We start from the raw sequence: 144,179 nt of genomic DNA, 5'->3' as shown, positions 1-144,179 counted from the left end.
GCTTTATATCAAGACCTGAACACTGGGAGAGGGGCTTCATGTTTCTGTGTTGTACATTTCAAAGTTTTTGGATCTTCCAAAGGAATGCCACTTAAAATATATTGTGTGGTACAGAAACATGATCCAACAAACTGCAAACAAAATGACCGCATTTATTCCCTTACCTTAGCCAACTTCTCTTTTGAAGCAGCAATAGATACCTGACCTTAACTAAGTCGTCTGCCTAACCCTGACCATGAAGAGTGTCACGTCCATTCAACATTTTAGGATCTCATGGCTTTTGAGAAGACTTTTATTGCCGGCTTTGAGTGAAAAGAGATGCTACCAGTTGATGGACAACTGTAAAATATCAAAACAACCTACTAAAATAAATGGAATAGTTTTAAGTTATTCATAAGACCCCTAAAGGCCCTGAAAACCTATTTCCTCACTTAGCTTTTTACTATGAGTCATGACTTTGTACAAAATATTCTAACAGATTTGGATTTTTCACTGGAGATATTTCTGTCTTTGTGTTTTTGTCCTTGCTCTTCTCACTCTTTGTAGGTGGGTGAAACTCACTTGAATTAAGATGACGTAACTGATGTTGTTGTTTAGCAACATTTGAATCAAAAAGCGATCACCTGAGGGGCTGTTTGCTTATGCTGCCAGCAGTGTCAATCAAATTGAACCAAACTACACCCACACAGTCCTGATGAAGAACATGAACTAAGTTATGGAGCATTAAACTCTTAATAAAAAATAATTAAGGATGTTTTTAACTGCAATATTAATTGTCGCTTATTTAGTCATGACTAGTAAAACATGTCTCACCACCGATTTTCTTTCTTTTCTTTTTTTTTGGCTATTCAAGGAAAATGTATTCCTACTTCCAACATCAACGTGGGAATTATGCACTTCTGTGCGAGCGACAGTGACTCTCTGCTGCATATGATGACAACAAAACTAAATATTCCCATCCCCCTGTAAACAGTTTGGAAAACAATCCTCCTTTGCCTCAGCTGTAGTAGGTTACTGAGAAAGGAATGATATTCCCAAAAGTACTCATCTGTATTGTTTACTGTCTCGTTAATAAAATCACGATGCTATGCAAATCAGTTTGTAGACGTATTGAAAGCAGTAAGATACTTCCAAGCCTCAATAATGTGTTATATTGGAATGAGAAAAACATCTTAAAGCAGCTCATTATCAAGTACATTTATCCAAGTTATCATAAAACAGGTATTAAGCAAGTGCATTGCAGTCTTAATCAACCATGCACTAAGTTTACCTGCAGCATAATTTACATGACTTACATAAAGCAGGTCTGGTCCCACAAATTTGATCATTGAGGGGTTTCACCCTGTGCTTATTTGCCACCAACAGCAAATGTATTGACTGTACAGACATTAGCTGTAGCTAGCAGCATACAGTATGCAGAGCAGTCTTGTCCCAATCAAGGACAGTGACGCAGAGCTGCCTTGTGCTGGTGACAATGGGTGGTGCTGCCGCAGCGAACGTGCGCCAATGGAAAGAGAATTGGAGTCGCTGTATTGCTCTGTACTGGAGACATATTACAAGATACTGAAAATAAACTGAAAAAACAACGAAGGCCAGCAAAGCGAAACAGACGACTGAGCAATAGATTAAAACAGTGAAACAGCAACAGTGTTTTTTTTCTAACATGGCAACGTTACAGTGTCATGCAATAAAATGTTTATTCACAAGGCCTTTTCAAGACTAGATGAGGACATACCCCCCAGTTTGTTACCATGTGGTGCTGTCAGAGTTTAGTCTAAAGGTTAGCAGCTCTGACCTGCTGTTGGTAGGAGTTGGGGAAGTTTACACTTCAGCAACCTCGGCCTAACTCGCTAGTCCTCATCCTAAAAAACATGGAGAAAACACATTTCATTTATGAAAAGTGGGCGTTATGATGCTCTAAGAAAAGCGACATGAAATTCCTAATTATTTTAATTTTTCTAATTTATCAGAGAATTTTAACATTCTCCTCTAATTGCATGTCTCTTCAGCAGGGACATCGGTTATTCCCTCACAAACAGTCTTTGGCTGAGTACAGACGCTGGCTCACAGAGAGCATTTAAACCTGAAAACAGACAAGTTTAATTGTCTGACTAATCTCAGAACTCACCAGGGACTCCACTTCTTCTTATTGTTACCCGCTGGTCTCTTTCCTTTTTCTACTTCTCCCTATGCTTACGAAGGGGAGCCATAAAGCTTGGGGATAAGCTGAAAGCTCGCATGGACTTATTGCCTTAATTCATGTCACATCATTTAAAAAAGGCAAAACATAATAAGTAAGTCCTAGTCAGGGTTGGTCAGATGTACTCTTAAAGTCTGTGGAGGAAGATGGGCAGTGACTGTGCTCATTCAACCATTGTGGAGCCAAACGCCTGGACCGAGATGAGCAACCACACGATCCTCTGAATGATGGGACAGCTAAACATCCAGAGGCAAAGAAGGGCAATGGTTGGGTGAAGAGTGAGGGTTTTGGCCATGGTTTGGAGGTAGGAAGGAAACTGAACCAAAGGGAAAGTTTACCAACTCATCTACTGATTCAGACCAGAGCAAACAAAATGTAGGTTTGAAAATGCCCAACAAAAACCAGTGCATGCTAAATGGAAAAGAATGCTTTTTCAGATTTTTGTCAATTGCTCTGTGACTTTTTGTCACTGTAGGGAAATGTGACTGATGTGACCTGAGCCACCTCCGTTAGCTGATGAAAACTTTCATGAGCTAGGACTCAAAAGGATGCACACAGACACAGAAGCAGGGAGGTTAACAATGAACGATGTCTTTAATTCAATAACGAATGACACTGAAATGTGAAACAATCAATAGTAATATATGTCCATGGAGCTAGGAATTTGTGGAGAGGAGGCCTACATGAGCAGCATTTTAAAGACACAACCTGAGATCCAAACGTTAACAAAAAGGTAAGTTAACTCAGGCTGTTATTATTGTGCTTTGTCCTTGAAATTGCTTTATCATTTGTCATTTATTTTCTACAATTGCATTGTTTTCTATAATTGTTTTTTGAATTCTCCTCACAAATAAAACAGTTTTTGTCATTTTTAAAGCACATTGTTCATTACAGTTATTGCGACTGCTGACATAAACAGGTCGTTATGTGCAGTGGCCTTTAGGCTAAGGACATTAAACGTTTGTCTTCCTGCTCATCAGGCATTAATAATTCACACTAAACTAAATCCTGTTAACAGTCAAATGTCTTCCCTCACAGACAGCCTGCTTCCACAAACACTCTTTCTCTGAGTTGGAATAAATGAGATAAACAGAGATGAAAATAAGGTGGCAGAGGAAAATGAGGGGGGAGCAAGATAAACCAGAGACCAAGACCAGAGTCTTATGACGAAGGTCTGCTGGTCGACTGAGTATCCCTTTTGGACAGTGTTGCCCTGGTTTCTCAAAGAGTGTCCGGTGGTGCTTGCAGCGTACCTCATTACTGGCCGTTGTTTCCAGTTTCCCAGGTGTCTTCAGGCGGTCAGGAGGGCCCCACAGGCAACGTGGGAGAACAACAACCTGGAACGAATGTGGCAGCAGGCGTGGAATGGATAACGTGAATGTCAGAGGTACATATTATTTACATGCAGAGCATTACACAAACTATCAGCGTGGGGTTTAGAGCAAAGTTGCAATTTGCTGAGTTTTGTAACATTCTTTTGTGAAAAGAATGAATGCACTTAGAACATGGGTGGGGAACCTTTTTCCTGTCAAGGGCCATTTCAATTTTTATAGAATCCATCAAGGGCCTTACTAAATTGCTCCATACATCACCCTAACTTCTAATGAGATGGCTGGAACTGCTTCTCTTTGGTGAGCCATCCGATGTTTGAGATGCTAAATGGGACCTTAGAGATTGAGGTTCAGCTCTGAGAGGTACGTGCTGAGATCCACAACAGGTTTTCACTTCATCTCCACGTTTCTCAAAGTTTTCATCATAAAAAAGCTTTTCAACTTCCTGTACTCCATCACAGCAATGGAAAGCACCACATATGACAACTGTGTCAGCCCACGTTAACTTCAGACTGCTGAAGTCTCAGTGCAATGTTGTACCTCATAAATAAGTCTGTTACAACATGCACAGTAACATACAGGCTACAGGCCTACTGTATGTTCCTGGCAATACTCTTTCCTTGGACTTCTGTTTGTTCCAATGTAAAAGCACAGATGAATAATTATTAAGGAACTATGTCACTTACCCTCATTTTCTTTACATTTTGTTGGTAAGTTATACATCTTAAGCTTGAAATAAATCACAGCAGATTCATATAATGTAGAACTCATTATACCATCTTGCCCAAAATTGGTTGCACAGTGATGTGCAATGATGCAACAATGGAATTAGTACCCAGTAAAACAACAACCTACAGTATGTTTTTTTTCTTCGTTCCTGGATTGTTACCCCCTTATTCTGTAACATCACATTTTCTTTCCTAGTACCTACATGTACATGTCAGTATCTACTATACAGCCACATAGTTAGCACAAATAATGGCATGGTAAACTCAGTAAAATTATGATAGCAGGTATAAATAACCATAGCTTTCATCTTCACTGTCACTATGTCAACACCTTTTCACACAGGTCACACTCTCTGATAAATACTGCAATTGCATGGAACTCAGAGCAAATGTGTAACTAAGCAGACCAAGAGACCAAATGGAAAAACAGGATACTCTAATGAAGCCAACACCTCGCTGTCATAGTGTGACAGTGAATGGAGTGGTATCACCCCCTCCCAGGCTTTGAGTAGATAGCGTAGCTTAGTGTTGCATGTAACTGCCATTATGCACCCTCCCTCCATAAATAATACATGGGTGTCATTGTATCTGCAGAAAGGTAGCCTCGCTTGCACCCCGCTGAGGTTGGATACCTGCTGCCAGAGGAAAGCAGAGGTGGAGGTGGATGGAAAGATGGATGATGCACCAAGTGGAGAGACCACAAAGGGGAGAGAAGCTATCTATCATTCTGCCTGCATATATGACACCCAAGGTGGGCAGCTGTGGAAACTGCAGGAGAAGAGGGAAGGATGCATGCTGAGCTAAAAAATCTCTGCAAATTAAAGCATGACAGGGGAATAGATGACCATAGTGACAGTATTCAGAGACTCAGTCAAGGGAATGTAAATAAAGCAAATACAGCTGGCTAGTCTGAGGGCAAATACAATTCTTTCCCTCTTTTTCTATTCTTCATTTGACTTAAGTTTTGGTGTGTTTGTAAATTTCGTGGGGTTTTTTGTGACGCACAAGGGTTGTCTGTTCATGGTCGCATACACATAGTATGTTGACATTCCTTAAAGGGGTAATGCAGTTAGTATTTAATATCGTACTTCAATAGAGTTAATTACTCGTGAGAGTGTGGCCTTGAAAGTGACATCACGTCAAGCACCCAGACACCAAGTCAGAGAGTCAGAGGAGGCAGCGACTTACCGGAGAAAAGGTAGACTTATCAGCTTGAGATAACTCATAATAGATTTTACAAGTTAAATAGACATTCGCAAAATATTGATGGCCAGCTAACGTTACATAACATATCAGTAACTTAACTTAATTGGGCCCGGTGCCAACTCAGTGTCGCTAACGTGAGTAAACTAATTAATAGCATTAAGCTAATATCTGCTCGCCATGATGTAACTGCTGACTGCATTTTCAGATGAGCTTGTTCAAATATTTCTCTAAGAAGAGAAAGACAGCTGATGAAGATGACGCTAGTCAGGTATCATTAGCCTTTTACTGACTCATAAATGATGATAGTTAGGTAAAAAATTGTATCCACACTTGTAATCAGATATGATGTGAGTGTAAATTATCTAACGTTAATGTTTTATGTAATCAGATAAGACAAGTAACATTAAATAGGGAGGAGCAGTGGAACAAAGTGAAGGAGAGCAGAGTACAGCAGGGGGAGAGCCGAGGAGGAGGAGCAGGAAGGAAGGAGCAGGAGAGCAAAGTGATGGTGCAGCCTCTGAGCCTGAGAGCTCTTCTATAAAAAACCCAGAAAAATGAATTGTTCTGAGCCTTGGTGCAAACTTTGCCACTGATTCTACAGCCCCATCAAGAAATTATTATTTGTTGTTTCTATTTTTATTTATTTCATCTTATTGTTTTATTTGTATTTATTTATTTATTTTTTTACATTCAGTCTTTTAAAAGCAATTTTCAACTGGCCAATCAATAAATCGGTTGTAAAAGTAAAATCTGCAGTCAAGTGTCATTTGTTTACGCCGCCATGGCTCCCCGGAGAAACTGCCCTCGCTGCTGAAAAAAATCCTAGAGGAAACGCTGATGTCTCATAATTCATGGTCCCAGTTTGTAATTTTTTCACAGAGAGAATAGTACTCCTTGTATACTTAGCACTGGAATTGTGTTTTTCTTGGTACGACTCAGCAGACACGGTTATAGATACGTTTGTTGTTGTTATCTGGATGATAGATGGATGGATGGATAGATAGAAATTGCACCTAATATATCAGAAAACACACAATACTTACACTAAACTGACCTGAGGGAGATAAGAAAACACTGCTTTAAAAATTTATACACATAAAACTATTGCACTAGATTAAAAAACTAAAGTAGAATGAAAAAAACGATTTGGGATTAGGATAAAACAGAGCTTGCACAGTGCAAATTAAAGCTGGATGTTCAGAGTCCCTCAGAGTCTCCTCTCCCTGCACAGAGGGGAGTCATTGTACAGCGTTATTGCAGTGGGCAGGAATGACTTTCTGTGGCGGTCCTTACTACAATGGAGTTGAAGAAGCCTCCAACTGAAAACACCCTGCTGCACAGAGTGGCTCGAGTGGCTCCAGAGCACTCCCCAGCACAGAGTCAGCCATCTTTATCAGTCCATTCAGCTTTTTAGTGTCACAGGCTGTGATGCTGCTGCCCCAATAGATGGCTGCAAAGAAAATTGCACTTGCAACTCCTCAATCATCTCAACAACCATAAGACTGATTGCCATGAAATTTGGAACATATATTTATGTTTCCCTCAGGATGTATTGTAATAACTTGAGTAAACCTTAACTTAACCTTTCATCTTTCTCCTTTAAACCTTAACCTTTCATCTAGCACCTTCATTAGGTTAATATTTAAATTTTTCCAATACTTAAGTTTATAACCAAATACCTGCAAAGCTAATCATATTCCCATCAGCCCCAACTGTACATTTTGCCAACTGGCAAAAGGCAGCATACTGACATGCTTAACTAAGATGGTGAATGTGATGAACATTACTAAACCTGCACTTAAGTGCAGCCTCACAGAGGCGCTAGCATGGCTGTGGATGCTTGTTTTCACACCTTTACCTTTTAAATTGTTATAGCATTATAATTCTTCAAACAAATCAACTAGTCAAACAAATGCTTTCCTTTTGTGGAGCTGAAGATAATCATTCAAATTATGAAACAATTGGTGAAAGTGACAAGTCAAGTCTTCAGTCATAGAAATGAAGAACAGTTCTGTTCGTATGAGTGACTGGTTGCATGAGGCCAGGACTGAGCACAAAGCACATGCTGCTCAGAGGATGAACCCTTTAATGCGTCATTTCATGCACCACCCTTCCTTCAAACTGTTAATATTCATGTACCCAAGAGGCTGAACCCCATTGAATTGAGTGATCCTACAGTCTCTTACTAATGCTGTAGTCACATTTATGCTCCCCACAGGAAGAGTCAGGTTATGTATTGTTATTCTATACCCTGCTCTTTGGTGCATCCGAGGGGCAAACAGTATATTTTTAGCTTCACTGAACAGCAAACTAATCAGCATGCTCTTGTTCCATCTGGCACTTTTGTATTGTAGGCTATAACGCCATGGTTAGGTGTCATAATCGCTACCTTAAGGGGATCGAGAGGAGAGCTTTAGTATTGCTTATTTTACCCAATCACTAAGTTGTTTGAGTCTTTATATAACCACTACACCACCCCCTCTTGCTCTGGGTGTAGGCTCAAACATTCTCTTGCTGGGTTCAGAAGTTCAACAAATTAGCCCTCAGTGCAAGAGTGTACCAGGATTCTTCCTTGTGTGTGTGTGTGTGTGTGTGTGTGTGTGTGTGTGTGTGTGTGTGTGTGTGCGTGTGTGTGTGTGTGTGTGTGTGTCAGGGGCTACAGGCTCAGAGAGCCAATAGGAGGCTCACAGACTGCCAGGTGGGCAGCAGCCAAATAACACACCCACTCGGCATGTGCAAATGAGCATACACAGGGGCACACACATGAACTGCCACTCTAGGCGAGTGCTGCCTCTCCAGCTCACAGATTGGTCTCTAATTGCCTTGTAATCACATTACTTATTTCCTTGCACATTTTTGAGTTGGTTATCTGGGTTGTGCATAATACTCTTCCTTTAAGCTCTTCACATCATGTCATTTAATGCTAAATCATCCCAAGTACGTCAAAAGTGGATGAGGGTGATGGCTGCTGCCTTCACAGCTCCAAAGGGTAAAATACGAAGGTTGTCATGATCATCCTGATGGGAAATGATGCATGAAAGTGATACAGTGAATGCCACCAGCTTAGCAGAATGAGTGTGTGTGAGTGGCAAATGACATATTCAGGATGTGGAAAAAAATGCTAAATATCCGATGTAATAATTGACATCTATTCAGTGGAGGTCAATACCTCAGTTCATACATACTCATGACTGTGTGTGTGTGTGTGTGTGTGTGTGTGTGTGTGTTTGTGTGTGTGTGTGTGTAGGGTACAGCAGAGAAAAAATGTGGAGTTGTGAAGGACAGTGTACAAGACTTTGAAACATGGATTCTGTGCAAAATGGAGGGATAAGTGTGTTTTTGTGATTTCAGGTTGTTGTGTCCTTGGGCTCCGTCAGTTGCTAATGATGAGAGAGAGAGAAGAGAAAGTGAGAGAGATGCTTTTGTTATCAAAGCTTGGCACTGATATATGCTGGTCTTCAGATAATCAATATATGTGATTGCGGTGCTCTTTGGCAAATTAGCTGTACAACTCCTCCCGAGGGCTGTTACTGTGCAGCTGTTAATTCACTTCCTGCCTGATTTACCTGTAGGACAAAAGGGGGCCTTCAAACAAAATACAATGGCTGATGATGCAGAAAGCCACCCACTGGGGCGTCCTAGTGGTTCAAATAGTGACGGCATATAAACTGTCAATGCAACATTCTGGGCTAAATCTGGCAGAGGACCTTTTCTGAAATGAGGCAGCCATCACCACAACCACAACAAGCCATGTTAAGAGAAACGGAGTGTGATGAACATGTTTCAAAACACTGGAAGCCCATATTTAATTGAAAATTGCACAGAGACAACAGATCAAATGTTGAAACTGAGTAATTGGTTTGTTTTTTGAAAACAATATCCTCATTTAGAATTTGATGGCAGCAACACGTTTCAAAAAAGTTGGGACAGGCTCATGTTTATCACTCTGTTGCATCATCAGAAACTGGAAACCTGTTTTCTTTGGTGTACAATTTGAGCTGCTCAACAGTTTGGGGTCTCCTTTCTTTTATTTTACTTTTTATGATGTACCAAACATTTTCAATGGGTGACATGTTGGCACTGCAGGCAGGTCAGTTTAGCACCTGGACTCTTTTACGATGGGGCCATGCTGTTGTCATACATGCAGAGTGTGGTTCAGCATTGTCTAGCTGAAAAAAAGCAAGGCCTTCCCTGAAAAAGACGTTGTCTGCTTAGCAGCTCCAAAAACTGTATATATCATTCAGCATTAATGGGGCCTTCACAAATGTGCAGGTTAGCCATGCCATGTGCACTCATGCACCCCCGTACCATCACAGATGCTGGCTTTTGAACTGTGTGCTGATAACAAGCTGTCCCTCTCCTCTTCATCCCGGAGGACATGGTGTCCATGATCTCCTGTGTTCACAGACAGTGGTTTCTGGAAGTGTTCCTGAGCCCATGCAGTGTTGGAAATCATCAGAATCGTGTCTGTTTCCAGTGTAGTGCTGTGTGAGGTGAAGATCTTGTCTTGATCCCTTTCCGTTTCACACTTTATTCGCTCGTTTCATGGCATCACGCTGAACAAGTAGCAATAGCAGGTCAGATCGCAAGGCAAGTTTTAAACTCCATGTACAATCATAGTTAGCAAACACTATGGAGCAATATTCTGGTGCACTTTAAAACACTTGTATCCATACTTTGGCCATGATAAAATTCTTGCCCCTGAATTCCAGACACAAATATCAACCATGTTTAAAAGATAAAATGAACGGTTGAACTCTGTCACTTTGACCAACATTATTGGTAACCAATTGGACACGAGGGTGTAGCTTCAAGGACAAATGGTGTGTCTGAGGGGAGGAAGTACATTCCCATGACATGGAAGCAAGGATGGAGGCAAGCGACAGGGTGTACTGAGTAGATGGCAGTAAGTGGGAGCAGGCTGGAGGAGAGCAGGAGCAAGAGGTGAATGAAGTCACAGACACGGCTGCGCCAGTCACACTGATTAGCATTTAACAGACTAAAATAAAGAGGGTAACGGTCAAAACTTAACCCTGTCCTGTGGTTGGGTGTGAACTCGATGTTTGTTGGTCTCAGTATTGAATTGACATTCACATGGCCTCTTTTAGACTCAATCTTGACATCAAATTTCTGGTCTTAACTTGAACTTGACTGACTTTGGTCTTGGACTGGAATTTAACTGGACATGTCTGCAATTCTGCGTCAGATATCTTGAAACTTTAAGGTCCGGTTCACTGCTGTTTCTGCCAAGTTTGCTCTGCAGGCGCAGCAGGCAGCACTTTAAAATCAAGTTATTATTCTTCTACTGAAAGCAAAAATGTCTGTCCTACGCAGTTCAGAGCTGCACTAAACAGCGTTCCAGTGACGCTCAACGAGGATTCAATAAGCAATAAGACAAGCACTGACGTTCTTTGAACTCAGACTGACCTTGATTGTTGTTGCTCTCCACTTTATTTGAAGTTACAAACACTTTAGACATAAGTGGCCATCTTTATTAGAATCTTTATTCAAGGTTCTGTTCCTCCACTAACTCATTTCACCTCCCTCCAACCTCTTTCTTTTCTCCATCATTGGCTCTGCTTTTAAAAAATGAAAACAACATGATGCAGTATCTCATTGGAGACAAAAAAGGCGATTGATTTCAAGAGCTGAACTACAAAGGGGGACAGCAGGGACAGAAAGAGTCCATAAAAAACACCCTCAAAAAGCTTTGTCTGCAGCCCAACAAACTGGAAAGCCCCAGGGTCTGATGGGAAGTAATTGTCAGTCTTTCAGTTCATGCCTGTCGGTCTCACTGCACTCGAGTCTGTCCTGCTCTCCTACACATCATCATGGTTTATCAGCCTCTTTTTCATCCTCTTTGCTCTGGCTCACCTCCATTTTCAGTCCTCTTTTCCCTTCATCCTCCATCAGGACTGATGAGGGAGTTGATAAAGATGGGGTCAGAACAACCTATTTCTCACATGAACAAGTAATGGGCAGACCTAACAGCTCAAGGACTGTGCTCATCTGGATCATTTGATTGATTGGAGTGTGAAAACCTCTCATCTTCCTCTAAAGATTTGAACCCCTTATATGCTATTTCACATTAATATAAAGTCCAGCCTGTTTTTCAGATGAACAGGAGAGAGACAGCACTGATGATGTCAAGTACAAATCCAAAAACGGCTCCCTAAACACTGAACAATCCAACAACAAGACACTGTGGCAGCAGCCATGGTGAGTTTACTGAGTGATTAGGGACAATTTCTGAGTAAGAGCTGGAAGCCTTGAATCCGAACTCATCAAAAACAAAAACTCTGCAAGCCCACAAAGTCAATCACAATTTCAGTTGAGCAATTGTTCAAATTCATTGGACTGGAACAAAACTGCAACACAAACCTTGTTTTGAAGGCTGGTTGAACTTCGACCCTAAACCCTAAAATCCCTAAAGGCAGGAGCACAAAACTCCACACAGATTGCCTGTGTTTGCCAACACAGCTGGTCTGTGATGGTTTTTTATAGCAAAGGACACCAAAGGGACGAGATCTTTGAAAAGATCAAACGTTGTGAGTGCAGCTTTTTCTGGATGGCGTGGCACTGTGTACTGCTTAGGTAATGTCTGGATTTCACTTTTTAACCAGCAGGGGTGCTGTTCACATGATCAACAGGTCAGTATGTTGGTCCAACATTTTAGTTGATAGTTAAAGCAGCACTAATTTGGTTTTTGACCATTCAGGGGCAGCACAACCAACTTTAAACACACACAGCAGTGATATACTATCCCCTCATTACATTTAAATTCCATATTTCCACATCCAGCTGGTATGGAACAATCTTAAAATTAATTTGGACTCATGTTTCTTCCAAATGCAAGTCCAATAGTATAATAGGAGTCACTCTCCTTTTCTGTTTTGAAAATCCTGGAAAAAATATAAATACTCAAACAAAATATGAGTACAGCACTTGAACGAAAGTATTTAATTACATTCCACCTTTGGTTAAAAGACAGCGATCATGAAAAGTTGAGTTTTATTTTCCACATTAATGAAATTATTGCAGCCTGCTCACACTTTAGAATTCTTATTGATATTTGGTATTTTGTAGTAATAAATAACGAGCCGAGCTGAGACAAATAGATCCATTCAGAAGGGTTTTAATACTGTAATGCTGTGATGTTTCAAACAGAAGGCGCTTCCTCAGATAAAAGTCTGTTCTGTTTGTTTTATATCCACTCGATATTTCTTTGATCCATCATATTAAGCACTGGGATGTGGGTTTCTTTTTTATCTTTTCTCAATAACAAGCCTCCAAAATGAACAACAATAGAGATGAAATTCTGCTTCTATTTACCCTTTACAGCATCCCAACTTTTCTAGAATATGGTTAGTAAAAAAATATTTGTGGTATTCAATTTAAATGAACTCAAAATATGTTATAAAATAAACATTGTTCTGTAAATCTATCTATTGTCCAATGGAACAGTTATTTCTTTGTGCCAGAGTATCTCTGCTTGTCTTCCAATGACTGAATCATTTGTTCGAATGAGATCTGAGAGTTCTTCATTCATTGATTCGTTGTGATGTAGCAGTTCTCCCTCTCACCGCTTCCTCGTTCTCATAGAGGTGGCAGTGGTGGCAGATGTGATGGCATCAGTACTCTGCATAGACTGCTCTGACCATGTCTTCGAATCACAACACCTTTAACAGTTGCTACTACAGGGAAATCTGTATCATGATGCCCTCCAAGTACAGTAGCTCACTAATTTCACAATGAAACTGTTGAATGATTGTTATCTTTTGCTTTTTTTAAAGCCATATAATTGGGTAACCCATTTCTGGATAACTTTTCTTGGTCAAATCTTTCATGGAACTGGTCAGTCATCACTGCAAAACCAATATCAAAGCTATGTAGAGCGAGATTAGTTGGACTCATTAATGATGCCATTCCATTGTATTTAACATACCTTATTAGACAGAGGCAGTCCGAACAGGGGCACTGGCTCTGTCAGATGCTGTGGTAGCAGACACTGTGATTGCATGCCGGGCAGAGGAGTGCTCCACAAGGGCGCACCCAATCTACATTCAATGTTGACATGGAGGTTGTTGTCCTCGCACAAAGATGTCAGAGCTCTGACCTCCTGTCTGTAGGTCGTCTCATCGTTGCCGGTGATCAGGCCAATGGCAGTCGTGTCGTCAGCAAACTTGAAGACGGTGATGGAGTCGTGCAGTAGTGCATGAACAGGGAGCACAGGAGAGGGCTGAGCACTCAGGAGAATGAGGTGGTTCCTATCTGCACAGCCTGGGGTCTGCCCGTCAGAAGTTCAGTGTTGAGTCCCAGGTCTTGATGAGTTTGGAGGGTATCAGTGGTATTGAATGCTGGACTATAGTCAATGAAAAGCATTCTCACATACTGTATGTGTTTCTCTGGTCCAGGTAGGAGGGCAGTGTGGAGAGCAAGGGCAATGGTGTCGTCCAGTGATCTATTTGGTCTGATAGCAGGAACATCCATATAGTAGTAGTTCACATTTGTCAGTTAACTAATATGACTGATTCTTACCATATCTGTTGTCCACAGCTGCAAAATCTCTCCTGATAACGATTACCATCTTCATGATTAGTGCCATTTGTTGAGCTGTTGTTGTCATGATTTACTGTGGTTGGTGCAAGTGTTTGACAGCTATGAGACCAGTCATTGCACTAGTTGAGAATGTATTTTTTAATCACCACACCCTCCAATTGATATTCCACTCCAACCGGCCGCTTTGCACTATGTGCTGCTGCACACATATAAACCAAGATAGGAGGTGCACATGGAGATGCCCACACAGCCTGTACGCCCAGGACCTACCCCTTTGCAATTTTCGTTGCATTTGCACAATTAAAAAAAGGTTCCTTAGTCTTGTTAATTTAAAAAATGTCTTTTTTTAAAAAAAAATATTAATGTCAAAGTGTTTTCCACCAGTGATAACAATCAACGATAATTTTAAAGCACCGTAGTCAGCAGTCAGCAGGAGACTCTGCCATTAACGTTTTCTAGTGCAGACTTGAAATGAGTGCGCTGATCACTCGCCATTTAGTAACAGTAATCATTACAGAGCACCAATGACTCGTTGACCTCTGGGTCCTGGAGTCAATTCATGGTTGCGTGAAATAGAGGGCTGTGTGATTAAAGTACTTGACAGAAACAGAATAGCACTCTAAGTGATGAGTGAGGAGGGAGCTCTGTAGGCAGGTAATACACATGTCTAGATTTCTGGCTCATTTACCTTTATTTTTGAAATAGGACACAATAGAGTGCATTAGGTAAGGCTCAGGTCTCAATAGATTAAAAAATTCCTACACAAATATGCATTTATACCTTGATATTGATGAGGCCTAACCTGCCTTTCAAGCCAAACACTAAATGCATTTAGTTTGCTGTAGTATAGACTGTGATCGCTATTAAATAGACATTGATCTGTAACTAACATTACTGAGTCAGTTCACTAACTTTATAACTTCTGCTACTATTACATATTTTTAAGCATTAATAATTGTTCTTGAACTGTCATTTGGTGGCACAGGAGCTGCTGTTTAGCAAACCTTGTTTATTATCGAGGAGCAATACAATTTGCTTACTGACTGAGCATGTTTCATGGACGAGATGTTCTAAATGTATTTGTATTTGTCCACCGTCTTAATATTTGTTGAGACTGTAATCTAGACAGATGTTTGTACCACTCAGCAGGGAGGCATATGAATTTTATCAAAAACCTTTTCCCTCTTTGATCGTTCAAGCTGTAGTACTTCTTCTTTTTGGCCTCTTTTAACAGTAATTAATTGAATCTCTTTTGAAGGGCAAACAAACAAAAACAAACCATGTGCAAGACGTTTTTCAAAAAAAAAAAAAAAAAAAAAAATCAAATATGTTGCTCTTATCTTTTCAGTCATTGAAAGTTCAGGAGGTTTGTGTTAAAGTGCATATATTCAGCTCTCTCAGTACTGACAAGACAGCAAAAAGGCAGCAAAAATGATGGCAGATGATAAAGGAGAACATGATAGATTCATGGTGGGATTCTGCTCTGAAGGCTGTACATTGTTCAGACTGAAACTTGGTGGTTGCAGTTGACACTGTTACATGTTTTTTTGTAGGAACAGATGAGAGCTGTCATGGGACTGAGATCTGCCTCTCTACAGACTTCATTCCACCAGAGTGAACATAACACACACTCAAACTGGAGCTCAGTCCCAATCTTCCTCTTACATTTCCCCTCCTCCTACCCTTCAGTCCTCTTGCTCTCTCTCTCTCTCACACACACACATACACACACTACACTCAAAAAGCCAGACAGGAGTGCCAGACAGCAGAGCTTTTGCCAAAATGGCACTGATGAGTGTTGCATAAAAAACCCTTTGCCTTTGACTGGCATGCAACAAGCATGTGAGTGCAAAAGAGAGCAGGAGCGCACTCATGTGCAAAACATAGCTGTATGTCATCATTATTAGTCATTTGAATTAAAGTTAATGCTTTAAATCAAAACAAAATGTGTATGAATTCAGAAGCAGTCAAGTAAAAGCGTGTTTACATAATGTGTTTTCAGATTTTCTGTATATAGACATACATTTTTGGACACGGCTGAGGCATTTTAATGTGCTAGGCTGCCTGGGGGGAGTAGGAGACAAACCTGTGAGGAAGTGCAACGGGGTGAGATGGAGGGCAAGATTTTGATACTGACCATTATGTCTGGTAAGGCTTCACTGTTATTTTTAATGACAGAGCCAGAGGCAGGGATTGCTGCCCTGGACTCTAGTACCTCCAAATTTGTGACGACTGTGTGGCGTAAACCTAAAAACTGTCTCTGAGTGGCGACAGGTCCAGTGGTTGTTATCCTCAACATCCAATCAGATACTCTCATTGTTGATTTGTGTCTTTGTTCATTTGTTTGAAACACACGATATCTCATGTGTAATCATGATGCTGTTCGGGTCCAGCAGGATTCCTCACTCATCCCTTGTGGTTCTGTTGATCTTCCCTCTTTTGTCTCTCTCTTTGTACACATGCCACCAGTCCACGAGTCAACTACAGCTGAAGCCTGCTGTATATAAAGCTCAGTCTTTCACTCACTCACAGTCATAGTGGATCTACTTTAAGCTGATCATCCATGGAAATCATCCATGGAAATTGTTACCTCACATTTCTCCCAATTACTTTGCTGATATGCTCATTCTAAGTCCATTTGCTGTTTCTGCTCTCTCCACCACCCCAACCCTCTCCTTTTGTGCTATGTTTTAGGCACTGCTGATTTAACTAAGTATCAGTATGAATGTGTATTATTATGAATGTTTTGATGATTGGTTATCACAGCAGAATCCCTGCTGCTGCTCAGATATTTTGAGAGCTTCCTCAAACAGCAGAGCTTTTTCTGCTAAATCTAACTGTACAACAATTTATAGTTAATTCCTTGACATGTCTGGCTTGACTCAGTGTTAAAAAAGAGAAAAGAGTTTTGAGAACTTTGTCATCTAGGAAGTTATTCTGGTAACATTTTAACAAGCAGACAGAGAAGCGGGCAACAGTGGGATAGTAAGGTGTTAAGACAACAAATGTGGTGCTGCAGTTGACAAAAAAATAGATCAGATAGATCAGATTCAGCTTTACTATCATTGCACAGAGCACAAGTACTGAGACAACGAAATGCAGTTCAGCATCTAAACAGAAGTGCAAAAAGCAGTAAAGTGCAGTATATGTGTATACATATAGGGGTATATATAAACAAACAGTTAGGGGTAGATGTGAATACACTGAAATATATAAACAGTGTGATGTTCAGATATTCACAGTACAAACAGTATGAACATGTGCAGCAGTTACAGTAGGCAGTGCAGGTATAAGTGTAAAACAGTGGCGGCTGCTGACTCCAAAAATTGGGGAAGACAAGAGGAAAATAATGAAAAATGAAACAAAAATTAATCTGTATTTCTCAAGAGAGTACAGTAGATATACAGGCCCATCATGTAGATTGCAACAAACAAGAGCACAAATTACAACAAACACATACATTTAGTCAGCCAATTTATGAGCTAATACAGTCTAACACAATTTGAGGAAACATTTGGCACAACCTTAATGTTTGCATTGATTCACAACATGTACGTCATGTTTATATGATGCCTATTTTCTAGATACTGTGCCTTAATAAAATAAACCCTCTCAGTCTGCAAGAACTGCAGTTTCCTGTTTTCCTTTCATCAACTTGTACCGGTGTTAAAGTCAATCAGGAGTGCAACACATCCTGAGGCTCACTGAACATTGCTTTTTTCGTTCAGCTTCTTGACTGTCTGTCTCGGTTGCTGTGTCAGTTTTGGCCTCTGCTTCTTAGGCTTCAAACTTGTTTGTGGCCTTGCCTATTCATTGTAGAAGAGCTGCTTAAATTAGTTCATTTGAGAGGGTCATCCCACGCTATGCTCTTAACTGAAGTTTCAAGGATGCCCATTACTGTGCACATATTGTGCAGCTTTGGAGGTTCAAAAATCAACGTTGATTTCTTTCAATGCTTTTTGAAATGTCAGTCTTTGTTGCATTAGTTCACAGACCACCAGAAAGGTTCTTTATCATCAGACCTCGACCATACTTTGTAAGGTTTGTTAAAATCTCCCACTGTCGTGTGGAAGCTCAGAAAATTCTGCTGCACATGCACCAATAAATTGTGAGCGTGCACAATGCGGCACAGTATGGTCAGCATGAGAGTTTTCATTTCGTATTCTTGCCTGAAATCCAGAATATTTACCTGTCATATTACTGTCATTATCATAGCTAACAGTCCATCAAATCAATGTCCAGTTTATTTAGCGCAGAGTTGAAAATTGCCTCCATGTGTTCTGTGCTATGACCATGTAGTAGTATGGATTCTAAAAACCTCTTGACAGGCTCTCCACTCTTCTTCTTCTTCTGGACAGAGTGAATTACCAGAACAAGCTGATCAAAATCTGTGACATCAAGTGTTGAGACCACAAAGTTGGAGCAATTGTTGCCATTTTTACCTTTAAGGATTTTGTGGTCCGTGGTCACGCAACATCCTTAAAGGGACAAAACATGTTAAAGGTCAAAGTTTAGTGTCAGGCAAGTAGTGGTTATGGCTCTGGGAAGTCCCCAAGAAGAGAATGTAATATTATGCAATGTCCCCAAAAAGTGATGAAAAGAGACACGGCTGTGTGCGTGTGTGTGTGTGTGTGTGTGTGTGTGTGTGTGTGTGAGTGTGTGTGCGAGAGTGTGTGTGTGCGCGTGCGACCGACTCATGCTATAGCTGCTGACTAACTCAGTGTGAGTTCTTGTTAGTCCTGATTGGCAGGCTAACATTTGACCCACACCCTTAAATCTGACAACATGCTGCACTCAAAATCAGACAGCTGCATTGTCAGACTTTGATGTGGAGAGCTGAGAATGGTCCCGGGAGCACGGTCAGGTTGGGCTGATTTTCTTCCATGGTTGTTAGAGAAGACAGATGTGCTCTTACGGCTGCCACTGTAGTCTCAAAGAGAGACGGAGACTGAAATCTCTCCAGACACACAAAGCATTAGCTAATCCCAACCGTTCTGATTGTAAAGAATAAGAATTCCAATTGATTACAATTTGAGTTTATTTTCATAGTTTTGCTCATTAACATCAGTGGTAGTAACACTGTACTCACCAAGGCAAATGATGAGAACGAGGAACGCAGCAACATCATTAAAAGTCCGATGGGGCAAGTAGTTAGAGGATCAGTCAGGTCTCACACACTCACAGGTGTTTTCCCTTTTCTGGCTGATTGGACCTCTGCATGGCTGAAGATGCAAAGCCTACGTGGAATTACGTGAGACCAATGGACTCCATCACTGCTAAGGATAACAAAGGTGTCACTTCTCCTGCCCTATCAGGCGCACCAGATGGGCAAAGCTCTGAGCTGATCAAAATTAAAAAACGCTTTTCTGGGTTGCCTTCAGTATCACTGTGCGCTTACAGTAGTTAATCTATAGGAGCTGCAGGTAATGATTTGCATAATTTTGTTCAACTTGGGTTTTGCTTCTAAGGCAACATGCTGGAATATCTTCTCAGAGGAAGGTTTTTGGGCTTCTATGTACATTGAGAGAAATACTCCAGACAGTATTTGGGCTGAAAGAACATCCACTGCATTTTCGGTTAAAAAAATTATTCTAATCTGTTATTATTAACAGATAATTCTCCCCCCAAAAAAGATGCTGCAGTTGAACACCAGTCCAAGATAGCAAAGCAGTAAAGGATGTCGTTCTTTGTAGAAAAGTTGGAAATCCTTTTTTTTTTCATTTAAATATCCACTCTCTTTAAGTTTTTATGTGTGCAAATTAGAAATCTTTGATTTCCGTCCAATTAAGTTTGATTTAAAACCTGTCTGCTCATCCAACCACTTGTGCATAAATTGTGTCTGCAGTTTTTCTAGCATATATGAGCACAGTGTGTGTGTCACTATAAAATATTCAGACAGGGCCAGTATTTGTGCTTTTTGGAAGATCAGCTCATCATATGTCAGTAAACAGTGATGCATTTAGGTCTTTATTCATGCACTCATTTGTGTTTCCCTCTATTTATCTCTTGTTCTCCTTCCCGATGGTTTCTGACATCTTGATTAGGCTTTAGTGGATCGGAAGACTTGGCTTGTCATTCTGTATAAAATAATTACTGAATCATTTTGCTGCCTCGCTGAGACTTTGTTAGAGCAGAACATCGAGCAGCTGAACTTTTCAGTGAGCATCCAGGGTGAATTTTAATGTTGATAAGATGCAATTTTGTGAAATCGGGAACTTAATGTCTGGTTCTCAAAGGCTTTTTGCAGGAAATAGATTTCAACAGCAGCTAAATATAGTCTTATGCCTGTTAGATTTAACAGTGCATTCAGCCTTGACAGACAGGGATCCAGACACACACACACACACCTTCATTAAATGTCTTCTTAATGAGAGATTACATGCCATTGGACCGGTGTCTTTCACACTTAATGGGCAGGAGGATGCTGCTGGAATTCTGAAAGAACACGTAACCCTAATGACCCCCCCCCCCCCCAACCACAAAAAAATAGAAAAGAAAAGAAACCAAAAATAGCTCAGAGGACTGAGATGGACATGTGTGGGCATTTGTGTGTGACGCAGATAAAGAGACACAGAGGAGTGTGAGAGACAGACAGAGCAGACTTGGAGATGATAGAAGCTGCTGTCTGAACCTCACAGCTCCCTTTATAAGAACAAGAACTTGAATCCTGGTACATTTTTCTCTGTGACAGCTCAGTTTAATGAACCACAGCCAGGCAGAAACACTGATCACTGAATTATTGAGTCTCATAATAATGCTGCTGCAGAATCTCCCATGACAATGTGCATATTGTCTTGGTGGCAGTAATAATGTGTTGTGTCCTCCATAGAGAAAGTGACGTGATTCATCCAAAGTGTTGGAAGGGACAAGTCAATTTTATTGTGTTAATATAGTTTGACGTAACGATGGAAACATCCAGCGTACCAACACATTACGCACTAACCACAGGCAACCCTGTGCCTTTAGAGCACAGTCACTGTGAGTCTATTATGGATCTTGGGGCTTTCGTCATGGAGGAAAGTCTTATGGGTCTAGAAAAGTCTCCTCCTTCTTAATCAAAATACACTTAAAAAACTCTCTTGGATTAACTGCAAACTGTGTTGTCACAAAGTTGAAAACTTGGAAATTTTTCTCAGCTCATGGAAAGTCGACTTTTTAGAGATAAGTGGTTCTCACAGGACAGCGATGCTACAATCCTATGATGATCTTACAGAATTTGGTGTGTGGCTGTAGATTAAACTGCCAAACAGTACATAAAGTAGTTCAAATCAGCTCACTGTTAAACATCTACAGATGTTAAATGTAACACACACGACTGCAGCAGAAATTAATCCAAAAACATCAGATATGATAGTAAAACACTGACAGGAGGCCTTTCACTGCACAATGCGTACTTTTACTTTTCATACATGTGGTAAATTTTACTTTTACTGAAGTAAAGTCAGGACTTCATACTTCAGTAAAGGATCTGAGCTCTTCCTCCACCACTGCTGCTTGTACCGTTACAAAATGCTGCGAGTTTGACTTTGGGTGGAGGGACTTTACAGCTGTTAGCTTGTGGTCCTTTGTTAATGATTTGCTGTCATCATCATTCACTCACAGATATTTCCCAAGACTGTTTGGATGCTTCAACTCGATGTGTTGTTTCAAATTCATTACAGCTGTGGCTGACGTATGGGCATGTTTTCACTACCGGCGGGAACAATTTACATACAATTTTTTTGTTTTGTTTTGTTTTTGTTGATGGAATCTGTATTGATTTGTCCATAAGACTCCTTCAGATATTCATTGCTGCATCTCAATTGGCAGTCGCTGCAGGCATCATTAACTCAAGCAGGAGGAGCCAGCAAACAAGAGTTCATGTTAAGGTGCTAAGGTTCGTGTTTATTAGTTGCAAACTGGTGCGTTCAGTTCACCATTCACCAAAACACATGAGCAGGTTCAGTGAAGGTGTCCTTTTAGCGCCTTCATTCACAGCACTGTACATCAGTATACAATTTGGAGACAATGAAGCAACCGTAGTACATGATATTCATTTAAATGTAGAGTACAATATGATTATGACTCTATTACCTCTCACTCAGTATCCTAGTGGAAATCACGTGAAGTCAAAGTTTGTTCTTGTTTTTTGCACAGCCTCCCCAGAGACAAAGACATGTTAAACACTTCACATCACAGAGGAATAGAATGATTTTCTTCACTGTCGGTGGCCGACATACAAAGTTACTTATTGATTTACCTGCCAAAGACAATTGCTACCTGCATTTGAACATAGCTGGGTGGTATTTTCAGTGTGCAGCCATATGCTGCTGTAGAACCACATCGAATCACAAACCATATTTCCAACACACATTCAGTCTTGTGCCAATATGATCTAATCATTACAGTGGTTCATTATTCCATCATCATGACAGTAACTACAGCACCAGTTATCACAATGAAGTTTTTAAGTGACGTAGGGGGCACGTTCTGTTACAGAGGAAACTATGGGCTTAAGAATGGAGTAAAAAAAAAACCACTGTGGCTCATATCCTTCTGGGGTTTGCATGAGATAAAAATCTTTATTTGCACACGTACAGAGTGATGCATTTGGATGGAGCAGAATAGGAGGCAGCTGCTCAATAAAGTTTAAGCCACAATTATTACCTTTGAGATTTTGTTTCATTGTCTGTTCTCTGCCTTTAATCTGTTGCCCTTTCTCGAGCAGAAAAATTAACAGTGTGGAAACTTGTGTTTGATACTGTTACAGCAGCCTCTGGTGTACAGTACATACGCCACATGCCTTCACCTCGTACACATATGAGACATGCAGTGTGGGCGTTGATGAGTTTGACATTTGGAAGCATCAGTGAGCTTCTGTCGGTATGGCCGCGGTGACACTGAGGAACACGTCTCTCTGGCCCTGCGGGGGGTGAAAGCCCCGTTGAGCTGCAACGCTGTTGATTATACATAATGTTGCCTCAAAGAGGGTGAAAAAAGACATCAGAAGACACAGCAGGGAAATCAGTGTCTCAGGCTTTAACTGTAACTTGTTAATGTTCTCCATGGGAACCGTATGATGTGTGGGCTTGAGAGGGAGGGTAGAGTGGTTGATGATTTCTCTACAACGGACTAAAAAGAAGTTAGTGGCTTAGTGTGAACTCAGTTATTGGAACATTAAATCTGTGAACTGTACATGTTTCACATATAGCTACACAACTGGACATGCTTACACTGAAGCTTCAGCAGCAAGTCCTTTCATTTCACGTTCCCATGAAACATTTGAAACGTAAATAAAACAGAATGTGTTGTGATCCGGTAATTTAAAGGACCCATAATGCCCCACTCGGACAGGGAGAACAGGAGAGGAAGTTAATAGTGTTAGTGAATCTTCCAAGAATGTGCAAACAAACGAATCTACCCACAGTATTCCCCTTAGAAAGGCTGTCTGCAGTTCTATGTGGCAATGAAAGGAAATTTAGCAAATGTGGAATCTTTTCTTAAAACACGTCCCTTTCCCACAGGTGACTAAAAAGGCCGAGCTTGTAGGACTGACTGACTGTCTATCAAATTTTACTTTACATTTCAGACTCTTCTTTCAGAGGAAACTGGCTTTTCTTTTGTTGACCTTTCCCTTTTTGTTGTGTTGCATTCTTTAAAAGCTACTATCTAGAAACTTTAGTTTTTATGATCTGTTTTTTAGCTATGAATTGCATAAGGGTGATTTTTGTCTTACACAGGACTTTCATTTGTTTGTCCCAGAGCATTGACTGAAAATGTTATTTGTATTTGTTTTTAAATGTTGTTTCTGAACTGGCAGAAAGAGTAAAAGTCCATGTTAATGGTATAAAAAGCCAGAGAACTTGTATACTTAACACTTACTTATCATAATTTTTTAACAAAAAATGACACATTTCAGAAGGTAATTATTTATGGTTAAAGGATCATGACTATTCAGAGCATTGGATATTATCACATTGAATTTTATCACTTTATTTTCAGGAAGTAACTTCCTGGAGTGGGATAATTGCTGTCACGAACATCTTAAAAACATATTGGAGGCTAATATGCAGCAGGATTCTTATTCCTTAAATCAGTACTTCAGTGTCAGTATCACTGCAGAGGAAGTTCAAAGGGCCACTGGTGGGCTGAAACTGAGAAAAACAACTGGTATTGATAACTTTCACAGTGACCTGTTGAAACAAGCCTGTTTGGTAGTGTAAGTAGTGATGGTGTTGTTCCTTAATGATGATGATGATGATGATGATGATGATGGTGTTGACCTCGGCTAACTGTGTCTAGATTTTGCTCATCTAGAATTGTACTTAGATATTGATGCTGTATTTATATCAGTGATTTATTTCTTATAGACTATATACATGTAATTTCCCTGCAACAAATCTCCATGTGATCAGCAGGATGTCTCCATTCACCACAGTACAGGGAAAAGAAACACTGTTAAAACGAGGGGATTTGCTACTAAGCGTGTGTAACTTTGAAAGACACCACATGTCTTTGTCAGACTGTCGAGGCTTCGTATTCTCTTGATCTGGACTCTGGAACGAGGCCTGTGGATTTTATCCTCCATGTCTTCCAGCGTAGTCTTGTTATGAAGGAATCACTTCATAGGCAGTGTAGACAGAAGGAATGATCACACACACCAGCAGCTCTTTCAGCCTGTGAGTGTGTTTCATGTCATGTTATGAGAGTGTCTCCCTTCAGACGCTGTCCCCAAGTGCACATTCCTGACTTCATCATTGTTGAGTGCATTTCAATGTATGTGATGCATAATGTGGATTCTCTTTGATCTCATCCTGTTTTATTCTGTGAATGTGCATCCTACAGCTTGCCAATCATCACTGTGGTGTCACGCTGAGGACACCACGGTGGGAGGACATGTTACCAAAGACCAGGATGTCAGAGACATCAGTACTGTTCTTGACGGCAAGGTGGTGATGCAAGATTTGGATAACTGCATTTGCAGCTGCCATTTTGTTTGAAGCTAAACTAGCCTTCTGAGCTGAAGTCCACCTTTAAAGCACCCCACAAGGTTTTCATGGAGCTGAAAATGTGCTGCTACCGATGTGTGATGGTAAGGCAGACAGGATGCAGGTTTATGTGTTTGTCATCTTGGATTATGGACATGATTGCTCCCTCCATTGCACTGATGGACTGCTGTGCACTCTAAAGGCTTTGGACCTGCACTTATTATCATATTTATACTATTTACAGTAAATTGCAACAAAGAATGTGAGAATTAAGAGTGTCAATATGACAACATTTGTTTTCATTGGCTCTCTTGCATGACATACACTTGGTAATGATTGGATCTTCAAGTACTTAAAAAATATTTGTGAATTTCAACCAGAATATGCAAAATGCAAATATTCTATTTCCTCATTTCGAGAGAAAAAGAGTGGTGGCAAATCTTTCCAGGCAGAGGAAGACATGAGAAAGTTAAATGAGCAGATCATCTCTCTTGATCAGAGCCTCCTCGCTCAGAGACAGGAAGCTGTGAGGGTGAGAGCCTCTTTTGATCAGCTCAGCACCTCCAGTGAATAACTGAATGGCATGGAAAGGAGGTGGCAGGCAGAAGTCAGCCAGCTTAAAGAGCTCCTCAAAAACAAAGAAAAACAGATCAGCGAGGACTATAAAAACGAGTTTGTATGGTTCTCACATTGAAACCTTGGCCCTGCTGAATGAGAAGAGAGAAAGGCGACCTGTGAAGCTCTTGAGGTGAAACTCAGAGAGCAGCTGGCTGAAAGGGAAGAAGCCCACCAGAAAGAGCTCTCAGAGAGAGGAGAGAGTTTCCTGAAGAGCTCTCTGAGAGAGAGGAGAGAGCTTCCAGAAGGAGCTCACAGACAGAAGGATCACATCCATGAAAGATCTGCCTGACCTCTCTGAGAGCTGGGAGAGACGAGAACAGCAGTGGGATCATGAAAAGAGAGAGCTGGAGGAGATGCTGCTGGACGAACAAAAGATATGGGACCATGAAGAAGACATCCAGCCTCAGGTGTGCTGCCTCAGCTCATCTTTTCAGAAGACTTCAGACCTTTCAAAGTGAAATGAAAACATGCCGTCTTTCACTTTCAGGATGAACTTGCAGGGCTTGTGTCACAGCAGCAAAAGTACAAGAGCAGAAACATGTTCATGCTGTTATTCTGTGTCCATGTTGGTTTGTATCTGGACATGCTGTTTATCATTTTATTTCAAGGGAATCTACTCTGAGTTATTTCTAAAATATTTCTCATGTCGTGTAGTATATAAACAATATGATCATGTGTTTCGTATGCTCACATAGATGAAGTTCTTGTGATGATGGTCATATCTGTCTTGATACTAAAAAATTAAGTCATTTAAAATGTACTCTGTACTGTGAACCACCGAGGCAGTATACTGTTAGTATACTTACAGTATATGCAAGACTCACCTACTCCCATACTCTATACGCACCGGTGCCTCACCCAGTATTCACTCAGTCATCACTTCATCCATGTGGTGACGACTGAGTCTCCTGAGGAAAACACTGAAGTATTCTGATATCTTTTTTTTTTGTCTGTCTGCCTCCCTGACTCATGTTTTTTTTTTTTTTTTTTGCTATCTCCGTCCATGCCCTGTCTGTCTGCAGTGACTGAAAGGATTGGATTCAACGCTCACCCGGCCTATTCCTCCTCAGTCATGTCCGAGCTCTGCGACTCCTCTGGATTCATCTGTTTGCACATTCTCCAAATCTTCATTAAAACTATAACTTTTACTGCTCTCCTGCCTTTTCTGTCTGATTGTGGCATTTTGGGTCCTTTAAATACTAAAACTTAACAACATCCTCTATATAGCTTCACTTGAATTAACCAGAAAACAGGATGAAACTCGGACAATTAAACACAAATGATCAGCAATAAATAAAAAGAGTTAATGGGTTAAACCAGTCATATGAAGCCAAGGACATGAAATCACTGCCACTTTAACAGCAGAGTAAAATATCACCACAGCCGACAGCACAGAGGTGTGTAAACACCATGAACTCCACAGCGGCTGCAGCCACAAACACACATATTAAAGCACACAGACCAAAGAGAGCTGCACAGTTTTTACACAAGCACGCACACACGCTGTGTTGCTAAGCAACACAGCGGTTGTTGACGTCTCTGTAGTCGCATCCTCACCTGTCTGAACCTATCTGAACGTCATTCTCTGAGCCTTGTGCACTGCAAAGTCAAACCAATAAGAGGCGACTTGGTCAAAATCCATTTTCTTTTTTGTTTGAAAAGTCACTTTATTTCCCAGAAAACATGGCTTGCTTGCAGACTTTTGAGAATATCAAAGAAATGAGTGACAGATCTCACACTGGTGATTCTGAAAGGATGATCAGAATGTATTTGAACACTGACACAGTTTGTTTTGTTTGTTTTTGGCTTTGTCCTTCAGCACATTGGATTTGAAATGAAACAATGATTCGGACTTTAAAGTGCAGACTTTCATTAATCTCAAAGAAGTTCCAGCCATGAATCGTTTTGTTGTGTATTCTTTTATAGTGAAAGCTTTACTGAGGTTTTTCAGGAACTTGTCCAATGATCTATGATCCTCTGTATCCTCTATAATTCCTACATGAGTTACTTGATGCATCTGAAAAAAAACATACAAATTTAAGATGAGAGTTTGCACTTGAAGTCCATCATTATCTAATTTCAGATTATGTAATCGAGGCAGAGCCAAAATAACAAAATCACACCGGGGTTCAAATACGTATGGACCAACCTGTAGGTGTGTACTCTCACTTCTGTAATCTGTGTTTCCCACTGCCAGCTCTCTCCACAGGCTCGACTCCACCCAGGACCCCGTCTCCTCTGGACAGGGTCTGCTTCTGCCAGTGGAATGCTCTCACCAAAGAGTAACTGTAGCATTACTTGTGGCGTGGAGTTTGAATGTTTTTGCCATCATTGTGAGGACAAGCATGTGATTCTTGTGTGTGTGTGTGTGTGTGTGTGTGTGTGTGTGGAGCTGTTTTGAGCAGTGATCAACCAGTCATGTTTAGTGAGCGCTCACAGCAAGCGTCCACATCTCCTACTCTTCCTCCTGTTGTAGCAGAAGAATGAAATGACTGTTTTGAACGCCGCCATCTTTCTCTCCCAGTAGGGGGTGGGAAATGTTTCTCCCATCAAGGGCCATTTCAATTTTTTTAATATCCTTCGAGGACCATACTAAATTAGTGAACACATGCATCACACTAACGTCTGCGTTGGCTTGAACTACTTTTCGGTGAGGCGTCCGATGACGAGATGATGAGATCCAGGTTTGGGTCAATCAGTCAGACTTGAGCAGAACTGAGTCTTTGGAGTCAGTTTTGAAAAGGGCTGCTCATCGGTCATTGCTTTGCAGCTCAATGATGTCATGTTGTAGGCTGTCAGACACACCAGCTGGTTCCACATTAAACAGCAGCAAATACGTTCAGTTCCTTTTGTTTACTGTCCTGAAACCTCTCACCAAACGTCAGATGTCACAGCAGGCTTTTGTTCTTGCAGAGCTGTCAGATGCACAGTGTTTCCTCTTGATGCTCGAGGTTAGCCTTTTTCATCACTGCGACACAAACTAACTTAGACACACTGGTTCACCTTTTACTTTGAAAGAAATAATCATTTCTCTTGGAAAACGTGCCGTTCTGCATCTAATTTTATTTTTTTGACAGTCGGCTTGATGCAGTAACATGATATGAGCTGCTATTGTGCGTGTTGCATTCAGGGACCACTTGAAAGAATGTGTGAGTCTGCTATTTATTATTTAGTTATTTTCCTCTTCACTGGAAAAAGTAATTGCTTTTTTGTATTTATGAATTGCCTCATGGGCCACATCAAACGGAGCCCGGAGGTTCACCACCCCTGCTGTAGGAGGTTGAATGGATTTACTGGAAGGCTGCTCATTCAAGGAAAAACCCGGCTATCGTCTCTGGATTTATTACATATTAAATATTTTGTTGAATGCAGTTGGTTGCCTTTTTCATGTTGCACTATTGATGAAACTTCTTTCTCGTCTTAAACTGAGCAGTTGCAGGCTTTCATTGCACTTGTTTGCATGTTCATGTGAATATTAGGCTGTGAGTAATTATGTCCACAGAAGCATGAAAAAATAATGCACACACACTGTTAATCAGTGGTGGGAGATGTACTCAGATCTTTTACTTAAGCAAAATTAGTAATACCACAGTGCAGAAATAGTCAGTTACAAGTGCTGCATTCATAACTTTACATAAGTACAAAGTGTTAGAATCAAGATATTAAAAATACTACTACTACTAGGTAGCTTGTAAATTTTATCCTGTGGATCATCTTAACCATCACATTACAGCATCATTTTATTCATATATACATCATATTTTCTTATATAGTAAAACAAATATCAGGAAGTCAGATGCAGCTTTTAGCTCAATTTCGGTCAAATATGTAGCTACTAGTGTGTAAAACCCCATTAGTTAGTTCAAGGGAACCAACTGCCTTAAAGCGTTTGTTAATTAAACCTGAAAACATAAAGTTAATAGTGCCAATTCCATTCAGTTAATTGAGCTTAAAACTAGTATGTACTTTGCACTCCAATGAGACATTTCTCCAAACTTTTTTAAAATGTGTTATCAGAATTTGTCTGAATAAGGTCAGACTAAGGTAAATGCATCTTCTTTATACAAATGTTATCACTTAAGCTTAATTTAGTTTTCTCAGTTTTCTTACACTGGAGCAAATTATTACTTTGTTGTTGTGACAGCATCAAACTTTTTTGTGGCTACTCAGTTCATTTGAGGAATCTGCATCCTTTTAAGTTGCGTTAACACAGTATAAAAACACATGTCTGACTCAGTGTCAGAACCACACAGGTCTTCAGTTCAGTTTTATTCAAAAAGCCAAATCAATGGAAAAGTTGTCTCATGACACTTTGGATATAGAGTCAGAGTTTAGAGTTTGTTAACTTGCATGTCTGAATTAATAGCAAAAGTTATACTGAAGTGAAATAAATAATATTGGTGAGTGTTTAAATTTGTCTTACCACATTAAAACTACAGGGCAAGTAGTTCTGATTCTTCCCACATGAATTCAATTAGTTAATAATGTACAATGCTTTATAAAAGGATTACACACATTTTAATTAATCCTTTTTCTGCCCAAACATGTCTGGAGTCAAACGTGCTGCTGAGCTTCTGTCTGAGATGCAGCTGGAGAGAAGCTGAGCCCTTTGTTCTCACCTCCAGATCCCTGACCGCAGTATGAAGGTGGTGACTGAGGATAAATAATGTGTAATGATGGAGTTCTGTGTACTGTGCAAGCAGTCTGGCTCTCATTAAAACAAGGGCACCGTGCAGTGAGAAAATAATCTGAACTCACACATCAGCTTCTTCTTCATGACAAATGTCTGGTTAGCTGAGATTTCACTCAGCACAACTTGACTTGTTGTTTTAATTTGAGTTCATTTCATGTTTCAACCACGATATCAACCTACTGTCACTGGTAATACATGATTATATGATAATGAGGGGTTGAATACTCTAAGTACTATCTGGCAAACTCAAAATGAAATCAATGAATGACTGACCATTATCCTAATGGGCTGTGAGTTTTCACCGGAAGGTGTATGACCACACACACACACACACACACACACACACACACACACACACACAATGGTTGCAACTAAGTGAAGAACTGAAGAACTAAGTTTATATTGAGGAAACGTATGATTTCCTTAAGAAATTGAAAATAAATAGGAAATAAGAGACAGATCCTTTGACAGGGTTCATAAAAGGAGGACAAATTTAACATGTTTTCAACTGTATATTGGAGGTGGGGTCACAATCCTTCCCTGAATATGGAAGGGAAAGGGTTGATGAACTATATTACAACCAGCCAACAGGGGACAATCGAGATGTGTACACTTTTCTGAGCGGGGGCTGGGGCTCCATGCACATTTTTAAGCATATACTGGGCTGGGTTGAGTAACAGTATGCATGATGATGACACTTTAGAGTTGGCTCCATAGTAACACTTGCTGAGATCACACCTGGTCAGTATCACTGTTGGTCACAGTCACTGTGTCAGATTATCATCTTTCACTTCACCATGTTCACAGTCGTGGGCGGAAGAGTGCTCTGTGCTCCTATTGGTCAACATCTCAGGACACAGCATAGGAATTTCGGAAACGAAAAGAAAGAAATGAACTTGCTAGTGTTATTGTCTAGGTGTCATCGGGCTGCTCTGGCTGTGGTCCACAATGACAAACTATCCTGGATAAAGCTCTGATTGTTACCCTCAGAGCTCGTTTTCATTCCAACAGCCATATTAGGCATGAAACCATATCATCCACCGAGGACTCGACTGCAATAGTTCTGGCGTTCAGCACCTTCCCCTTGAACCTCCTCTAACATGTAGACGACAGTCATCCCCCCAAACATGAGCAATCCAAAACCATCTGAATGACAGGCTGGTCTGACGGTATTCTGGTTTCAGCTGCCAGTTTGGTGCAAGGATTTAATGAGAGAAGCTGAGATGTCTCTATTAGTCAGACAAGGTGGGTGGCAGTGACTAACTCACAGAGTGTGTGGGTGTTGGTGAACAGTTGTTCAGACCATTTGATTGGCTCTGGTTTCGTCTGGTTTACAGCTGTCACAGGCGTTGCTACGATGCCTGGTCTGATCAAACAGTGTGTGGTTGATGAGTTTATGCTGGAGAAAAATGAGAAAAGAAACCATATGTGCCGCAATTAAAAAAGATGCACTTAATCAAAAAGAGTTTCATGGTCCGCTTTTCCGAGCAAGTGTGAAGACAGAATTAATAAAAAGGGAGAAGATCAGCTCAGACTAGGTTTGGGATTTAAGCAGGGGTTTTATTTATATGTAAGGTTGAAAGAATGACGGGCAGCAGGGACCAAAGAGCACACTGGGAGTAAAGAAGAAGAAATCCCCCGGGTCTTTCAACTGCAGCGCTGCAATATTATTTCTCTCCAATGACATTTCTTGTCATTTCCACTGAGAATACCAGCAATTTCTTCATGTTTTTCTTTCATTCACTTTTAAAACTTTTTTGACTGGGAGACATTTACTGCCATGCTTGCCTTTGTTCATCAAGCATGATGGACACTGACATCCATTTGTTTAGTTTGGAAAGTAAAAAGCACTCTCACTAAAGAGGGGACTCTTAGATAGAAAAATAAGCCCAGTGGAAAGGAGAAGTCAAAGCCAGCCTTCAGAGTGAGAATAAAAAGCCTTCACCAAAGCTGACTGGGTATAAAACATGAAAGTGTCAGTATGTTTCAGCAGGCCAGTTTAGTCTCTGTGCGCAATTAGTCTTTTGTTCTTCAGTACTTGAAGTGCATAAAGTCAGAGCTTAAAAAAAGTTTTGTTTGAATGAAACTCAATTTTTACTGTGAATTTGATTTCGACACTGAAGTGTTTCAGCCTGTAGACTGGTGCAGGCAGGGTGTGCAGAAGTTTTAAAGCATTGAGCCGCAGCTGCAAGACATCTGTGCATGTCTCTGAGTTTGCATATTTGATTATGCCACCTGAAGGCCCAATTGTTGATATTAGTTTTGAATAATTGAATGATACTCTAACACATGGCATATTGAAAATGTAAATACAGGCTTAGTGATTCCCCATTTCTAGGGGACATTATTAAATATGATAGGTATTAACAGTCCTGCTGCAGGGGGCTGTGGCAGCAGATGGGAACCATACAGCAGTGTAGCAGGAGATAACTTAGGATTTTATTTGATGGTTCTGCTCCTTTTGTTCCCATTTGTGGCCATAAATGACTGAGTGGACCCAGCTGATGTATTGGACTGGAGGGGAAAGTGTGTGGGTGAGCACTTTCAGTGCTGAGCATCAGCAGCTGTGTGGTGAGAGAGTCTGGGGTCTGCTCCACTCTCCTTCATAATGATTTATCTCCTTTCAGCTGCACACTCTCATTTCATTATTTCAAATTTGTGTTGAACACCTTGTGGTCAATCGCAGTGAATCAGACACTTTCTCACCGACGGCTACCGTGCACTCAGAACATAAGGCAAACGTTCACAGCCACTACTGACTGGTCTTGGTCTTTCTTTGTTGGTTTATTTTATTTTTTATTTTTTGGCCTAAAAAGGGAAACTCAGTCGACCTATGCAAAACTTTACACTAGAGCGTTACAATCTCAATAACTACTGGCCAGAATCCCAGGAAATTGACTTTGAATATTGATGATCCCCAAAGGATAAACTATAATGATTTTGGTGATCTATTGATACTCCTCCTGTGATACCATCATGATACTAATTTTAAGACTCTGGATAGGAAATATCTAAATTGAATGGGCTAAGAGGAGGATGAATCCTTTGATTTAATAAGGATCTTTTCTAAGCACTGCTGTCTATCTAAAATCTAAAATAGTACTGCATAAAATATGAAAAGTTAAAGTTTCAACTATAGTTTTTCTTATGTTTTTGAGCCCTAAAATTTCGGACCTTTACTATACTGACTTGTATGTATGAAGTTTGTCACTGGAGAGGTGTCATGTCTCTGCACTTCCATAAAACCTTCATTTCAAACGTGCACGAGGCAAACTACATTTGGTACGTCACAAATTTGAAAGCCAATCGCTGTCTCATATCCAAATGCTACCACGGCCAATGAGCCAGTTCCCAGGGCGAATGGGATGGCTGTCAAGATAAACAGATATTACACAAAATAGAAACATTTCAGCCAGAGGTGTAAAGTTAGATTCTGACCTCTAGCATATAATTACATAATAACACTGTGACAGTGTGAACCCAACGTAACATCGTGGCAGATATTGCCGGTTTCACCCTGGAACAAGCAGTCTGTGACTCATACATCCAGAATTTCTTAAAACGAAAAAGTAGATGTAACTCCAGCCCCTTTTTTCAGAGCTTTTTGTTTTTGATTTTGGTTTTTTTAACTTTGTATATGGAAAAACCATGTTAAAAAATATACATATGCATAGCAGATCTGGAGGGGAGCTCTAAGGGCTGCAGAGGAGACTGTTTTACGCAGATGCATGCAGATTTATTGTAATACATACATTTGGTCCTGGTTTTTGTTTTCAAAGGTCACTTTTAATTTAATTTATGTCATGAAAAAAAAGATTTTCAGTGTATTTTTTTTCTGGCTTACTAGTCTGACAAGTAGCTGCTGAAGGAAAGTTTTCTTCTTTGCTTTTCCCAACAGATAAGAGGACATAAGCCCCAAGTAAGAAACTTGCATGTCAGAGTACAGTATATGTCACAGTATAACCCCTTCAGGTTATACTGTCTGTGATGCATGTACATTTTCAGGATTTTCCTTTATTTGAAGCAAAACTTTTATCTCAGCCCTGAGGCGTAAAGAAAAAGGATGCCTTCTCGATGAATGTGAATCAGCTATGAATCCAGCTCTCTAATCAAGTGTGGAAGTGTCTCTGTCTGCACTGCATTTGTCTGATAGAAACTTATTAAAACGTACCGTATTTCTCATTCACAGGCCATATCCGACAATGATAGAGGTCCTCCATTCTGCACACTTCCACTGAGGATGAATTAATCAGGAAACAATCAACTATCTACTATGTGCCGTTTTCTTCAAGAGCAGTAGGCAGGGCATATCCTAAACCTGTCTACACACTGCAACCCTAACCAGCCCTGTAAAGAGTACTGCAGGGGAGCAGGGAAAAGAGCAGAGAAAGGCACATACTAAGATAAAAAAAAAAAAAAAAAAAGCCTTTTCATTATGCTCCTATGCTATAAGAGTAGGGAGGCATTCAGGCATTTCCATTTGGAGTCATCAGGGCTTTCTGATAGCTTCAGACCAAGAGGGATTATTACTGTGTGCTGCCTTAATTCTGTGACTACCAGCCACTTCAGGCTCATTTTACAGGTCTCACTGTGTGTGCGCCATGTTCAGGCAGTGAACCTCTTGTTTTAGAACAGTGCATCTATTTCTTATTCTCTATATGTTTGAGGTTTGGTTTGTCATATCATTTAATCAGACATAGCAAAGACTTTTGTAACCCTGCTTAACTCGACTTAATATTCGTGAACAAAATGAAGGGATAACTAATGACCTTTATGTGTCAACTAGGCTTCATTTCATCACAAAACTATCATCTAGGGGGACTATCACTGCTAAATGGTGCAACAGTCAATTAATTTTGGATACAGTAGGTTTTTGCCAGACATACTGTTTGTTAGAATTACAGTATGAATTGTTTCAGCTTCACAGGTAGGTAGCAGAGGTAGCAGATTCAGCACACAAGGAGATGATCCTCAGACACAAGGACAATAGATTAGTCACAGAAAAGACAAACTCTAAAGCTGTAGTAAAGCACAAGGGCGAGCAAAGTGGCCTAGACATGTTATCAGGCTGGTGAGTGCAACAGTCAGGTGAAGGCTGGTGAGGAGATCCAGGTTTTTGTCCTGTGGTTGATGAGTGTGGATTGGTTGCAGCTGTGGTGGCTGATTGGCACGGGGAGCAGGTGTAGGTGAGCCGAGATCCCTGATCCCATGTATTAATATCCTTTATCCAATCATGCGTTCATAAAGTGGTGAACCTCTCTCCATCCTTGCTTGTGAACAACTGAGCCTTTCCAGGATGCCCCTTTCATACCCAATCATGACACTATCACCTGTTGCCAATGCACCTGTTTACCTGTGAAATGTTCCAAACAGGTGTTTTTGGAGCATTCCACATCTTTCCCAGTTTTTAGTTGCTCCTGAACCAACTTGTCTGAAACGTGTTGCTGCATCAAATTCAGAATAAGCAGATATTTACAAAAATCAGAATCACTTTAATTGACAAGTACAGATGTACAATGACTTTTTGCAGGAGTTAAAACCAAAGAACAACACACAAAAGTTTAACACAAAATATCCAGACTCTAAATACAGGTAATACTCAAAAGTAATCCTCAGAGCAACGTGTGAGCAGCTAAAAAACAAGTGGAATAAATGGAATCTGCTGGACTGTGCACATTTACATGATGTTTCATGACTGTTTTACGCAGTGTTTAAATATTGAGGAGTGGAGAGATGGAGGAATGAAGGTGACGAGTGGTCCTTGTTTCTCTGAGCTCGGAGTCTCTGATGCCTCGAGGAAGGGAGACTTTGGAAGTAGCTTGAGTGGGAGGGGTCAGCCAAGGTTTTCCTCACCCTCTTTGTCATCCTGGAAAAGCACCTATCTGTTAAATAGGAGAGCAGGCAGTAAATGATCCACTCTGCACATTGCATAATTCACTGGACCCTCCACTTAGGGAGGCATGTTGCAGAGCCAAAGCAGACAGTGAAAGAGGATGTGATGATGGAGTCAGTAATGGCAGTGTGAACATGATCAGTGCAGTCTGTGTACATGTGCTGCTCGGCTTTCTAGGAGACGAATGAAATGTTACTGTCTCATTTCAGGTTCTGCTGGATGACAGGTCCCAGCGGTCTGAAGCATTCAACTGTGTTTACTGTGGTTCCATGAATTGTCAGGGGGAAGAGTGGGGTAGGCTCTCCCTCTGAAGTTGATGATCAATTGGTTGGTTGTTTAGCTCCAGATTTGAGTTGGCGTTGTATGAGCCTCTCAGAGCATTTCTGAACTACAGAAGCAAGAGCAGCCAGTCTGTAATTCAAGCCGAAGATTGTCTGGTTGGGGTTGGGGGTTAAAAGTCATATTTTAAGAAGTTGCAAAATTATGAATGAAGTCATAACATTTTGAGAAAGAAAAATCATACTTTTACATCAAGATTTTGACACAATCATAGTTAACATATGTGAGCAGTCAGTCTTTTCTGTATCAAATGAGTGATGTTACAATTACACCTGAACGATAAACTGGACTGACAGTACAAAGGGACTATATAAGAACGGTCACAGCAGACTGTAACCACTGAGGAGACTCAGGTCTTTTGGAGTGCAGGTGGCACCCCGGAGGACCTTTGTGGACTCTGTGGGTGCACCAGCCTTCTTCTTTGGAGTGGTCTGCTGTTCTGGACTGCTGACAGAAGGAGACTTAACAGACTGGCAAGGAAGGCCAGCTGTGTCCTGGGCTGCCCCCTCAACCCGCTGGAGGTGGTGAGAGAAAGGATGACAATAACTTAGCTATAAAGATCCCTTATGTTATCTTTTCTTCCAGACCTAAGGAGTCTTGGGTCATCTGGGTGAACATGCCTCTTCCTCTTGCCTGCAATGCCCCAAGGTGAACTCCAACAACAGTTCACAACGCTCATGCACTGTGTTTTACAGCACCTGGCATGCTGGCATGGCTAGAGCAACTGGAAATTCAGATGCTATGAATATCTGAAGAAGTTTTATGAATAAATCAGACAGATTTCAGCGCAAATCTCAGATTCTTGTGCAAATTATGCTCACTGGGTCTGAAAAAACAAGTCAGAACATCAGCAACAAAATTGAAGCATTCGACCTGTCTAGAGAAATACCAGCAAGTGAATGATGATCACGAAATCAGACCCCTTAAATCCTACACACTGGACCTTTGAAAGTTATATTACATCTATTTTTGCGATTGAATTCTCAGAACATGATGGCATTTTTCTGATATTACCAATGTATTACTGAAATCAATCATGTTTTTGTGGTCCTATCACTATCAGACTATCATACCTGTGCTAAAGAAGTTTGTGATTACGTTGCTTATTGTTTCTTTGGATTGCCATTGGTTGTTGCCTTAGCAAGGTTGTGTCAAGTGTGTATGTGTGTGTGCGGATGGATGAGTGAGTTCTCCCTCATTTTCCTTTTCAAGTGTAGGTTAAGTAGTAATCTATGAATGTGGCGTCTTCTGACCTCATGTTCCTTCCCTTATAATGCCTTTTTATTCCTCCACATGAGAGACATGCCTTCATGAAGACGACACTGTGTTCAGTGACTTGGAGCAATAAACTGCTTGCTGGTGGGAGAGATGAAATAGAGATTGAAAAGGCCACAGTGTGCATGAAAACACTGCAAACGCCCTTGAAGACCATCTCTTTGAAGACCAATGGCCTGCTGTCGTGCAGATTTAAAGACAGACATATACACACACATATTGCCTGTTCTCATTACAGCTGCAGGCACATAAAAAACAAATCATCATGTAATAAGAATAGACTGATGTGGGGTTTTTGACGCTGGCGTTGTTACCAGAGCTGTCCAGATGCATATGCAAACGAAGTGCCTGCTTAGGGCCCCTGTAGCCACCAGAGGGCCCACAAGAGATGTCCCAAAAGAGAGCTTTTCTTCTTTCTGTGATAAATGATGTCAGTGCTAATCATACAAAGATGCAGCATTATGTTTACAGGCTGGCTAGCTAGCTAACTGCATTTTGATGAAAGAACCGTGTGTCAGACCAATTTTAGCTTAGAATACTCTGCATAGATTATGCCAATCAATCGATCAATCAATCAATATCTCTCTGACCCCCACATCAGTGGATAAATCATGTCAGGGGATGGATTTGATTGGTTCAGGTGCTGTACCATCTGTCCAATCAATCATTATGCCAGTAGAGTACGATATGATGGTTAAGAATAATACAGCACGATGACACTTTCAATAAACTTCTGTTGAATGAAGGCACATTTACTACAAATGTGTGTGTTTGTGTATCAGTGTCATAGTTTTTTTTTCCACAGTTTTTGGCTCCAAGCAAAATAAAGAGCGCCCCCTGTTGTTTTGGCCTGGCTGGTATTTTGAGATCAAATCTGTAGACCTGTGACATTTTGTGCCAGATTTTACAGTTTTTGAATCTGACCACTTGAACAGTATTTCCAAAAAATGACATAATATGTCATGTTCGGCTTCTTGCTGGGACTTTGATTCTCTCAGGGTGGACTCGTGCCTCTGAGCTGTTACAGGACTCCAGCTGCAAGCAGGTAGATGGGAAACACGTGCCTCAAGTGCACTTTGATCCAGGTTCAGATTAGTATGTGGCTGATATTGGCCACAAGAGTGAAATTAACACTTTAATGGTACATTTGCCGAAGGTAATCTTTTTTCTTTTTTGTTGCTCCGCTTGAAACAAATAGCACGGGCTCCTCATACAGAGACTCACTGATTTGGTGATGGGCACACTGACAGCTACTTTTTCCCTGGCCCCAAAGAAAACAGACAAGAAAATGATGGTAATATAAGAAAGGAAAACTGCATTCAAAGAAGAGGCTGCGAGTTGCCTGCAAGAAAAAGAAGCTGGAGAGATACAAAAGAAAATGTGCAGCAACATGATGGCCCCCGTGCCAAGAGGAGTCTATTCAGATCCTTCAATTAGCAATACTGCAAAGTAAAACACATTATTTAGAGCTGAAGCCCTTCAATCAAAGTTTAACTTCTGTTGTCAGAGAGATGCATTAAAGTCCTCTCTGGCATTGATTAAACTCCTAAAAACTCATCCATCCTCCTACATATGTACAAGTTCTTTCCAAGAAAGAAAATCCTTCACGCCTTAAAATGGCTTAGATGTAACTCCACAGCTTGTGGATCTGCAAATACTCCCCACCTCTATCTCCACCAACCCCTCCACCATTCGCCTGCAGCTCAGACATACCTGCTCAGCCTCTGGTGTCTCTTTCTGGCAGAAAGCCCTCACCTTACCCATACTAGCAGCTAATGAGGACGACCTTTATCATGACATGTTTTCTTCATGAACAACCCCAAAGTCATAAGAGGTTTTCTGTCAGAATGATCATAATGAATGCAGCCATCCTCTAATTAAGCTACTCCGCTACTTGAACTATTTTGAGTCATGTCTGTCGTAATCTCTTTGTCAACATCCTCAAGTCATATAAAGAAACCCCAGTGTGTCATATGAAGCTGTGGCTGTCTGAGTCCAATGCTTGTGAGACTGTCGTTGGTACACTGCAGTTCAAAGGTGGAAATGATCAGCTGTGCCACTGACTGCTTATTTCACTCATGATTTGTCTTGGAGCGAATAAAAAACACCATACATACAGGAGTTTTAGGGACACTGTTAGAAGAAAAAAAATGGAGTTTTTGAGAATCAAGTTATATTATTACGAGAAAAAAGCTGTAACTTTTCGAGAAAGTATAGGTTGCTTCCAGTGTAAAATGTCATATGTTATGCTTATAGGTTAATTGGATTACATGTGCATGTTGTAGCATTTCTTGAGTCCATCATCTTATTTCGATTTATAAGAGGCTTGTAAAAACTGTGCTGCTTCCCTCTCACTTGAACGCACCCTTTGCCCTGTTTGGGACTGTCTCCCTCCTCCAGTCTGCTTCCCAATCAAAACCTCAGCAAAGCAGCTGTGAGCTGCACTTCATGGGAGGTGGCAAAGTCAACATTTGTGCAGACAATAAGTCACTGGAGTGTGAGATTTATCTTTGCAATCTTTGCGATGTTTCATTAGTGGGAGCACATAGTCTTTGTTATACTGCTGATATGTTCTTCAAAGGAGAGATTAGGATCAAATAGAACACTGACATTACTAATACAAAAGCTTTGCGGCATTGTGGAACCAGCTCTGTTCAGAGTGAGATCACAGAATTTATTTCTAACCTGTTTTGGACCATGAATTAGCATTTCAGTTCTGTCAACCACCTCAGGGCTAAAAGCCAGACAATGGTTAAACTTTGCTCCACTCTAGAGACTGTAGTCTTTAATGTAGGAGCTTGGATCGTTCACTTCACTGAAACACTCAATTAAATCAATAATTCAACAGTTTACAAAGCAATTATCCAGACAGCTGAGGACAAGGATAAGTACTCTCTTTGTGACACCTCACTTCAGCATGAATTTGATGTGATGTTAAAACAGGTTCATCAAAATGAACTCTTTAATATCCCATTTGACTAATGAGTTGGGGATAATAAGTGTGGATACAAACAGCAGTAGTCTGGGATTTAAGAGCTGATTCTACCTGAACATAAATCATCTATTCTCTGCATTTAGAGTGACTGAAATTTGATCAGTGTCTTTATTGACAAAGAGAGTTGTTAACTGCTAATGATGATTGATGATTGATGATTGCATGCAGGTGTGTTCAGGAGGCTGGTCCCAACCTGCCGGCCACACCATGCAGGAACACAGACACTGACTAGACAGACAGAGGAGAGACAAACAGGAGACACCAGGAAGGGGAAACACTGCAGCACAGAGGGGAGAAAGGAGGGTGACCGCAGATCTCCACAGTGAAAGCAGCTGTACAGCTCATGGCATGACTAGCCCCTTCAAATATGACTTCACGTTGGCATCTGATAACACTCACTTCACTCTTTTCAACCTTCCTATTGTGCATGTCAATAAATTAATTTTATCATTCTTGAATTCTTTGCACTTAATTCCTGATTGAAATACATTCAGGCTCTTCAGAGGATGATCCCACTTTGGACACACTGTCAACTTTCCTCAAGTGACACCCTCAGGACAATATGTCCACTTTACTGACAACACATCTCACGATCTCACACCCTTACTTGTTACTTACTTGTTACTTCTTTTACTTGTTTTTAGAGATTGTGTAATCATATCTCTCTCGCTGTTGTGTTCATTGTTCTTTCACATCTGACACCAGAGGCCATCTTTGAACTGCTACAGGGGCTACCATCCAGCTCATACACAAATATCTGTTATCATGTGGCCCAACTTCCCTACTCAGGTCACATGACGACACGAGAGCCATCACAACTGAGCAAACTTCATTTCTGTACTTCGACAGTTTTCAGGTTCAATACTTGCTCAAGTTTTCTGAAACTTAAGTCATTAAGCAGCATCCTGGTTTGTTTATGGTTATTATGGCATCTTGTGTACCAAAATGAATACTTTAAAATTTAAGCGTTTTGTTGATGCTAGCATGACACACATGTTGAATGTGGGCTGAAACTGCCTCCAGAATACACACACAGTGACTGAACACAACTAGGAGATGTTAGTTCGCATCCCATTATAAGTTTAAACACCGGGTGAGAAATCAGTTGGAAATATGCATCAATTAATTTTGCCTGCATCAAAGCTAAATGCAGCAGCGTTACTGTCGGAGCACTTTGCCCTTTGGAGCAGCCTTGGAGCTCTGACTGGGGACGGAAAGCTTTTCTTCTTTCAGGTACGATTGATTACTCACGCACAACGTTTTAAAAGGAAAGCTGATGATTCATTCAGCTTTTCTTAACGAGCCAGCATCAAACAAAAATACTGCACTTGAAACTTTCTAATGAAAGGAAGTGATTTAGGAGCGACTACGCACAACAGTCAAGGACTCCCACTCATATATGCGACGAGAGTTGTGCACAGGCGTTAACACGAAAAAGACTGCAAGCACTAGAAAGAAATGCAGCCACACTCTTCATCAGTGTCTCTCAGAACTTTTTTTTATTTCCCATGCATAGTTTGGACAAGAGTGTAGTGGAACTGAAATGAAAAATATGGAAATAAAAATTTTGACATTCATTGTGATTTTCTCCTTTATGGACTGGACATCAGAAGAATCATTAACAAAACATGGTTGCAACTAAGACAAAAAAAAAAAAAAAAAGTTTTCTGCGCGGGTTAAAATCTTTCAGAAAGTCCTTCAAAGCACAACAATGATGCATTTTGGATGGGGAAAAGTTCTGTATAACATAAATACATTACAAAAAAGTCCCTAAAACTAAAACATTCAGCACATTTTTATACAACACAGTGCAATTAAAAGGGGGTAAGTTTAAAGGATGATTTCCAGAACTCAATTCCTCAATTTGTGACTCTGTGACTTTCTTCTGCTTCTTCTCTCTCCTTTTAAGAACTAAGAGAGACAGACCAGCACAATTGTAAACACTTTTAGTAAGTAGTAAGATGTGTCCGGTACAATGCTGCACCAAACCACAGCAGAGCAGAAAATCAACCAGTAATTTTAAATTATGATTAAAAAAAAAAAAAATCCTTCACTTTTACACTTGGTTTCCAGTTTTGGGTACAGACAGATGGGGTGAACATTGACAGGGGTATCAGTGGGTCTTTTAATGCTTCTACTGAATAAACAGAGGTCCAGATCTGTCCTGTGTGGGCTGTTTTACAGTTAGACTGATATAAGCATTTTATTAAAACTGTCTGCTAGTAGCAGGTCCATGTGCTCCCCTGCTGAGCAGAATAGCCCCTTCAGTATGGGAGGATTGCACACTGATAGGAGTAAAATGAGGAAAATGTTTATCGTTTAGAATGTCGAGGAGAAAAATTACCAAATTTGTAACAAATTCAGCATCTGGCTGCAATATTGGCAGCTTCAATTCAACGAGTCTGGGCCATCTTAAAATGAGGCCAGCATCGGTAAGTTTGCATCAATATTGGAAAACAAAAGTATTTCACAGTTCTAACGAACACTGTATTGCAACTGCAAGAGCAGCAAGGGAACTTCTGGTGTAAACTGTGTCTGTGAGTATGTGTGCATGCGTGATGGAGCAATAAAGTGAGAGAAGAAGAGCACAGCCTCACACGCACCATGATCCACAATACTGCTTACTCTACTGTGTGAGGTGGTATACCAAGATGTGACTATTTTCTGCTATGCCTTCAATGCCGGACAGAAACACAGTAATTAAAAAGAAAAAAAAACATCTTACAGGATGTGTGTTAGACACCAAAGCATTGATGTGTTTTGTGTATCTGTCTGAAATGGCAGTTTGAACCAAAGAATGTAAAGCTGTGTCTCCTTAAAGGTTGAAATTTGCATGGTATGGAGGCCAGTGACTAAAGATAAAATTTAGTATTGTATACCTTAAAATCTGGGAGACTACATCATTCTCACCAAAGTGTAAGCACAACCATATCAGAAGTGACTCTTCACCTTTCTTTTTTGTAAGTGAGGAAGCTGTTCTGATCTAATCGTGTTGCTGATCAGCAAGGTACAAGAGGGGACAAAAATAAACACAGCCCTGGTTTTCAGACCTCACCATCAATTAAAGACTACATAAACAGAACATCAAATGCTAACGTGATAATAAAGTTCAGTGTGATCCCAGTGATTACTGTGAGAAGATATTACATATGTACACTTAGAAAATACACTTCAACACACCCACATCCAAATAGTTCCTTCCAACAGTATGAAAAATATACAAATAAAAAATACAAATACTCTCAGACACCAGGTAGGTAGTTTTCTGTTGACATGAAATCAGTGAGGACTAAAAGATAGAAGATAAATATTTCACATTTTTTTCTCCCTTGCATTTTAAAGAGAAAATAAAAAATTGTGTGTATGAAAGAAAAGAACTGTCCATTTTGAAATATTATCCTTCAGTAATTGGTAACATTGTGATACCGCATATGTCTTTTTCAGCTAAAAACGCTTTCGCTTCTCTAGTAAGCAAAAGAGAGCCAGTGTTCAAACCAAAAGCATTATAGAATTCTTTTTTTCAGACATCATACACTATGCACAGATAATAAAAACATTAACAATGATCAAGTCCTTTCTACACAACATAAATGATTCTTCCGTTTAGGTCTGGAACATTAAGAGCTCAGGAAAAGACTGGAGATTCATCATAATCAGCATCATCATTACTGAATCATCATCAGTCAGAAATGCCTCCAACAGTCAGAATCTAATTACTGCCATTATGAACTCAGTTCAACAGAGAGACAGAAAAGAGGTTGTTGACATCGATCTTTTTAACGTCCCCTAATGCAACATACTGTGAGGCCTGGAAGTGGTAGATGTTTAATTAGGGACTAGGGTACTAAGACAGAGAGTGATCTAGGGGACGTGGGCACACCAGTATGTGCAGGTAGCATCCGTCTCAGCTCTTAGTGTACTACAAACTTTGACCCATAGGAGGAGGAACATCAGTTCATACATTAGTAACACCACCTGCAAATTCTGCTCTGGAGCAGCTGGACATCAGGCCCCGCCAGGTGAGTAACAGTCATTCATTGTCATTCATGGTCATGCCAGCTGAGTGCCATTTGGCACCGATGTGGGAGGACTGGCAGAGGAGGAGGGACATCTGAGCTTCTTGGAACTTAGGGAAGGAAAGCCTTCACTCAGAAAGATAAAGGAAGGGGAAGAGGAAGAGGAAAAAAAGAATTACTTGGCTCACTTGACATGTTCGGCACTGTGGGAAGAGCAGTAGTATTTCTTATGAGCTATGAATGTGGAGAGGCTGCTGAACTTGATGTTGCACAGCCGACAGAAGCGGGAGTTACCGTTCTGGACAGGGGAGATCACTGTGGTTTTAGGGCCAGGCATGGGGGTGGGCTGGGGTGTTGGAACAGGATGGGAGGCCACGGTTGGGGCAGCCTTGTTTGGAAGGTGGGATGACCCCACCGTCTCCCTTGGGATCTCAGGCACAGGTGACAAAGTCAGAGAGGGAGCCCTTGGGGGAGACACAGGCAGAGGTGAGCCGGCCGACGGTGATCCATCTCCAGCCGAAGGGCTGCCATTTACCAGTGGGGAGGCAGGAGAAGCTGTACCGCTCCTTGCCTGTCCATTGATGCTGTCTCGGTGCAGTCGGGAGACCAGTCTGGGCTGGCTGGTTGGGGTGATGGAGGTGGTTGCAGTAGCTCCGTCCCTGGGACTAAGGCTGGGGCTGCGGCTCACAGCACTGCCTGGCTGGGGCAGGGCCTCCTGGGGTGGCTGAATGGTTACAACCAGGCCGTGGGTAGTCTTGAAGTGCTCCATCAGGTCACAGGTGATGAGCCTATTAGGGCAGTATGGGCAGATCACCTGTGGGGAACCGACACTTACACCTTTGGCTCCAGCTCCTGGGGTGGCTGCAAGTGTGGTGGTTGTATGGGGTGGAGATGTGGTATTGGAGGCAGGTAAGGCAGAGGGGTGAGGACTGGGTGACGTGCCTTGAGCCTGGGCAACCCACTCTGCAGGGAGAGCTTTAGCCTCCATAGGGTGCTGAAGATCTGGGCGCTCTTGCTGAGGCCTGCTTTTGGGAGAGGTAGAAGCTGATCTCTTGAGCCTGTGAAGCTGCTCCAAGGTGTGGGGCTGTAGGGTGGTGGCAGGACAATAATATGTTTTATGAGCCAGATAGTTCTCAATACTATTGAAGCTGATACTGCAGGCGGTGCACTTGTGGTAGTCACTAAGAGGCAGCGCAGGGAGAATACTGCTACTGCTGTGCCGTGGAACCTCTCTCAGACGGGGCCTCTTGCTCAGGTCAATTGGGCCATCTCCTTCAGGGCTGGAGCTGCCTGCTCCACTGGGAGAAACTTCTTGCTTCACGGCCAAACCCAGAATGGAGGGAGATGGGGCGGAGGCAGCAGCACTGGCAGCAGCAGCGGCAGCTGCAGCATTAGCCAAGGCTTCAGTTCTGGCCATGTGAATCTCATACATCTTCTTCCTCTTGCGTGTACGGATGGGCTGGGGATGGAAGGCTGCTGTGGTGGTTGCCTTGGTCATATGTACAGATCGTTGGTTGGATGGGTCATGGCGGGATGCACAGTAGAAGCGTTTGTGAACAGTATAGTTATCATGACGGCTGAAACGGATGTTGCAGGCCTCACAGAAGGTTCTATTAGGATCGTCCTCTAGGTCCTCTGCAGAACCACTAGCAGGACTCTGGCTGCCTTCGCTTGCTCTTCCTCCTCCACCTCCTCCTCCAACACCTCCACCTACGCCTTCCCCTTCAGAAGAAGATGATATTCCCTCTCTCCCAACAGGAGTTTCAGTCTTCACTTCCACAACCCTCCTAGGTTCTGTGGCTCCACTTCCTGCAGGAGGGTCAGAGTCAGTGGGAGAGGCAGAGGCTGCTCTACTTACTGCTCCACCCTGAGGAGATGCGGTCGAGCCATGTGCACCACTGGAAGGCACCGTGACTGGGGCTGCATCCCTTGTTGATCCAGGGCCTGAAGCTGAGGTTGCACCTTCTCCATGGTGCCTACTGGAGCAGTACAGCCTCTTATGTGCATAGAAGTTGTTAATGTTGTTGAAGGTGATATCACACTCAAAGCAGGTGGCTCCTTTGTGAGGCGGAGTGGCTGTGGCTGTAGGTGCAGTCGGTCCAGAGGGGAAAAAGGCCGCTGGGTTGTTCTGAGGAACTGTCTGGCCCTGTTTCAGACGGCTGTGGACCATTTCTGACATTTTAGCCAATATCTCTGACGCCTGAGGCAAAATGGCTGCCTCAGGGTTAAACATGTACTGAGGCAGGAAAATTGCTCCTCCTGGAAGAACTGACCCTGTACCTCCCACATGGGCAGGGCTAGAACCAGGGGTGGGACTAGTTGGTTCTGCCTTCACAGTTGTGGTGGCTGGACTCTTTGGAGAATTGGATGACTGACAGGAGGAGGTGGCAGTTTCCCCCTCCTTTATCTTCCTTCTTGTTTCTTGATTCTCCTCCTCTCCACCAACATCCTCCTCTTCTCCATCCTCCTTGATATCCATTTGCTGCTCTTCTGTCTCGGTATCTGAATGAGGCTCCTCTTTGATCTTTAGGTCAGTGGTTGTGGTATCTGTTGGACTGTAGTCTCGAGGCGTGGCTGAGCTGCCGTTCGCCCCCGGGCTGGATGAGTCCGGCTTAGGGATACAAGCTAGGGGCTCCCTCTCCTGGGGAGACAGCTGGAGCTGGGGGTGGTCAACTGACGATGGAGTACTTTGGCGAGGAGTAGGACTCCTTTCGGCTGGGACCCTGACCTCTAGGTGGGTTCGTACATGCTGCTGAAGTTGGGCAGGGGAGTCAGAGTTGTGGCCACACACTTGACACTTCAGTACCACACCAGAGTCTCCTGGACTGAGACCTGATGAAGAGAGCCAAGATTAGAGAACTATAACAGCAGCTCACATCTGAATGGATTTCAAAAATTCTGAACCATGATAAGTTATAAAAATGGGAATCTTGACATCTTGACAGTCTTGAACACCAACACATTACAACATTGTCTGTACAGTCACATGTAACACCAAGTAATAACAACTCACTCTGATGTTGAAAATCACTTGTCACTTGTAGGACTGTATGACCTACCAGTAGAAAGGGGCAGCTTGGGAAGGCCTGGACCTGGGGAGTAGACCTCACTACGTGATCCAGGCTGGCAAACCATGTGGCTGGTGACCAGATGACTGTAGAGGATGTCCCTCGTGGTGGAGACAAAGCCACAGCCATGACACACCCCGTTCAGTGTGTCTGTGTGGACTTTCAGGTGGCGCTCACAGTTTGCTTTCGTGGTGAAGGCTGACAGACAGATGAGACAGACAAATGGACGTTCACCTGTGGAAGGACAGACAGAGAGACAATAAGTCCAAAGGACAAACAATGAGCTCATCTATCAGACAACCTAATGAAATGGTCAATGAAGGCACACTGCTTAAGTATAAACAATTTAAGGCTCAACGTTGGCCCTTAGTCTGCTTGGCATAAATATAAACCTTGTTCTCACCACTGTGTGTACGCATGTGGATCTCCAGTGAGCTGGCACTGGGGCAGCTCTTGTTGCACTGTGGGAAGGGGCAGATGCGTTCATTGGGGTAGGACTCCTTGGGTTTGTCTTCTGGCGGGGATGAGGCTGCGGCCGGCTGCTTCTGGCGGCTTGCGCAGTAGTACATAAGGTGTGCCTGCAGGTTCCTTTCACTGCGATACCAGATCCCACAGTCCTTGCATGGAAAAATGTCCTCTGATAGCCAGAACATAAATTTACAATTAGGTGATTATACAAAAACACAACAAATCAGTATGCGTTGTACAACATAGTGAAAAGGACTAGGACTCAAATACCTCAAGTGCTAATCCAAAAGCCTTTATCTGTATCCTTATCCACAGCATGCAGATATATCTAAAATATCTGCGTATATCACAGAAACCATTTTACACAAGTCAATCTATAGCTCTAATAGACTGAGCAAGCACTCATGGTCGCCACACATACACACACCCTCACACACATTCCATTCCTCTGCGTATCCAAGGGAACAGCACAGAAGTAATGATCCTGAATAACTATCATACATCTTATTGTTTGGGTTATTTTTGACAACATCCAATTATTTGCTGCAGCTTTACCAGATCTAGGAATATGTGATCATCTAGGATGATTATCAGTGGTCACAGCAAATGTGTTTGTGTGTGTGTGTGTGTGTGTTTGGGCATCAGCCCCAGACATGAGCACAGCACATGGCCAACAGGAAACTTTAAGCTGTACAAGTGACAGGAGACAAAACACTCTGCAGTTGGTGCTGGCTGTTAAAGAGCTGCAGTGTCATCTTGTGGCCATTGAGAACATTACAACTTTAAGACGACTGATAAATTACAGCACATAACGGCCTGCAGGCACCAGCTTGCGGTATATTGCTGTAATCAGAATAACAATGCCTGGATGAAAGCTGTAAAAGCTGACAAGACAAAAAGCTTACAGTATAAATGATTAGAGGGAGAATCTGTTTTGACCTTTTAACATATTCAGTGTATATTCTTAAGGAATTGTAGTATCTTTGATACAGATTATTTAGATTTCGATCCATTCTAATCAATAACTTGCTCAAGCAGATTAGAACCTTCCTAAATACAACAAATAATATATACTCTAAAAAGTGGCTATACTGCTAACAAATTCAAAAAAAAAAAAAAAAAAAAAAAAATTTCATGCCTGAAATACAACACTCACTGTTGACAACGGCAGTGGCCAAGATGGCGGCCATGCCAGCTTGCTGTGGGAGGAGCTGGATGTCTGAATGCAGCGCTGCTGGGTACAGCGGCTCCTCCTGCACAACAGGTTGTTTCTGGGTGACGAGGCTGAGTGGAGGAGAGAGCTGGGCCAATGGGGAGGAAGAGGAGTCCGAAGGAGGTGACAGAGAGGCCAAGAGCTTTTCACCAGCTGCAAGCTCTCTGGTCACTTTACAGAACAACTCCTCACCTGAAAACACACAGGCTCACGTCACGATTGGAAACTGATAAGGGACACAGAACTTTTTAATTTGTCTAGGAACAATAAAACGGTCATTCCTAGTTTGGTAAGATGTGGTGACAACCAGCTTCTCTTATTCATACCAGTTACTGAATAGCATCTATTTTGGAGTGCTGGCTGCTGAGAGACTTGTCATAGCAGGAATCACAAAGGTGGAACTAATATCACTGATGATGGCTTCAATGCATTCAAGTGTCCCAGTAAGTCCACAATAAAAGGCCTGAAACTGACACACCTGAATGGAATGAAGCTATCATTAGTGATTAATTACACCTGTGCTTTTCTTGCTATGACTGTCAGAATGGCATTTTACTTTAAACCCCTTAGTTTAGCATTTCTAAATAGATTAAAACACAATATAATACAGTTGTAAGCAGAACATTTTATGTGCTCTTTTATGTGCTCACTAATGTGCAGTACTTGTTGACAATTCTAGTTTACTTAAGACATACTTCATGTTATTATAACTGTGTTTTAACATATTGTCAGTCATGACCTATTGATATACTAGCCTCTACCTCTAGGCATTGAAGGCAGTCAGCACACACTGTGACTGCGTCACAAGAACATACTGTGCATCATAAAGAGCCACATTCATGGACATGATGCCAGAGGTGTTCTCTGTGGTCAGACAGAAAAACCCACCTTGGCTGTAGATGGTACAGTTGGCGGCTGAGGCGTCAGAGGCCAGAGGGAGCAGGCCAATCCAACAGTCTGGATCTTCACACACTACAGTGTGTAGTGTCGAGTTCTGCAAACAAACACACAAAGAAAGACAAAAATGAGGAATGAACAAGCAAGCAAGAATTTTTCAAACAAAAATATCAAAAATGTAAATTGTAAAATGTCTTTGGGTTCTGTTTGAAGAGCAGCTCTGACAAACTGAGGGCATTTTCACTGTTTGTTGATTTTAAATAGACCAACCCTTCACATATGGAGTCAATATTAATGAACACTCACACAAGCACTAGAAAAGGTATTTCAGGATTTCTATATTTCTGACTCTCTCCACATGAATATGTTTCAATGCACACAAAACATGTAGTCTGGTAGCTGCTAGGTGATGCCTCTCCTGTTATGCATGAGTAAACCTTCACAACTCAATCATGCACAGCAGGAGAGTGATCACTCACCTGTGGAGAGCAGCTACCAGACACCAGGCAGCTGTTTGACATTCATTCACTGTTTGTGTTCTAATTGATAATTGCAGACTAATGATACGTGATTACAGCAAATCATACCAGGTGGCATCTGATTGGCTACAGATAATCCCCTGTTGAAAAAAAAAAAAGCATTTGTGAATCAAGCCTCGTCAGGGGAGTCTCAAGAAAACAAGACACAAATGAAGTGAAGTTCACACACGACAAGCAGTTTGTAAATTGTTTGTATATAAATCCAGATATGTTTTTGATGAAAAATGCAATTACTTTTACGTTTTTCTTTATTTATTTGAAACAAGTAAAATTTGTGTTTTTGTGTGCACTGAAAAATAGTTGCCCATGCCTAATTTTGAACAAATAAGCTATGAACTAATGACAATATGCATTGCATCATATGGGGCATTCTCTTGAAAATGACCACAGTGGCCAAAAAGACAAAAGTCTAACCTGATGATTCATATTCATAACTTTTCATAGTGCTGGCAGGTTGTCAAAGCTCTGCATACAGTAGTAGTGACAATCAGCTGGAACATTAAACACTTCCATAAAAACTTTTATTCACTGTCTCCTTAAGTGTCATCCAAAAGGTTCACGTGTTTGTTTCATGCCTCCCTTTATCCCCAACATACGGAAACAAATCAAATAAGGGAGATGCTCTTAAAATAATGCCATTGTCACTTTCAAGTGTTCAATCTCTTCTTTAACTGGGCTGCTTTATAGTATGCAGACCATGAGATAATCACAGAAAAAAAACAAGCACTAATTGCTGTCAATTGGGAATACACAGTCACACGGTACTGTCCAGTGTGTGGCCAGTGGTAAACAGCCATTTATAAAAAGAGCGCCAGCGAGCAGAGGATGATTACAACCCAAGAAGGAAATGAGGAAATGAGCGGAGCACGGGCTGAACAAAGCTGCATGGAAAATAAAGGAGGAGAGAGAAGAAAAGAGGAGAAGAAGAATAAAAGAAGAGGAGAAGAGGCCCCAGGAGAGAGTGAGAGAAGGAAAGGAAGAGAAAGAAGATCTGATGAGGTCGACAGGCTGCTATTCAGTCGCCTGCCATAATAAGATCCACAGTGGATACACTGGACAAAGAGTGGAGATTCAACATCCAGTGTCTGTATGTGTGGAGGTATGAGAGAGACAGGACACACACACACACACACACACACACACACACACACACACAGACAGACACACAGACACACAGACACAGACACGCAGACACACACACACACACACACACACACACACACACACACACAGACACGCAGACACACACACACACACACACACACACACACACACACACAGACACACAGACACACAGACACACACACACACACACACACACACACCTGTGCATCCTTAGTACAATCTTCTCTTTGTTCATGTGAGGCACCAGGCGCATTCCCTCTGACAATCACTCCCAGGACACATGCATGCACACACACGCACACACACGCACACACACACACACACACACACACATTTTTTTTCTATTTTTTTTAGCAGTTACTCAGTAAACTGGTGTGATGTCTGGGCTGCAGGGAAACAGTGTACTGTATGTAAGCTCATGCTGAATTCTCATTCTGTCAGCACACAGGAGACAGTTCATTATTTTAAACAGACAGCACTATAAAGGCCAGCCCCACCGGAGCAGAGGCTCCACCTGCCTGCAGATTACCAACTTTTAACAGCAATGGCTGTGAAGAGGACGTCTGTTTAAGTGGTACATGGACAGGTACTATACTGTATGTTTGCGCTTCTGTTGTTCTAACTTCTAAACGGCCAAAACAATTTTGTTTTTCCTTTTCATAACAAATACATTCAACTCATTCAACTGACTGAATCTCTTCTCGATCAAACTCACTGTGTGACGGCAGCACAGCATTGCTCAGTTAGTCTTTAATGTAGTTTTGTTAATTGTCCACCAGGAGGCAGCATTCCCTCAGCACTGGACCTGAGAGACCTCACGATTGACTGACGGAGCAGTTACTGTCAATAAAGGTCAAAGTCGACACGATGGTTTATTCTGCTTGTTTTGTGTTTTTTTCCATCGCTCTCAAAAGTAACTTTAATACCAAGAACCCTGCTGTGACCCTGCTGTTACAGTCTATCACTTCTGCACGTTTAAATTTTGTTTTAAATATTCTAGAAATGACATCACCAATGGGAGCCTAGTAAAAATCTTTAAAAGCTAATACGCATTTTGTCTTCAAAACCTAATTTCCAGTGATTCCCAGTAACAATGATTATTGTTCTGTTGTGTCATCGACAGTTCTGCATTTAAAGACAGCTGAACAGTTTGAAAATGAACCTCCATGTGAGTGATGAAGGAATCTATCAGTATGGTGTTAAACCAGTGAGAACTCAGAGCAGGAAGCTTCTTTCATACAAACTGGCACATTTCATGCATTTGGCCAAAAAAATGATTAACCAGACTGATGAGTATTCTCATTGCACATGTATCTGACCTCCATTCTTTCCATCTGTGATAAAAGGCCAAAAACCTGGTTCCCCTCCCAGTCAATTCTTCCCTAAATGTCCTTCATTAGAGAACTACAATACACACAGAGAACACATACAACCTCCTACATTCATTTTACAAAGAAAATGTTTTGAAATTGAGCATCGGCACAAGCAGTGTAGTACTGTTTTAGATTTTTGGATGAATATGTTTCTATGAATATTTCCAGGCAGCTGTTGGTTTCTCATTCACTTCTGTAAAAGCTTTATTAAAATCACTGGACTATTAAAAAGAAAGAAGTACCTCTGGCAAGAAATACACACAAAGAAGTCACATGATCAGCACATGACCTGAGATGCAAAAGTCACAAACGTCACTGAAGCGTGCTTGCTGGAGATGGCGTTCTCAGCAGGTTATAGATGAACCCCTCCTCCCCCTTTTCAGGTGGAGCGAGCTGCTTCATCCATAAAGCACAGAGGTACAGTGTCTATCACAGCACTGTAAGGTGGGGACAGGTGGTGTCTCAGACCCCCTCCTGTGTTTAGAGAGGGCTGCTCCACTTTGACAGAGATGGCCTCCTTGACACCTCTTTCAAACCAGCTGTCTTCTCTTGTCTTGGATACACACCTGATGATCACACTGACATTCAGTGACATTTCAGCAGTCATGTGACTTTCACATCTCATGTCATGTGCTGATCATGTGACTCCATTGTGCATATTTCTTGCCAGAGTTACTTCCTGTCACTTTTTATAAATGATGCTGGTGTTTGGATGAATGCTGAAACGTCTTGTTGATTGTTTGTTGTTGTTCGATGATCCAGTGATTGTAAGAAACCTTTTAGACGATTTACAACCTGGATGTCTTTACTACTACTGCATTACTGATTTTTTTTTTTTTTTTTTCAAATGATTTGAATGGAAATCAATGACAGTGTTTTACCTCTTTAGGACTCCAGAAACAAATAAATTAAAATGAAACAATTTAAAAAAGGGGACATCACTTTAACTGCTCACAGCTCATAGAAAAGGAGAGACGAGGTGTTGCGAGTCCATGCAAAATCATTTGTCTGGTCCTCAATTGGCCCAGTAAATTTCATTAAAATCAGTATAGACTTTGAGATATTTTGCTAAATAACAAATTTTAAAAAATCCCACACACAAATAGGGCCAAAAACCATAAGACCACTGGTGTATATCCAAGAAAAAAAGGCTGCATTGATCTACATGTTACAGTATATCACTAATCTACATCATGCCACTCCACAAAGTGCGTGTTTACCTGCGGTGACAACCTTTACTTCAACAGCGTGCAGTATGATCAGGCAGACAGCCCGGGCCTTAAATCTAAAAGTACCTGAAGATGAACGTTGTTTGCGGTGCGGCCTGGGAAGACAGTGAGAAGAGAGACGCGAAGGACAGAAGGAAGGAAGCCTCTCAGTCTGTTGTACGTTGAAGATTGAGGCAGAGCGTATTGGATTTCATGGGGAACTAGCGCTGATGTGGAGATACGGCTGCTTTTGTTTTAATTTGTAACCCAATGCTGGAGCCGTCTGAGCTGTAAGTACTGCTAATTTGTTTCAGACTAATTCATCACGGCCACAGCTTTGGAATTCACCATGATAGGGCAATGGGGAGAGCTCAGTAGCGCGCAAGTGGAAAACACACACAGACACACACACAGACACACACACAGTACAAAGCAAGAGAAAATGAGAAACACTCACACACAGGCTCCTTCAAAGATCTAAAATATTAAGTAATTACTTATGACTCATTGTGAGTGCGATACTCTCCCATCTTTTTTAATTTGAGAATAAATAACACTTTTATTAAAAGTCACCACTTCTCCCTGATGGAGTTTCCTCTCTGGCCACAGCTACGTCAACACGTTTTTATTAATGGTCTGACTTTTACTGTCCTCTAGGACAAAAGAAACAAAATACACAGTTTATCTGGGCTAATCTGGGGGAGTTATTGATCCATAGTTATGTAACGTCATAGATGTTGTAAAGCGTCACATGTCATTTCCCTTCATTTCCATATCTGATGTCTGACCGGAGAAATCCTTCCAGTGAAACGTGGCAGCTGTTTTCATCCAGAAAATAACAACTTTCTAGGGGAAATGCTCAGACTGTAACCTTCTAAACTGTTTCTAACATCGAATTTCACTACGGAAACCGTTCTGATCCCATATCGCCTGCCCACTCACGGCAAGTATAAAGAGAGCCTCCAGCCAAATGTAGCTCAGGGTAGGATGTGAAAGACAGGAAGCCTGAAGGAAAAGGCTTTTATTTAGGGGGCCCTCCTGTTGATGCATTGAGATTCAGGAAACACTGCAGGAGCAACAGTAACATGCATATACATGCATCTACATATACAGGCTGTGTGAAAACTGTGAGATCACTGGGAAGTCTTGTCATTCAATCAGCACGTCCTCACTATGACGATGGCTGGACTTAAAGGAGACAATGATCAGTTCGTCCTGCTGCGTATGCTGCTGGTTTCACTCCGACAAAGCAAAAGTTGAGGATTTAACTCAGAACTAAATCGCCAGATAATCAAACATCAATTACAATAATAGATTATCTAGTATTAACGTCAACCTGCAACAAGGAAAACATGCTACTTTGCACACTTTACAGCCACAAATACACACACAACACAGCTTCATGAGATAATGAGAATCAGAGAGGCACAGGGCCAGATCGCACTTTGTGTGTGTGTGTGTGTGTGTGTGTGTGTGTGTGTGTAATTAACCAGGCCAGTAGAGAATGCAGATGCCAGAGATGTGGGGGTGAGTTAAGGAGAATGGAGAGGCCACCGGATGGTATCAAAACCCTTTTCACTTCTCTTGGTCTGACGCCGATCTCACTGACTCAAATGGCCAACAGTCACCTGAGGAACGTGTCTGGACCCACAAAGTGTTGACGTACACTGCAGTGAATTCTCTCAAATGTAAGCAATGGAAACACCACAAACACGAGAATGAACTCCAGACATTACAATAACCAAAACAAAGGCACATTGTTTCATGCATTAATCATGTCGACTGCTGGGACTGTCTGGCCACACCCCCCTCAGCGATGACAAAACCGATCATTTTACCTTCGACAGCAGCTAGAAAACGCCTGCTGTGGCCTCACTGACTGGTTTGTGAGCAAAGAGTTTCATACTACAGACAGCAGTGCAACAAAATTGGAGCCTCTATCTAACAGTAAGGCATTGAACCGTGATACTTGTTTGGTACTATGGAAAAGTGTCCATTGCTCAGAGGATGACAAGCTGAGAGTTGCATTACAACCCTGATTCCAAAAGACACCGTACAACATAAAAAAGCAGAATGTGACAATATGCTTATCTTTTTGACATGTAGTCAGCTAAAGTACAGTACAAAGACAGTATGTTTTAATGCTTGACCTCATCAACTATATAGATTTTTGGAAATTTATGTTTATTATGTGATGCTGCAACATGTTTCAAACAAGTTGGGACAGGAGCAACTAAAGACTGGGAAAGATGTGGAATGATCCAAAAACACCTGTTTGGAACATTCCGCAGGTAAACAGGTTGATTGGTAACAGGTGATAGTATCATGTTTGGGTATGAAAGGGGCATCCTGGAAAGACTCAGTCGATCACGAGCAAGGATGGAGAGAGGTTCACCACTTTGTGAACACATGATTTTATAAAGGATGTTGCTACATGTGCTCAGGAGCACTTCATGTAGCCATTGTCTGGGAGAGTTGGGGGATGGTATGATTGGATGGTAATTTTCTGACTTCACAATTCAGGTCAGGTCTCCAGCATTTCATAAAAACAAGATCAAATAAAGATCTACAGATCCACACAGATGCAGGTGCATCAAACATCAGCACACCTTGACGCACCTCATCAGCTTCTCTTCTTCTCGTCTCGTAACTATTACTACTACAACTATCTGCCCAGCCCTCCATCTATCAGTGGGATGTCAGGCCTCCCCAGCAGAGCTCCATCTTGGTTGAGAGCACTGCCTTAAGCCCCATCAGCCGGAGGAGAGTCTTTGAGCTGCAGTCTAAGCCCCTTGCCCGGACCCCGGTCCCCTCATGAATATTAACCAGCCCCGAGCCCGGCTTTAATCTGCCTGATCCCCGCACTGCTGCCGCCGAGACGATAGCGAATCTAATTATTTGGTCTGATATTAACCCCCCGCTCCCACACCCCCACCACACACACACTATTCACACCCCCAATGCCTTGTCCTCACTGTAGCTGCTGTAACATTCACATATGTGTGTGTTACTGCAAACACACACCAACAACTCCAGGGCCACCTTCTTTTGCCAAAGTCAGTTCACATAACACATTCATATACTACACAGACACACAGAGACACACACACACACACACACACCTCACTCCACCCCCCACCCCCACCTCCAGCGCAGCCTGCGACGCCCTCTCCTTATCAGGCCCAAAAACGCCCTCCTCCTACGCTGATAAAACTTGAATGCAAATGATGCCAGGCTGATTTCATTTCTTCATTTTCTTCCTCCATTCCCTCGTTCAGTATCAGAATGGCTCCTCGCTCACTCGCCCTCTCTCTCTCTCTGGGGAGTCAAACATGGGTGAGGATGATGATGATGATGATGATGGCAATGGGAAGAAGAGAACTTTCCCTGAACTAACCCCAATCTCTAACCCCCCTCTCATGTCGCATTGTGCTATATACACTTCAATTATAGAGGAGGAAATAGACAAAAAAAAAAAAATGCAGAGCCCCCCTCTCAGCACCACCGCCACCGCCGCCACCACCCTATCCTGCAGATCAACAGATTAAGACTTCTCTGTACAGCTGTCAACTGCCACAGTTTTACTGCCACCACTGGGGAATAAGTATGTTTGTATATGCAAATCACTACTGGTACATCTAGCACATCTATGTCTCAATGGTGTATACTGTTTCACATTGTCTAATATGGTTTACACTGCTCTGTGAAGGTCTGAACAGGCCCGGCTCATGGTCATTACATGTAAAACAAGTCATTCATTCACATTGCATGCCTACATACATGGTGTCAGGCAGACAGTCAGACTGATGCATCTGTTTGTTCAATCAGAAAACAGGTCCAGTCTTTAGAATCTAACAAACTATACTGGGAAGCTTGTAAACTGAAAGGGAAGAATTCTGTACAAAATATGGTTTAAATGCTTTAATATCGCTGCTATCAGGCCATTTATTACAACACTGAGTGCCTTATGGCTTAAAAGCATTTTAACAGGCTTTTCTATGTTCTGGCAACAATTTCTTCGAATTGCAACTTTTTTTTAAACAACATTTTTTTTTTTTCGGAACAATTTTTTTGAATTGAAACTTGAATGCAAATGATGCCAGGCTGATTTCATTTCTTCATTTTGGCTTAAAAGCATTTTAACAGGCTTTTCAACAATTTCTTTTTCTTTGGTGGCAAGACACACTGTCGAGTACGAGCTCGACATGACCGATCCGCAGTATATACAGCTTCTGTGTAAATGTCATTCTGTGCTCATCTACATTCATTCAGTCAAGGTGGGCTGCCGTTTTAAAAATGCTGTTTTTTAATCATCACAGTAATCACTGACCTCATGTTAGCTTACAGTACATAAACATGATTTCAACGAGTTCCACACAGTGAGGGATACAGATTTTAATTTTGGGAAAAGAGAGCACTGGTAGTAGATCAGTACTCTGTACCGGCAGATACCCGAAGTTGAGGCATTGGAATCAGTGTCAGGAGAGAAAATGTTTGATTATTGGATCCCTCATTGTGCAAATACAATACCTGAAATCAAACCGATACCTTTCTCACGTTTAAAAAGACAAACAAACAAAAGGCTGAATAAAAAAATCTGACTGGACCTTTCAGTACTTTGTAATTTCCAGTACGATATGACACTTTGTATATCTACAGATAAAGTAGAGAAAGAGTAGATACAGTATATTCAATTGGTGTCAAAAACGAATCAAGACATACACCCAGTCCTATTAGTCCATTATGGTTTGCCCAACTGTCCGTGGGCGTCCATGTGTTCTGTACTTCTGCACAACCATGGGGACAAAAGAGGAGCAGGGTATGGGTTTTGACCATGGCTTACAGGTATAATACATACATAAATAGATAACTAAATTGGCCTGTATTAGTGACCAATACGTCAGACTCTAATCAACCTGACCTTGAATTCACTGGCAGTAAGTGAAGCACCTTTATCTTTGAGAAATTGCGGTGGGCATAATTAAGGATAAATAAATGATGAATCCTAAAAAACATTAAGATTATTGATACATAGCTCCAGCTGTCCATATGGGAATACACGTAGCAGCCCACAGAGTGTGATGTGTCCATGCTACGCTCCTGTCAAACCCTTTCAGCCTGGACATTTTGCAGCACACATTCCAAAAAGGTGGATTTTTTTCCTCTAAAAATCCTCTCCCGCATTAAGTGTTTCAAACGTTTTGAACTCCTCTAGCTGGGAATTTAATAAGCCACCCTGCTCCTCTCCTGACCTTTTCAACCATCATCCATTCATTCACTCCTCTCACAAAATCATTCATTCAATCACCCAAGCCACCGTCTTCCTCCTTTCTCCTCTTTCACTGCCTCTCCTGCACCGCCTCCTTCCTTTTATACACCTCTTTCTTTCTTTCTTAATCTCCAATTCTCTTCCTCTCCCCAACTCTCATTCCTGCCCCTCTGTCTGCCTGCCCCTCCTTCCCCATCCTATCTCTCCCTGTTTCTCTCTCTGTCTCTTGTTCTATCTCTCGGCTACAGGAAATGGTTTCTTTCCCGATCCAGGGGGTTGGAGGGGTGTACTCACTGTCCCAAACAAAGAGGTCACTGTGTGAATCCTCCAAAAATACAAAGAAGAAAAGGAAGGCAGATAAAAATCTGAAACCTACTCTCATCCGCCTCTCTCTTACAAACACACACACACACACACACACACACACACACACTTTACCTCCGTTGCACTCACACAAGGCATTTCTCTAACATTCGAGAGACACAAGATACTTTTTTACACTGTACATTCCACTCACGAGGCACAAATATCATCAATACAGTGCATGACTAAGGCTCGGCAATGGAGCTAAAGCTTATTCCGTTGTGCAGGCACGCTCATATCGGCGCACACCTCCGAGAAGCAGAAAAAAAATGAGAAAAAAATAGAGGGAGCCAGGTTTGATGAGCTGCATGCAAATGACATGTAAAAATATAAAACTGCGATACTTAAAACGGGGGCCGAGATAAGAGATTTGAAAATGAGGCACTCTTGGAAAGCAGGCTCCTGAACTGCCGGAGATGAGGCTCAGAGATAGAGAGGATAGAGGTTTTCCCTCTCCTCTTCTCCTCTCTTACACCTCCTCCTCCTCTTTCCTTCCTCCTCCACCCTGCAGAAGCCGGTGCAGATGACAGGGAAATGCAGATACCAGCCAGTCATTGCCACTGAGTGATGAACACCTCCTCCCTCGGTCTCATTTAACCCTCCTCTTCCACATTTGCCTCACCTCTCCTCCAGTTTTCCTTCGCTCTCATATTTCTTTTTGTCTCTCATGTTTTGTTTCAGTTGATGGACCTTTCCCTCGTTTCTCTTTGGCCAGCATTTTATCTTATTTGGCGGTTTTCTCTTCCCTCCCTCTAATCATTCCTCCTCTCTCCTCTTCTCAGGCTGATAGCTTCTTCTGTCAGGGTCAGGCTGACAGACTGACAGACATCTACTGTCAGGATGTGCCCAAGTCATATGACAACAGCTTGGCCATGATGCACAGGGTCAACATTTTGAGGCACGTCCATCACTGAGGGATGACCAAAAATGCTGCTAGAAGAGATTTTGAGTTGATGATTGAAGTCCCACTGAGATGACACTTAATGCATCTTTAGCATCTGTACTGTGATGTATTTTCAAGTGACACAGAATATGTGAGGGAGATCATTCAGAGTGGGATTGAATCAAATCTTCCAAGCATCGGATTGAATCAATATGAGAAGCTCTGGACAACCACACTGATTTGAAAGCAGAGTAAGATGTAGTATTCATTTTGTGGTGACAGAAGTTGGTGTCTTGCAATAGGCCTTTCTCACAGCAGACAGATTAACTTGCCAATACACACAAAAATGTTAATGACATTGTGACAGTGAGCCAGTGTCCCAAAAGGCAGTGCTGTGAGTGGCAGTCAACGGGGTATGGCCATGGCACCCACTTGCGACCCTTTTGGTCTGCCATTGCTGCCTCAACCCATATCTCTGCATTGTTAAAACAGAAGGTCGAGGACAAGGAAGAAGTTCACTAAATTGCTTTTAGCAATTTAACAAGGTTTTGCGCAGTGATATTGAAACACCTCCAACCCAAGATATTGCTCTGCTAGCTACAACAACCCATGAGCTAACAAAGTTAAGTGTGGTCTGATATGACGGGAGAGGTTAGGTCACCCCAAATCACATTTGCCTTAATTCATGTACTGTACATGCCTCAGGGTGCGGGATAAGTTATAAAAAAATTCATTTTTAAGGAAAACAGATGAAGGACTTTGATATACTAACACTCAAAAAATGCAGGAACAATGTTTGTTTTTCCATTTTACTGTCTCTGTAGGTCGAAACTCTTCTTCTTGTTTTCAAGTTCTCTTCTAAGAACGTTCCTTATGTATCGCGTTCTTCTGGGGGGCATCGCAGAAGGTGTCTCAACACTCACCGTAATCATCGCTTTGTCATCTTCTGAAGGAGCACCATTTTAATTAACATTCTAATTTGATGGGTGGAGGAGAGAGAGAAACAGAGAGGCAGAGAAACACTATTGATGAGTCCAGATAAAATATTAAGATCAGAATCAGGATGTAAACAACCCAACTCAGAGTCAACGCAAAAAAAAAAAAAAAAGAGAGAGAAAACAGCTCGACAGAGAGCAAGGAGGAGACGGTGATCACCTTCACTTGTCCTTCCAGGGGAGTGAGGGAAGGAGGAAGTGGAGAGGAGAGTAGAGGATGTAGAGGGGAGGAGAGATAGAGGGTGAGAGGAGACTACCCAAAAAGTGTTTGAAAAGCCGTGGGTGGCGCGCCTTATCGCCCCAGTTCTCCTGGAGAGATTATTGGGGGATTAGTGCGAACGCTTGTTTCTAAAACATGATGAAAAGACGTTCGGCGCGTGATAACGCTTTGAACTCCCCTACTCTGCTCCTTCTAGGATCGTGCCTTCAGGCTGCCTTTCCACGAAAGACAGGATTGGGGTGGGGTGAGCTGCTGGGTGCTGCTGAAGGAGGGAAAACAATGGGGACGATGTTGTAAGTGGAGTTCCTCCTGTGGTACAGTGAGGAGACTTCACTGTGGATATTTGTTCTTTGGGAAGACGCAACAAAGTGGAGGTTTGCGTACACCTTAGTGTCGCCACTCTTTCACTTTCACTTCAGCCGAAATTTCACAACAATCCTGCAACTTCGCTCCTATCACACGCACTTGCACTATCAGTTAATTAAAGCGGGATCCAATCAGAAGGAGAAGAGATATAATATCAGATTTGTTATGTGCGATCCAATCAGAATAGCGGCAGTAGCGTGCTCGCTCCTGGGTTGCCATGGGAGGCTCGCCAAGGAGGACCTGGTTGTTCACTCAACCAAAAACTGTGAGGAATCAGCAGCCCAGCTGATCAGTTGATCAGTAAACATTATTATACCCTGTTCTAAAGTCCAACAGCCATATCAGCCAGAATATATTTAAATAGATAAATGGTTTTACGCCTCTTTCTCAAGAGATGCAAATGGCAGGATTTCCATATGACACAGGCCAGTTAACACGCCGCTAATCTAATGAAGGAGATGTGTTGAAGGGAGAGCGACGACCGGATCTCATCTGCTTCTCTTTACCTCTTTCTCTCTGCTCCACCCTCACCTTCTCAGAGAGCGGACAAACCCACCCCCACCTATATGATAACACTCACACAAGCTAAGGTAACATCAAAGACATAGAGTTTTACATTGTTTCAGCTCTAAAGTCGCGGCATTGCTATGTCTCTTTGTGTGCATGTGCTGCTTGTGTGCATGCATATCCAAAATGCTTGCCGATGTAGTTGTGTTGCTGGGTAGGCCTCGCATTAAAATGATAGCTTATCTGTCCGGGCCAAATAAGAAGCAAATTTGTTGAGAGAGAAGTTCAGAGAGAGAGGGCGATGCTGGAAGGGGCAGGACGCCTGAATGGGCCATGCCAATCTCACCCAGAGATGGGGGGCGAAGCCTGGGGGCTTCACAGAGCCTAGTGAGGCCGAGGACTGAGGAAGACAGGTGGTATAAGTAAGATAGAGGTGAGGAAGGAGAGACGGCTTGGAAAGATCTGCTGGGGAAAAAAAATACGCACATATATAGAGGTGAGGAGATGGTGAAAGCATGTCAAAAGCAGAGAGATGAACGATAAGGGGGAAATCGACAAAGGACGACCCATGTCAAGCCAAAGGAAAAATCATTCTTAGATAAGATACAAATGGGTACTGAAAGTAAAAACACTTTTTCAGATATGCACTTGTTTTTCCACCTTTATATTGATATTCTGTACAGTGTAACCGCCAAAGAAAAGAAACAACTAAATATATGTGAACAAAAGCAAAAAAGTAAAAGCAGATCATTTGATGCTTGTTGAGGCAGCAGAAGAGACATGAAGATTCAACATCAACATAATGTTTGAGAGCTACGTTTGTTTTCAGACAAACAGCTTTATCTATGGAGACAGTACTGGGGACTGTTTCAGTGCACAGGTTGAAGTGCTTGATGGAGTGACGGGCGAGTCAGAGAGCTGTTTGGTCGATGCTTATGAGGAAGCGAATGTGATGTCAGACGATTTTGGAGAAGCCTCAAATACCACAGTTTTCTTCTTTAAATACATTTTTTATGACTTAATAAATAATTCTCATAACTTTTCACACTCATTTGACAACTTTTGGCCACGGACAAAAACTGAAATGATGTATTTACATTTCCTTTCTTGGTTGGGAGGAAGTCCAACAGTCACAGCAGAAGTTCAGACGACCGTGCATCACAAAGTGTTACCCCTACATGCGTATCTCAGGAATGAAAATGCACTGTCTGCGCCACAATGAGCTTACAATTTAATAAGCAAAAGAACTGATGAGAATTAAGAAAAGCATGAGGATTGTTCCTGCAAGCAATTCCAACCTTTTCTATGGACATACGGTATTTCTCATTGCTAATCAACTGGAAACAGAAAATCTGGTAATATGACATCTTAAAATATTTGCACGTCTTTGGGCTACGTTCTCCTTACGTGAGTTTCTAGCCATCCATTTTATGCACATTACAATTTTAACAACAAGCTAGAATCATTAAATCAAGCAAATGTCACCAAAATGTTAAAAGAAACAAACAAAAAAAAGATGTCAGAAAAGGGCGAGCGATCAATGAGTTGTTGTTCTGATCCCGTGCAGATGCAGTAAATAATGACCATAATGGACAATTCTGCACCTCGTACTTCATGTCCAGTGTGTTTGTTTAATGTTTATTGGTGATGGAGGATGTAGTGTGCCTTACACTGTATACTGTGTTTGGGGTGATGGATGGGCGTATAACCACTCGTCTAACTCGAATGCAGCCGGCCATCAATTAGTCAATTAATCAGTGTTCTTGTACTTGTAACTGTAATCATGATCGTTGATTCCTCAACTGAATTATACCAAAGTTGGTTTAGCAGACAATCAACCTTCTTGTTAGGCGACAGGGTTGAATGATTTGAGTGTCTTCTTTACATCCACTGTGTTTTTAGGCTAAAAGTCTTGCAATAACCAATCGAGGAATGCAGTGTGATGGCGTTCGCGGAGCAGCAGGGAATGAGCAGATTTCTCCCCTCCAAATCAGTGAAGGGGATAGCCCTGACCTCTGCTGACCCGCAAGGGAGGGAGGCAGGGAGGGATGGAGGGATGGATAGAGGAGGGGGAGGATGTGGAGTGACAGGCGGAGAAACACAGGAGGAATGTGAGATTAGGGCCACTGTCTCCAGCAGATACTGAAGGTCCGTTCCCTCACTTCTTCAGACAAGAGAGGAGGAGGACAGGGACCGAAAATGAGGAAGAAGAGTGAAAATAGCTAGCAAGAGCCAGAATGATGCTTTCCATATGAATTCAAAGCGCTCAAAAAGAACAGAATGTGACTTTTCAGTTTAGAGGAGGAATAGGATGGTATGGGCAGCGGAAAGGAGGAGAAGAACAAAAGGTGATGGGTGAGTGAGTGTGTGTGTGTGTGTGTGTGTGTGTGTGTGTGTGTGTGTGTGAGCGAGTGCTTGTGCGCGTACGTGTACACACACACACACACACACACACACACACACACACACACATCTATTTGTACATTCAGAACCTCACTGATAATAAACGAAATCTTAGAAATGAGAGCCTATCAAGCAGGAATCAATCACTGGGGTATGTTGTCCAGGAGGATGGCGCCATGTGCAGATAAAAGACAGGCGGACGTCTGGGGAGGGCTGGGAGGAGAGGAGGAGAGGAGGAGAAGAGGGGAGAGAGGATAGAATGGGAGTACTGATGGGGAAAGGCCTAAATATGTGGTATAAACTCCATCTGACTTTATTTGACCTAGGTGGATTTTTTTGTGAATCGATACAAACTGGTTTGATCCCAGTTGTGGACTAGTTAGACTGGGCTGAGCTGGACGAGAATGCATTGAGCTACATTTTGCACCTGGAGTCAAAAATCCTGAAAATAACTCAAGGTAAGACAAGCTGACCAGGTATCGCAAGGAAGATCAATAGCAAAAAATGAGGTACGAATGTCTGTGTGTCAATGGCCCTGTGTGTGTGTGTGTGTGTGTGTGTGTGTGTGTGTGTGTGTTTGTGCATTTGTCCGAGTTGCGCTCCATGCCAGGAAGCCTCTCCCAACATCAGTATCATATGATTAGATGGACTTGCACATGATGCAAAAACCCAGGCTCTGATAGGGCTTCATCCGGTCCCACACACAGTTTCCAGTGAACACACACACACAGACACACGCAGCTGTTTTCATTTCTCTGTCACACACATACATGATGAGGTGTTTATTCATTGTCTTGTCTTTGTTACTGGACCATCCGACCTCTGACCTTTGACCTTTCCAATTGAAACCTTTGACTTAGTTGCCTCAAGATTTCCCTATAATTGCATTTATTTGTTGACTTTAGAGCTGCATGTAAGAATTATTTTCACTTAAATGATCTGTGCATTGTTTTTGATAATTTGATAAACTGTGAGTAGATTCCTGTCTAATTAAATAAAAAGGACTGAAAAGCTAGTACTTGTTCAATAATAATATGGAACAGTCAGAAACAGAGCGACAACTTACAACTATTTCCATTATCAGCTAATGTGCCACCAACTTTTTTGATCAATCAAATTTAGTTTACTCTAGAAAATGTCATAAAGTGTGAAAAACATCAATAATCCCCAGATCCCAGTACAACATCTCCAGTTTGCTTGCTTTGTCAACCAGCAGTCCAAAACCCAAAGGTATTCAATTTACTACGACACCGAACAGCAAAAGCAGTAAATTATTGCATTTGAGAAGCTGGAAGCAGAGAACGTTAATGACAAAATTGTTCCTGATTAATTTTCTGCTACTTGACTAATTAAGAATTAGTCTAAAACAAGTTCATCTTTTACCCAATTCAGTGCATTTGTGAAGTTAGAATTTCACCAGTGTGTCGGAGTTGGTGGCATTTGGCAGTGAGGTTGCAGATTGCAGCCCTGCCTCACCTCACTTGTTCTAAAGTAACAAAACCACAACCATTCTTATTTTCAGGTGATTATACATTAAAAAAAATAAAATCCTAAAGATTATTTTCCTTTTCTCCCAATAGATCCTCCTAAATCTTACACACAGGACCTTTAAGTAAATAATGGATGATCAAAATTCTCATCGATTTTTATGAATTGCTTGCTATAACATTGTTCTAGTTATAATAAAACAGTAATTGACACTGTTAATCTGTTTTAGAATACCTAATCAGAGATTGTGTAATAGTTACAGTATGTCAGAGATTACTGATGGAATTTAGAATACACATCAAACACAGTCAGCCTCCACACTGTGTGGCGTGTGCCATCATCCACACATGTTACACTGAGCTTGAGACAATAACACTGGACTGAACTTCCAGCTCAACAACAACTCTGCATCTCACTAGATTCTCATTAAAAAGACATGCTGGATTCATAATGGTGAGTAATATAAATGACTATATTTAAAAACATCTGTAATCTTCTTTCTAAAATGAGTATTGTAATCTGTGTCATTTCAATTTCAACTGTAACCATGACAGAATCTTTCTCAGTGGTTACTGGGTAGTCGCTGCAGTAGGGCTGTTACCTCTGTCTCCTGATCATCTGCGCTGCCGTCTGATTGGAGGACTCCCGGATAAGGGCCCCACGTTGTGTCTGGATGGAGGTTCCTGCCAGCCACCACCTTGCTGTCGCCGCCTTCTTCACATAACTCCAGGTCATCTGGAGGGAGGAGAGAAGAGTGAAGCAGTTAACATCAGGGAAGCAGCAGGACGGACAAATACATAAACATGTTGACGTGTCAAAGTGATATTAACCGCATCATTCAACACCTGGTGTCATCTGAACAACTTAATGTTGTCAGTCTAATCACTGACAAATATGATGAAGAAACCCTTTCAAATATGACGTTCACATCATTTTTAACTTGATTTTCATTACAGTCTGAACTCACAAAAGCGTTATGTGAGAGATAAGTTGTTTTGTCAATTTGGGACTGTTAAGGGCACAGACAGGGCAACATTTAAAGATACTGAGTACTGGTAGAAACTATGTTATCTAATAAAAATATTGGCCTCAGCCTTCAAAATCCCCACTGGCTGAAACTTGACCCACAGCATTTAGCAGAGATCACATGACCGGCTCAAAAGGAAAAGAAGAGACAACAACAACTGGCAAAAGCAGCATGAGGCTTGAACTTGACCTGAACTCTTGGAGCAGTTCAGACCATACAGCAAAGACTGTTAACAGCAGGGGGAGTTTGATGCAAGCTGAGCACTTTCTGTCCTGGCTGGTTCAAACAGGGGAAACTTCATGTGTACTTCCTCAAAGTGATAACTGTAGAGGGATGGCAGTGACGGCTGTGGTCTGAGCAAGCTGCAGCCCAGATAGAGCCAGTTAGCCTGGAGGCACGGAGGACTGATCCATCTATTTAAAAACTTAAGACAGCCCTGAGTGCAGGAGGAGCAGCAGTCTGTAGTTTAGAGAAGTCTCTGCACATCGGGATAAGCCAACAAGTTAGAGCAACACTAGCGAGTGTCGCAGTGGGAACTCCAGTGAGTGGCTGAATGGGATTAATGCCAAACGCAAAGTTACATGAGCAGCCTCGGGGTCTACTTCTGGAGAAGCATTCACATTACGACCGTCCACCTCGCTCTCTGATCAAAACACATACAAAATCTGCCTCCCCACCTCGCCTCTCACCCGCCTCCCCCTCCTCATCTCACTGTTTCGGGGGGTCGGTCTAAAGTGGAGGGCCTGATAAGAGTGTTTGTCTAACACTCTCCATGTCAAAACACTCATCTATCTTCTCTGTATCTATCCCCACCAGAGAACAACGGACAGACGCTGATAAAATGGCTTTCCCACAGCCTGTGGGGGGGGTGGGGGGTGGGTTATGGAAGGGGAGGAGGGAGCAGGAAGGAGTGTGGTTTGAGGGAGGAAAGTAGGAGGTAGCAAGGCGGTGAAAAACAGAAATAAATTTGTAAAAAGAGTCTTAAAAAAAACAAAGAGCAGTTGAAAATATTGCTTGATTGTTGAAAAGACTGTTGTGGCAAGTCTCACAGGAAGTGGTGTGTTTCTCTTAACTCACAGCTCGACGTGGCATTGACACTCTGCACAGTATCATGAAAACCACACAGGTCACACAGGGATTCAAATTTTAAGGAACTAGTTGACCTGATAATATCTGTTTTATGAGGATCACCACTGGTCCACCACGTCTGTGCACTCACAAAAATGACTTTGTGTACTTTCTGAAGTGCTTGCACTAGTATCAGTTTTTCCAGCAGGTGCCGGCACACCTTGTTTACCAGTCATGGTATATGTCACGCTGTAACCAGGCCTACTTTTTCATTCTCTTGCCCCAGTGCACATGATAGAGTGACACCGATGCCAGACGCAACAAGAGCTGACCTGACCTGTTGCGCTTGGGTCAGGTTGGGCTGAATTTTTTATTGAATGACTCTGGGTGGAGCTCGATTTCACAATATTTTTGAAGAAAACCTAGTCGCATTTCTTTTTTAGAATACACCCAATTGAAGGAGATATATCCAGGCTGTTGGGGTCTGGTGTTCTGACACGACAGTTGTCAGATTTTGTTGGGAGTTTGGACAGAAATTTTCCAGGTTCCAGTTGGGTCAGCGTCACATTTCAGGTCAAGCGTCAACCCAAACATGACTCCTCAGACAGTCTAACCTGCTGGCTGCAGAGTGTGAAGTCCAGCGTCTGTCCAGCCAGTAGTATCCTATCTCCTATCGTCCTATGGGGCCTCAGTTTGGCCACTCTGACCCTCCTTATCTCAGCACTCCATCAATGTCCAGTCTGCCTCTGTGCCATTGGCCAATCCTCACCACATGGGACTCTTATCAGTCTGACCAGTTCAATTGACCCTCATTGTGAAACAGTGCGAAGATTTGACCTTAGTGAGCCAACACAGATATTAACTTATAAACAAGCCTGACACAAGCATTAGTTTGTCAGGTATTAAGACTGAGGACTGAGGAACTGGTGACATTGTGGGTATGTACACCCCTGACATCCTCCTCTTTATATTCTTTAATCTTTTTTTTGTAGCATTTCCATTAAGGTTTTTCTTATGTATAATATGAAACAATGTGCATAATAACATTTTAATGGAAACATACCATATCAAAAGAGAGCCTGAACTCTATACATGGCATGTTAAGTGAGCAGTGTTCTGTCCACGCCAATGTCAGTGCAGATCACAATGACTTCAGTCAGAAGATAAAGCTGCACTGACGCTCTTTGACATTCATAAAACGTGAACAGATGCCAAAATAGAAGCTGTTAGAGTTAAAGGATAATTTCAATTTCTTTCACCCTAATGCGTTGTTTATGGGTCCCATAAATGTGTGACTTTATATCACCTCAGGTGTAGAGATTCAGAGAAATGAGGACTTATGCAAAATATATATTGCGAAACAGCTTTCCAAATAAACACGGTCGTTACAGAAATCATTTGAAACAACTGCTGTTCTCTTTGCTAACGCAGAAGGAGGAAAATATTGAGCAGTGCTGAACAAATAATCAAAGCACAACACCATCTGAAACAATGTCAGTTCTACAATGTGTAGGACTGGGAAAGTGTCAGCTAGATTTGGCCAAAATTTTTCTAAGCAGACACTCTGGGGGCTGCAAACAAAAGTACTCAGTTTGAGACTCAATACAACAGTAGGTACACAAAAATACATGCCACACACCAATCACATCCCATAAGCACCACCATACTCATTAATACATACATTCACACAACTGAGGGCATTCCAAAGGACTGTCAGGGAAACAACTGACTGAAACAATTTATTGAAAGCAACAAAAGACGTTAACAGCCGTGCACATTTACAGCCGGAGAATTTAAAGGCTTTGGACTCTGGTTTTATTTACTTCTGTTTTCACAGTCCTTTACCAGTTCATACATTCAAAAGGCCCTTTGGTGAATGAGCCCCAGGCATAAGCCTGGAGGGGATCGGGCGTTTGGTCGTGTGTGCATCTGTCCACTGCTAATCTTGCATACTACTGGACCCATCAGCCTAATATTTTTTGGGCACATTCATGTCTGTATGCTCAAGAACCTCTTGTGGTCGGTGGTGATTCACAATTTTTGAAACACCTTTTTTATTGACTGCCCTGTTGTAAACTGCCACTGACTGCTGACTTGTCACTCCTTCTAAAGGCCAGTAGGAGCCACAAGTGACCACCCACATCCACCAGACACACCTAGTGGAGATCTACACTCTTGTGTAGAGTACTCATGTAGTCTGCAAAGTGACAGCCCTATTGGCTCCATGATCTTATTTTCCATGCTGTTAATACATACATAGACATCATTATTACTTATCATTTGATTTACAAATGTAAGAAAATGTACACATATGTAAAAGCAAATGATGGCGTTTAACTGGTTGATTAAAGGCAGCACAAATGACTGTAGATTAATTAGTTAACAGGGACTGCGTTAAATAAAACACTGCCTTGTCACATTGGTAGAGAGGAAATGCTATCGGTGCACCTCCAATAATGAGCGCTGCTTGCTAATCCCAGCAGGTTAGCTGTGTTCACTGGGGTAACATGACGCCTCCAATAATACTAATCCCTGTTAATTACCCCTCCTGCCCAGCACAGACCTGCATAATGACCCCATGCTCCTTATCAATATGGCTGCTCTGGGCTGCTACTAACCTCACTGCTCTGTATGATACAACCACATTACTGCTGTACACTGTACTGTATGTATAGTGTGTGCACGTGCAGACCCCCCCACACACACATCATTATTCTCTCTATCAGTGCTAGATGACCCATTCCCAAAAACACAAGGCTGGATGGGCTTGTTATCTATATCAACCAGCTCCACAGTAGCCACACTACCTCAGTCATTCAGTTCTGACACATTCACTCTCTCTCTCTCTGAGACACACACACTCTTCAACACACAGGTCCACAAGATGACACACAGGAGCCATACACACCCAGCATGTACACGCCATCACATCAATATACACCCCCTGTCACCAGCTACACACACATACACACAAAGGCTTATCAATACGGACGCTTCAGCAGCCACTGGGGCGTCCAGGCCCCTTTGACGAGCCAACACAATAAAACAATCAGTCCGTCATTAATGAAATGACTAACGCAATTAACTGATGAGAGAGGGTGGGGTGGGGGTGGGGGTGCCAGACAGCTGAAACCAGGATTGTGTTGATGATGATGTTACAGAATTTTTGGATCAGTACCGACAACAAAGGCTGTCTCCATTAAATTTCAGTTTGTTTGTCCTCAGTGTCCCAGAACATTTTTTTTTTTCCCCCTGTGGTCAGTGTACAGCCTCTCTCTCGTCCTCACGTACAGTGTATTACACACTCAGGACCTAAGTTCTGCTCTCGAAAACCAGTTTTTCCTTTGGCTCATGTCAGTGGAGAATGAGGCCTAAGTCTAAAGGGCTACACGTATTCTCATAGAACCTGTAGTTATGTTGCATAACTAATATTCTATTTTGTACAGGCCTTGCCTTTTCCGTAATGGTACCCCATGCAGCCCTAATCCACAATGATGAGATAGGGGACTCACCATTTGGCACGTGTAAAACACCAGATCTGACAACGCATCATCTGCTGTTTAGCATGAGTCAGGGAGAACTCAAATCGCACAGATACAAACAGTTGAAAGGCCAAAGATGCTGCTCTGCAAATGTCTGCCACTGTCATGCCTCTAAGGAGGCCCTCGTGGAGTGTGCCCAGATGCCCTGCTGAGGCTCCAGGCTCACTGCATCATACAACCAGTGAGACAGACGCTGTTTTGACAGAGCCACGCCTTTTGAGTGCCCTTTGCAATTAATGAACAGCTGTAATGTCTGCCTGATGTTTGCTGTGTGCAAAACATACTGAGACAGAGTAAGGGAAATGAATAATATCAAATGCCCTTTACAAAAAGGAGATTGTTAGGACTTCAGGTGTAAAAGGGGGACTTGGCTGTAAAGTTGCTGTGCTCCTGTCCTCTCTAATAGAAATGCAGGACATGAGGCCCACAGCGTGCCCAGGTCACTCACTTTTTAAGGCCAGAAGGAGTGCTCTTTTAAAGGATCATCACAGAACATGCAGCATCACAAGTAAATCCAACTGTGGTACTGGAAAACTCATTACATGGTTCTGTCGTCTGACTTCCTTTAAATAGCTCTTCACTAAAGGATGCACAAAAACTGATCCCTCTCCAGAGCCTTTGTGGCAGGAAGAAATGGCTGCAGCATATGCTCTAATCATAGATGGAGCCAATTTGTTATCTACCAAAGTCTGAAGGTAGGTTAACAGAAGACGTGTCCCACGTCCTCTGCCTGGGATCCAAGCCTCTCTCCACACACCGGTGCTGAAAAGTGGACCATCCACCTGCAAAAGAGTGCACCACTGCGCACTCCAAACCTTTCCGAGCGCTCCCATTCAGTGGCCAGACCCACAGCCCTTGGCCTGTCACTGTGAGGTGGAGGATCGCCCCTCCAGCTGTGAGCGTGCGTCTCGGGCCATGGGAGCAGCCGTGGTTTCCTCTTCCTCCTCAGAACGACCGCCAGATTCTCCTCAATGTCTGCTAAGAGGCAAGGATTGAGGGGAACTGGAGGAAAATGCATAAAAGAGAGCTCTGGGCCACGACCAGTGAGAGAAGTATCGACTCCCAGTGGAGGGATGTCTCGTGCATTCATTGAAAACCACACTGTGCATCGTACGTCGTCTCATGAGGAGAACAAATCCAACTTCACTCTCATGAATCACTCCCACAAAAGAAACAACTTTATTCGTTATCTGTTTCATTCATTTATTCTCTTTCGAACTTTCAAATCTATTTTTAAATCTCATTTTGTGTTGTCACATATATATATTTTCTTTGCATATATACATATATTTGTATCTTGTGTATCAATACATATATGTACATATATATCTATATATCTATAGAATTAAATTAAGCATGTAAAAATTACAGTGCAGTACATTTAATACAGGCAATGGTAAATTAAAGTCTTAAGCTCTGATTTAAAAGAACTGAGAGTTGGAGCAGACTAACTGGGAAGTTGTCCCAAATATGACGTGCATAAAAACTTAATGCTGTGTCTTTATGTTTACTTCTAATTCAAGGGACAGTGAGCAGACTTGTCCCAGACGATCTGAGAGGTCTGTGCGATTCTTAAAATAGTAGCAGATCAGAGATGTATCTTGGTTCTATATCATTTAGTACTTAGTGTTTGACATCTAGTTACACCAGATCCCCAAACTGTATGAAAACACTTGTCTCCAGAGGAACCTCTTTTTGAGGCATATTCTGACTGATCACATTTTAATTTTCTTGAGTCAGTATGTAGATTTTTTGTGTGCGTCATTCCTCGAACTGAAGTCTTATTGTCAAAGTCAACTGAACTCGGTGTGCAAGGAGTCACGTATGCAAAAACAGTGCATAAGGGCATCGTACCTGGTAATCCAAGGAAGGAGCACCTTCCACAAGCAACCTGCCTGAATGGATATCAATGAAAAATAAAGGGAAAAAAAGAAAGGCGTAACCCAACACTGATGTTCTCCTCTATCCGGCCTAATTGATTTTTAAAAAGACTATTGTTGATATCAAATGAGCACATCGCGGCAGAGCTATTGATTTTTTGACACCATACAACAGGAAATCTTTATCTGCGTGCTACTCCGACCCCACACTAATAGGTGGGGTTTAACCTCTGCTGAGTGACAAATCCCAGAGCCTCACAGTCCTACACTCTCTCAAGCCCTAATGGGAAACACAGGACAAATACTGTTGTTCTGTTCATGTTTGAAAAGATGTGGTTCTGTGGTCTATGTTCACACATATAAGATCCAATTACAACTGCAAAATATACAATACACATGGGAAAGAGTATAAAACTACTGACAAACTCTGCTTACAGTCTCATTACTTCTAAACTGTATATTATGAGCCACTATATATGTCAACATTTTTGATCTTTTGTGTGCACAAATTTGCATTTTGTTTGCTCAAAGTTGTATGAAATCAATAATCTGTGCTCCATCAAACAAAACATCAATCAAAACTCTGAACAGCTTCAACATCATTGATGAGAGTTTGTGAAGCTTACAACTTCTATTGGTTGGTATTGGTTATTTGACAGGAACAGTTTTTCTACATTTCTTCTCTCGCGGTTCTCTTCTCACTGGTTTGAAGTGGGAAGGACTCAACTGGGAAAAGTTTTTGGTGGTTTGCGGATATGTATGTCACAGTGAGCTACCCCTGTTACTTTACACATAGAAATCTGACTCAATGTCAGTATAAAAATATTGATGAATACAGCTTGAAGTGGAATCTTGGTGATTAAGTGATTTCTTATTATTTGTAAAGTTTGAGACTGTAAGTCTTCAACTAGGTTTGTCCGAGATTTTTAAGATACACATATTGTGAATCACACATGGCCTCTTACTTGGATTTCCACAAAGGAATGGCGGGACTGAGTGCTCATACAAAATAGTTAAATGCATCACATCGGTTTGATTAACCCGACCGGACTTAATAAGACTAAATCAAATTGTTGCTGTCCTTGTTATGCTGCTAATGTACAGTTTTATAATTCTGAGTGTCAATGTTGAATCAGAAATGTCCCAATTTATCACCTTTATTCCGTTATTTTGGTAAAGCTCTTTAACAGTCTAAAATACCCATCCATGAATTGTTTGTAGCTTTTAACATCAATGACCACTCATCTCATTTACAATGCTGGATGATAAAAGGCCTCAATCTAACGACAAGCAAGACCTGATTACGCCTCCTTTTCACTTTCTTCTCTCTCTTTCCCTCCATGATCATCCATGCAGCACCTTTGGGTCCCTTGAGTCCAGCAGGCTCGGCTCAGCAGCAGATAGACATTTCTGGGATAGGCATCTACTGCTCAGGACCACGCAATCATTTCCATTTTACCCTCTGTTACACAGGCAAGATAAGACACCTGCATAGCCCCGCTAATCAGATGAGCTTCAACAGAACTTTATCATTGACATTTACCACTGTTTACCCAACTAATTTCTCTTAACTGCACTGCTGAACTTTTATCTACAAAATACATACACCACCAGAAAAGAGCAAGAAGCAAACATGCAAATTCACAAATATGCAAAGAAAGATAAAATGGGGGGGGGGGGGGGACTAAAAGCATTTTTTTCTGTTCAGAGGACGAAGGAGGTGAAAACAGAACAAGTGACAAGGCTACTGTTGAGATGAGCCCTCCTCCCTCTCCTCCTCATCCTCACTGAAGACAAATAAATGCGAAGAATACTGACATTCACATGCAAAAACTTCATTTTGGAATTCAATCACCTGACTTCTGGTGGGGAGTTTTATTTACTGCTGATAAAAAATCCACCTCTCGATGCGTGTTTGTGAGACCAACCAGTCACAAGACAGATAAAAGGAAATGTTGTTTTCCAATGATGTAAACCAGTTTCATCAGCCAGTGTTCGAACTGGTGTGCTTCTAAATGTGTATTTCATGGTTTTGTTCCGGGTCATTCACCTGTTGGTGCCCTATGACCTTTCAAGCCAAAACGGATACATTTATTCAAAAGGAAAAAAATCTATTATGCAGATTGTCATAAAATTTGTTGTGCACTCTAGAGGATGATTAAGATTTGAACTAGATACTCACAATATCTCATGATTGAATACAGTATGTAGAAGGTCATGAAATGTGTTGAGCATTGTCCCAAGAGGATATACTTATTTCGCCATTTTTTTTTTATTCTTTAGATTCTTCATGCATGGCGGGCAGGGTGGTTAACCACAGGGGTCCCTGCGGCTCAATGGGCTGCTGGGCTTCCCTCGGCTCCCCATTCATGCCCCTCTGTGTAGCGCATACAATTTTTCTGTAGTAGAATACTATCTGGACTCAAAGTAGAATTTCCTACATGATGATGGAAGAAATACGATGAAATAAGAGTTGTTATATCTGTAAGATGACTTACAACAAAGTGCATGTTTTTCATGACGTCCCCGTTCTTCACTCCTCACACAAAGCTCTGACTAGTCAACTGTTTCTCCAACCACTGGAACGCCATTAGTCAGCACAACACCAGGGCTATTCAAATTGCTTAATCAGTGCTGGTAGCTAGATGTGAGTGGAGAGTCAGAGGTCCGGGGACCCTGGTTGTTATCAGGCCTTCTATGTTATTCAAGCAGGTTTATTCCGGAAGCTACTGTCTTTATAGTACAGAATTCTCTATGTGTTTTATTGAGTTTCCAGTGTTTCATTGGTGACATGTGGCAGCGGGATATGTCCTCACAGTCAAATGTGAATTTATTGCTGGAGCAACCAACACATTAGTGCCAGGTAGTTGATTTGACTGCTGAAGCCTTTTATCTTAGGCTGAACTTCCACGTACAACATGCTGAATTGTCAGCTGCAGAATAGACTTTTGGATTTGTCACCTATTTCTTGCAGTGTAGCTGCATTTCACAGCTAAAATGGAGAGCAGAAATGATTACAGCAAGCAATAACTCGACGGACAGTATATACATTTTATATCCAACCTGGAGTGCAGGACTTTTATTTGAGCCCTTACCAAACGAGTTCACCTAATAACAATTAAGCCTACGACCGCCAAGAAAATCTGTCCGTATTTTGGAGTATTCCAGAGTTTTTAAATGTTTGTGATGACTTCCCATGCAACCAGCAATGACTGGTTTGTCAGAGCTGAGGAGGGGAGCAACTGGAGTGACGAGGTACGCTATAGCACATAGGCGCATGACGGAGCCTACGGCCTCATGAGCATGTGTGCAAGATATTTCAATAATTTTGCAACCAAGACAATGTCAAACACACCTACAGGAACTGAATTCTGTGCTTCTCTGTCTTCATGTTTTGAAGAAACAGACCATGAACTCAACAACACTGGAGAGTCATGATTCTCGAAAGTGATGCTAATGTGAAACTGTGTGCCAGACAGGAAAAGAAAATGAAAGTGGATGAGTGCGTGTGTGTGTGTGTGTGTGTGTGTGTGTGTGTGTGTGTGTGTGAGAGGGCACGTACGTCACAAGCACAGCCGCTCCCTTATTCCTACTTCCACCTCCATCTCTCCCAGCCTTCCCTCTCTCCACTGTCGTAGCATGTCACAAATTGAAAGTGGAGACCTTCCAGAAACTATCCCTGATAATCACACATAAATTAATTAGAAAATGTTTCTTGACATTCTCTACACACTGACGGAGAGAGGAAAAAAGACTGAGGCAAAGCCACAAAATTAATTGTACGGTATGTGACTCCGATAATTAATTCAATCATTAATTCATGTCTGCTTTAACAACTCCTTCTGGCTCCCGCGAAAAAGGACATTTCAATCAGGCTGGTATCGGCAATGCGGGCTGGGGAAGGAGACATAGAAAAGTTAAAGAGTGATAGACTTGCTCGACACACTCAGGGTCATTTAGAGGTTCACCAATTAAACAGACAGGAGCAAGACGAGAGCAGTGAGTGCGAACAAATAGAAGGAACACGAGAGAGGCCGTAAAACACAGAGATTCTTTGACTTTGTACTCAGTGTCCATATCTAGAAAGAGTGAACAAATACTGTTCGCTAAAACATCTTCCTGTAATCTATCAGTTTAATGGTAACAACCGGAGGGAAAAAGCAGCTTTGCCGAGGACAGACTTTATGATTCAGCCTATTTCATCTCTTCTCCGTCGATCAACACATGTCTGGGTTTATATTCCCCGCTGCTGACTTCAATAGCGAACCAAAGGGTGCAATTCGGTTCTGAATAATCTTTTTAAAACCTTGCATCGATATCTGCATCATCAAAAAGCAATAAAATTAATCAATATAGCTAAAATACACAATGCAATGTGTAAATAATGAAAGCATGTCCTTTGAGAACACTATCAACAAGTACTGAAACGTTAAACATCAGTTCACTTCCTTCATCATCTCAGGCTCTGGATAATTGTCCTATAATATAACTACAGGGACTTAAATCCTCTCTGAGTTGTTTACTACTTTAATGAGAGTTTAACAAACATATTCTTTCATAGTCTTTCCTTCAATTTCTATCACTAACATCACATATTCAAATATAATTGGAGGATACTTGTCATCAGTATTGCATTATTCATCACAATTTTATCCACATTTATCAGTACTTTAATTCATCACATGATACAGAAACATATGCTCTGTTGTAGCTACTGAAGAGAGAGGATATCAGTACATCCTCCTGAGACCCAGCCTATTCATTTGTGTCCTCTGTAGTGGACATTTGGTTTTGGTCTATATCTTTTGACTGACCCTACCAAGTCCTGGTGTGCTCAGTAGAGGACATCCAGGCCTTTCCAATGATATCTCATGTGCTTGGGTGGGATGAGGGGAACGTTGTTTTCATGCTGAGACAAAATGGAGATGGCAGCAAAATGCAAATACCAGGAAAAGAGAACAAATAAGTCAAATATTGTTAAGATATTGCTTTTTTTAACGATGGTAATCATATATTTTCTTGTTTATGAACATGTCATGTATCATTAATTGGAGTCAGAGTTCAAACTTTTTGTTAGGAAAAATAATAGCAATGTTATGAATGTTTAATAATGTCAGTTTTGTTCAGTAGTTCAACAAAAGACACAGGCCAAATGTTCAGTTTCATTAAAAAACGGACTGAATTCTTGTTTTCTTGTCAGCCTATTATGATTTTGTTGTGTTATGGTAAAATCGTTCTGTTGTCCACTACAGTGGACATGCTGTAAAATCTAAAATAAAAACTTTTTTTTTTTTTAAAAAATCAAATTCTAAATTGTGAGTTGTTTTAGCTCCAAGGAGGCAGTAAATCACAAAAAAAAAAAAAAAAAATTAAAGGTACTTTTTTCCTTGGTTCTCAGGAGGATAATATTAGAACTGAGCATCCTATCGAGAGGCAAAATATTCAGAAAAACACCCATTCTGGGATTTCTCAAGACGTATTGCTGCAGCACTTAATAGACATTACCATCATTCTACAACACTGCTCACTGCTAGCTGGAATTTTACTTCAAGTCTTCAGACCCAACACCAGGAGCTAGGGACTGGGTGAAGGCGAGTAAAATACAAAACATCTTCAAGTGTATTTTTGTGTGAGAGGAGGGTATGCAGGATGTGCTGTGGTGGCTGCAGAAGAAGCCAGGAATCTGATAGGCTGGTAATCAGCGTGCCAATATCCAGTCCCGCCACCAGTGCCAGGCCTGCGATGGGCTCACACACTGGGTGTATGGGAGCTGCTGGGCTGATAGCAGCCGGACAGCACAGAGAAATGTTCCTTTAGATTAGGGCCTCGTGCCTATCAATCATCAGGGATGGAGGAGGGGAGTGACACGCCACAGACAGGCTGGAGAGGGGAGATGGTGGAGAAGAGTGTGTGTGTGACAGAGTGTGTGTGTCAGTCAGAATATGTGGTGTAGATCAAGAGTGGGTGATGGAAGCAGAGGGCAACGCTGGCGTCAAGTGCTCCTCCAGAGCTCGCTAGCAACTACAGAAGTTCCAACTTTTCACTGCACACACGTTCTCGTGCACACCTGTTGTTTTTAGGCTGCTGTCATTATACTATGCGAGCTACTTTGTGCTGCAGACACCATACTCATGAATGAGGTTTGTTTTTTTTTTTTTTTATAGATGCTTTTGGCTTTTGTGCTTGTCCACATGTAACAAAGCACAAACTTTGGTGATATTCGCTTCAAGCATCACTTATATCTGGATGCTACCTCACCTTCACAAATATTCTTGCTTGGTAACAACAACAGCTGACACGAGATGGACTCTTCAAACGCTGTGGCTTCATTTGACCTTACCATAAACTACTCTTACACCAAAAGTTAGAGAATTTCACTTATGGTGTGAGCGGAATTAATTGATTATTTAAATGATTAACTGATCTGAAAATTTACGGAAGAAAACATACTAACATGTACGTGAACATGCATTCATGCTGACCCACATACAAAACTTTTCCTGCACTGTGTGTTCATGGGACAGAAACAAGCTTCTACCGAGTTCATTTCGAGCTGCAGACTCTACTCTGAGGTATGTCAGCCTCACTGACAAGACAAGCCCTCTGGACACATGACAAGCAATCATCGTCCCGGAGCATTTTGATGGACAGGTGGAATTGACAAGGTGCTTGCAGGGACACCCTCCTCCTGAGAGACACGGGGGTCTGCTGACTGGAGATGTGGAGGAAGGTTAGAGAGAAGACGGAGGGTGAGAGTACAGTATGTCTGTGAGTGTGTGACAGACGGGTGGATGTGGGTCAGCCCCGCTCTGAAGGAGACCACTGCTGATGTGTGACTATTGTTATTATACAGCTGAAAATGAGGGCATCGATCGGTGTGACCAATATTAAATATTTGTTATTAGCTAGTAGATGTCAGTGTCATTTTCAAATTTATTTTCAAGACACAACTGTCTTGTTGTTAACCTTCCCTCCCACATCCTAACCCCACCTGACACCATATCAAACCCTTCCTCTCCCTCCTCCTTCACCTCATCCTCCTCCACTGTCAAAGCCCTGTCACTCTTATTCCAGTTCATCTCAACCTAGCTCTTAATCTTAGCACGTATTTTATTCGCAATGTTGTCTTAGTTAAGCATGTTAGCAGGCAAACATTTGCTACTTAGCACTAAACACAAGTACAGCTATGGTTGATGTTGTTTATTTATTTTTAGGTATTTGACCATAAAATTGTGTTCACAATAATAATATATTGCACTGTACAAAACCCTGTGCCAGTTCATACGATAGGTGTTGAAATATTTCACAGGATCACTGTAAATATCGATCTGCTCGTGGCACCACAGAGATCCACAAAGCCACTTGAATTTATCCTCTTGGGACCTTGAATGTCTGTAGTCAGCTGAATTTGTCCACTGGGAACCATGCATGCTTCTACAAAATTTCAAGGCAATCCATCTAATGGTTGTTCAGATGTTACAGTCTGGACAGCGGCGTCCCCGTTTTCTCACTAAACGCATTTACTTTTTTTTGTTTGTTTGTTTTCAAATTAGTGGCATACAAACCAAAGATACCAAATTCCTAAGACACCATATGATCCTCATAGAGAGACATGCTGAAGACATACTGAAAATGCTTTACACCTCAATCAGACCTGTTATTCTTTGAGTGCCTCGGCCCACAGAGCCAACAGGATGGCCCGACTGTCATTGCTTCATATTATATCTCGCTCTTCCTTCTATCTCTTAACCTTACCCACTTCCTATTCCCTCACCTCTAATTTCACTATCAGAATTGCACCTCTTAAAATCTCTCAACCCTCATCTCTCGCTCTCATTGATCCTTAAACCTTCACCCTTCTTTCACCCTTCATTAGTTATCTCTGCACTCTAAACTCAATATTGTACTTCTTTATTCCGAACCACTTCTCTTGGTCTTCCTCCCTCTCTCACCTGTCCCCTTATACTCCCTCATGCTGTTCTCTTTCTCTCCTCCTTATGTCCTCTCTAACTCCTTATCCCTCTATCCCAAGTTCACCCCCTTTAACCCCAACCACTCTGGAGATGACATCTTGTCTCAAAGCTGGGAGTTAACCGTCTATGCTCCTGGTTTACCAGATAACAGATAAGACACACAGACAGGCAACACGTGCAGATATTCATGCCTGTGTCAGGGAAACACAAACTTTATCAAAATGTGAGTAGATTCTTACATTTAAGGTTTCATTAAAATGCAAAACCCACTCTATTTCTTTTATATATTAGCTACTTAATTTGCTTTTGAAAGAATGATGATACAGTTTAAAAGTGTGTGTTCACAGGAAGCATGTTAAACCTTTTAAAAATAATAATTTAAAAGAATTAAAAAAGAAAAAGAGGTGGGGAAAAGTCTGTTTTCTGTATTCCAAGAACAGCAACATTTTACAGATATTATGTTTTGGAGGTCCTGGATTTGTATGAATGGCTCCACAAAGAGATGAGCAAAGCAGCAGAAACCTGCAAGCTTTTACACAAACATCTTATCCTTCTGCTGCTACATTCAGCCAGCCATGACTAGATGGATCAAACTGAGAAACAAAGGTCTTATCACATGCGGACAAAGTGATGAGGGTGCACCTTGTGCCGTCCGTGATGATTGCAATGGGGGAAAAGTTGCCATGCACAGTATGCAAATGTGACACCGCCAACAGCTCCCTTTCCTCAACCCAAATAAATTAGACTCTCAGCTGTGATAATATGCATATAGTGTGCCTTCATGCTCCATTATAATTAACTACTGTATGATAACCCGACACCCACACCCACACACACATGCGCGTGCACACACACACACCGGCATGCACACACACACACCCACCCACACACACACACTCTGGTAAATAATAATAACCATTATTATGCCTGCCATTATAATGCTTTATTTGAGGTAATTTAAATAACTCTGTTGGGGAGGATAAGGAGCGAGGAGTGCTGGGCAAGCAGAAACACTTGCCTCGCTCGGCTGCCATCCCGGGGCCCCTGGAGGAGACAAGCTGTCAGAGGGTGTGATTGGACTGCCCGGAAAGGACCTTCTTTGCCATCCACGTCACACTAGAAGGCTGGAAAGAGGAAGGTCCTCAGCAGTTCTTTGATGGGGTGGAACGCACCCGTGCTCAACTACGACCAATTCATTTTTTCCAGTGTTTTTACTGCTATTGAAGAGTATGACTACTTCTTGAAAATTGTAAATGATAATAAATATTTAACACATGAACAAAAGCTTATTGCAGCAAAATGTAACTAACAGATTGCAAAGATTTCCAAAGGACACATTTAAAACATATCAGTTACAAAAGCTGAACAGTAGAGCTGAACTGATCTGTTGATTAATGCATCATTAAACAGGAAATATTTTGATGAACGACTAATTATTTCAATTTTAAAATGCTTTTAAATTGGTGTAGTTTACAGCTTGTCTTTGTCTTATGTGATAGCAAGAGCTGAATATCTTTCGTTTTGGGACTAGTGATCACAAAGAAGCAATCTGAAGATGTGACCTGGGCCTTTGGGATACTATGAGAGCAACTGACATTTCACACACCAAACAATTAATCAAGAAAACAGTCAGAGAATAAATCTAAAATTAAAGTCAAAATTTGCTGCAGCTCTAAAGGAACTGATTCTAAAATCTTTAGGTAACAAATTCAGCCACACCAGGAAATGTAAGACAGTCCAAGCTGACCCATCAGCCCAATCCAGTTCTTTAAATAGCTTATTTTGTCCAACCAAAATCTATAAAACATACACTTACTATCACAAGTGAAAAGAAAAATCCCCAAAACTGAAGAAAATGATTAATCTATAATCAAATAGTTGCAGATGAGTTTTCAGTCTATAAATAGTGTATGTATATGCATTGATATTAACCCCTTTTTACAGGAACATGAGAACTCTGCTGTCAGGAGGTTTCCCACATAACGCCATCACACACTCCCCTCTGCCATCACACTCCCACTGAGCCTTTCCTGGAAGGTCCTGTGCATTTGAAGGATTTCCTTCTTGAAGGAAGCTCTTGCATCTGTATCAGCAAACAGCAAAACTGGTGGAAGTTTCAGTTTCTTTGTGCACCACCTTGGATATGAAACACCTTCCCCGTTCAGTGATGGCCACTGACAATGGGTTTCTACACAGGCCTGGAAGGAGAGAATGTGTGGGAACCTCCAGCCAGCCGACGAATGACAAGGGATTACTGTGACACCCATTTGCATATCAAGAATTTTAAGCAGCGAGGGAGAAAATATCGAACCCTCCAGCCTGCAAGGTCATTCAAAAGATAGTTTTTTTTCTTCTCTTCATAATTTATTTTGCATATCATGCAGTACGGACACACTGTGGATTAAAAAGGCGGCTTTAGCATATCATGCCATCCCTGATAGGGACCAGCTCCCACCTAGACAACGTGCCTCCACCACACCCTCATCAAACTGACTGAGGACACACACACACGCACACACACACACACACACATCATCTTGATTGTTTTAAGACAAACTACACATTGTAGAAAAGAAACAGAAAATTGCCGAAGACTCTAATCCATTCCAAGTTTATCATCTCTTTAATTTCAATGTTTTTTTTTTTTCTTTTCATATCAATAGAAGCCACGAAGCCAGTGTTTTGTTTGCCGCTACTGGCAAAAAAAATGGTAGAAAAGAAAAGAGAAGAAAAAGCGAATCACAAAAAAAACACAAAAAGAATCGCCCTCACTATCATCTATGACTAAGGAATTCATTCAGATTGACACATAAACAACTCATTACGCACTGAGGAGATGGTGTCAAATGTGGCGATTGAAAAGTGTTGTGTCCAGTAATGAATTGTATTATCTTTTTAGCAGGAAGTAAAAACTGGCAGAGAGGATGAATTAAAATGTTCTGTTGTTGTTTTCTCTTTTTGATGTTAATATCAGTCTGTCTGAACAACAGTAATGACTGTGACAAAGAATTATTTGAACAAATTATTTGAATAAATTAGAGATCGTTATCATAAGGTTAGAACACAAACTGTGTGCGGAAAGGGGAATTAAAATTTTCATATCTAGGAATTACTGTATTTCAAACTAGAATAAATCACATTTTTGTAACTTTTGAAACATAATTAGTAGATTAACATTCAATGAATTCAGACTTTCTATATATGTGAGACTGCATGAAATTTTATAAGTGAAGGTCTGCCAAGTTAAATTCATACTGTACATCTTCACACTGTGACACAAAGCAGCTATAACTTAGGAAGAAATAGAAAAGATGACATGAAGAGGACAGAAAGACAAAGGTGCATAAGTGAGCTGGAAAAAAACAGAATGCAAAAAGAGTGAGTGAAACATGAATGTCCTGTTGACCTGTAAGACACGTTTAGATCAGAACAAACTTACTTCATTGACTGATTAATCGAGAGAAAACGAGTGGGTAAGCATTTTTTAATCAATCTATTACATCAGTCCAGGTTTCCACAGTGTGAGGTTTTGACTGACGATTTTCAATGTCTCACACGACAGTTAAGGCTTTGGACTACTGGTTGCATAAAACGAGCTATTTGAATAATCACATTGGGCTTTGAGAAATTATAAAAAAGGATTATTTTGTAATAATTTTGATATTTGGCAGACAGACAATCAATCAATCAAGCAAATAGTCTGCAGACTCAGGATGCAAATAAGTCTCATTTACATTATTATTATTACATATACACTGATGATCATTCTGCAAGTTAACTCATTTATTTATTAGTCTAGAAAGGTCAGAAAATGGTGAAAAGTGTGAAGTCAGAAGTTAATTGTTTAACAGTAAGAAAAAAATCTATATTTTCAGTCATTAACCACATCGTTGTTTCAGCACTTGTGCTATTAAATATGTGTTAAGAGCAACGTGATGACTGATCTACATAACATATTAGATATACATATCATGCAATGTTGTACTGAAAGGTCTGTCACGACGCCACTGGACCACCGACACGACCGGCCCGAGAGCAGCCAAACCCCACGAGATGAAAAGTTAGAAAGTTGTGCCGAGCAGCAGAAGTGTCTGAAGGCAACAACAGTGAGAAACGAGCGGAATGCCAACACTCCCACAGGAGATAAAACCCTGTTTATTTCCATCCTGCTAATACACACGTTTCCCTCTCATCTGTTTATGGGAAATGTGTGATACATGGTGAACGTTTTGTATGAACAAGAGCACATTAACCACTGACTCCAGTCCCACGGTGACGAAGATGAAGAAGAAACAATACAAAGATGGAGAAAAGGAGGGAGATGTATGCTGTTAGGGGGAGGAGGATGGAGAAGGGGGGGTGGGGGGGGGCTGTAAGTGGTGATGGAGAGACCAGAGGAGGAGAAGGTGGATGGATGGAGGGAGGGAAGGGGGAGGGTGGGAGGAAGGGGGGGGTGGAGGAGGGGGGGCTTGACGATAAGAGAAAAATTCAGACCGGTCAAAGTTTCCTTTTTGCCAATCGTGCTCCTGATAAAGACAGCGCCTGCTCCAGAGCTGATAGAGGGGCTATCTCTCTCCCTTACTCTCTCTCCCCCCTCCTCCCTCCCCTTCCTCCATCCCTCCGCCTCGCTCACCCAGCAGTTAGTTTGTGAGGAGGAGAGAAGGAAGAAAAAACGAAGGGCCCTATCAGTGCAGCATCATGGTGCTACCATCAACCAGCCACAGCGCAGCAATTAATATCGCTCCAATTACTGTTAAAGGGACAAGGCTGGGACAGGACGATAATGAACACATCCTCTCTTCCCCACCAGAGGAATTAAAATACACACACACACACACACACACACACACACACACACACACACGCACATAAACACTCGTAAACATAGGCACGCTCAACGCTGCGTAGACACACATGCACAGTCATACATAAAACGTGTGCAGCTTGAAAAGGAAATAATGCGAGATAGTGCGGTAATCTTCTTGCATTGTTTAACTCATTGAAGACAACAGACAGAGAGAAATAAATAACCAAACAAACCTCGATAAGAGAGGAAATAAATAATAAAATTATGGCGATTTACTTGTTATCTCCTCTTAGCTGTGTGTGTGTGTGTGTGTGTGTTTTTGTTACGTCTTGAATAAATTTTCCCCCGCCCTGTCACATTCACATGTCATGTTCAGGGGAACAGTGGAACAACACAGTGGACCCTGAAAGACACTCAGAAGAGGCTGCACGGAAGAACATCTCCAAAACACACACACACACACACACAGAGGCACACACACACAGTCATATAGAGCTGGGTAGGTCCACTCGAGAGCATATTCAGAGTGGAAACGACGGTATGTTGGAGTCACTCTGGATTATTCTGCAGCACACCACGGACAGTTCATGCCAGCATTCAGTGTTCTTTACTCAGGTGTGAGGGTGTGGAGGTTGGGGTGGTGGATGGGGGCGTAGCAGGTCCAACTTTCACGCCAAGAGACTAGAGAGTGCGCCCAATCACGTCACCTCCTCTCTCTCTCTGTCAGAGTCTCTCTATCTAATTACAAACACATAAAACTAGCTTTGCTGTAAGTGTGTTCGGACCGGGTAACAAATGATGTGTGTCATTAAACATTTATTTTAAGTCAATAATTACAGGATTTCTGCACATTTACAAGCGAATTTCACACTTTCTAAAGGCGCGACAGTCCAGCTAAAACAGACCTGGTGCATAAAGATAGCAGATGGAGGAAAGGAGCGGGTGGACACACACACACACACACACACATACACACACAATAGCGGTGGATCGTCTCCTGTAGCCACAATGGAGGCAGAACACGACGCAGCAGTATACTGAGGACAGTGGTGCACAGAGCAAAGCTTTGGTGAGCAGGAACGTGAAGATGCAGGAGTTGGTCAGGTCGCGTGTGTCAGGATTGGCGGATCACAGACGGGTTGCTTCAAAATACGGAGCATGTGTGCAGACATGCCACTCCACCGCTGAGCTCTTTTGTACACGCACAGTAGAGGATTTCAGATTTCATTTTCTATAACAATTTAGTTCCTAAATAACAGCAGAGGAAAAGACAGTCTGTGATTTTCCTTTCAATCGTGGACAGTTGATCTGATCGGCACGAGCCTAGCTGGCAGCGAGAGTGATTCACCATTCATAACTTTGAACGTGGGCTGCGGCTGCCATCACTGAAAGAGTGAACGCCGTGACAAGGGCCGGCTGTCTGAGTGCTGGATTTGTTTCATGAGTTCAATGAATATTGCACATTTCTCAGTAACTCAATTTGAAAGTGACTACAAATCCCTCTGTGCACGTCCTTTTACGTGTCAAATTTGTGCAGAGTGCGTTTAGTTCAGAATCATTCCTATTGGTTTTAAAGCAAAGCACACTGATTATTACTGAGTACTGAGTGATCGCCTTAACACTGAGGATTGTGACACTTCTGTTTTCATTTCACCATCACCAAACACAGTTTTTAGAATCCTTGAGTGAACCAAACATTGGAATGATTTTTGTTTTGCTTCGGTACATTTGTTTTTAGTTCCAAATACTAAAGAACATGTTTCCTGAGCACACTGACCTGGACCCCTCCACTGTAACACCTCCTCCTCTTCCACCCCTTCGTCTTGTTCCTCCCTGCCGCTGTGCGTCGATCTTTGCTCCTCCCCATCCTCGTCTTCATCGTCGGGGCCTCCTCGAGAGTCCTGCGTCCTGGGCTCTGCATGTACGACACAAACAGTCACGGTTAAACACATTCGAACAGAAGCAGCAAAAACTTCAGCTTCGGCCTTCGTGTGTGTATCTACAAGTGTGTATATGTGGCTGTTGGTGTGTGTATGTGTGTGTGTGTGTGTGTGTCTGGGCAGTGGCTGATCCTGTCTGTTGATCAAAGGCAGCGGTGAAATGACTGCCTGAGCTGTGTAACACGACACCACACCACACAGAGATGGATGCTTTGATTCTCGCTGCAACTCTGAAGAATCAAAGGCTCATCAGAATCGTCTTCACTCTCTACCTTCAGTCTGGACTTTCTGCAGCCTCTCTCCATCCGTCCTCCATCCATTTCTCACTCTCTCCTCGTCAACGCCCGCCATCCCTCCCTTGCTGAGGGTAGGTGGATCTCACGATGCTCGTCTTCTCCCTCGTCTTCCTCTATCTGTCCGTCCCCTCCCCTTCATCCCCTCGGCCTGTCACCTTCAGCAGAGACTGAGGCTGTCTGTGTTCCTCTAATCAGCATTGATACCCCTGCTATTGATCAAGCTGATTACACAGCCTCCTGCTCGCTGATCAAAGAGATCTGTGTGTGTTCCTGCATGTGGCTGGACCCATGTGTGTGTGTGTGTGTGTGTGCAAATCTGAATGTCTGGACGTGTGTGTGTTTGTGTGTTTATAACGTGTTTATCTGGCATTCGTATATGTGAACCCTGAACTTTGCCTGTGCAGCTGGTATCAGCCGGTTCATCAAGCTGCTGGGTCCCTCCCTATTAGTGGGACTCATGATTAGTTAGATTAGATTAATAGTTACATCACAGCACCTCAGGCTATCTGAGCTGAAGATCTCTCTCTCTTCTTGTTCTCTGGTCTTGCATCATCATCAGGCCAAGGGTTACAGTGACTCAAAAGCTGACTGCACGTAGACGGATTACCAACATTCACTGCTACTCGCACTGAAAAATCTGACTGGACTTAGAGCAAAATAAAATGACCCGGACCTTTAAGGCGGAAACTTCAGTTGACAGATGAGGAAACGATTTAAAAAGCCAAACTGTTTCTAAACGCACTTGTGTAAATCAGTTAATTCTATTACTTGTTCAACGTGCAGTCAGGCAGTCAGTGTTGTGTAATGGATTTCATGATTAAAAGTACCTTCCCAAACTAATTTGCTGCAGAGTATAAAAGCACTGCGACAGAGATCATCCGTATCAATATGAAACGCTGGGTGAAATCATCCACAAAATGGCGCATTTTATTTTAGGCAAATTATCTCATTTCTCCCCTCCTGCCTCGTACACGCTGTCGCTGCATTCTCCCTTTAAAAACAAGAGGTAAAATGCTGATGTGCAATGACGCTGCATGTAGGTTAAAGTAGGTAAAAGTAAATAAAAGCTACCTTTCTGCGATGGGTTTGGACTGGAGCAGGACAGATATATCATCACAGATATATCAGTGCTGGCCTATGCTGGCTGATACAGTAGGTAGAGAAATACAAAAGATATCTTTGAGTTGAGACACTACGTCTCCATTACGCAGTTTGCTCAGCAGAGAGCACTGAAGTTCATTTCTTTAACTGGAAAATTTTCCTGCTTCGCTGTTATGTGAGTCAGAATTCTCCAAAAAACAGTCAAAAGGGAAATGTTTGTGTTTGAGTAATACTGACCAACACATAAGAGAGACACCAGATTTTCAAGGTTTCAGTTGTGTACACTCTGCTGTGTGCGCTACCTGGATTATTTTTTGACCACAATACTGACACTTTAAGTATTATATGTTCATATGAATGCAACTTTTTGGAGTTTGTACACAGTGATAGCTGAGTGAGAGTCTGATGCATCTTGCCACATGACCAATTTAGTTAATGGATGGTAGCCTAAACAATAGCTACACTAAATATAATGACTTTGCTGTGGGGAATAGCTCTTCTTCCCACAAGGTTTATGTTCATATATTATAAAAGTGACTCAATTTTATAATGTTAACTGAGGTGTTTTCAGTTTGAAGTTCTTTCTTGGCATGTGGTGCCTTTTTTTAATAACTTCCTCAGCTTTGGAGGGTAACTTCTCTTTCAGCACTTAAGCATGACGTCTAAAGCCGTGTAAAACAAAGCTTGTGTTGATGAAGAGGGGGCAGCACGTTACTGCAGGCAGAGCGGCTGAGGCTTGCGCTCTGCTTGTTCAGCAGGTGTTTGATCAATTGATCAGTGTGATCAATTGTCTCCCTTTTGTTGCACTTATGGATAATGAACATTGTGCCCATTGACTCCTGTAAAATATAACCTAAAGTCAGTTTCACTCCTTCTGCTCTTCTGCCCTCCAGAAGTGGCTTTTGTGCCCCTCAGTTTTCTTTCTTCACCTGTAGTTTAAATTGTGTGTGTGTGGTAGGACATGGGCGTGCTGACAAAAAAAAAAACAAAACTGCAGACTGACTGGCTGCTGTGTTTATTTCTGTGGTGTCATAGGTATCCATATCAAATAAAAATGTTCAAGGCTGATCAGCATTATCAACGGAAATGTTATCACGATCCCTTATCGAGATCGTTTTATCGCCCAGCCCTGATTATAGGTTTGGTGACATTATTATTACAGGCCTCTTTATTTAAGTTAATCCTCTTTGTCTCCTCTTTCCTTCTGTCCTTTGTCCGAATCCCTGTTGTCCCCCTCCTCCTCCCAACTTTTGCCCTTCTCTTCACTTCCTCCTTCCCAGCTCCTCTTTTGTGCTCTCCCTCCCCCTTCATCCCACCCCGTCATCAAACCTCCACCCCGATAACACCTGAGCTGTCTGCACAAAGCCCGTGTTTACCCTTGCATTCCCGCTCCGATAAACAGCGATAGCGCCCGATCGATACCAGCCATAAACGTCCCACGGCCACGTGACGCCCTCACACTCCACTGTTATTAATGTAACAGTTGAGAGATTGGATCTGCATCGTCAAATAAATCAACACACACGCACACAAACACAAACACACACAAAGAGAAGCAGGTGCACACATACACACACCAACCATCTTCACGTCACGTCCACCTTTCAACCTCATCCACACGCAAACACTCATACATGGCGACATACTGTACACACACTAAAGCAAGCAGACCCACACACACAAGCGCACACACACACACACACACACACACACACACACACACACACACACACACACACACACTCACACCCCTCCCCCCTGCCTAAACAGTGCCATTATTTTCAGCTATAAATCACATTGAATGGCACATTGATTTTATCCTGCAGGGGCTGAAACGAGGGAGGGGAGCTGGAGACACAGTTATTGCGTTTAATATTATCAATATTATCTCCCATATCATCTCAGACAGGGAGGCAGGTATCAGGAGGAGTCGACAGACACTTTTCTGCCAAACCCCCTCCTCCCTCTCTCCCCCACTATCCCCCCCTCCTTCGTGAGACAGTCTCCATCAATCTGATAAGCTGAACTTCCCCTGTCACACCTGCAGGGCAAAGTCACCCAACAATCTCGCCTCCTAACTTCTACAACCCTCTATACATTTCTGTTTGTCTGCTTTATGAATTCAGTGCTGCCTTTTGCGTCTTTTCCTCTGTTCCCTGTGTACAGTCGCAACATCGGTCAGTTGGGCGGTTGAGATGTAGCTGATGAAGGGAAGGAGACAAAACCAAGGTGTGGATCTTCAAGCCCTCCACCGCCTTAAACACACTGGCTGGAGAAAGCAAGACGTCAGCAGCAGCTGCAGTCGTCTGTCAGTGTCGAGGCTGCATTCATTCAGCCACAGCGCTGCAGCACACTGACGAGCATTTTGGCAAACCTCGCAGCCCAATTCACAATCAATGTAGTGACGCACGTACTGCGCAGTCAGTCAGGAGAGAAATAAGCAGGAGAGTAAAATACACTTCGGGTGAGACATACAGCTCAAGCTATTTGTGCATGCGTTCCATCAAATGTGCACGAGACAGACGACTGATGCAGGTGCAGACAGGCTGTTCGTACGACCACCGTTTACACTTACTAACAGTGCTGGTAATGGAGAGCGTCCCTCAAACTCACAGTCTTTGTTGCGGCTTGAGAGAGAACAGAAAACAGTCTTCTTCCTCTCCATCAGAACATTTTAATCCACCGCTGTTCTCTCTCTGCTCCCTTTCGTGCACCAGGTACTAAACATGGAGCACACACTTCTTTCTGTAAACGCCCCATCATGTTGGACTGAAGCTGTAAGGAACACGAACACAAACATCACCCGTGTGTGTCTGGATGACAGGAAGCCATCACTCCAACAGGAAGATGGAGCCAATGCTATGTATTCCATGTCTTTGCATTGTTTTCATGGACAATAAGTATCATCTGTAAATCTGGATCACATACGACATCATTATACACCGTCCCTGTTAAATAAACCCGCTGAATTATTAGAATTATTTTGTTGAACCCCCCCCACTGGTGGGACGAGACGTTGGGTAGGGCCCCAGGATTTCTCGCCTCATCCCTGCATACCAGAGCCGCAGCTACTTCCTCTGCTGGTTGCTGTTTTCCTCTATAAAAAAAAAAAACTGCCTCAAGCCCAAAGTGGACATGATTAATCGTTGAACCTATAAAATGACGTAAAAACTGTGAAAAACGTCACCCATCACAAGGGCGCCCACGCCCTAACCCGACCACGAAGGGCATGGCCAGGGACTTTTGTTGCATCGCTGTCTTCCTCATTTCCTGTCATCTGTCTACTGTCTGTAATAAAGGCATAAAAACTAAAAAAAAGCCAATCACATCATCCGGCAGTCCAAACTCACATCTCTTCAATTTATAATGACATAAAAAAAAAGAAAGCAGACAATTCTCACACTGAATATTCGTTGTTTTTTTCTTGATACATTAAACAACTGGCAGAACTTTCCGCTGGTCAACTGATCGATGGATCAGCTAATCATTTGAGCACTAAGACGATAGCAGAAAAGATAATGACCTCTGCCATTTGTCAGTTTATGCATCACACAGTCCTCCTCTATCATCTGATCAGATTCTAATGAAAGAAAAAAAAAAAAAAAAAAAAGGAGGCGGTTTACAAAAATCATTCTGATTGGCCCAAACAAGGGCATGATGATTAGAGGTCAAAAGGAGGTAACGTACTGACTAATCAGCCTAGAAGTGGATTTTATCAGGCTTCCTGTGCATGTATAAGTGTGCATGTATAAGTGTGATTGCTTGTCATCAAAAAAGGACCTTCACTTTCTGTGGGTCGCTGCAACTGTACAGCAATTCTGAGAAGAGAGAGGGAAAACACACACCACAACAGAGAGAGAGAGAGATGTACTGAACACTTCTTCCTCAATAAAGTTGTGTGTGTGCATGTGTGTGTGTGTGTGTGTGTGTGTGTGTGTGTGTGTGTGTGTGTGTGGAACCATTGTACCAGCATTAATATACTGGTTCTCTCTGTCAGGTTGAGGAGGGTGTGATGGAGAGAACAGAGCGCTTGGTGCTGTTACTGGTCGAATGTGTTTTTCTTGCTAAAGTTATCAGGGCAGTTATCGCCTGTGTGTGTGTGTGTGTGTGTGTGTGTGTGTCTTTCTCTCTCTCTCTTCCAGATGGTGGATAAGAGGCCTTGCCTTTATTAGCCAGAGCTGGCCAGATAAAGACCTGGTATTGATCCCAGGTTGAAAGAGCAGGTTCGTCAAACATGGCTGACTTACAGAGAACTGATAATGGCAGCACTGGGCAACCGAGGAACCCCAGAGAACAGAGAGAGAGAGAGAGAGGAGTAAATCAACAGAGTGATGGGGAGGGGCGTGTGTGTGTGGGTGTGTGTGTGTGTGTGTGTGTGTGTGTGTGTGTTTTCAGTCTGCCTGACTTTTCTCATCTTCTTCTTCTTATACAATCTAATACACACGTAACCCACTCCTCACCTCAAACGTGCACGCACACACACACACACACACACACACACACACACACACACACACACACATAGCTAATCTCTAATCTCGTCTCGATTAGCACCTGACAGAATTTCCATGGGTTTATCAAACCAAGCCAACCAACAGACGCTTATCACTTCCAGCCCCAAAATTTCACAAGAGCAGGAATTTTTGAGATTAAAAAAACACAGCTAGTGAAATCTTGAATAAGTCAAAAGAATATGACTGAAAACTCTGCTATCACACGGTACAAGGGGGAGGCTCGGGATAAGAGGTGCATGAGGGAGCAGATTCACTGGAGCTAAGATTGAACCCGCAGAATTTTTTTTCTTCTTTTTTTTTTTTATTCATTTAGACACAATAGAGATAAAAGAGTGATGCACGTGGAAAGCTACAACCTCATAATGGTTCTTCAGTCTTTTTTAGTTGTCTCTGGGTAACATGAACTGCCTCCTGACAGATAACAGGTAGACGTCAGTCGATGAAAGAGAGAGACCAAGTCTTGATGAGGAGATAAATTTGGTAATAACCACTAATAACTGCCGGTGAACCAAGCACCTGGGCTGTTTGCTATAAGAGGCGCTTAGTGCTGCATGTTGTCAGTGCATGGCTGTCATTACAGCCAGCGTGATTAAGTATAATAATAAAACTGCACGCACAAATACAAGGATGGTGAACATTTTGACGGTTTCCTGATCATATTATAAAAGCATGTGACAGACATCTGCAAGTTATTTGGTCACATTTGGACAGTGAAACAGTGAAAACTGCTCTCGGTCTAAGCAACATTTAGAAAGCTGTGCAGCAAAACTCATTGTTAAAATTTGTTCAAACCCTTGTGAAATGGGTGGCATGAAGCTCACTAACCAACCAGTTCACTAACACGGATGAGGGAATGTATTTCCACCCTCCGACAGTACCCAGGGAAAAATACAGCACGAAAAATAACCAGCAATCACCTTCAGGGATGAGAGATTAATGGTTTAAGTAATATAAAAGCAAAAATTCCCAAAATACTGGATCCTTCTTGTCAGATAAGAACATTTGCTGGTTTGACTGGTGGTCTACGACAGTTAACTTTCGGTATCTTTGGGTTTTGGACTATAGGTCAGACAAAACAAGCCATTTTTGACCTTTTCTAAAGCAAATGATTAGTCAATGAATCAAGAGAATAATTGGCAGATTAATCAATAATGAAAATAATTGTTGGAAAGTGTCATTTTTCAAAGCTTTAAGCAAGGATGTGTCCATTTTCCAGGCACCAACTGCATTTTAGCAGTAGTTATCTTTTTGCTGAACCAATTTTCGAGCTTCAAAGTCTCCATGAGAAGTACTATGACGGTCTTTAAATTCAAAAGACGATATTTTTACAATCAAGCTCATCTTCAGGACCAGACAGGAGGCCTACGACTGGTCCTCATCTCCTTCTTTGGATTCTATTTTTAATTAATTCTTGTGCCAGTATCTCCTGTTGTATTTGGATTTTTGACTCTCGTTTCTGGCTTTCTTCCTCTTCTCACCTTCGTTGTACAGTGGTGTGTATGGTGGAGGGCTGGAGCTGTCGCCTTCTGCTGAATCATCTGGGTCCGAGGCCCCTCCCTCTTCTCCTGATAGGCTGAGGTTGTCCGGTGTGTTTTCCTCACCGCCATCAAGATCCCCGAGGGAACCTGCGGGAGAAAGGGGAGGGAAAATGAACAACTGAATTTTCACTCATGTCAGTGTTATCCACTGTGTTCTGCTGCCTGTGGGGTCTCAGAGGGGTCCTTCAACGTCTGAAGAACTGGACCTGATTCTGATGGACTCACAAATACTGCCATCAGGATGGGTGAAGACAAATTTCAAACAGAAAAATCGAGTTTGCTTCAGAAGAGGAAAAAGCAGATCAGCGCCAAACTGCACTTTTTTTTTTTTTTTGTTTAAATATAACAATTATATCAGGTGGCCTGAACACAAAGTGCACATGAATAAAAAGAGGATCACTGAAAACAGAGCTCCACGAAGAACAGAGCTGGAGAGGCACAATCACAGAACAATATTACACTTCAGGTCTGCAAAAGGAGACGGATTGGAGTTTAATTGCCTTCCCATGGGCATCGAGTCCAAACAGACCGGTGCAGGAGAAGTGAAAAATAAAAGGAAGGGAGATTGTTAAACAAGCTACTTATGATTGTATGTACTGTACAGAAGGGAGGAAAAATACCCCAAACACCCTGATCTGCTTTTTTTTTTTTTTTTTTTTTTTCCCTTAACTGGACTCATTCAAAAAACGGTTTCAAGAATTGGACATGCTGAACGGTCTAATCCAGAAGATTAATAGCAAGAAGCCAAGGGGGACCTTAAAGCCAAATTACAGTATACCTAAAATTGTAGCTAAAAGAGTGATTAGTGTAGGGCTGATCTGTATCAATTACAGTTTCATAATCCCTGCTGACCATAGTAATTATACAGTACTTTTGATCTATTTTAGCCTGTTTGAAGATTACATCCTAAAAAAAAAATGGAGTCAGTTAATATGGATTTAATGTGACTTTTTTAAATTGCTTCATTAATTATACTCCTTCTATAAGATGAACACACCAGGCTGCTTTTATGGTACATTAAGAGCTCTAAACCTTGGGATATGCCGTCATATTTACTGGCTGTTTTTCCTGCATCTCAACGCTGAGTTATAGTTATTAGTGCTTCAAGGACTGCTGATTATAAAAGGCAGTTTCTATTATGCTCATCTGCATCGGATGACATCCTTCATTCTCCGCTCCTGAGAGGATAGCATGATAGAATTATTAATTCAGGATACCGTTTCTTTTAAGAGGATTAGGGAGTGCTAGAGTGAAGCAGAAATGGTTAATATGCTGCAGACCGCTGAGGGAGAAAACAACTCACATACATAATAATGATGTATTGGAAAGTCAAGGAGGGTGGGCACATTGTTTTTGAATAGCTAAATCAGAGTGAAATTAATACTGAGAGAAAAGCAGGATTTTTTTTTTTTTTTTTTTTTCATTTCCCGCCTTTCACCCCCCAATCCAGACAGGTTGTAAATTAATTTTCATTAGGTTGCGTCGATCGAACAGAGGGATTGTTTCGGAGCTAAAGCCGTGACTGGGGGCGTATATATTTACAATACTGGAACAAAAGGAGTCTATAATCTATACAAAGCACACAACAATACCCATGAATAAAGAAGCTTGTATAAAAAGGGAGAGGCAATTTTTCTAATTCTGTTAATTTCACTTCCAAAGCAATTAAAAGCAGGCAGAGATAATGCTGGGAAACAATCGCCGCCTGACAAAGTGTTTCTGTCTTTGTAAATGAAACATCTTTAGGCTAATTTCAACTTCCACGCCTGCATGGTTCACTCTAATTTCAGATAAAATTAACACAGCTAGATTTGGACCTTAACAAAAAAAAAAAAAAAAAAAGAGAGAGAGAGAGAGAGAGAGAGAGAAGAGGAGGACGGAAAAAAAAAAAAGATCGATCCTGTACACAATATTTTTACAATTACGTCTATGTCGCCTGAGCTTTGCTAGATCTAATTTTCAGTATCTATGAGGACATTTTCATACAATTAATTTTCCTTTAATCATAATTGTACAAAGGGACTTCTCTGTATAAAATTCCAATTATATTTCCTGTTTAAAATGTAAGTTTGAATTATGATTTCTTTCCTCATTACGGCTCTGGTTTAATGAATCAATCGCTGCATCACTGCTTTCAGACATCAAATGGCGCGGAAAAGTTTCAGCTCCACTTTCTCCCCTCTTTTATCCAAGGAGAAATATTCTCCCTTTCCACTTCTCTTCCTGTCTCGGATAGTTGGCAGAAAGGATAGCGGGGCCCGTGTGATAAGTGTGGCACATTCTACTCTATTTGCCAGTTTAAAAGTTAAAGCCTTATTAATTGTTACGGCGTGATATCCACAGGAAAATTGGACTGAACTCATTGAAGAGATGGAGAAATAATAAAGAGCCGGGGCCTACATGTGTATGTCTGTAGGAGGGACATCAATTAAGTTGAGACTTATCCAACAGCACCACTGAACTTTCTAGGTTAGGAATTAAAAAAAGGAGGATCTTCATGGAAAAAGCCTAAAGCTGACATTTATTCATACTTCCAAACTAAATGTTCTCGGGTGAATAAAATTCGAAATACTGAAAGATAATAAATCCTCCGACTACTTCACATCAGTTCCTGGACAGACGGACTCACGGTTTTGATTAATTGTCTCTATGATGTGGAAACTTTCAAGAAGTCATTAATAGGCAGAGAACACAAGAACAGTGAGAAAAAACAAATTCAGTTTTCTTTTCTTTTTTGTTTTGCTTTATTTGTTTGGATTGCTTGACATTTCAACTTTCAATACCTGGCTGTATTTCTATATTTAAATGCTATGAACATTAACATAATGTACTAACCCCATAATGTTTGGCATGTTTGACTTGATGCACATCTTGAAACAAAAAACTGTTTATGGAAACTATCAACTGCAGCAGAAACAAACAGTCTATTAGTATATTCGTCAAGTCACAGAACAATAATCACTGAATAATCGATACACTGTCTTTTCTAACTAAAGAAGCCAAATACTCACAGGTTCCAGTATTGCGGTGGTGAGGATTTCTTGTTTTTATGTGATAAACTGATCGTCTAACAAAACAAGCCAACTGATAACCGTCATGGTGTGCACTGGGCAGAAAGTTTGACAACCATTTTTCAGTATTTTCTTACATTAAATGAAGCACATATTGAGCGATTATTCAAGACATGAAACAAATCGTTACTTGGAGCCATAATGGGTAAATTTCTACTGGTATTCAAACAGGACTGAGGTTCGATAACCAGACTTAGGTGCTACCAGGCTCAAGACCTCGACCCGGATCTGGGGCATCTAATTCAATGACCTGGACTGCGATTGGCTAAAAATTCCTCAACTAACATGTCAGGGGAATATAAACATAATGACAGATGAGCGGTCTTGAATTAAATTCACGAGTCCCCGCTGAATCCAGTCCGCCACCAAGATGAGACCGAGGCAGATGTGGCAGCACACGAGTACTTGAGCTCCAGCGCAGAGACTGCAGCTGTCTGTCTTGGAGGAGCGAGGAGAGGCAGAACAAAGTGCTGCAGCTGATGAAGGCACCAAAGATACTGCTTTATTAACTCTCCGTCCACATCAAACCTGCAGCGAGCAGCTCGCTGATTAAACACAGAGACAACACACATCAAACCTGCATGCTCAACAAGCCTGATTAAACAGACACAAGCCTCGCCGCTCTCACGCTAATAACCCGCCGCACAAAAAATACATTAGACCTGAAAGCAAGAGAAGTAGAGGGAGAGAGAGGCACACTTGTATCAGAAAATCACAGACTTGTGAAGAGAAACATTAAAAGAGGATATTTAGAGAAAGAAAGGAGGAGAGGATGGGAAGGAGAGGAGGATGTGTGATAATCAATCTCTCAACTCTCTCGAGAGAAACTAAGGTACCTGACACAGAGCCACGCACTGGAGAGGGGCCACTTATTGATCAGAGTGAAGAGAATTACCCTCCACTGAGGAAATACTTTTAATCAACTTTGCACTTTAAACATTTCCCTCAGCGCTGCATAGCTTATCACAGCTTCATGGCCACCGTTCCTTACCATCAACCCTCGCACAAGAGGAACCATCCGCACAGCCCACGATATCGATCCGTTATATTCAGCTTCAATAAAAATCAGCTTTTTCTCCTCAGCCTTTAGGATCTGAGCTGCTAACGACCCAATACTCTGGGGATGACAAACTCAATTAAAGCAATACATTTTTTCGACAGGTCTGAAATCCCGGGGACTTATTGACCCTCCCGCACATCTTCGCATCTAATGTGATGATGATGAAGTTCCCAGATTGCAGTGGGGTGCGATAGGTGACACATAATGGTTGTCGGGATGAGGATAACGCTCAGCTATTTAGGCCTGCAGACTAATCAACATTTACCAAACCTCTGTAACATCTCTCAGATGTTCTGAAACGAATCTGTAGAGGTGGACGATGCAAGTTTGAAATTCCTGTAGACTTAAGTATAATCAGACTTTAAACTGTCGATTAATTTCTCCATTTGCACCATTAAAACATCACAGAGAGTTCCTCTCATGCCACTAGTTATAACTCACATCACATAATTTACCCAAAGAGGAGTCACATGAAGTAGTTCCTACATTCAGCATAGCTGTGCCTATTGGCTGAATCATCCTGCTGGTATGTTCAGGTAGTGCAGATCAGCTAGTTAATGAGGCAACAAGAAGAAGAAGCAACTGTCAGACTTCATGAGGGCATCTGTTTTTAAGCACAGATCTTACACGGCTCTATTTAGCATTTCTTAGTATCACAGATCAAATGATTTATTTATAACATAGCAGAAAATACTGAAAAAGGCCCATCACTTCCCACAGATATTCAACTCAGAGTGGCAGAAAAAACAGAGACAAGCAGCAGCTTCTGAAAAAATGCCATTTAGCTTAATCTTCTAATAAATTACTAGGACAATTAATCAAAGGTCAAAATTGTTTTTTTTATACATTTTCTATCAATCTACAAAGCAATCAACAGCTAGCACGGAAATGTTGCCCTACGGTGGATTTTCAAAATAAAATTCCAAAGTACTGGTGGTTATTTTGCCTGAAAACATTACAGGGACAAACACCACAAAGACCAGCGGTCACAGCCTTTATGTCCAAATGGAGAACAATGCAGGACAGTGGAGGAGAAATTAACACTGCTGATCTCTTAGTGTCCATGTCTGACCAGATGACATTCCCATGATATCAATATGACAAATAATGCTCAGAGGAACACTTTGTTCGCCACTTCATGGGTCTATCAGGCAGGAGACTTCCTCCATATTCTGTATTATAGCATCTGAGCTGAAGAAACGCTGAGCCTCTGAGGTGATTCCAGGTAGACATTTTCAAGACAGCACGTCCTGAGTTTTCAGCCCAACTTGTACCACTTTGGTCTCACCTTGTTGGACTGAGAGTGTCCCACAAGACAACCAGTGACGCCCACAGCTTGAAGGACTGTGCCTATACTCAGAGAATCCAGAGTTACGGTATGTAACTGACATTCTGTTCCATGTAGGCTTCTCCCTCGAAGGCTACCATGACCCATCAGCACAAACTGACCCACTTCAGGAGAAATCGATAACCAGTGCATACCTTGCCAATGCATCGCAGCACGTACATGAAAGTTCCACTAATATTCCTGCTTACATACAGCCGTGCGTACTCGATTAATGTAATGACGTGTGTTCGTCTGTTCAACGTTCATTCCCGTTCATCATCATTCATTCAACCTCCTCCTTGAAAAGTCGGCGTTGCAGTATTTGTGCATATCCAAAAACCTGTTGACAGAAATGTGGGCTTTTATTTTGTGCATGTATTTCTGCCCCAGCCTCACAAACTGCTGGTTAGGTTGATGTTGATGCCTGTGGGAGAATCCTCCACTATACGCCTACACCTCTCATCTCAACACTGGCCTGCACCTTAGGTGTCTCACACGAACACTGCACATATGTAAAGACTGCACGAATAATAGAGTTCTGATTATTAATGCTCGATTATGGCAAAAATAATCACAACTATTTGACATGTCTTTTTAGGAGTGCATTTCTTTGAACTTCAAACATATTCCAACTGAATGACAAATGCAAAAAAATGATATGATAGGATTTCAAGAAGGCCGGAAGCCAAAATCGTAACTGAAAATAAAACTTGATTCATCTCTGGGCCTCACTTCTTATAATTAGTAGAATCGAATTTTATTATCTTAGATTCAAACCCAACTGGCAGTCTCTCTCACACATCACCTGATCCAAAATCAAACCTCCAAACGTTGTGTTAAACTTTGTGACAGCAGCAGCCATCGCGTCAAAAAAGTGTCCAGACCATTTTTTGGCGTTACAGAGGAACATTATAATTCCAAGCTGCAGCAGGTTTGCTGCCATGGCTGCAAGAAATAAAAAGCGCTCGCCGACAGTGTGAAGAAATGGACAGACTAAAGATTAAATAAATACGAGGGGAGTGCCCAGAGAAAAAAGGAAAAGGGTCGAAAATGTCCACCAGCTACATATATACTGCAAGCCTAATGATAATGCCTGATTACCCTGCAGTGATAAACAGGTGGGCTGATGCACTTAAACGCAGCAGGACATCAAACATCAAAGGCCCGAAAATGCACGAACGCAGCGCAAACACATGACAGCGTGTTTCTGCCCGATTGATCGAGCTGCATTCAGACGTTAAACCGCATCACGTTTAAGACCTTAAAAAACCATTTCTGACACTTAGTCCTTAAAGTCATTGTCTTCAAGACCTTTAAAGGCCTTGAGTTAAAAGAATTCAAGGCATTTCTCGACTTGAAGGGCTCTGTTTTCTCAGCTCTGTACATCTGCCAGTGAAAAAACATTCTCTCAGTCTCCGTCTCGTCTCTCATCCCTCATCTCTCTCCAATCCAACCTGCAGTCTCTCCTTTATATTCTCGCTTCCTCCTCTCTTTCTGTCATTATCTCTCCGTTCCTCATCCCCTCTTATCCCCCCACAACCGCCGCCGCCTCTGCCTCCGCCGCCGCCGCCGCTGCCACCACCACCACCACCACCACCACCACCACCACCTCTCTTTCTTCTTCTCTGTCCCCTTTCAATATCACTCATGGTCTCTCTCTACACTCCATCACCTTCCTCCCTCTCTCTTTCTCTCCCTCCCCTCCATCCCTTTTTCTTTTTTTTTTTTCAGTGAAAAAACGTAGTGACTGGGAGCGTCACTCTGTGCGGATAGCTGGGAGCCGTTGGCGGTTATCGGCTCCTGCAGACTCTCTCTGCCGGTCTGATCTGTCTCCTCTTCATTAAGCAAATACGCCGACGTGGAAATGAAAACATAATAGCTATTTGATTTCCAGCGAGATATTTTGCATATTGGTTCGGAGCTGATAGCGGAATTTCATCAAGTCGTTTTTTTTTCTCTCCTTCTCTCTTCCCTCCCTCTCCTGCCACCACCACCAACCCCCCCTCCACGCCCCCTCCCCGACCCCTCCTCCTCCTCCTCCTCCTCCACCACCTCCTCCCTCCTTCCCCTTCCCTCCATCCTCATGCTTTAAAAACTGAATTACTGAGTTGGGCCGGCTTTCAGTGAGATTTCTTTACATTGCTGGGAAGAGAAGAAAAGAGAGGGAGAGAGAAATCTAGTTCCCCAGGAAGACTACTTAACCGATTAAATATCCCCCCATTCCCATCTTTTTTTTTCCTCCCTCTCCTTTTTTGATAACAAGGAAGAAAATTTAAAGAATTCACAGTGCTTTAGGTTGACTATACTAATCAGAGATAGGAGTGAGAAAATTAACTCCTTAATGAGCAGAGCCGTCTCCCTGATAAAGGTCCTGGGGAGACGGCGGGGTGGGACACTGGCTGAACCTTGGGAGAGAGACATAGAGACAGAGACGGAGAGATAGACAGCGATAGACCTGGCCAGCAGATGGAGTGTAATCGCAACTGAATGAGAGAGACTTGACACCATGCAGGGGCAACAATTAGTTTCCCTCTTCCTCCTGTGAGGAGATATTTCCTTCTTGGGCACGAGGAGGGCAGGTAAAGAGATAGCGCTGATACTGCCCCTATAGCGCCATGGATACCAACAGTGCCTTGCATCAGTACTGACCATGATGGACGGTCCGGTGGCGGGGTATCCTTCATGCCCCCCAGAGAGAAAAACTAGCCCTGGAGGAGAGGATCAGCAGCCTCTTCTCGGCGGGCCTATCTGATAGTCCGGCGCCTCTCAGGAGGACGATTCACCAGCCCGTCCACTGAAATAAATCTCCCTGCTGCTGCTTTCCATGTTGGAACACCATGTTGCTCCGGAGCTGATAGCAGTCCCACTGTGTTACAACTGCTGCTCCACGAATACTGTACACACTCACAAATAGAGTGGACTACACACACACACACACACACACTTTTGTCAAAGGGTTCTGAAGTAACAGAAGTGGTTTCTGTTATTTACAAGCTTATTTACTGCTGAAACCTTCATGTAATCGAACGGAGACCGTCCCACTGGGATCACACCAGCCGTGACGTCCTTTAGCATGTTGACGTTCAAACCCACAAGTACTCAGTCGTCATTACTACATTATTAGATTATTAAGTCTGTGACTCTCATTCCCAAGCACACTGGCTACTAAAGACAGAATTCTTCAAAGTACAGTTTTCAAAAAAGTTCAGTACTTTCCCAAAACAGCTGGGCTTTGTAGTTTTTAGTGCTACTCAAACAAGAGGAAATTTGCTGGGAACAATTTTCAGTTCAAAACAACAAAGTAAGAAATCTTGAATATCTTGCATTTTATGATTGAAATTAGAGTTGTCAGAGCTCTCTGCAGGACAACCAATGTAATGCAGTCACTGTTTCTAAGTAACCAATAAAATTCGGATCTGATGTTTCTTGATAAGACAGCCCTCTTTTCCAACACAACCAGCATACCTTACTGTGTGGAACTCATTGGGATAATTTTTTTACGTAAAGTAGCAGGGGGTCAGGGATTTTTACTGCGTTACAGTATTTTTTATTATATATTAAAATGTAAGATGGACTTTACAGTAACAACTAATGAGTTAAAAGGAGTCAGTGCAGTAAAAAAAAAAATGTTCAATGATCCTGGAAACAGCTGAGTTTAACACTATAAAGGATTCAGCATGGGTCTACCTTTAGCACCTCTCCAGGAAACACAAAAAACAGCATCAATCAATAGAAAATGATCACGGTACCATCGAGGAACAACACTAAATGTGTCACAACAGAACCACAATACTGATGCAGTGTGATAACATGTTGGAGATTTCATCACCTGTGACAGAGAGATCCCATCATCATCTTCTGACTAACAGCAAGTCACCTCTCTCCACCTTTGAACACCACATCTGTTCTGCCTCTTGTGCGGCTCACTTCTACACAGTTCCAGATGAAGCAACACAATGAATACACTAATCAACGGACAACCATGTATGACTGAAAAAGATGCATTTGGTGTTAGTTATGTACCATCTGAATGATACGTTTCTGGTGTCAAATCAAGCATCCACCTTTTTATTTACCACGGTATCACTGAAGAGTCTCATACATTTCCTGCATAATGCGCAGAGCGGAGAAACCTCTTGATGTGTTGGATCAAGTCTTTCCTCTGGTATTCTGTTTCACAACCGTTTCTTCTCTGGCAGCACTTCAGACGCACTCAGCCCGCCTGACTGTTTCATGTTCCTCAAGGACGCCTCACTCCCACATACATCACAGAGGAACAGCAGTCTGCAGTCTGAATGCAGTGAAAATGAGTGGTGTGTTCCTCAGAAAATCTAATGGAAAGTGAACATGTGCGCATTATGATAAGACTGTAAGGCAACGACAGTGTGTGTACGTTCCATACTCATGTTTCTCAAAAGAAAAGCTTTCATGTCACATGTTTAAATTCAATCCGGTCAAACTTTTCACTTTTCCGTTTCCCATGTTATGTCATTGCCACCGAGGGATAAGCTCTCCATGTTCCACATTAACCTACATATTCAGTGAGAATGGCGCTATGAGGCATTAGCCGTTTATTTTACAGGTTGGCCTGTTGAACTTGGCGTCAGCACGTTCCACTGGCTATTGTGGCCGGTCCACAAGCAACGCTGGAGTATTTAGCATTGAGGGACAGTCAGGAGAAACTGCGAACATTTAGCCTGATTTGTGGAAAACATTTTTTTCACGATGCTTTGTGTCAAACTTAATACTGCAACGCAAGCTCATCTGGACGTCGTTGTTACAAGAAAGCCGCCTCTGCACGTATGTTTTATGTATGTGACAGATGTCTCACTGTACACTGATGCAGAGTTTTCCCTGGATTGTTCTGAGACAAAAGGTGGACGCAGACATGTGTGGTATGCACGGCGAAAAGTGTCCACAGGAATTTAAATTTTGTACCAAGAAAAGCAAAAGACTGTGACAAATGTGTTTATTTTGCCACAGGAATCAACATGAAAAAAAGAACCTCTGCTGCAGATTGTGCAATCTTCCTGTGCACATTTCACTCTCCTGGCTTTATTTCTTTGATAAAACCAAATGGCACAGAGCCCGACGGAAAATGTGAAGAAAAGAACGATGAAGGAAAAGAGCTTTCCAATGTGACAACAGGTGAGTCACATGACATGGAAGCTACTAAAAAAAGGCACGCACACACACATACAAATATATATATACACACACACACATATCCTCAAAGTCACAAGACTCCATTAACAAAACCTGTAATTTTACCTCATAGATCATAATAAAACAATCTTCATTCAAACTCCACAGATACAAAACAACTTTCTCCCCAAATCCATCTTATTTAGTCTGGCCACTCTTCTAACAATCACCACCTCTGGTTTGGTCAAAATAAATCCTTAATTCACTGATTAGATGTGCGAATGTCGGGAGAGGAGTGAGAGGGAGGTCAAGCATCGCAGACACAGTACGATCAACAGTACAGATCTGTGCCTGCTTCTCTTAACAGGCTGTATGTCCAAAAACCTCTAAAAAAATGAAACACTGATACCAAACGTGCTCTTCGTTGTTTTGAAGAACAGTAATGATAAAATGCAAAGGCAGAAAAAAACGGGGTAAGAACAGGTGCTGTCTCGAAAAGCAAAAAAAAAAAAAAAAAAAAGAAAGCGAGGGGAGACGTTTGGAGGGAGGGACACAGAGAGCAGTTACCACGCAGCCTGAACTGAGACCCTGGACTATTGAAGCCAGGCATGCAGACGAGAAAGCCAGCCGATAAGCCCGACTGATAAAAGATAGAAAATAGCAGCAGATTTGAACTTTCCCACCGTCCTAAGATCCACAGGGGGAGGAGAGGTTGATTCAACTACTTATTGAATCCCTCCCTATCTACAACCACCACCACTACTCCTCCCCCCCACCGCCGCCCCCGACCCCGTCCCTGCTCCAAAAACCCAACAGCCGGGCAAGGCCAAAAGTGGAGAAGGGATACAATGTTGATACACACAAACACACACACACACACAGCAGGGTTCCCACTGCTGAACAATTCCACGACTCCTCTGGAAACTGTAGCAAACTGTGGTGATACTCTGCTGATAAGTACCGTGACCAGTGGGAACCAACACACTCACACAAGAATGGTGCAAACACACACACACACACACATACATACACACACACACACACACACACACACACACACACACACACACACATACAGAATTATCAGTCCAATGTAAGCACATATTGCAGAATTTCAAAGAGTTAAAATTAGGGTTTCGTGGATCAAAGAGAGGTCAAAAGAACTGGTTTCTGTAGACACACATACACACGCACACACACACACACACACACACACACACACACACACACACACACACACACACACACACACAAGGTCATCCAGTATGTGAAGTCTAACCATCATCGCTCCATCCTTAAATCGTATCAGAGACAGTTGCTTTCCATATCTCTGCTCCTCTCCGTTGATATAAAGAGACTTGGCCTTGAGCAAAATGGTGAGAATTTTCGCACGCTTACACAAACACGCATGTGCACGCACACACACACACACACACACACACACAAACTGGTGAAATAAGGTCACTCCCGTATCTGAAATGGTTTTGGCTGTGAAATTTATAGATGGGATTCATTCACAAGGTCTATACTGCAGACGCTCTTTGGCACTAGTATGATTCTCATGGCCTGATTCTGATGCAACAATGCAGGTGTGACTTGCCCAAATCCCATATGTAGAAATACACCAAGGATGGCCAACACACTGCACACGAGATACACTGACTCCAATTTTGTATTTATTAAGGATTGACTTGAAATTTCAACTGAGGGTGTTTATGCTTCTCTGAGGGTTGAAAAAAACTCTTCAGCCTTCGTGTTTATGGAAGTTTTTCAAGAGCAGACAGATAAAGTCACACTGTAAACAAGGCTGCTTGTGTTAGCGACAATAACATGAGCTCCTGTTAGCTCTTTTTACCTGGTAGACCCATATGTTCGCACAAATGCTATTAGCTCAATGAATATTCACATATAAGCATGCACACACACACACACATTGTATATAGATAATTTAATTACTAGTATAAAAGTCCTGGTAACACTAGCAGGTGTCACAGCAAAAGTTATCCACGCTCTGCTCACAGTACTCAGTATTAACTGGCACTCTTACCCCTAACATGCATGTCATTAGCCTCATTTTTTTTCGTGTATCTTGGCCACTAATGGGGCAATAAGTTCACACGGCTTATCTAAAAGATTTATGCCATTGAGTCTTGTCTCATAAGAGTCTGCAAAAGGTTTGCTTTTTTGTAGAGCACTTTATAGCTTTTAGGGTTAATTCAAAGTGAATGATACAACACAGCAAAGCTAGGCTGTCTGTTCCCTGAGAACAGTCAGCTGGAGCAAAAAAAAAAAAAATTTGCACAGATTTACTTCATCTCCACGAGGCAATACGCAAGTCGCAGTGATTTCATTGGAATGAATTGAATTAGCTGCAAAACCTTGAAATGCTGGAGTGACCAGGCCATAAATATTGTTATACAAGCTGCAACCACAGTTGGGTAATAACAAAGTTAGTTGTGGACAGTGTGTGGGAGAATCTGCTATCATGAATTTGTGTATATTTAACGTGATTAGTGTTTGCCTGTACGGCTTGTGTGTGCATGATATAATAAGCCTGAACTCAGTCCCTTCTCCTTGATCTCAACCCTGAATAAAGACGGGAGGCAGATGAGAGATTATAATGGTATGCAGGAGGAAAGAGAGAGAGCCTCCCTCCGCTGTGGTCCTCCCTCACTCCTCCTCCCTGTTTGAGCAGCCCTGAACACCACATCTTTGACATGAACCAGCTCTGTGTTCACGTCACAGCCATGCTGCGGATGTTGACGAGAGAAATGTTTTAACATGAAGAGAATAAAAAAAAAAAAAAATCCTCAATTGAAGAGGCATTTGAAGACAAAAATCCCCAAGAGTTCATTTACTATCTATGAAAGTGCCTACAATCATTTGTTTTTGAAAAATAAAAACCTTCTTCGTGGTTTCTCACGTTTCTTTTCCAGGGTTCTTCTAACCATCCTGGCTTCTCTCTTCCTCTTCCCTTTCACTTACTTCTTATCGTTCTCTGCTTAGTGTCACTTACTCATCTTCCTCCTTCCTCACCCTCCTCCTCTCGATCACCCTCTGAAGTACCACGGCCTTCGCTTTTTATCCGAGTGTCAGCCCTGAAAACTCACGCCAACTGCGCATCTCCACAGGAGCCACCAACACACGCAGATGTTTCTGCTGCTCGGGCAGACTAAACACACCGAGGGAGGGAGAGAAAACAGCTCGGGCAAATAGAGACGAAAACACGACTGAGAACGCAACAAGAACTGCCCTGGGGGATGGTGTGTGTGTGTGTGTGTGTGTGGGTGTGTGTGTGTCTGTGTGTGTGTGTGGGGACAAGTATTACTCATGTTGTGAGGACACAAATCTGTCTACAAACACACACTGTGGGGACTTGCCATCTTTTGGGGAGAAAACACAAGTCCCCAAACTGTATATCATTAAATTTGATGGTGAAGACCTGGGTCAAGGTTAGGATCAAGGTTAGGGTTAGACAAGAAGTGGTTAGGGTAAGAGGAAGTCTCCACGAAGTGAACATGAAATGTGACTGTGTGCGTGCGTGTGTGCATGTTTAAAGTCATCAAAATACCTGAAACATACAGAAAACTACATTCTGGATACTCTATACATACTCATTTCGCAATTGCCACTGCAGTGTTGATTCCATTCCGTTAATTAAGGGACATAAATCATCTTAAAGGTCTGATTCGCTCTTCTCAACATAAGTAATTGTTCCCAGAATGGATTTCAGGAGCACGTCTTCAGTTTCAAACTACACGTCTCTGCTGTCACAGGTTTAAAGCATTCCCTAATCTGCTCTCTTCCTCGTCATTAATGTCTATAATTCATACGGCGTGTGGTGGTGAAATCAACGTCACGTTACTTACACAATAATACACCTGTACTTATTTCTTTCAAAAAAATGCAACACACGTCTAAGTGGAGCAGCTACTGTGCGTTCTTTAGCGCACTGCACACAGAATTAGAGAGAAATGATACAGAAACTGAGGATAAAAATATAACCGTACTGTACGCTGGTTACAGTCTACTTCACAAAGCAACGCAATCGAGCTCACCTATTTATACACTCCATCTCATTTGTTTAATCTGTAGGCAGACATGTAGAAAGGCTGATTCGGAGTTGTACAGGGAGTTACTTGCTGGTCCTCTTTCTTCAAGAACACCAGTTTACTCATTTACAGAGCACTTGCAGCGTCTCCAGTTATAACGTGTTGCTCGATACGGTCGTTGAGCACAGGTTTTGGTTTAGGTCTCTGTACACACCATAAACTGCACCAAACCTGGCAACCTTACTTTGTGACCTGGGACCCGGCTGTTGTTTGTCAAGAAGTAGCTGCAGCAAAAAAAAAAAAAAAAAAAAAAAAACCCTGTAAAAACCATAAAGCGCTCTGTTTCTGTTTGTGTACAGGTCAATCAGACAGGATTTGTGTTCATTAGTGAGTTTTAGTGATGTTGGACGGTGTGTGTCTTAAATGTGAACAGACCCAGGCTGGCTATTCCCCCCTCCTTCCAGTCTTCAGGCTAAGCTGGGCTAAACACTTCCTCCTTCTCAGGACTTAACGCATAGAGTTCAGCACCGGCCTAAAATTGGGACATGAACTCAGCCTGTACCAGAGTCTTAATGACCCAAACCAACTGAAACCAGCTCATACTGCCAAATCTGAGACACAAGTCCCGAAGCAATATGTTTGCTTTATTTCAACCATTACTAACTACTGGCTTGCCAGGCTAACGCAAGACCTGAGCTACACTCTGTCTGTTTTACTCTTACCGCTGGACACTGTGTATCTACTTGCACATGACTCATGGCAAACACAGACACAGACAAGGGGTACAGTCACTGAATGACATATCAGTCTAGCTCTAGTAAATGGTTACCAGCAATGGTTATTTTTCTAACATGCTTAACATCCTGTTTTCTAATAGGTTTACAACTGTTTTGAACGCTCGCATTGCACTTGAAGTCAAGTGTAGCGTAAGGTGGATGTATAAATAGGCACCGATCAAGCCAGAAAAAAATTCAATATGCCATCGTTCCACATGACAGAATCCCAGTGTTGTACATCAGTGTGATCTCCGGCTGCCTACTGTACATCTGCCTCTCCCACTGCCAAGAAGAGGAAGCTTCTACCAGGAAACCCTCTCTGAGAAGTAAAGAGAAATACCACGAGAGAGAGAGAGAGAGAGAGAGAGAGAGAGAGAGAGAGGAGGGGTGGGGAGAGATAAAAGGCCAGAGAAGTGATAAAGATAAAGAGACAGACAAGCAAAGCAAAAGAAAAAACAAGGGAAAAGAGAGATGGAAAGAAGGGCGTTGTTGGAGAGAGAGCAGAAATAGAGAGGGGGGGTACGCCACTCACAACTTGGCTTTGCATCTGTTATCTCCGCCTCCTGTCACAAGGCTTAAAATAAAAATAAAAATAAAGTGAGATGGTGGCAGCAGTGTTGGTGCGATAGCCCTGTGGAGCATGGAGAGGGGATGTAAAGGAGATAGCTGGTTAAATATAACCCGCTGCATGGCTGGCAGCAGCAAAGAAAGGGGGTATTTTCAAGAGGCAGGGCATCACTGGAACCCTCACTGCCCAGATAACATCCATGTTAAGAGTGTGACATATCCATAACTACTCTACTGATCGAACATACGCACGCACAAGTATGCAAGCCCAGACATACACAATTACTTTTACACACTGATGGAGGAGAAAGCGCACACACAGGCACGCACGCTCACGCACACACACACACACACACACACACACACACACACACACAGAGGAGCAGAGCCGAGAGAAGATGCGTTCGCTCACATCTATGTATCTCTCTGCCTTGCCAAAGGAAGTATCAGCGCCCACCCCCCAACGCAAAAAGTCACAACGGGATTTCTGATGGGAAAAATGTGCTTTCCTCAGATGATGGTCAGATAGAGGGGGAGTACAGCCAAATGTCAAAGATGATAAATGGAAGGGTGCAGAGACAAGATCACACACACAAACACAACACAGGCAGGCAGGACACAGAGAAATACTCTCTTCCTCACTTGTACTCACAAAAGCACACATGCAAATGCGCACGCACACACCGGAGCTGCATCTGTCACTTCCATGTTTGAAGAATCTATCAGTGCTGACGTCCACTGTACAACTAATCTGTAATCAAGACAGCACTCTTTGAAAAATATATACGTTTCTAGATAATTTAAAAGGTCTTTTTGTGGCCGGTGTACAGAAGTTGAGCTTCAGAGTGCGATCTGGACCTGCTCTGTGTGAAAAGTGGTTTGGCATTACCTAAATAAAAGTAAAATGAATTGAATGAAAATCTGAAATGTTCATATTTTCTGATTTTTCAAACCTCCTACATGCGTATGTATTACACTTCGGGCAACAATGAATGATTATCCTCACTATCAGTTAATCTGCCTGTTTGTTTTCAATTAATGAAGGCGCCATTTAGGCCACAACGCGTGAAACCATCATATTCACTTCCCAGCCTGAGGCGATGTTACTAAATGTCACAGGTTTTGTCCGACCAACAGTATTCACAGTATTTCTGCACTAATAGCTTTAACAAATCACGCATGTTGTCAAATCGAGAGGTTCAACTTTCCTTCAGGAGCTCACTTCAATTCACAAATAACAGTTTTCTTGCTTTATAGTCAGACTGACGGCCAATCGCTCTTGTACCCAGCAGGACAATGTGGAGGTTCCTCACAAATGTTCTGGAAGAGTTTGACTCATGCATGAAAACTTTACTTTTTCAGACCTCAATAAACCCACTCCTAACACTTATTCCATAAGCTAATGGACACCAAGTTAAATCCAAAAACCTTGATACTCTTTTTAAGCTATGTAACAAGGTGCTCCAGTCTCTCAAACATGAGAAATTCCTATAAATACATATATACTAATAACATACATACACATATACATATATAGTTGATTTGGTCCCTGTTGACTAAATCGTCCTCCACCCTTTCCATCTGTCAGCAGTGTACAGAGGTGGTATTATAAATGGCTTCTGCATGCTTCACTGTGAGTAACTTCACCACCTTCCATGTAAACAATCTTTGGACCAGAGCAATTATCCATGGGAGAGGATTAATTGCTAAAATTATAACGACGGGCTACTAAAAAAAGACTGCTGTAAACTGTTAGTGAATGTGTTTATCAGACGTTTCACGAGCGTTCAGTGTGGAGTCAGTATGACCAAACATACACGATACAACTCAATAGGTTTCCTTGTTTTAGTTCCTATTGCCAGAATTAAAAGGGAGGACAGTTAAAAATAATTTTTCAAGGACAGAAATTAAGAGTCCGTCAATGAACAGCGACCTTATTCATTGTTCAGAAATATTATATTTTCTCTGAAGATCGGTTTTCTTACTGTTTCACATTTCTTACTGCACGGCTGCTAACTGCGATGCTTTTGAGTGACTGCAAATTTGAAACCTCACAGCCTCACAGCGTCCCAGAATGCACCACGAGGGAAAACAAGGACACTTTCTTCTCGGCTGTCGTGCAAAACAGAGGTCAGAAGTCTGGATCAGTCCTGTTCAAAGTCAGTTTTGGCGAATTTGAATCGTCCAGTCATCTCTCTGTCCACTGGATTAACTTGTGGTGGACTCAGTTTCTGGTCATTGGGTGACACCCACGATAGCATCGTGTCTTGTCTTTCTTAGCCTGGTCTGGCCTTGCCCTGTCTGGTCTGATGTCTTCTTGGTTTCAGAGTCATGCAGCCTAGCCCAACTGAGTTGTGTGTGAGTGTGTGAGTGTGTGTGTGTGTGTGTGTGTGTGTGTGTGTGTGTGTGTGTGTGTGTGGATGACTTAAGAGATAATTTTAATATCAGGCCGGTGTGGATTGCTGATAGTGTTTTAAGGCAGGGCCCGGTGGACCGAGCGCTGGTAGTACCTATCTGTAATTAGTAACCATTCCCTATCACTGATAAGATAAACTACGTCTGACCTTTTCCATTTGGTCACCATAGCAACCCGACACCCCCACCCCGGCACCGCCACCCTCCCCTCCGTATTATTTTAGTGATTAAACAGCAAATAGCGCCGAAGATGTGAGGAGCTGATAGGGGCATGATTAATAATAGTCCTCCACATGGTCCTCTGAGGTGTGTGTGTGTGTGCGTGTGTGTGCGTGCGTGTGTGTTGAGGAGGAGGGGCCCATCAGTGTCAAACAGTCATTGTGAAAAGGCTTGGCTTGGCTTTTTGTGGTGAATAATGGAAATTTAAGATGAGCTGAAAGTGAAATAAAAGCAGTGGGATGAGAGCGATAGATGTCTCCCTTTTCCGAGAGCCGCTCTCTGAGGATAGGGACTATTAGCATTACACTCTCCCACACCCACTCAGCTTTTGCCCACCGTGGCCCTTACATTCTGAGGGGCCATGCTGTGGAAGTGCTATCTGTTGATGAATAATGAATGCTGGATTCCAGGGTTACCTCCTCCTCGCTTTAAAACGCCACACTGTGGTTTTAGAGTGGTGGGCAGGAGGACTAAACTGTCCATCAGAGAAACTTGAAATGAGAAACTGAGCGTAGTTCTGATCAATGTCCGCGACAAACTTCCCCTTACTGAAAAATCACACAGTCATTGTGGAGATAGTAAAAGACACATTAAAGTGAGAATAAGATGAAACACTTCCTGAAAAAGAAATTCTCGTACAAGTATCGAAATTGACTGATACCAGGGTCTGTCCGGATGACAGGACCCCTAAAATCTCCCTTTGGAAAAGAGTCTTTAGTCATGTAAAGTACACGTGACAGACAATGGGCTTGAAAAATAAAAATAACAGATGCTGTAGCATTTAAATTAGCTCTCACACTAACACTGTTAGTACAGTATGCAACCACTTTAAGATTAAATGTTGCTCGAACTCATTTGTCAATAGGGCGAGACCAGGATGCGTTGGTTTGATGACATTTAGATAACATTGTAATTCTATTATAAACTGTAGTACATAAGTAAGTCACTGAAACTTGTCCTCTCTGTAACTGTGTTCACACAGTGTTTAAAGCTGCACTAACATACTACACTAACTTTAGATTTTAAAACCCAATACAGGCCCCATACTGTCAGGGTTGGAAATTAATTGTTGGACTGGCCATCAGGAGCACCGGGACAACAGATCACCTTTACCACCATTACCTGTCAGCCATCTGAGCCTACTGAGTCTGAAGGCACCAGCAGCAGAGGGAGAGCACAGAGAGCAGCCCACTGAGCTCAGCCACACCAGTTCACTGTTAGTCAAGGTTTGCAGCTGAAACGGTAAAACACAAGACAGCAGGGGAAAGGCAGGCAAGGTTTGGGTGTGGATGGCTGGCTATTGTTCATCAAGTCAATGTGCTCATCATTTTCGCTTGTTGTGAAGCAAACCAATCACAGCATGGACAGGGTGGGACATTACAAAGAAGGATGACGTGCTTCAGAAAACTGTCGAAATGCTGAACTCACTGTATGCATGAATAGTTGTATAGTTATGATTATTGACAAATTAGTACTCAGCATTAACTAGAGCAAATGTGTGTGTGTGTGTGTGTGTGTGTGTGTGTGTGTGTGTGTGTGTGTGTGTGTGTATCAGAGTGCACTGAGCTCAGAGTGAGGCCTTCCCCACTCCTAGGAAGCCAGTTCTGTATCTCTCCCCATTTGCATGCCAGGGAAACGGCGAGTAGGTATGCAAAGCGGGACCAGTTGACTGAAAGGTCAGTGTGGGTTTGCAGAGGCCTGACAGCCAAAAAAGCTACGCAGAACCCGACCTACTGTTATCCTGTTATCGGTCAGATCCCTCAACTGATGGCGGGGGAATCACCCTTTTACCGCCACTGATGGGTTACAGCACTACAGGATATCCTAACGTAGGCCCACACCAAACTAATTACAGACATCACCAGTGTTATCTGTACGTACAGAAGCAGACAAAATGTGTGGATGCTACAAGAAAACCTGGCTGCATCATGCTCAGTGAACTTTACATGTTTTAATCCTATCGCGTTGTAACCCACATCCAACAGCGATATGAACTGACAGTAATGTCATTACAATGACAATGATTAAGGACGTCAAATCCATGTTCTTTTCAACATATTTAAGGATGGTACTTACAGCTGTTACGCTAAATTTGGCTCACGGATAATATTTCATACAACTTCAAAGGGTTTTTACAGCACTCTGTCTGTGTAGAACCAAGCGAGCACGCGGCTAAAATCATCTCACATTGCTCTTTGTAGTTCGATTGATCGTCCTCTTAAAAAAACGAACTAACTCCCCTTAAAAGGGACACTCGAATTCATCAGATACACCAAAGGTCAGCTTACTCCAGGTTAATGCTACTTTGAAAAAGTTGTCTTCTGCGGCTCTGGGTGAGCCTTCATGCCGACGTCATCGAGGCTTTAAGACTACACGTTCACATTAGGGTCTATGAAAAATGTGGGTGTTTACCAGCATGGTAGGCTCTGATGTAGAGATACTAATGAGCAGCATTATGGGAAATGTAGGATCCAGTGTTTGTGGAGCTCGACCCAGACTCTGAACTTGATATTTGAATTGGAATTCAGGTGCAGCATTAGATAACTGGTGTAAGGTGTCACTTCTCTTTTAACTGAAACTATATTATTATTATTATTATTATTATTATTATTATTACTGTACTGTATTCAATTTCTTTTCCACATTTTGTTTTGTTTCTCTGGGGTTGACGGATTAGTGCGGCGACTATTCTGATATTATTTCTCACATGGGCATAAGCTCAAGAATAAGAACAGGTCTCCCGACACTGCAGTCATTGGGGTTAGGGGGGGGTCAGAGGAATGTGCCTGGGAAGGCCGATTGAGCCAATCAGATGGGTGTCAGCCATCCAGAGATATTTTAGAGATAATAAGCATTCTGGGATATCTCTGGAAAATTCCTGCCCCTTACAGTGGAGCAGATAATGGATGCCATACACTGCTGAGTGATGTGGATGGAGGCAGGATCAGATTCACACAAGCAACATGCACCGCACACACACACACGCACACACGCACACACACATATAGACGTTTAGACATAGTGCTGCTGGTATAAGCACTTCCCAGCAGCACTTTGAAGGCAATGTGGCTGTGGTACATATGCACACACGTCGCACACATGCGCATGCACACACGCAGACACACAACACACACACACACACACACACACACACACACAGTATGTCCGCATGATTGCTTGAGTAAGCGAATTAGCCTCAGCGATGGCTGAGGAGGCAATAAGTTGGCAGAAAGAGGGATAATCTTTTATCTTTCACCCTCCCAAATGATTTCTTAAAGTCTGTATCACTTCCCTGACAGTTGACGTTCCACTTTTTCCTCTTTCATTATTTATTTATCTATTTTTGCTTTGTGTGAATTCAGCTAAAATACTTCTAAAGCGCTTAATGGCCCTATCGCAGCCCCAGATCTGCTGCCACATGCTGCCTTTTCTCCGCTTCCCTTATTTTTTTTTGAGATATTCTCCGGCCCGGCCCCCGAAGAGCCGCCACTTTATCAAACCGTCTTGACGAGAATGACACGGCCAATTATTGACAAATTATTCCTTCATAGAATGACAGTAAGACAAGGAGAGGAGTGAGAGAGGAGGGATAGAGAGACTGTTGGTTTGATGAGTGGAACCCAACCCAACGCCCCCCTAACAGGCCTGAGGAGACAGGCGTCTATCTATCAGATTCTATTAAGAGCTCGGCACTTTGGCGAACAAAGCTGCCCGCGCCCCACCACGCATTAACTGCTATTATACGCTCATGAACTTTGTCACAATCACAATGGTTCCCCCCATTCTCCCTTTTGCACATTTTTAGTCTCCTTTTGTGCGCTTAAGAACTGAGAATCACATCACTTTCCCTTTGTGTCTGTGTGTGTGTGTGTGTGTGTCAAAGAGTCAAACATTGGATACAGGAGATGATGATGGATATACAAAGAAGACAGCGGTCAGAAAAAACAATATTTTTTAAATGAGAGTTAACAAACTTTCTATCAACATTCTGCTTCACATTCATTCAAACTGGGAGCTGTCCAGTATGACCACAGTCAATTAAAGAGCAAAGCCAACAGTGGGTCTATCCACTACCAAGTGCTGTTGGTGTATCAAAGCCTGATATTATTCCTCTGTGTCAGAGCTCCATTTCTGTCCAAAAACAATTAAAAACACGAACGAACCACACTGCTGCGCATTACCATGAACACACACAGTGCTGAAAACTACAGTGTCCAACTGTTGAAGGAACTAACCACGTTCGCTGTTTTCCCCAAAAAAATGAAACTACAGGAGCCATACAGAAGAAAGTTAGTATATAAATAAACTGAGCTTTTACTGAAATTTACTAGGAATTAATTACCATAATGCCTGATTTATCATTTAAGCGACCTGTCTGTAAATATTACATCCACTGCATGCTCAACACTGTGGCTTGCTTTGAGAAGCACGGGTGTAAAAGATATGGCCCATTTGAACTGGCCCCTAATCATCGGTCGACTAACTAGCTAATGCTTTATCAGCCATTTTCACCGTTGCTTTTGTGAACCACCTCTCTTATCACCGACATCGTAATCGGGGGGGACTTTGAGGCCTGACAGTCCGATGGCTGTGAGATAGAAGCTGTCGATGTGTTCACTGGGACGGATGGACCGCACAGTTGGCAGCCGATGAGAACTTTGATACCGACGCCACACGGTTAGGGCAGCAGGTAGGTAACTCTTTAGCACAACAAAGGAGGGCGGGGTGTGGAAGGTAGCTCCATTTTCATCCGCAGGTCAGGAAGTTTAATGAGACATTCTCAATAGTACTTGGTGTAATGAAGTTTTAGTGAGTAAAGGGGTACTGCAAAACACTGCAATGAAATATTAGGATACTTGAAGAACACTGTAGGTGTTGGACGACTGTTTCTCTGTCAGCTGACGGTGTTTGACTTTGTCTAAGAGGTGATGAGAATCAAATCAACCAGTTAATGTTCCTGATACAGGTTAAGACGAGCTTCTATTGTTTTTAATTCTAGAAGAACATTTTCATCACAATTTTGTGGAAAATGTCTTCAGTGTCAAAGGTTTCTTGCTACAACAAAGGGTAAAGACAGTGTGAAATCCTTTTTTTTCACTTTGTGTACTTTTCTGGTCCATCTAGCTGTTTTATACATTTTCTTAACCATCTTAGGGTCACTGGTGTGTCCACTACAAACAGGGGTGTATCCAGTGATTAATCCAATCATGGTTTGTTGTACCAAATGTCAAAAATAGGGAAAAAAATGCCTTTAAATTTGATTTTAAACAGTCCAAAACTGAAACACAATCAATTAATTTGACATGATTCTATTTGAGAACCAATAACTCATAAATATTTGGCCTCTTTGCTTTGCTGAAGAATGGCTGACATAATTAACTGATGATCAAATTAGTTGATTAATTTCCTTTTGATCAGCTGATCAATTAGTTAACTAATCATTTCAGGACAACGCATGTAATGTTTCCAAACAATAGTCAGGCTGAATTCGAGGCAGCTGTGGGGTAAAGTGATGCAGAAGAGCGAGAATGACTTTCCCAAAAACATTAGATCAAATTATTTCATATATAAGCATCAGATGTCTTGAATGAAGCTTTGGAATAAGCAGATAATGAAAGTAAATAAATGAAAAAAAGATTTCAAAAGAGGGCAAATGTAAAGGAAAAGTAAGAGCTGAAAAGGTTAAAACATAATTGACACTGAACCAGATTATCAAACGTGGGAAAAGAAGAAGAAAGTGAGCCCTGTTCCTAGAGCGGAGAAACCCAAGAAAAGAATAGACTTGGTGTATGTGTTTGGAAAAAAAAAAAAAAGACCCACCAGGGCCTGACCCCTCGACCCACAACTGATGCCAAGAAGACCTTTTTCCTCTCTGACTGCCCTCCCCATCACCGCCGCCACCCTCCTCTTCTTCCCTTTCTCTCCATTTTCCACCTCCACACACCCTCCCCATTGCTCCGCTTTGCCAAGTCCACATCATCGGTAACGAGGGTGTAGTTTCTTAACATTCATCATCGCTGAACTCTGAAACTTTATCAGCTCCAGAGAGCGGCGCCACAGCCCCGGCCCTGGCTTTCTCAGCTCTCAGATAGGGCCGATAACACGCTGATAGATTACAGCAGATTGTTTTACTTCAGGGGACACTGCTGCTGCTAATACTAATACACAGACAAGAGGACTTGCTGGTGATAGAAGGGGAGGTGGAGGGAAGGGGGCAAAGAGGCACAAAGAGGTAAGGGCAAGGAAACCGCGATGAGCTGGAGGAAATTACAGCCGATGTCCGATACGTCCTTATCCTGCCTCTGCAATCATTTGTGGAAATGCAGGCTGGCAAATTTGGAGACTTGTTAATGTTACGTGAGTGCACAAGTTCAAAGTAATTACTTATATGGGCCATAGACCAATTGATTCATTCATATTGATTGAAACTGATCAAATGTTGATTTCCAAAAAAGCATTGTAAAACTACATGTATGTGTACCTGTACACACACACACACACACACACACACTTAGAGGAGTAACCTGAGCTAGCAGGGCAGGGTTGGGGGGACAGAGGGTAGCGTGCCAGGTGACCTACAGTTAAAAACAGGGTCAAGTGTGAAACACAAGGACCACTTTCTCCCCTTCCCTCTCTGTCTCAGCCGCTCTCAAATGATCTCTCTCTCTCTCTGCCCAGGTAGACAATTTACTGCTAAATAAAATCCCTCTTCTAGAAGAGATCCTAATCTCAGATGGAATAACCTAATAAAATCTAACCTTAGAAAATAAGACATATAATCTAATAAAATATCTTTCCAAAGACATCAAATTAATGGTTCATCACTCTTTATTTCATTTCATTAATCTTCCTACAGTATTCTCTCGTTTCAGTTATGGATTTTTCCAGCCTGTTTCTACAGGTGTACTCCATCATGATAAAAAGGGGGCGAGCCATTATTGTCTAAAATTACAATAAAATATCAAGCACCGCTCATGCAAATGAGCAAGGACTTATAGAGCTAAAGCCTCACCAGACAGGCCCACATGACAAGAGCAGGCAACTGCGAGACTGTGAACAGTCACACATTTGCCTTTTTACCCAGACTCAGTTCAAAAATATCTATTAATGTCCTCCGTACGTCCAGCGTAAACCTAGCTTAGCACTGTTAGCTAATCTAGCTCTGTTAAAGGTGGAAAAGCATGCTTTCCAACAACTCCAAAGCTGTCTTATTTACACATTTAATTGTTTATTTTACACACACAGGTAAGCAGGTACACATTACACGTGTGGCAAAAAATCGGAAATGCGTAGTCAGTGGTTATGAAACACGCCTTTGCTTACTGCGCTTGTTATTTAAACAGACTGTGTTTCCGGAAAAAACAAACAAACAAAAAACAGACTTGTGTATATATATTTATATTGTTATATTTTGTACTCTTATTTTTAGTAGATGTGTCATACACCAACTTCACCACAACAAATTCCTCGTATGTGTAAAATCGTACTTGGCAATAAAGCTTTTTCTGATTTTGATTCTGATTCTGATTTACACTGTGTCTGTGTGAAACAACAGAGAGTGCTGACTGAGCTGTGCAGGACATGAGGGATGCACTCGTGAAGCTCTTCCATGATGTCAGCTTGGCTGACTGGACGACAGAGTTGGTCACCAAAACCAAAAACAGGCCTGCTTGGAGGCATGAAGCACTTTAAAATATCGAGACTACTGCCAGCCATTCAAATGCAACTGGCCACGAGTTGCGAGTTGCAGTTGACCTGCGTGCTGCGGGTCACGCAGATATGCCACATGACCCGCAGCATCTCCGCACCGAGCGTTTTCAGTGCTTTCTGGCCGGCATGTTTGACACTTCAACATTTTGAAGATCACATCCAAAAGGTTTCAGAAGGAAACACTGACCACTGGAGAAAGTAAAGATGAAGTCATGGTGGCCATTGGAAATCAGATATGACTCCCTCGAGCCATGAGATCAGTTTTTAGTTTCTGATCGTGCTCCGTGCAGAATGTGAGAAGGGATTCTCACATCTCAGCATAATAAAATCCAAGAACAGATCTCATCCGACTCGTCTCTCAGCCTTGACACACGTACACCTGTCAAGAGACATTTGACCCAAAGCCAGCTGTAGGCCCGTGCATGGAGACCTTTTGGCCCAGTTAAGAGTGAAATGCTCCCACACTTTGCGCCCCTAACTACAACACAGGTACCCTCACAAAAACTCCCTCACAAAGGGCTTAAATGTGTTCCCTCACATTCCCTTTAAGCAGTATCCGTAAACTGAGCGGTTACGGTCAGTGAGTCACTGTCCCTGGTGCCCCCACGTCATCACACACCACGCAGCCACGAGGCCACTGCTCATAAAGATGTCTATCCTGCATGCCTCCGATGCATTTCTTTAAAGCACTGGATGGGAGGATCCTAGCAGGATCAGAGGGATTTGCTGTCACTCCTTCTCGATGTGATGCATTACCTGTGGACACAGACCGCAGAGGGCTCCATCACGGACCAATGAGCTATTAGTATGGAACTCTTTTATTCCTTTTTCCAGGAAGTAGCAGATTAAGCAAACATTTACTGCCCTTGTTCTACTGTCAGACATCCTGCTCTGAGAGACTGTGATCTGTGACATTTTAAAGACTGAAGGATTTATTAAAAACGAATCAAGAAACAAGTCGATAATGAAAACAGTACTACCAAACAACATTAATATAACAAGATTTATAATGCAAGGAAATAGTTACAGTACATAACGCCTCTTAAAACCACAAATAGACATTTTTACATCCAAAAACCGAGAAAAGAACCATTTCTTTGACTCATCAGCACCTCGGTGAGTACAATGGGACGGCTTTTCCAGTGCAGTCATTATCAGACTATGATTTAGGCTGATAAGTGAGGTGGCTTTCTAACATTAAATTTGCTCCAGGGCAGCTTTGTATAAATAAAAGCAATTTTGGAAGCAAGAGGGATTACTATGCTAAATTATACTAAACACTGTACCCACACACACACACACACACACACACACACACACACACAGAGTCAGTCAGTCAGCTGGGAATTCAGAGCTATTGTATTAAGCACAGGAGCAATTAGGGATTCAGATGTAAAGTGGGGTCAAGCTGCTGACCTGCCTGTCTTCACGTCTTCTGTTGGGACGCCACCGGCTCCCTGCACAGAGTGACCAATTACAGCACTGTATTCCTGCCACCGTTGTCGACGGACTCCAACTCAAACCTGTCCGCTGCTGGTTTGTGCCTCTCTATTAGCGACAGAATGAGGACTGAGCTTATCGGGGCCCACCAGAATGTGTGTGTGTGTGTGTGTGTGTGCGTGTGTGTTTAAGGAGACAGACGGTGTGCATGTAATGAATTGGTGTCAGGGAGGGCATAAAGAGTTAAATGAGGTCTAATCTGCTAATAGCAAGTAACAGCAAGAAATTATCAACACACAGCTTGCACACAATGCAAAAACCTTTATACACACATTAAAAAAAAAACATAAATATTACGAAAAACACTCGCAGAGCAAAAAACAAGGCCTGTATCGGTCTTAATTTCAGCATCAACATTTTATCAGCCAACCCCCATGAATAATCCGCACGGTAATTTCTTTCTTTCTCCCCTTTTTGTTCCTGGCATTTTGGTGCAGCAAGATAAGGCCTAAAAAACAACAGAAGGGCTTGCAGAGTGAAAAAAGACAGATAGATAACATTGATATCAACTCCTACACAACACAGTCATTCTCTTATCTGGGCTTTTTATCACTGTTTCATTTTTTTTTTTCTTCTATTTTCTTTCTTTCAAATTCTTTCTTTCTAAGCCTTCCACTCCCTGCTCTTTGTGGACTCACAGGACAAAAAAAAAAAAAAAGCGGAGCACACTGCCCTTAAAACTCACTGTTTTGGTATCAAATGAAACTGAATGCTGATTTTCTGCATCCTCATTCTGGTTAATGTGTAAGACGCAGCGGCGGGAGCGTGCACGCTGTTGAAGACACACAACGGGTCACATATAACAAAGCAGAGCGTCCGGAAAAGAAAAGAAAATGTGTTTAGATACGTGATCTGGTGAAGGTGGGAGGGGAGTTGCTTATTAGCAGGCACAGATAGGAAGATTGGTAGAAGCAGACTAACACACACACACACACACAGTCACACAATCGTGTCCCAGCCTACACCGCAGCCATATTTCTGAGAAGAGGAAAAACTATTTCACACACAGACTTATCATTGCTCTGTGTCAGACAGAAAAGCCTCTCTGGGTCTAATCTATCAAGGTCAGCTAGTGTGGCCCGGACAAACAGCATGTTGTTCCATCCCGCTGCTCCCTGCTGGAGAACACAACATCTGACTGGCTCAGCGGAGGGATGACTGACCGACCCACCTGCTTCTACTGGACTAATAATAAATGTACTGCTATGCCATAATTAATTGATCTGAGGTTGGAAAAGCTGATTGGTATCGTTTAAAATCACTGCTTCTTTTAATTGAAATACTTGTACAGTGCAGTACACTGCACACATGCTGAGCTGTTGTTTTTCCTGGATTAAGTTTTAGTGTGTTTTGTTATGGAGAGATGTAGATGGAATCAGTTTAATTACTTTTATTAACATTTGTATAGCTTTTGTGCTTTATGGCAGCGTCAAAATAATAAAATTAATTAAAATCAAATTGGATTATGGGCAGAATATGAGATTTTATGATTCAATAAATCTTCACTTCAGGGTTGTTGGCTTTTACTGATCTCCCTGCATGAGCGGTCACTGACCTCGCTGACATATAAATAAAGGTTCATTTTGAAAATGACACTTGCTTTGCAGCTATTACTGAAGATACCGCTAAGTGGACTAGTTGTGACTTTAGCTCAGGGGTTGTGTTTTATAGGGCTGGGAAGGAAAATCTGGTTCCGGATTAAAACTGCGTCCGAAGTGCTAAGAATCGTAAAACCATAAAAACCTTTGAATTTTGGTTTTGTTGCCTTTGTTTGGACAGAACCAGGCTAGCTGTTTCCCCGTTTCCATATTTATGCTAAGCTAGGCTAACCAGCTCCTGGCTGTAGTGAACATACAGACATGAGATTGGCATCGATCAGCAAATACGCGTATTTCCCAAAATGTTGAATTATTCCTTTCACAGCCCTGCGAGAAGTCCGATCTTAATGAAGGCTGTAATATTCAGTTTTTGTCTGCCCCATTTATACAAATGAGGGTACACTAAATATAAATACACCAGTGACCAACGTATGATGATTACAACTGTAAATAAAAGCAGTGCAATAAAAGCAATCTTTCAAAGTTAAAAATTTTCCAGGATGTTACAAAGGCCCAGTCATTAAGAAACGTACCATATAACTACGACACCACCAGTTTTACTCCACCACACACTTTTGTTGCACACCATAACCGCCTCTCTCCGCCTACCACTCCACCGAATATCTAATGAAGCCAAAGGCCACAAACAGAACTACTGCTATTACTGTCTGGGGTATTTCTTCTTATGTGATGCACTCATCTTGAAATTCTGCAGAAACATTGCTACAATAATTGTGGTTGATTTTATTGATCTGATTCCGCAATTGATTAGTATGTGACACTTTTTTAACTGATGATGTCGGTGTTTCCTCTCAATATGGTGAAAACCTGATACCTGTCATTTCTATTCATCTCTTCCAGCACAGTGTGTCAAAACTCACAACCAACAACTTGACCGGAAACCCAGGTATTGACAGACAGCACACACCACCATCATCATCATCATCACCATCCTGATGGAGGATGAGAAGGAGGAGTGATGATGCAGTGACGGGAAGGAGGAAGAGGTGAGAGGAGGAAGAAGAAGGAGGACAGAAGTTCAGTTGGACAGACAGAGAGCTGGAGAGCTAAAGATAAGAGAGGGGAGGGAGATAGAGGTTACTGTGTGTGTGTGTGTGTGTTTGGGGGGGGGGGGGGGGATAAAAAGAAAATGGGTTACAGGATTTGGATGCAGGGAGCATATCCATCAGGGATCTTTCCTGGTATCAAACTGGAGCAATCAGTGATAAAAAGTCAACCTGGAAACGGCTGTAGCTGCAGTGGGAGTTCACTGGGCTGCAAATAGGCCTGTCTGCCCCTACTCTCTCTCTATCGCTCCATCTCTATGTCTATGCCCCCCCCCACACACACACACACACACACCTCCTCCAGACACTCTTGTTGCCTTTATAATGACTCGAAAAGCCAGTAATACAAGTCTTCTTTATACTCAGCCTGGTACTGATGGCCATTCTGCAATGATCTCTGTGCCCATGCTGGTGTCATGCATCTTTACAGCCCACATGATCTGCAAATATAATACACTTCCACATCACGATACTCTTCTTCCAGTCGTATGACCACTACAGAATCTCTCAATCCCCCCCCTCTCTCTTCCTCTCTGCACTTCATCTCCCTCCTCCTCCAAAAAAAAAAAAAAAAATCTCCACAAAAGGAAAGAGAAATGCAAAGAGAAGAGGGTTTTTCTTCTTTCTGCTGCGCCCCACCCTTTTCTAGATAGAGAGAGAGGGGGAGAAGAAGAAGAAGAAGAAGAGGAAGAAAAAAAACATAATTTATCTGTGTATTATCAAGAAAGGCAGACACTTTAATCAGTCAGCTATGAAGTCAGTATTTCCATTCTTATCTGTCGCAGGAGTGGAAATGGAGAGGAGATAGCGTTCTGGGAGCCCATCGGTGGGCAGGAATGATAATGGGGGGGTGGGGGGGTTGAGGGGGTGAGGGAGGAGGGAGGGGGGGGCAGGGCTAGGCTATTGGACCGCTGTGTCAGCGCTATCTGCACCCATTATCAACAGCTTTATCTGCCCTACCATCAGCCTCGCTGTAATGGGGCCAGTTCAACTTTCCACATTATCATACCGCCAAGACCTGGTTCGCCAAGGCTAGGGGTCTGGCTGGAGACAGAAAGAGAGAGAGGAGGTGGGGGCAGATAGATAGAATGAAAGAAGGGGTGATAGAGAAGTGGAGGTGGAAGGGAAGAGATAGAGCAGGGCTGTCCAATGCAGGGACCACGGGCCAAAGTTGGTCCGCCACAAAGCCCAATTTGGTCAGCTAGATAATATAAACATTCATAAAAAAAAAAAAATCATCAAATAAATCAACATTTATCTCATTTTATTCTTGAGAGGTGAAAATGCCCTTTAAATATGTACGATCCCTAATTATTCATTATTCTTCATAATCTGAGCCAAGTGAGTGGAGTGACACTTTGCCATTAAGTCAGTCAATTAAGGGAAATCTGGATCCCTGAACCACTTCGCTTCTTCACAACATAATAGGTGTTTGCTTTTGGCCCACTGCCCACATTTAAGTTTCAGTTTTGGTCCGCCAAGGGAAAATGTTTGGACACCCCACAGACAGAGGGAATAGCTTAAAAAAAAAAAAAAAAGTGGTCAGTCAAAAGGAGAAAGAAGAGGTCATTTAAAAAGGAGCAAAAAGAAGAAAGGATGAATTGATGGAATAGCTGAAGATGGAGGTGAGAGGGTGAGGGTGGCAGAGTGGTGGTAAGGTCCAAAAATCATAACAAACTGAAAAAAACCATTAGGCTTTGTTATTTAGCCTGATATCGCAGTGGCATTGTGTTGCACACTGTTGTTGCGTCTACACACTGGAGGAGTGTTTACTGTCTGACTTCCTGTCTGTCCTGGCTGTTAAGTTTTATTAAATCAGCATGTCCATAACAAATCATGTTAAACAGGGCTTCACTAATATGAAAGATTACATAAAGTTAGTTAGATAGATCACTCAGGTTTTATCTGCGTCTATCGAGAGAGAAGATGAAACAACGTGTCAGCGTAGAGCACAAATGTCTTTTTCCCAACAGTCTCACCAAAAACACTCTAAAGACAGGATCAAAATGAAGGCGCGTGCTGATTCTTTTTAAAGTGTTGCATATTTACTTTTCATTGCACATACTAAAAATCTTGCCGCATGTGATATAGACCATTTTGAAATTTGGCCATATCTCACCACAGCATTTAAGCCTTCAAATAATCTGTTTCCAGCAGGAAAACTCTGCATCCTTCACTTCCCAAAATGAAACCAATGGCACGTTTTTAAAAGTTCCCCCTGTCTTCAAGCCCACACGGAGGTTATCTTCTCAGACTTTGGAAAGCTTCTCCGGAGTCACAGAAACGTCAAACAACAGCTTTCACGGGCTGAGTAATACTCCCTGCGACTAGTGAACTGACCTTTCTGGGTAAAGTGCACCTTTAACAGATTTCAAACTAGTTCACTGTACAAAAAAATGACACTGTATTGATGTGAACTTGCAGAGAAGAAACCACTCAAGACTTTAAGTTTACACCAGACACCCTAAATTAATCTGAAACAAAATACATGCTAAACATCACAAGTACCAGCTTATATCATTGTAAACTGAAAATCTCTCTTTGGTCATAGAAAACAAGACATGTAATTATGCTACCGAGGACTCTGGGAAGACAGGGTGGATTATCGGCAGATTAATTAAACAGAATTACAACAATCAGCAGTTTAATCAATCTTAAAAAATAGCCACTACTTCATGTGTGACCCTTTAAAGCACAGCGGCGTTGACTTGCCGTGCTTGTTGTAGCTCATGTGTCTGTGAGTTGCTTCTCAGATTTATATGAACAGTTTTAAGAGGCTTGAAGAGGAAAAACTACCCAGTATTTTATAATAAAAATGAAACAAAATAAACTATGCTGCAGAAATGTTTTTTCCTATTCCCGATCCTGTTAACCATCTTACGACTCCTTGGGGGGGTTTGACTCCCAGCTGTCTGACAGCGGTGTGGTGTTTGACAAACACAAGCCCTCACTGTTTCCACCGGCTCTTAAGCCTTCACGAGCGAAGTGACTATTTGAATGTCATATTCAAAATAAAGACAATATAGTCTACAACAGCACAGAGCTGGAACACTATGAGCTATAATTAAGATACAAATGATAATCTTTAGCCCAAAGAGTTCTAGTATAAAAACCCAATTAAAAAGATGTATGTACAGTATATTTACACTGAATCCTCTCAGAGAGTGAATTCCCTTTTAAAATATTGTTTTTTTACAGTAACTGATTAACATTAAATGTTCCAAATATGGTGTGATTTCACCTGTGGCACACAGAGTCTAAGAGCATACTGTAAGGCCAGACACACACACAACTCCAGCCCCAACGCACGCACGCACACGCGCACACGCACACGCACACGCACACGCACACGCACACACACACACACACACACACACACACACACACACACAGAGCCAGTTGATTGGCAGTTCACTTATCAGTCGGGGAGCCAGAGCACCACGGTTTACACAAGCACAAAGCAATCCAAAGACCCGGATCACTGCAACACTACTGGCTCACATGACTCATAATATACACACTGAGACATGAGAGAGAGAGAGAGAGAGAGAGAGAGAGAGAGAGAGAGAGAGAGAGAGAGAGAGAGAGAGAGAGAGGTGGCCCTGGTCAGCCTTACATTCCTAAATGTAATCCAATACATAAATGCTGTATTTAAATGGAAAACAAGTGACTTATGACTTTTATCATCCTCTGTTGGCAGTCAGAGGGAACTGCAACAACAACTGGCTCAGCTTCCAGAGGTCCGTAACTGACAGCTGATAACAAGTTGCATTTTCACAACACAATGAAGTAAACAGGCTAATCAGCAGACCCGAAAGCGAGTTTCAAAAAGCCTGAAATTTTTGCGGCCGAGCAGGTCATCACTGATGTCAACCACCTGAAGATAAATGATGGGTATTTTGTGGGGCTCATTGAGAATCGTGATCCCGAAAGGTGTTGGTCGAAGGAACCAGTGCTGCTTTTATGAAATCAGATTGGTTTTGTGCGTGTGTGTGTGTGTGTGTGTGTGTGTGTGTGTGTGTGGCGACAGACAGCGAGAGGAGCCACTGGTCTAGACCTCCTCTGTTAAGGTGGCTCCCAGGAGGCTCCTGCAGCATCTCCTCTTTCTACTCGCATTGTCTCGGAGGCCGAGTCGCCCTTATCACCTCCTCCCTCCTATCCTTCCCATTTCCTCCTTCTAACCCTCCTTTGCTTCCTCATTCCCTCACGGTCAGCTTCTCTTCATCCTCTTCCTCTTCCTCTTTCCCTGCATGTTACTGTACCTATTTGGGCTTTGTGTTTGATTTCATTTCATTTTCATCACCGGCCTGGGTGCTTAATCATCTGCATGCTCTTTAAACAAGTCTTTTCTATCCGAGCAACACACCTCCTGAGGAAATGCCACATTTTCATAATGAAAATGTTGTAATTCAAAGATAAGAGGGGAAAAAACATCATTTATATGTAGCATTCAATTAAATCAATATCAGCTATCCAGAAAACCATGTGCCTGCTGCTCCATGTTGTTTGTAACGGTCAGCCAGCTGCTCTACCCTCACACCTCCACAGAGTAAGGACGTGGCCTTCTGAGAGCACCAGAACACACACATCAACTGAACATGTTTCCGTCATTTGATCTCTTCCAACTTTTTTCTCAACTTGGAAACTTCTTGCTCCTTACAGTATACAGCTGAAATATTTCACTCCTCTTTCAGCAACTCAGAGGTGTTCAGGTGAGATTCAGATCACAGCAAAGACTACAGTTAATACTGTAACTGAATGTGAAACTAGTGTAGTGTATGTACAGTATGTTACACAATATATTACATGTACACAGGCAACTAAGCATGTGACCATAGACTGTACAATAAGTGGACAGAGCGTCTGGGTCTGAAAAGCGGAAGTTACTTAAACCTGCATTATTTCTAATGGCCAGCAGGAGGCGACTCCATTGGTTGCAAAAAAAAGTCCAATTGTAAATAAGCCTTAGTGAAAATGAGCATATTTCTCAATTTGTTATCTCTAATGAGTCTTCTTCAGTACAGCATGATGTTCACTTTGTAAATTACGGTCCCAGGCTATGCTTTAAGGCGTGGCTACTTTGTGATTGACGAGTTGCTACCATGGTGTGGCTGTAGCAGTGCATACCCATGGCAGCTCCACCCTCTCATCCAAAAATGGTCATTTGTAGCTCCAAAAGAAAAAAAAACAAGATAACAATGGTCACAATGCCAAACTCGAGGCTTCAAAACAGTTGTCCACAAACCAACAGGTACTGTCGCAGTGGCTCTGTCCACTATTTATTCTACAGTTTATGATGTGAACACAGCTGAGAAGATCAAATTCCTTCTGCACAATGCTAGATCAATGCATGTATGTCTGTACTAATGTCTGTACTTCTCACAAGGGACTGTCAATGTGAGATATGTACCCTGCCGCATTGCCCATTAAACCCAAACGAATACGCGACAGAAATACTTACAAAAAAAGCTAAAAATACACTAAAACTTAACATATACAAGGTCGTCATTCAACAGTGATGATGTGACATGACTGAGGCTTTTTTTCACTTGATGGCTGACTGCACAGAGAGCAGGTGCACAGAGGGTCAAAGGTCAGTGCAAACTAATGTGTGTGTATTACACACTGCATGACCTGTCAAAGGGACGGTGGAGTGTAGGTCCATCTTGTCAGACTGCTGTGACCTTTGACCACTGACCTTTTAACTGTTTGTCCGGTTTAATACTGCCGATCTGGGAATTAAGGCGGGCAGCTTCAGTTGCATTTATTGTCGGTCGGTGAGAACAAGAGCAGTGGTTTGTGTGTGTGTGTGTGTGTGTGTGTGTGTGTGTGTGTGTGTGTGGCTGTAAAAGCAGGTCAGGCAGTGTTGTTTGCCCTGGTTGCCTTAACACCCCTGAACAGACTCTCAGCACAGTAGGAGCAAATGGTCTGTCCTTCCACTGTCCACAGTCATTCTGGCCATGTGACCCACCAGCTATCCCACACATAAATACAGCTCCTCCAGCCAACAGCTACCCACACAGCTGCTTTAACCCTTACAGCCCAAATGAGTGACTTCCATTCAGTCTTCTGTGATAAAGTGAGGTTTATATTCTGTCATTCTGCTACTCTTCCCCTCACTCTTGGCATTCTCATTTATCTCTGACACCATTTAATCACTGACAAATCCCGAAAACCTTGATGACTTTCGCCGCACCTTCACGAATCCTCAAAACTGCGTTTTTGTGCATCGATTGGACAACAGCTCAAGCAGAAGGCTCAGATTCTTAAGTTACTCTCGTAAAACATCCACCGTCTCTAATAGAGAGCATGTCAGCCGTGAGTTAAGCCCTCACAAAGCTCCCTGGGAAGAGCTGGCAGAGTGGTAATTACTGCTAGAGCAAACAGTTTGGACGTAGATTATGCTACTGTTGGTCCGGGTAATGTTTTCTCCCCTCCCTCATCTATGGAGTCGTCAGCGCTGAGGTCAAGGGTGAAACCGTTTACAACAGCACTGAGTTGGGGCACCATAATTCACCATGAGGCCGTCCCCTGGGTAAATAGCAGGAAAGGGTAATAACTCATCCACACACCGAACACAAACGGTGTTTCCTCTGTAACCCTGCCAACTTCCCCCTTTGGTGTATTTGGAAGTGCACACACACAGACGCACACTCCGCCAGCGCTCCTCAGATACAATGCAAACACACACATCAATGAAAAGAAGCTAACACCTTTAACAAGAGCAGAGAGAACACAGGCAAATTCACGAGGTATCATGATCACACACACTACAAAGGGACTAAAAATTGCTGCTAATTCTTTAACGGAAATCTGTACCGCAAATTTCACACCTCAAGACCGAGTAGCATTTCAGGTAAAAGAATGTGTTGTGACTGAAAGCAGTATTATCGCAGAGGTTACCGCCATCTGACGAAAGACGCTTTCCTGTGGCGTGAGCAAACGAATCACAAGACTCCACTGATGACGTATTTGACTTGTTGAAGGCTGCCTTGCCAATGTGGATGATGACTAACAAGCAACACATGTTCTTTTGTTTGCGAACATCGGCACGAGACAAAAGTAGCTCCTTGCTGCCATGTTCCTGAAAATAACAAGAGACATCTTCTGCCATGGAAATGTACATCCCACCTTGAACTATCTTCTTCTTCCTCTGCTGAGTTTTATGGTAGTCGGCACCCATAAAAGTTGCATTACTGCCATCTGCTGGACTGTCCCTTGCCCCATCTATTCCGCCATTGCCATGGCATATGTGAAAGGGCACGAGACAGAAGTGTTCCTGAACGTAGCTGCATATGAGAACACTGCAAAAGGTCATCCCAGGAATTTACCGGGAACTATGTATGAAGGAGATCCATTCAGGGCTGCTTTGAATATTCACTGCAAACTTGATCATTTCTTTGTTTTAAAATGTTCACTGTATTCTGTCCACCCCCTCGCAGATACTATACTGTATGTGCGCGCACATGTGGGTTTGACTGATTGCAGTGATATGCAGCTCTCACACCAAGTAATTTCATCGTGAGCATGAGAAATGTTGGCGTCCGATACACAATCAGTCACCATCTAGCTAGTTTAATATCTGTCAGTACAATCAACCTAGTACGAGTCATCCTGCTGATGCTGTTATTTTCCTCTTTTTCTTCCCCTCCCGCTTACTGTACGCTCTTCAAGTTTTACGCCTTCAACAGAAAAGAATATTTAAAACGAAAAAAAAGAAATCACCCTGGAGATAATCATCGACGCACACCAAAATTTCCCAACATGTCTGCGCTATCTTACACAGAATCTGGAATGAGTAATATGTGGTATTAATTTTAATTAAATTAATCAATGACAATGCTTGTTAGGGAGGAGAGAGAGAGAGAGAGAGAGAGAGAGAGAGAGAGAGGAGAGACAAGGGGGAGGAAAGAACGAGGGGGGTTTGAATGAGTGAGAAAAGATTGAGGGAGAAAAGAAATGCATTCACACCTATCATCTAATTATACAACAACATTAATCCCATTAGGGCTGGAACTGATTGCCAGGGTCCAGACCCCAGCTGCTCCTGCCTGGGCCTGTTGTTATTGCGGTGGAGACTCGGCTCCTGCCTGCTGCAGCCTGATAACAACTCTAATCACAATTGGCGATCTCTATCTGCACCGGAGATCAGGCCCCGCGGCTTATCGAAAGTTCACATCAAGCTAAAAGCAGAACAAAGAAGGAGAAAAAAAAAAACACAAGAGAAAACCACCAAGGCGCTGCATGAGTCTTCTGGGTGTGTGTTTGTGTGTGCTTGGAATTTAGAAATGCTTGTGTTTTATTTCACTTTGGCTCACAAAGAAAGAATTAATCTCTCAATTGTGGGTCCATATAACAATCACGTGACCCGATGCTTGTCAGGCGACTGATAAAGGAACAACAGAGTAAGACATTCCTTTCACACATCTGCAACTCACTCAACCGGAACTTGTCTCAAGTAATTAAAAAAAAGAATCTAAAAACACCTCTTCTGTAAGCTTTAAAGAAGTTTAAGTGCAGTTTAATGAAAGAAATGAAAGAGAAGAAGTGGAGGAAAAAGGAGGAGGAGGAGGAGGCCGGTGTGGTGATTTCCTTGTGTGGCCTCTGCAGGCGTCCTGGTTTGCTTTAAGCCGTGGGAGGCAGCGTATTATTCATGCTGACCTCTGAGCTCTAGCACTGATGTCATAGGAACCAAGCTTTCTCACACACACACACACTTACGCAGACACACACACACACACGCACAGAGGCCCGATCAGCACTGTGGATCTGTAGGGTGTTATCTATCTACCATCAGCAGGCCTCCTTATCAAGCCCAAACATCTTTCAGAGAGGGGTGGGGGAGCAGCAGAGCTGGCTAGGCTGCCATTAAAAACACACCACACCACATTCATCTACAAGCTATGTATTCCACACACTTTTTCACTGTTTCTCTATCTCTTTCTTCCCACTATCTACCTCCACTCCTCCTCTTCTCCTCCCTCTTATCGCCGCACTTTTCCCTCTCTCCCTCCGCTTTTCTCTTCTTTAATTATCTGGAGATCCACCCCCAGTCAATCGCAAACAAAACCACAGACAACAACGTGACAATGCTGGGAAAATGGCATGCAACAGCCAGATGTAATTACAATGTGCCCTCCATCCTCCATCTCTCCTTCCATCTGCCCAACCTCCCATCTCTCTCTCCCTCTTTTGCTTTCTGCGATATCAGCAGCAGCGATCGCCGCCAAGTTTTATCGCGTCTCCCATCTCAACCGCCAAAATATAAGCCCAGGGATCCAGCCTCAGTGGGCTGCCTGCCTGCCTGCCTCCTATCTCTCCATCAAGGAGAGAAGCCTTATCAGGCTGAAAGATCACCAACCGTTGGGGAGGATGACGCACAAAGAGACACAGACAAATATCTATCTGCTACACAAACACCCGCTTCTCCTCCTCAACTATGGGCCTCCAGAAAGCCCTGGACTTAATCCATTGTTGTTGGGGAAAAAATTGAAAAAGATATCCATGCTATGTCTTAATGTACTGCTCTGCTGTGTGTGTGTGTGTGTGCGGGTGTGTGTTTGTGGGGGTTGGGTGGCTGGGTTGGTTGGTGGGGGGGTTGAGTTGTTGTCAATTGTTGCTTTTCTGGTGGTTTTTACAAAAGTTATTTCAGGTCAGAGAATCAGGGGGAAAACCTTTGTGCCTCTGCAGCTGCAAACTACATCACTGTACACTTCTGACAGTACATCTGTGCGTTTGGACTGACATCACAATGAGACTCGCTGCGACCGTGCGAGAACTTTGCTCGAATAAAAAAGTCTAAAAATAGCAAAATTGCTAGTGAAATCTTCTGATAAAAGAGCCATCAAGAGTCCTAGTTTGGCCAGATATTCGATGCCAACCTTCAGCACTTGATAGTCTCTGTCTCTCATTTTGGTAAATACCCAGCCCTTTATCACTTGTTTACCTTGATTATGGAGGTTATAGGTTCCAAATTGCAGGAAGCACCTGTAGCATTCACGTTATCATAATGCTGCCACTGTTCCAAAAGATCAAGTTCAAGTGAATGACAACTGACGTGTAATTAGCTCAAATGAATTCAAAACCCGCCCACGTAGCTGAATCATAAAATCCATTGTAAAACCAAACATTGTTCGTTTTATTCACAGCACCTCGGCTGCCTCGCTTAATGACAGCAACAGGTGACTTCAGTTTAATGGTAATGATTAATTGTGATGTTACGGCTCAAACATGCTGCACAAAAGTAAGCGTGCATAAGGTCATTCGGAAACCTTCGGAGCTGATTCTTTCATTCTTGTACAGATTCTGAGTTTAACATTTGCATTTTTTTATACAACCAATTAGCTTGCTTGACACTCAAAAAAACACTCCTCTGCAAGCGGCTGGCAATAAGAGCCTTCTCTGAATAAACTGGCAAAGATATTTACATATTTATCTGCAGATGGATGATAATTTACTAACAACGCAGTAGCCTTACAGTTTTCCAGATGTTTTCATCTCTGGTCTCGAATCAAAATATGTCCTCGCATTATGTTTGCTTTCATGGCATTCAGCACAGCTCGCTAGTTTACTCCATCTTGTGTAAATGAAGAGAACAGCAACAGCCTAGTTTATTGGTAGGCCATCAGGGCTGCAACATATCAGAGTGACGGAGCATTTTATGATTACTACGCATTCAGGTAAGGTGTCAGGCCAACAACCGCCGACAGGCAACACTTCCTATGAAGGTCATGTCTAAAGTCATTCATAAGATACTATAAGGCAGTTAGAAGGTTTTATCATAGTGTATCATATAATCCTCATCATTCAAAATGCTTTACATCTCCATGCAAAAATGATAGCAGTGTTTGACAGAAGAGTCTGGGTTACACAGCACATTATAACTACCATTGTTTCATAGAGACACATTAAGAACTGCAATAACATATCACAACGATGAGCATGAACAGCTAAGCACTGTACGGTGTAAGTACTGACACACGTGTTTTAACATTTACCACGATATTGCCTCAGTGTTAGCTAGCTATGGTCACGCACAGAGTTGTAGAGTATGTACACTTTTTAACATTTTGTCATCATAGAAACACTGCATAACTACTTAAGTATGATGAGCTTGTCTGATATCCAGTGACTGCAGTTAGCTTTTGGTTTGATTAACGGTTTCAATAAAATATTAAGCGTTTGTATTGATTACTGATGGTGGCCGATCAACTAATTATCAGCTAAGTGTACTAAGTTTCTAAGAGCATGACAGTAAACGGTTGCCCTTCGTGTGCCTGTTGCTGATGAAACCTGAAAGCTCAGCATCCTCGTTGTCCTTCGCCCTCTTCTTTCTGTCAGCTGCTGTGTGTCTGCAGTCTATCTATTGACAAGAATAGACTAGTCGTCTCACATTGCCAAGTTTCTCCTCAGTGTGTTTCACGTGTAACTGGTAAAAAAGTGTTTTGTCATTTTTTTGATGCTCTTATGATCTCAGACTCAAATGCTAGTAGCTGTATGAGTGTAGAAACTTTTTCAGATTATTCTCGATCACCCTCTAATACCTATTTACAGACTTAATATAACAATAACAATTAAGAAAATTAGTTTCCTCTTTTTATTTAAATCAGACAGCATTTAGTGGAAAAGTCAAACATTCAGGTTACAGTCTTAATAAATTCAGTACTTTTTTTCAAGACACTGACTCCTGATTGTTGACTGTATAATGTTTTGTCTTCATAATATGTAATTATCACTTACTGCTATTGCACCATTGGTTCTGGCCTCGGTGCTCTACATTTTGGTGACAAAATCCCTGTTAATGTGGATCACTCACTGTATCATGACCAAAATAAAGTGACAAAAATTGGCCAGAAAAAAAATCTGAGTCCATCACCAGCTGAGTTGTTCGGGTAGGAAATACAGTCGTCCAGTTGCCCAACCCTACCACCCTTTGGGGTACAGGTTTAACAACTTAACTTTGGCTTTAACCGTGAAGCTGCTACAGGAGACTGCATTAACAGCAGATTAACATCAAAACAGACAAACACACAGTAAAGACACACAGATGAGAAAAGAACAACTAGTTGACACTTACTCATCTATATCGATGTGTGCTATGAATCTTTTTCATTAAGGAAGTCAAAGGTGTGTTGCAGTGATAACAAAACTCGACCCAACAACAGTGTGACCTGGCTGGAATTCATCGTATCAGTAACAACGAGCAGCACGCTCAAAACAACAACACCGCCTTAGTAGTGACAGTAGTAGTGGTAGTGGAGGCACCAGCAACCCCCACCCCCGCTGAACCCCCCACACAACCCAGCCGAACAAAGTCCTTATCGCTCCTCACTCTTTCCTATCAAAATGTCTGCCAAATCACAAGAGAGTCATGGGGCTGGGAGGCTGGCTGGCCTCAACCACAGCTGGGGCCTGGTGCACGGGGAAGCATAGTGGACCAGAAGCACTGATAAAGACGGCCATGACACCCCTGAGATGCACACATGTACGCACACTCTCTCTCGCTCTCTCTCTCATACACGCCAAGTCTAGTCTGGGTTTATCAGCCTCAGGGTCTGGAATACATCTCCAGGCTTTGCTGTAGGTGCCAGCTGACAAGCCTCTCTATGGAAATATATTAAAAAACAGAAAGTGAATGACTATATAGACTACTTGCAGCGGCACACCAAGAGAAATCCTTAATGGCAGCCGGGCAGATGTGCTTGATCACGATAGATGTCGTCAATGAGTTCAATGCTATCAACGGCGTCCTGTTGAAGAAAGCGGGCAGCTAACAGCAGCTTGAACCACATCCTCGAGTTAAGAATGAGGATCCCATCGACATCTGCAGGGAGCAACCCGAGAGCTTTACGTTTGCTCTTCCAGGTTTGCAAGCTAATGCTACAGAACCCTTTGCAACAGAGCTAAACGATTAGAGGAAAATATCTAATTGCGATTTTTCTGATCAAAACCACACTCTGTGGGGTCACTGATACCACCCGGTTCATAGCTGCTCTGAATCTGTAACGACAGTCATTAGACTTACAGCCACAACCAAGTCCAGTCGCCCTGGGTTCAACCCTCCTCGGCTAACCCGAGAAGTGGATGGCAGACAACTATATCATGTGGATGAAAGCTGTCAGCCATTTACACTCAACAACTACCAAGCTACTTGCTAGCTATCTGTCTGACATTGAAGAGAGGCAATAACCTGGATCACTCAGGTAGAGCTCGACTCAACGCTCTGCTGGAGGACAGACAGACACAGCCGACTCTGAGTGCTGCACCTTTGTCAAGGATATCACTTAAAGCTATCTTCGGCCGGGCAATAATAGTACAGAAAGTGGTACACGGTGAGCATATTAACCCGACAACAACCAACAGCTTCATTTTGTAGTTTGGCAAAGAGAATTAACCTGACTTGGCGATGGTATTTTTTTCTGGCAAAATGGACCTTTGACCTCCCAGAGCTTATTAAGACGCTGTTAGCATTGTAAGTTATTATTAAAATCTTTTTTTTTTTTTATTGTGATTTAGGTCTGAGCCTTCTATAAAAATGAATTCTTCATCATTTATTGCATTAACCATTGCAGATTTTTTTTTAAATCACACATGGCAGAGAAAACACACGTGCTGTCATAAGATCAGGTTATTGCGATCAGACGTGTGAACTCATTAATACTGTGTGAAACTGTATGATGTGATACCACACAGCCTAAACTTCCAAACGCTGCTTTCAGACACCAGTTCCTGGGAACGCGGTGACACTATCACCGATGACAAGATTATTATTTGCTCAATGTGATCACTTACTAAACAAACTATCCTGCTGATGTCATGGTTTCCATTTCAGATCCAACCTCCAAAGCAACACATGCGCACTTTTTCCTTAATCCTTCATCTGCAGTGTAATGACATTAAATCTAGACTGGGACTCTTCATCAGCTCAGAGTGTAACAGACCTGTCCTTTGGCCTCACAAAGCACAAGGGCGGGTTAATGACAACATCATTAATATGCTTTTATATCAACTTTGAACATCAGTCACCAGCGATAAACCTCACACTTTTTATAAACAGGAAGAACTCGTCAAGCACGGAGACCAGCCAAGCGCCAGACCAAGAAAAAGGCCTTTCAAGCGGACCTAAGATGCATTATTGAGTTAAAAGGATAGATGAAAAAAAAGATCCAATTGTAAGCAGCTATCAGCCGGAGAGATCAGCCAGGCGGCCTATCTGACGCCCCATCTCTGGAAAGAGAAGTGAAAAGCCAGGGGGAAAATGCAACGGCGGCCTCGGCGCTGCCTCAGACAGAAAACAAATAAAAAACATCCAATTTTAATCTTTATCTGGGCTCACATCGGATCGCTGCTTTATCTCTGCTCACATCGGCTTTTTCAGAGAACACTGACGTTTCCACAACAGAATTAAACAGGAAGCCACGGCTACAGTTTAGCTGCCAATGGACAAAGCATTCTTTACTGGGTAATAAATGAAAACTTTTTTTCTATTCTTGCACAGTCTAGATAGCGACGCTGCCAAAGTGGCGCTTTGATAATTTTGAAAAACGGTCTGAGAAAAAGTGGAGGCTAACATTACATCACTCTGTTATTCTGAGAAAACACTGTGGCGACGCTCCATTTAACTTGTAGCCTGCTTTCAGTCTGCTGGGTTGTTTTGGGTCGTGTTTTAGGTGATATTTGCCAATAAAACGGTGTCATAAAACTACTGACGAGACGGTCAGTCGTTACAGTCGGGTTTCATACTACTTATTAACTTTGTGGTGAACGCTCAGTTCAACAGAAGCGCCGCACAAAACATGCGGCTTCTGCACGGAGCGCGCGTGGCTCAGCACGCACCACCAGCTACTCCAAAAAAAAAATAACAATAATAACAATAATACGTGAAGAAATGAACTTGTTTCATCCTTACGCTTTATCTGCCGGGGTTTGCTCTGCTTTCTCCGGGACATGGTCGCTCTCCCCTGTGGCTAGGAGCCCGCTCGGACGGACTGACAGAGGGGCAGAGAAGCGGTCTGGTTCTTCTGTTTTCTGCTTCTTCTTCTCTTTCCACCGTTTTATTGCTGCGACGCGGCGCTCCGATCAGCGACCGGAGAAATCCGCATGACCCGCCTGCACTTTGATATCTTCTGCCACGACAGCTAACGAAGGGCTACCTGTAGCTGAGTCCGCTCACTTGTCACTGCCCTCCTTCTCTTCTTCCCAAACGTGCCGTCACCTCACCTTTCTCTCGGTTTTTTCCTGCTAACGATATTCCTTCGCTGGGCGCGCCTCCGCCACAACTGCTCTCGCGTCTGTCAGCGACCACAGTTACCTGTCTTCAGAAATATGAACGCCGATTAATAATAACAGCTGTATGGAGGTCAGCTGAGTGACTGCTATTGTTTTCTGTCAAGTTTCCTCTCGCCGGTCCGCCCCCTTCTCCGCTTGCAGTGTCTCTGAAGCGGGCAGCCACTTTCAATGGAGCTCGAGCGCTACAGTCAACTCTGCTTACTACCGAGGAGCAAACGTGCGTCTGGAACGCCCCTTACGTCTGACATAGGCCACCGCACTCGTCTCCTATTGGTTGACATGTATCCAGTGTAAAACAAGCATTTTCTTTTAAATCTGTCAAAATAAAATGATAGAAATGATTAAAATATGTATTTTGCTTCCAGTTTCAACAGCATGAATATTCAATAACTACAAATAAATAAAAAGATCGTTAGGTAAATATAGGATAAGATAAATATGTTCAGTATCTAACAGGTACTGCAAAATGTCAAATATTGTAAAATTAAATTTTCAGTGAAGTTTTAGTTTTACCACTTTGTGATTGCATCTATGGTTTTTTATCTATTCTAACAATCACCCTTTTTGATGTTAAAGGAAAAAATACTAGTTCAGTAAGGTTAAGTTTAAGATGAACTGTTTGATGCCTTTCTAAAAAAAAAAAAAAAGAGGGGGGGGGGTTCTGCTGTTTTGTCAAAACCTTGTATTTACGCTTTTTAGTTTGTATCTATGTTGTTGTAGACTTTTCCATGTTCTACATAGCACTGTCTTCGAATGGGAGGCTAGGGAACTTCTTCAGTTCTTGGCACTCATGAAATTCTCAAAAATTTGGAGTTTTGTTCAAATTCTGATTTTCTTGTAATTTCCTGAGCAGCATGTCATCCCAATGAAGTTGATATCATATATTATTCAAAATTTGAATCTCGAAGTGTGTAATACATGCTATTGTTGAGTGCATTCATTGTCCTGGACTTTGATCCTTGTTTTAATGTGATACAGACATGAGATTAGCCAGGATATCCTTTTGGGCTGATGACGGACCGCTTTGGTTTCCTGCATGGATGACTCAGATTGAAGTTATGGCTTTACAAAGGTACCTACAAAGTACAATAGTAGTATTAGACTATGATATATATTTAGAGTTTAGGGACACATAATTTTAATGGATCTGTGTATAGATTACATTTTGCTGAACTTGTTGTCAGTCATTACAACTCACTACACTACATCAACACAAGACTATGAACAGCAGGTGGGGGAAAGTGTTCCCACTGTTTCTGATGTTTTGTCAGGATTAAACTTTTTAATATCTGTATTTCTATATTGTAACAACATGATACATTAATTGATCAAGGTAAATTTAAGATATAGCAATAAAAGGTTTTATGACTCATTTACAAAAGTCATAAGATGAGAAAGTTTGAAATCTGTTCCAAGGTTTGTCTACACTCATCACTTTTTAGAAAAACAAATATAACAGTAGGCTGCTGAAAATCTTACATTTCCATTAAGTC

The 144,179-nt window shown here is 42.2% G+C and overlaps 1 protein-coding gene across 1 annotated transcript; it reads right to left on the bottom strand.

Moving 5' to 3' along the window:
- Positions 1 to 44,868: 44,868 nt before the first annotated feature.
- On the bottom strand, positions 44,869 to 142,853 carry zfpm1 (zinc finger protein, FOG family member 1). Its single transcript, XM_076732658.1, has 9 exons — positions 142,307 to 142,853; positions 96,832 to 96,978; positions 89,280 to 89,417; positions 67,807 to 67,940; positions 50,458 to 50,563; positions 49,513 to 49,761; positions 48,292 to 48,525; positions 47,880 to 48,122; positions 44,869 to 47,652 (listed from the first exon to the last, which is right to left on the bottom strand). The coding sequence occupies exons 1-9, from the start codon at positions 142,344 to 142,346 to the stop codon at positions 45,005 to 45,007; spliced, it is 3,939 nt and encodes a 1,312-aa protein (XP_076588773.1). The 5' UTR covers positions 142,347 to 142,853; the 3' UTR covers positions 44,869 to 45,004.
- Positions 142,854 to 144,179: the final 1,326 nt, after the last annotated feature.

The sequence above is a fragment of the Chaetodon auriga genome, chromosome 6, assembly GCF_051107435.1.
Source record: "Chaetodon auriga isolate fChaAug3 chromosome 6, fChaAug3.hap1, whole genome shotgun sequence".
NCBI lineage: Eukaryota > Metazoa > Chordata > Actinopteri > Chaetodontiformes > Chaetodontidae > Chaetodon > Chaetodon auriga.
Note: the sequence above shows the minus strand (reverse complement) of the source record. Positions and strands in the feature narration are given on the sequence as shown.

Coding starts and splice junctions, on each gene's coding strand:
- zfpm1 (XM_076732658.1), bottom strand. CDS start 142,346: ATGTCCCGGAGAAAGCAGAGCAAACCCCGGCAGATAAAGC. Junction 50,564..67,806: donor CAGATGATCAGGAGACAGAG/GTAACAGCCCTA, acceptor GTTTGTTTGCAG/AACTCGACACTACACACTGT. Junction 48,526..49,512: donor GGCCACTGCCGTTGTCAACA/GTGAGTGTTGTA, acceptor TCTGGCTATCAG/AGGACATTTTTCCATGCAAG.